This window comes from Struthio camelus, chromosome 7 (genome assembly GCF_040807025.1).
Source record: "Struthio camelus isolate bStrCam1 chromosome 7, bStrCam1.hap1, whole genome shotgun sequence".
NCBI lineage: Eukaryota > Metazoa > Chordata > Aves > Struthioniformes > Struthionidae > Struthio > Struthio camelus.
Genome location: NC_090948.1, coordinates 8,758,731 through 8,902,909, shown reverse-complemented (window position 1 = coordinate 8,902,909; position 144,179 = coordinate 8,758,731). Strand labels below are relative to the sequence as shown.

The 144,179-nt window shown below is 39.5% G+C and overlaps 4 protein-coding genes across 5 annotated transcripts in view; 3 read left to right on the top strand and 1 right to left on the bottom strand.

Annotated features, from left to right (window-relative positions):
* LOC104140119 (pancreatic lipase-related protein 2) overlaps positions 1-14,972 on the top strand; it is a 20,948-nt gene extending 5,976 nt beyond the window's left edge. Inside the window, exons 6-14 of the mRNA XM_068951628.1 lie at positions 939-1,047; positions 2,218-2,337; positions 2,429-2,551; positions 5,217-5,332; positions 6,876-7,005; positions 8,412-8,523; positions 11,272-11,434; positions 12,281-12,449; positions 14,913-14,972. Of these exons, the coding sequence (XP_068807729.1) occupies positions 939-1,047; positions 2,218-2,337; positions 2,429-2,551; positions 5,217-5,332; positions 6,876-7,005; positions 8,412-8,523; positions 11,272-11,434; positions 12,281-12,355 (948 nt within the window). The 3' untranslated portion in view covers positions 12,356-12,449; positions 14,913-14,972. The remainder of the gene's footprint in view (positions 1-938; positions 1,048-2,217; positions 2,338-2,428; positions 2,552-5,216; positions 5,333-6,875; positions 7,006-8,411; positions 8,524-11,271; positions 11,435-12,280; positions 12,450-14,912) is intronic.
* A 12,895-nt stretch (positions 14,973-27,867) lies between these two features.
* On the top strand, positions 27,868-40,512 carry LOC104140118 (pancreatic lipase-related protein 2-like). Its single transcript, XM_009668677.2, has 12 exons — positions 27,868-27,949; positions 28,380-28,534; positions 30,132-30,257; positions 31,703-31,837; positions 34,071-34,179; positions 35,450-35,566; positions 35,645-35,767; positions 36,605-36,723; positions 37,544-37,673; positions 37,950-38,061; positions 39,157-39,324; positions 40,449-40,512. The coding sequence occupies exons 1-12, from the start codon at positions 27,868-27,870 to the stop codon at positions 40,510-40,512; spliced, it is 1,440 nt and encodes a 479-aa protein (XP_009666972.2).
* Positions 40,513-45,389: 4,877 nt separating this feature from the next.
* Positions 45,390-60,956, top strand: LOC104140088 (inactive pancreatic lipase-related protein 1). The gene is made up of 13 exons (XM_009668621.2): positions 45,390-45,409; positions 45,798-45,846; positions 46,630-46,784; positions 47,356-47,481; positions 48,883-49,017; positions 50,145-50,253; positions 53,014-53,133; positions 53,367-53,486; positions 54,944-55,062; positions 56,217-56,346; positions 57,538-57,649; positions 59,413-59,580; positions 60,835-60,956. Exons 2-13 carry the CDS (start codon positions 45,798-45,800, stop codon positions 60,896-60,898), a joined length of 1,407 nt encoding a protein of 468 aa, XP_009666916.1. The 5' UTR covers positions 45,390-45,409; the 3' UTR covers positions 60,899-60,956.
* An 18,469-nt stretch (positions 60,957-79,425) lies between these two features.
* HSPA12A (heat shock protein family A (Hsp70) member 12A) lies at positions 79,426-141,769 on the bottom strand. Of its 2 annotated transcripts, none has more exons than XM_068951619.1 (12): positions 141,518-141,769; positions 127,468-127,553; positions 125,078-125,205; positions 117,941-118,127; positions 116,959-117,063; positions 114,075-114,191; positions 91,981-92,152; positions 88,918-89,004; positions 88,248-88,352; positions 86,952-87,210; positions 84,931-85,034; positions 79,426-83,371 (listed from the first exon to the last, which is right to left on the bottom strand). In XM_068951619.1, exons 1-12 carry the CDS (start codon positions 141,543-141,545, stop codon positions 82,737-82,739), a joined length of 2,013 nt encoding a protein of 670 aa, XP_068807720.1. In that variant the 5' UTR covers positions 141,546-141,769; the 3' UTR covers positions 79,426-82,736. The 2 variants fall into 2 exon arrangements, with proteins under 2 accessions (XP_068807720.1, XP_068807721.1); XM_068951620.1 differs by lacking the exon at positions 141,518-141,769 and adding an exon at positions 140,935-141,044.
* Positions 141,770-144,179: the final 2,410 nt, after the last annotated feature.

Genomic DNA, 144,179 nt, shown 5'->3' with positions numbered 1-144,179 from the left:
TGCTAAAGGCTAATAGCTCATGGTTTCTGAAAGTTTTGCTCAGGGCAAGCTTTTTACTGGCCAAGACACAGATTGGCAACTACCTAACCAAATCTGCAAGGCAAAGCAACCTCATAGAGGTCTAACATGATTAAAACTTCTCTCTGTGGGTTTCACATGCAGACCTCCTGCTAAAGCCGGAGCAGGGCAGAGGGAAGCGATTCTCCTGCAGCCACCTGGTGTCAGGCTTCCCCCATGGAAGTACAGCTGAGCCCAGTGCTGCCAGCACCACTCGCTGCACAACCCCTTCACATTTTGCATTGCATGCATTTCCCTGCATGATAGAAGGGAAAGAATAACACCTCACCTTGGTATGATGGTAACTTTATTTACACAGAGGGTATGCCACAGACAAAAGTCTGAAAACTTCTCCAGCATAGACCATTGTCCAGACCGGACAGCTAGCCTCAGGGGTGAGGGATACTGGCCAGGTATGAAGAGGCAGTGGGATCATTCACCTGCTTCCACTCTGATAAGAGGCAATACTATTTAATTATTTTAATGATGCTGATGTGATCTAATACCACCATGTCTTACAGTAGCATTAAGACCTTTGGTCAGTGCAATTTAGGGGAACTGCATGCAGGAATTCACCTTTATATCTTGCTGAGGGGTACAGACCTACTCCTGACAGATGTTACTCCCTTCTGGAGGGATAATGCCAGACAGGAAGGGATGAGCTGTGGATACAAAACCCCTACCCATGGCAGTAACTTTCTGCCCAGGAAAGTTTCGCTCCCCTCCATCACCTGCTCTGAGACAGGACACATAGGACTCAGGGACAGTTCGGTCATGACCTAGTGGAGCATGAGGCCTTGATACAGTGCCTCACTCAGTCTTGTATCTCCAATTTAGCATGCTTTTTTTTTTTTTTTCCCCCTTTCCCTACATCTTCACAGAAAGACTACAGCTACTCTCCTGCCAAGATTCATTTAATTGACCATAGTCTTGGAGCACATGCTGCAGGGGAGGCAGGGAGAAGGAAACCTGGCATTGGAAGAATAACAGGTACTGAAGCTATTTCAATTGATAAAGCTTAATACCTCCACAGGAAGAGAAAACAACGTAAAAGAGCTGAAGAATCACTGCTGTCTGAGAAACCCACAATATAAACTGCACTATGCAGCAGTATGCTGGCATGAACACACATAAATGAAGCCATGTCCTATCACATGCCACACATCTTACATGTCACCATTCATGGCCCTCAGAAAAGCTAGACTGGAACAGAGTCAGAATAGCTTCATTGTCCCTACTGTGGCTAAATATAGGTCCGTTTGCATAGGTCACAACAAATCTCAGAGAGCACACTACTTATGACTTTCAGTGATACTAAAGAGTGGGAGCCAAATATTGTATTACATGTGGAGTAACAGATTTGTAAAACATTAGCAACTCGTTATCAATTTTTTTTTAATCCACTCTATTAGAAGTTTTTAGTTCAGAAGATTGGAAATTGAAATGCAAAATTAAAAATCTATATCTGATATGTTAGAAATTAGAAAAAATAGCCCTGGATACCCCAAGAAAGAAGACAGTGATTAGCTGCATAGCTACGCAGAGAGGTGCAACATCATAATACACTCACACATCACTTCTTTAATGTCTCAGTATTTTCTACTTCCCTTTCTCCTACAGCCAGTTCTTCTGTCTATGTATATTGCTTTGACTGAGCTGTATACACAGTATGCAGTAAAATAAGTAATTTAGGGAAGCAGGATCTGAATTCCAGTGTTTTAGTCCGAAAAAAGAGCCCACTGACACTAAAATGAAGAGAGTAAAATTTTCAAAAAAATTTTTTTGCAACTAAAAATAGATTTTTGACCAAACAAAAATTCTCAGACAAATCTATATCCTCAGAGTAACTTATCTAGGCTTCATATTTTTCACTAATGTGCAAAAACTCTCAAACTTCTGACATTTTTCCCCCCAAATAAGTCAAACATTTTCCCATCAGTCTTCTCATATGCTGCAATGCCTCCAGCCACCTTCTGGAAACCCTGCATGTTTTGCTAGCTTTCATACTTCCATATCAGTATAACTTTGGCAGCACGAAATGGAATTTTATAAACAGAGTATAAGTGGAATTGCAACGAAATATGCTGTTTGCACATTGAATATGATGAGATATACATACCATATCGTTTACTCAATCAGCCACGTCTCCATTTTATTTAGGTTTGGATCCAGCTGGGCCTCTTTTCCAATACACACCAACAATGGTTAGGCTGGATCCTTCAGATGCAAAATTTGTTGATATAATTCACACTCATGCTGGTCATCTGTTCTTTGACTTTGGTAAGTTTTCGCATTGGAAACAACTTCTACACTGAAGTTTGCCATGGCCTTTCAGAAAGTGATCAGCCTTGAAACGTTTAACATATTTCAGCTCCAGGGATTCTTCAGACTTGTGGCCACCTGGATTTTTACCCAAACGGTGGGAGGAAAATGCCAGGATGCAAGGAACTTCATGCAACTCCTGCAACTCGGAATATCAATGACCTTATGAGAGGTAAATATATTTTAAAGCAGTAATGCCTCATTACAAGCTACAGTTTGAAATAAAGGCTAGGCTAAGATAAAGACTGCTAGATCGAAATATTACTTACATACAGATTTGGAGTAGGGAGAAACGATCAAATATGAAATATTTAAAGCTGCCTGTGAAATGTCCTCTGATTTCCTTGTATGCAGATGAGAACTTCAGTTAAAGCATACAGACTTGTTTATTACAGCCTGTTTCTGAGAGTCTTCCACTATGCTAACTGCCTGACTTCAGTGGCAATTCCATGCATGAAGGACTGGTAGAATTTCACTCAAGTATAATCCAAAAAGAAATATTTTAAACCTGCTTTCCTTCTTCCTAGGAAGACATCAGTCCCAATGTTACTGAGGCTAGACATACTTAACCATGTCACTAACAGCTTTAGTGTCTTCAAAGAGAACAGCACAAGATGAAAAATATTGAAGATGATAAAAGGGCTACTGCAGTGATTGTTCTTCAAAGAACGCTGAACAGTTAATTATAATTATCGTGGGACCTAGTACAATAGATCCACAAAATCCTATCTTCTGTCCTAACCTACAGAAATAAGAATATCTGTTATTCGCAGCTAAATGTTTTGAAATTCCTACTCCTAGTTAAGTAGTTAGCTTTCAAAAATGACCTGACTTTTGCTTTGCTAAAGTAATTTTAGGAGTGGTTTAAGAACTTAGTAACAAAGCAGACCGAAAGACTGCTCTGCTGGGCCTGTTTTCTTCAAGTGAATATATTCAGTGCTGAGTGCTAATTTCAGATACTGTGTGTATGAAATCATGAGATGTCAACTTAGTAATATGGGAATGACTGGTATAATGGAATCTTACAGTGACATGAAAGTGATTTTTTAAATGCCTTTGTGAAATCTCCCAACTTGCCTGATTTTCCTCCAACATTGAAGAGCTTTTCCCTTTCTTCCTCTTCAAAAATGTGTTCCTTTTTGAAGAAAATCTTCATATTTTATCAAAAAAACAAGAGAGACTAATTCAAAACATTTCTATTTGTATAGCTTGCAGGGGATTATTATGGAAACTGTAGACTGTTGACACAAAATCATTTGGAACAAAAACACTTCCAACTTTGACCACAAAAGAAATGTTTCAATTCTCAGCAAAAATTAAGAATTTTCCATAGTCATTTCACAAGGCTGCTTACAATGTTTTGCAGTGAAATAAAGGCCCAGCTCTATTGAGCAGGAGCAGATGGAGGGGAGTGCTCATTCAGTTCCTAAACATAGAGACAACCTTACCTCCTGCCTCTCATTTAAACCTCACTTTGTGCATATTTCTTCTGTTTGATAATGTCTACATTTATGTGGTGCTTTTACGTATAAAGTGCTTTAGAAATGCTACTTAGTAACTTCTCTCCATGGCTTTTAATACAGGGGGGAAAGCAGGTTATGATCCCATTATACAGATGTTAATTGACTTTGGCACTAGCAAAAAGTAGGCTGGTAGTAAGATTCTTAAAGTTAAAAGCATAATAGACTCTTCTGAGTTAGATTAGAAGAAGGAACTATAAAGTAAACATACCCAGGAAGCCTTGATGATCCAGATCATTTTCAAGAAATGGAGACAGAAATACCTTTCAAAGTTTTCTCTTCTTCTTCTTCTTATGTAAAGAACAATATGTATCAACTGGTCAATATCCACTGCTCTTCCTTTAAGATGCATAAATACTGACTGTAGATGAAATCCTGATTTCACTGTAGTCTGTGCCAGCTCTCAATTACTTCAGTGCCTCCAGGGCTTCACTCTCTAATGAGATGAGGCTCCTTTTCCACACTGAAGCAGAATAGAGCCTATTTTTATACAGTTGAACTTCAGTACGTTGTGCTTTGACAAAAAAGAATCTTCAGAGACATTGAAGACAATAGCTATAGCAAAGGACCTGTAAATATAGTCCCAAAAGCATTTCTTCTTCGCAGCACTGAGTGCTTATAAATTTCACTCTGAGGGGAAAATGTACTTGTTTCAAATAATTCTGATAAAATCGAGGACAAACTGCCAAGCATCTTGCTATTTAGAGCATTTCACAACATCACCAATGTCAAATGACTGCAGATTTTCTAGAGCTTAAAAACAGTGAAAGCCACTGAAGTTACAACAATTACAACGATTACCTTTAATTTTAGAAATTAGTGGAAATTATGGTTTTACAAAATACCATGTTGTGATAATGCTAAGCAAATGACAACTACTTCATGGCAACTACTATACACTTTGCAAATGCTGTACCTATGAATTACTCCAGTCTTTAAAATATCAAAGGAAAATTCTGCTAAGTCCTCCTCTGTTCTCATGCTAAACTAGAAGCAGTGAACATATAGTAGGACTGGAGGCTGCATGAGTTTTGCATCTCTACCCTTTGAGCTTCTGTATAAGCACAGGGAAACACTTGGCCAGAGTCAAGCCTAGCTTTTCCCCACGTAAAATGCGTATGTAGCTGCAAGCATACTTTTTACCGTAAACCAAATAATTTACACTTTAAAAGTCTTTTCAGTTATTACTGTTTTTGGATCTGAGACTTCACTATTTAAACAAATGCTTTGAGCAAAAAAGACCCATATGTGCTTTCTCGGTGTGGACTTTATGGCTACCATATAGCTTTAATCTTTCTTATCCGGGATTTTCCCCAGACTATAGGTCTATTGGATGTGGACATAAAAGAAGTCTCCAATATTATGCTGAAAGCATTATCACTCCAAATGGATTTGTTGGGTATCAGTGTGAAACATACCGAGATTTTGTATCAGTAAGTATCAGGTACAAATTTATCTGAGGAGGACTAAGAAGGTTATAGCCCTTCTCAACTAAAACTTCCTGGGATAGCTTCTACACTCTAAATCATGTGATAGAGGGTGGCTATACAGACCCACGGACAGCAATGCTCTTATCCAGATCCTAGCCAAACAGGGCAAAACGTAAATGCAGCAAAACCAAAAAAGATCCAGGAGAACATGAGGACTGTTAGGTACGCACACCAAAGAGAGGTTCAAAGAGGGAGATGAAGAGTTAAGAGTACGAGGCAAATATGAGAGGCAATGGCTGGGTTCACGTTTTGCGTAGGCCAGCAGTAAGGGACATTCTGGCTAAAGGAAGTCCATTTAAACCAGGGCCTGATTACCCTTGTGGAACCCATCATCAAGAGCTGACACAGAGAACAGCCTCTGGATTTCACAAATGTTTAAATGTTTGTACAAACAATAAACAACCACGGTATTTAGATGAGGGGAGACAAATATTTATACAGCATAGCAATGCTTACACGCACAAAACAACCCTTAGGTACCACAAGAAAGAAGGCAATAGAACTTTCTAGTATTTCTTGCCTGCTATAACTGGGCTTTCAGTGGACAAATTCTGGCAATGGAATTGAGGACTAGACAAGGAGGAAACAGCTGAGATTCATTTCCACCTGCTTACAAAAGGAATGATTACAACACTGCTGAAATGTTGTTATTCCTTGCGGCATTGTTGCCACATAACTTGAAAGTTTGATGTAATTCAGGACTTGAATGAAAAACAGAGCTCTGTGCAATTTACTGATGAGAGGAAAAAGATTTTGTCAACTGCGGAACAAGTAAGTGATGATGACCATTTAGCCTTTTATCCCTCTAATGCCCAAATACCCAAAGATCCACAGATTAAAACAGTATCTCCCAAATATCAAAATTCAACCATCTGAAAAGCAAAGCTATTCTTTTTTTAAACTGAAATGAAATCACTTGCTCTGAAGATTTACACTTTTTTCTTTTTTTAACGGACATCAAGGTCTTGATCTCAATGTTCAATCTACAGGTAGATTAATTTCATTGAAATTCTGCATAGGTATAAAGGCTGAAAAGTAGACAAAACACATTCTAAAATGAGACCTCAAGCTTAAATATTCCTAAGTGTAATATGGTTACCCACCGTATATCAATCAACAAACTTAACCTTTCAATGGGCCCTATGAAAGAGGAATATACCACATGCATTTTACAGAACAGGAAGTAATGTGCAGTATACATCAAGGTATTTATTCATAGTCTCTGCGGGAACATGAGGAATTAAGTCAATTTCCAACCTAATTTTTCTGATTTTCAAATTAGTGAGTTAGGTAGACTAATAATCTCAGATCCTTTTTCCACCACACCAATAAATACTGAATATATGACCTGAACTTAGAAACAAATACCATTTCAAAAATGCACATTTTAGCTGGGGAAAAAAAAGCTGAAACATCCTAATTTCTGATACTTTGAGAGTTGGGATTAAAATAGATAATCTTTTGTAATGGCCTTCTATTCCTCCAGGGAGCCTGCTTCCCATGTCCCAAGGAAGGATGCCCACTGATGGGTCATTATGCTGATAAGTTTTCACATAAAACTGGAAAAGAACAGCAAAAGGTTTTTTTAAATACAGGACCCCTCCCTCCATATGCTCGTAAGTGCTCATTTTGGGTAATGCAAATGATGCTCATTTCTAAAGTGACAATGAATTCTATATGAACAAATACCTCACACGTCTACAGAAATCCACTACAGTTAGTGAGTGGGGCTCAGTATAAAATCTAGAGTTTCACATATTTTAGGAAAATGTGTTATCAACTTTATCCAGGAAATGCTGAGATAATTACAGGAATAGATCAACTGATGCTGACCTCTTTTGAATTAAAAGCTCTGCTAAATTTTGTTAATTAGGTGATGACTTTGAAAATTCTATAAAGCTGCAGGTGGGAGGAGTTTTATGCTGAAAGCACAAAATTTTGAAGCAAAAATTTACATTACTGTCATAGAAAAGAATGTATAAAACTAGATGATTTCAGGGTATTTTTGTAAAGCTCATCAAGTCGTAATGGCAGGGAGTAATAAGGAAGTATAGTTTTAATCTGTGAGTAACGTAGAAGCAGCCACAAAATAAGAAATAACAAAATTCATAAATAAGCTATTATCCATCACAGACAATGAACTGTAAAGGCAATAAATGAGGTAAGGTCTTTGAGGACCTTATGCACTAAGCACTAGAATATGAAAGCAAAATTAAGAAAAAATTTATATCACATCTTGAGAAGAGCAAAATTGAAAACAAAATGAATTTGAATGCAGAAGAATTAACCATTTCCTCAATCTGAATGAACACACTGATTTCAATATCTAAAAACTGTTGAGCTTATATAAATTATAACCTGAAACCAAATACAATTTTTTTGAAGCAAGTGAAGAGAGTTTCCTTTTAATAGCCCAAATTAAAGCCCATGTAAAAACTTTCCAAATCTGGTTGCTGGAAAATAATTTTTACTATTGCATATTAGGCCCTACTTCTGCTTTAGAAAGGTATGTGAGAAGACAGAATCTTCTGAGCAGTGCATAGGTGTAAAAAAAACCTTAAACACTGTACATCAGGACGATTCTGGGAATGTTGCCAATATTGTTTAATACACCTTTAACAACATAGTGGGCCAGTGGACATCACTTCATAATCCAGAGCTAATATGCTACCCATAAGACCCTCCAAATTGCTCATAAGTGTAAGAAATTGTGAAATGAATACTGAGGCCAAGTAGAAGAGCAAAGTACAGTATTGACCATCACAGATTTAATTCTCAGCATAGCCAGCAGGCTGGCAAAGGTTGGATCTGTGATTCAGACCAGTGTCAAGGTAATTAGTATTATCAGAAAACCCTACAGAACTAACATTTGCTCTAATAGAGAGAGTGACATTTTGTATGCTCATGAGCACATTTGTATAATCCTCTCCTCCCCCTGAAAAACATTGAAACATATGAAACATTTTACCATTAGGAAAGAAATCTCCACATAACCATAATCTATTTCACCTTGCTTTGAAAGGCTGGCGAAAAGAGATATGTGTCAGAGTATCTGCAACAGAAACCGTGAAGGGAAATATAGATGTAGCCTTCAATGGAATTAACGGGATCAGGAGAAAATATACAATTGACAAGTAAGTTTAACATGACAGTTGAAAAAAATGACTGTAACAACATTATTATATTGAACGCATACACAGGAATTTTTACATGTCTCATCTTGTTCTATTTGACCTTACCTATGACTTACACTGGTAATAAAAGTTAGCTGATAAGTGATTACAAGTTCCTCATGCTACCGACTGTGATCAAAATATGCTTGCCGATCTTTCTTACTCTGCATTTTCTTTTCTGAGGATGACACTTAGCATAGCATAGAAGGTAATGAGCAAGGAGGCTTGTGACTTGAGAGTAGGCTACTTCTGGACTCAAATATGTCATTTGGTGATTTTCGCTGAGAAGACAGAAAAAGGGCTGTATAATGTACAATCATTTAAGACCGTTGACCTCTCCTCTAGGGCATATGAAACAGCAAGTAAGAAAGTGGCACCCTGCTTAAGAATTGTGCTGGGGTCTGGAACTCCTGTCCGCTTAGCCTGGCCTTTTCCAGTAAATCTGAATTTAAATCTAGTAAGTTGATTGTTGTCAAGAGCACAGTCTTAACTGTTGTAAAACTAACCTTCTCTGTGTTTGAGCACTGCCTTCTTACTGGTCTATACCAGAAATAGATATGGTTGCAAATACACTGCTGCAGCGATACAACTACAGGTAATTTCTGTGTTAATTTCACACTGTGACATGCATTCAGCTATAATGAACACAGATGCCACAGAAGACAGGGATGTGACTTACATTTTTCAATTTCTTTCATAGCTGATACCAAGTAGAAACACTGGGAGAACTTTTTGATTTTGTCTCATTTAAAAATAAATCTCATTTTCCAAAAATGTAAACTAGAATAAACCTGTTGCCAACACAGATGAAGACTGTACTAACTAATCTAGTATTATCATCCTGAAAGGCATAGAAAATTAAACAACTAACTCATTTGCATGCTTTTGTAGATCCTCTCTGATTAGCTATCTGCTCCTTAGGTACTAACATGCCTAGACATTGGATTGATAGGTTGAAAGCCCATTTCTGAAGTGGGACCCAGAATAACCTCCCGGCATAGCAGGAATGGTGTTTCCTCTGCTCAACCAAGTAAGACTACTAGAGAAACTATGTTGCCTTAAGCAATTTTCCTAGCTGGAAACTGGCCCACAGATTTCAGGCAAAGGGGAAAAAAAAATAATTACTCCTCAGAACTCCCTCCTCGTGTTCAGGATTGATCATGCTGGGAGAGATGGAGTAGCCTCAAAACAACCTCTATAGCTGCAGGGAAGGCCTAGATTGCAACACTTATTTGAAAGAAGAAATCAGCCAAAACATCAGTAAGACATTCCTTCCTAATCCATACAAAAATGGTTAAGTGAAAAGGGTATGATACATATATTTTTCGATCTTCCCTTAAATTTGCCAGAGAAAATACAGCTAAAAATGCTCTAGATGTTTAAATCTTGCATAGTCCACGGCAAAGGCTGTGAGAACACAGAGTAGCCATCACTGATTTGTTAGGAATTATATTATTCATATTCTATTTCCCTAATCTAAACACCTTTAGCAGTACACACAAGATGTCAGTTGTCTTCCTTTTCTTCTTTATACTCCCTGTGGAATTTTTTCATGCCCACTCAAGTTGGATATCATTTCATATTTGAAATTATTACAAATCTACAAGTTCTTATAACTTACTTAGTCCCACTAAGATCAAACGGGGAGCTACTGTCAAGTTTTAGTCCAATGTACCTCTTACATATATTTGAATGTTGAATGCCTGATCTGTGTATTTATCACTATCACTCAGATTGTTTATCTATCAGATAAGGATTACAGTATTTGCCTATATGACATGACTGTTGTAAAGTTCAATTATTTGTTTGTTGAGTATTTCAAGAATTTTGGTTGATCTACATCATGTTAAGTGCAGGTTATTACTACTGTACTACGTCATGTAAGTGCAGGTTACTACTGCTACTACATTTCCATTCAGCCTCCAGCTAACTTCTGAGTTTGCAGTTTCAAGGAGAAAGATGTATTTCACTACCTACCAAGATTTCAGGACTGAATCTGGCAAGGGCTTCAGCAATGCTTTCTGCATTTTCAAAGCACAGAGAAGGAGCTATTTCTTCACACAACAGCTAGCTAAGTTGTGGAACCTCCTGCCCCAGGAAACTGCATGTGCTAAAAGTTCACATGGGCTCAAGAAGAAACTGGATAAGTTCACAGAAGAGAAATTCATCACAGACTGATAAATGCACAGACAGTATCTCTGGTTCAAGAAATTCCTGATACACAGATTGTTGGAGGAAGCAAGAGTATTTGGGGAAAGTATTGCTATAAACACAATCCAGTCTCATAGTCTTCCCGATGCCTTTGCTTTAACCTAGCCTTTGAGTAAGGACACTGGACCAGAGGGATGTTTCATCTGACCCAGTAGGGCTGTTCCTATTACATTGTTGTCCAAATAAAAATTTGATATATTTTACGTATGAAAATCTAAGATCCAAAGACATTATCACCTTGTAACATGACTTTGACAAGCCAGCAGAGAGGGCAGAACTTGATATTTCTGGATTTAACAGGTGATCCTGTACTGCCAGAGCTGAAGGACTTGGATCTGCATGGGGTTCTGAAATAATGTAACAAAATTATAACAATGGTGTTCAGAACTTCTACTCACTGCACCTCATCTCCCTTTTTGCCTAACCTGTTTTACGTAGCAGTTTTTTCCTCATTTTTAAAGAACACAGAGCATCACTTTTGTGCTTTTCCTTTGGCAGGGGAACTTTCAAACCAGGCAACACATATTTGAACTATATTGATACAGAAATTTCTGGGAACATTTCAAAAGTTGAGTTTCTCTGGAAAAATCATCCAGGTCATTTACATAGAGGCTGCATGGGAGCTGAAGAAGTCACAATAATATCTGGGAAAAATGGAAATGTGTGAGTACACAATCTCATTGTGTTTTGTTCTATGGCTCTAGGAAAAAAAAAAAAACGGAAAAAAATGCAAACACCTTTGCATGGTAACATGTTCCTTAAAGGAAGTGGGTTTAACTAATGAAAATAAGAGTCTAATCCACATTTCCTGGGAGTATATGGGTGTTTGGTTGACTACAGTTACCTCCACCAACTCAACACTGCAGCCGGACTTCCCCAAAGAACGGGAGATACCAGATCTGGAGTGTTGAGTGTGGGGTAGCCCACTTGAGCTGCTCTTCTGAACTGCAATTTCATATGCTCAGGCTACAGCTACATTAGCAAGTAGCATAGCACATTAGAAGCGGCTCTGCACAGTGAAGCATTCTATATGTTTTGGCAAGGTACTTTAGGCTACCTCTAGTCTGATCCCATGGGTTGGACACCCACTAGCACCTGGAGTATATTAGGTACACCTCTGGAGCACATATCTCAAGTTTAGTTTTATCTTAAATGAATCCAGCTCATGTGCTCCGAGACCACTCTGTCATGCAAACCAAAGTGTGGTCAGTGGGAGCTGAGAGAGTCTCTTCAAAAGCACACTCCTTGTCCAAACAAAAATGCTAATGCAGTCTCTGCATAAAGGTAAACATATCTTAGGTTTGAATAATTATATACTAACTAGCATTAAAAAATTCCTTGAAATACACATAAATATACACATATTTATATTTGTAGGCTACCAGAACCTGTCTTGTGGCCTAACATTAAATAAAAATAAGTTTTATATTTGTTATCTGGGGTTCCTGCTATGAAAATGTCACATTGTGCCGAAAAATATTTACTTAAACTTTTCTTTCATTGTCAGGTCTACATTTTGTGGCCATGGAACTGTGCAGCCAGGCACATGGCAAACCCTGACACCTTGCTAAGACTTCAGTGAGAGCACTGTGTTTGTCCAGTGTGGGAACGTTCACAGCCTAAAGAAAACAATTTTTTCAGTCAGTGGCAAACCATTAACAAGGCTCCTTCAACAGGTATCAACAATTTGCTTGGTTCTCTACAAAAGTTTTATTTCCAAATTAATGCTTTCAGCTGTCATCCACAAAAAGGAGTTATGCTTCTGTGAAGTTCCAGTTACAATGACACCTAGCAGGTATTTTACCAGTAATACACTCATGCAATTTGATTGTATTTCAGAATAAACGGGGAAAATACTAAAATAGGGAAAAGAGTCCCCCAGCCAATTCTCCTTTGAAATATACTGAGTTACCGTCGAAGCCATCAAGGAAAAAAATAAAATAAATAGTGTCCTTTTCCTGAATAACTAAGCAGGCACTTTCATGCTTTCTGGAGCATCTGATTGCATATCAGGAATCCGAGGAATAATTTTAAATATAAAAATATTCGGAGCTTGAACGGCATTGCCTTATTAGAGTTCTTCCTTCCTGAAGAACACGTTTAAACCAACATTTAAGCAGCATATCCAGAAGAGTGCTCAGGAACGAGGACTACGTCCCTAGTTGTACGGTTTACCATGAGAAACTACCATCAAAGTTCACCATATGTCAAGCAAAATAGCTTAATGTAAAGCAAAATATTTGATTGTTGCCTTTTTCTTTGGGAACAACTCATTGACCAGGTCTATGCAGCTCTGCTGTACATGGGGTAAGCTGGAACTCCTTCTCTAAAACTGAAACAGGTACTTCCTTTATCAAAACAATGTTGCTTGATTCAGGCTGTTAAATTTCCTGGCAGCCTTGCAAATAATTATTTTCTCTTTACCAGTGAACCTGGACTTCTCACCTGTAGCTTGCCTTTCTGAAGCCTTTTAAGAGATATAAGCTTTTAAGACATATCCCATGATTTTAGGGATACTAACTCAGATATTTAGGATCATGGTTATTTTCCCTGCATAAAGAACATATTATACCACATTCTGTCGCACAAACCTCTTCTCCACAAGAATTCTGATCATACTGAAGCTAGGCCTGAGCTGCATTGCTTGTACTACCTATAGCATCGCCCTTCCAAATGTGGTAGCATTTAACAAAATCAAACTACCCAGAGTTACTTATCAGCATTAGCCAAAATAAACCAAGTTAAGGCTGTTTCTTTTTCAATACTAACCACAGGTTTATCATTTGGGCACAGAAATCCTATGTATGAATCACGTTTGGCAGCTCTATTCAACTCATCCTAGCAACTAGCTGTTCCAGAATACTTCCAATGAGGTTTATCAGAAGGCGTTAATGAGATCAGTTACACAAGGCCAAACATGAGTGATGAATAGGTGTGTTTGAAATTAGGCAGCAATAATTTTGAGATGTCAGCGTCCAGTCACCTCTTTTGTGAAGTCTGCCGGAGCACCTTGCTTAAGAAGTTTGCTGTAAAGTTGATAAATCAGCGGGCCACTTTCTCAGACACGTTCCTTTAGTACACTTACCATCTCCACCCAGGTGCAAAGTAGGATCCAGAAACCATCACAAGCAGGGAACTCTTCCTCCTTTACCCCTTAGGAGTACGACTTAGGCAAGACCCCCTTCTTGGATCTTTGGATAGTTTCTAGTCTGGTTCAGGGAGAGGAAGGCACTCCCTCTTCTGTTCTCCCTGAGAGAAGTACAGAGCCAACCCCCAGAAGGACTTCTGCATCATTGGGAAATATCTCTAGTTAGTAATTACACTATTGTGAACATCCTTTATAAATCAGGCATAGCTCTCTGCCCCAGAACTGCACAAATAAAGCAGACTAAGTGAGGGGGAAAGGAAGACTTATTATCCTTTACTTAAACGCAGCAACGCAAAAGAAATCTAAATATTTACCTCAGGTCACCAAAAAAAAGTGTGCCACAGGGTCAGGAACTGTATTGGATCATCTGATTTTATGACATGAGAAATCAGTGTGAATAGCATAATGTTAGCCACTGCTTCTCACAAGAAGGAAGCAATGCCCTGTTCAATCCAAGACTTTTACAAAGCACAATTCCTTCTTTTTTTTTCTTCATACTTGGTTCTGCCATTCTTGCAATTCTAAAAATTAATTTGATGGTTTTATGAATGGATAAATTATATTCTCCCTTTAAAAATACATACTTTCATTTTGTTTAATTGTAAGCCATTGATTTCAACAGCTTTCTGAGGAAATGTAATGACACACACGGGTTGATGAAATCTACTATAAATGAATTCCAACTGATTAAATTGCTTAAAAATATACATTTTCTCACATGATCAGTTCACCTAAAAATAAAATATTGCATTACTTTCTTCCCCTTTTCCTGTCATCACTTTGCAATTTTATTATATACTGTTTCTTGAGTTAATTTTCCTTCTTCAGTATAGTAATCGTCAACACTGAACTACTGTGCTTTCTGGCTAATACCACTATAGATAACTCAGAAAAACTTAACTCTCATGAACTATGAACAAATATCGAAAAGAACTGTGCATTTTTGGTACCAGTTAGTCCTCTTTCCTTGTGCTCTTTTTCGTATTTAAAGCTTAACACTGTAACTTGGTATTGAAACTCTTGGTACCATCACTTCATACTGTTGGAGCCAGTCCAGAAAATGCAAGAGTCTGATATTTCACAAGACAATTTGCCTTTATTAAAGACTGGAACAGGTAATACTTTCATATCTTCATGGCAAGGTAAGCCTGCTTTTTATAATTTAAATTACATCTTTAAAATGTCAAGTGATCTGTATTATTTCATAGGGTTTGCTGCCATGTTGAATGGTAGATTATTTTTTTAGCAGATATGCTTTTTTGTCTAGGGTTTTTAAGGACTTACTTTGATTTTCATTCGGTCTTTCAAATTATGTAAATATTCTGTAATTCTATGAGTGCTTCAAAATTACAATACAAATTTCATTCAACACTTAAGCATTTCTCTTGCTGCAAAAATTATGCCAGAGGTAAATTAATAACAAAATCATTATAAAGCATTCCATCTTAGTGCCTTTTCTCTCCTATGACACTCTTTTGGTAGTGGGGTAAGGTAAAACCAAAAAACCTAAAACTTTTAGACCTTCTATTGAAGAAAGGAAGAACAATAATAAATAATACATAATACTATTTGCTCCACCTATATCATCTGTTTTCACTTTATACGTAAGACCAGAAGAACTAATTTTGGAGAAACAGGATTTTTTTTCAGAAAGTGATACATACAGATATGCTGCTGAGAAAGTAGGAGCCATTTATGAGAATTCTCCATTATCAGGGGTAAAATGCTATATTGCATGGCACAGCAGTCTTTCTTCATTCCTAAAAGCATAGTCTATCAAAAAGTGCCTCTCATAAATATTTGTGAACTCAAAATCAAGTACATACATAAGAAAAATTTAAATCAATTAAACAGAACTACCAGGTAGAGACTGAGATGGTCAGTGTATGCACTCATCGCTCTCTTCACTTTTGAGCCTATTTATTTAAGTGACTATTCAGATGCTTTCATGCTACTCTAATATCCTAGACTATATTGATACTTGCTCTCCTCTCTTACAATTCCTACTGGATATTTTTATAGTGAAATTTACCTTCAATTCCCCCACTCTTTTCCCTCAATTAAAATTAGTGATTTTCCTACAATAGGTTCTAATCCCAAAACATGTGCCTGTTAGGTAGAAGGAAAAATAAAATCTGTTCTCTGGAACAGGGTTTTTGCTGACACTTTGACCCAGCCAGGCTATTCTGTATAATCCTAGGCTCTAACAGTTACATTTGGCATTCTCCTAGAACAGAAGCAAAAATGAGAAGTTTTGACTGTGCATCTCAGACACTTCTTTGAGTGCTTCTTCCACAGTCAAAGCTGACTGGGGTTCAGGTTGCCACCGGGAGGGTAAACAATTGCTCACTGACTTATTGACAAGTCTATCTCCACGGACTCTCTTCCAAACTCATGGCTGTCTTATTCTTCCTTTTTGCTAACAAAAGTATCAGGGACTCAGTGTCCAGGCTGCTTTAAGCTATGGTGATTTCAATACTTAGGAAGCATAAGTTGATAGTATGCCCAGATATATTTCTATGGCATATTTCCAGGATAGAGGAGAGCCAAGAATGTTTTTTATGTGTAAGTATCAAGGGACTCAAAACCTCTGGAAGGAACATGTATCATCACTAGCCTTCACACAAACAGACCACACCTGCATTGCTATGCTACACAAAACACACCTCTCTCCTCCCAACTACCATAAGATTGGATGGGGCAAGACATCTTACAACACCAGAAGCATAAGCAATGTGTAAAAAAACAGACTGATATTGGATCCAATCCCCTTTTCATCCCAGTAATTTTTCTTTTTTTACACTAGAAAAGCTTGGGACCTATTCTGGGAGTTGTCCAGAGCCCTAGACAGTTAACTTTATTCTGAGCCACTGATCCATACTCTGCTGTTCTGTCATTCTTTAGCCTTTCCCTTTTAATTCTGCTGTTACCTTCCAATAAGATGTTTATTCTTTAGCATTAATAAGAGGTCAAGCATTCAGAACAAAGCACTTACTTCACCCTCTTGCCTTTAACTCTGTCCCTTACTTCTGAAGAAGAATTGGCTCTCCCTATGGATTACACCTTCTCTATCCATGGTTACTTTCATCACCAGCTATAAAATTCTCCCCTAGTGTTATTTTCTTAACAAGATACCAGTCTCCATAGGTGTTCAGTCCACAAAAACTGAAGTTAACATTATCTTTCCTTGCTTTGACTGATTTAATTAGCAGGCAGCATATATTAGTGAATGTTATAAATATCTGTCATTTCCAAAATATTCCTTTTATTGCTGCTGTGCAATAGTAAAAAGGATGCACTAAAGCAAATTGGTTTTGCCTCCGTTCAGTACAAGATTTGTTCACTTGATCAGAATACACACATCAGAGTTAGATAACAGAAATATCAAGCAACTCTGTTATTCATGGCTTTGACGTTCAGGGACTAAATATAAGATACTCCAAGAAGGAGAGTAGTCTTTGTCTAGCAATTCTCTAGGGAATGCAGTAGATAAACCTACTTCCATATGACCTCCATCCAAGCTAAGAAATTCATTAACTATTTTCAATCTAAAATTGAAATGAGAGAGGAAAGTGTTGCTTTTAAAATGCATTTTATTCACATTATCTTTCTGTGAAAGCCTTGGTAATTTATACATTGCTGCACTTGAAACACAATTGCTGAGTTTCCTTTGGAGAACATGACTCTCAGTGAGTGTTTTGCTCCTCTTTTTCCTACTAATGTGAAGGCCACTACTATCAGAATGCATTTATGTCCTTGATAATTTTCACCCTGACATTTATAAAACCATCTGGATGTGTTCACTTACATACTGTTGGAGGTGACTACAAAAACTAGCCTTTCCATATTATCCATGAAAACCTACAGTTCCTCTTAAGCCATGAAACTAGATCAAGCTAAAATTGGCCATTCCTAACACATGCTAAACCTCAAAAATTCTACAAGTTCATCATCCTGAGCTGCAATAATTTAATCTGCATCAGTGTGTACTCCCTCTGAAATACACTCACAGTGAAACTTGGTGTTGAAAATATATATGGTTCCCTCACATTTACCAGATTGCCATTTCTCAAAATACAGAGCAGATGAAAAAGCAAACTAAATAAGATAGCAAACACAAACTCTTGCCAAATCCTGTTCTCAGCTAGTAGCACATATTTGTCCTAGTAAATAATACTGTATGCAATTTCCTAGCAAATAATACTGTATGTATTTCTTACAGTAGTGAACTATTTCAAGTAGTTCATAACTATTATTGCGGGGGGCTCCGTGACACAGAACAGCCCTGCACAAAGTGCTAACTGTGGAAATCACAGCAAAATGTTTGAGCATCTCCATCAGTCCCGGTTACCTAGCAAACACTTCAGATAGGTCTGATTTTCACAGGAAGGTGTTCAGCAACTTCTGAAGTTGTTTCATCAGTAATAGAGGCAGTAGGTTCACTAACTGCTTTCTATATAACTTACATGCCAGTAACTTACATGTCAGATCTGGCACACGACATTCTTTATCTCTTTCCCATGGCTCCCCAACCTCATTCCTTCCCAGACTTAGCTAATGAGCTGCAGTAGTCTGATGAGCTACAGGTCCTGTAAGTGCTGCCTAATTTCCATCTTCCTGTCAGTGAACGTAAGACTACACTGTGATCATTTCTTACTAACTAGATCTGTTTTGTCTTATCTGAAGTTCCATACTTGACTTCAGCATGAGCAATAATGAAATAAGAGATCCAGTCACTGACCATATCACCTGCTTCCTCCAGATTCCTCTGAGACTTCTTTATAATGGTTAGCATCGTATATAGCTCTGACTTGCACCACTTTACCAACAAATAAGACCCAGACCCAGATCCAAATGTTAAAACAGGCTCCGCATTACAGTAAGCTGTGACAGACATTCAGGATTGAGTTTTTACAATGGCTAGCATGCTGGGTGGTTATGTCCTACCCAGCACAGGGAAAAATGTGTATTTGGTGTTATTTCTGAAATTTTGTCTTCTCTAAGACTATGCACCTGTCTCAAGACCACAAGCTGGCTACTTATATGAGCTTCGGATTCATCCCAAGTTACTTCCTGCCCTTAGGCACTTGAATCATTCCTTTGAGTAAGGATGACTGTCACTCTAACACAGTTGCCTGAATAGGTGATCATGGCAGCACCCATCTTGTAGATAGCAGTGTAGGTCTTGTAGGTTGAGGTATTGCCCAGAAACCGAATGACCTGGGTTGTGTCATGTTCCTTAGACTGAGCTTATGCTTAATCTCCAGAGCAGGGGAAAGAACTTAGGACTGCATGATGGACCAGACCTCTAGTCACTAAGTTACTATTTAGAAAAGGATGTACAACATGAGTATCATCATCCGTTCCTTCTCTTCCGGACACCTTTTTGAACGAAAGTGGCTATGGTGTTTCTGCTCTAAGGTGATCTCAGTATTGTCAGTGGGTGACATTTATATTCAGAACTCACAAACTAGTGAGAGAGCTAGGAAAAGAGATACCTAATTTGTGAATTCTACATAGCCTAAGAGGACATAGATTAGTCAAAATGGTATTGGGTGGACAGTACATGAGTAGCTTTATCAGTAAAAGCACAGGTACCTGTAAACTCTCAAATGCTTATGTGAGTAGTTAAGTTTTCTGTGGGTGACACTTTTAAACTTAGGCACCTATACTCCCCCTGATTGGTACCAAAATTTTTCCTATTTCCTTCCTTTTAAAATAATCTAGCCTACTCTCTGCAAATAAATAAACAAACAGGTTTGATTATACCAAAACATATAAGGGTAAGTTTCACAGAGTATGTGCATTAAGGTATTCACATCATCTGACATTAGACAGATAACTTAATCAGCTAGCTAGTCACTTCAAGTGGGTGACATAGAGCAGTGAAATTAAGCTCCTATTCTGAACTGCCCTACAGAGAAGGCACACTTCACTGACTGTAACAGGAGCTTATAATAAACGGATAACTTAACTAAGAATTTCAAGTTGACTGGTATGAATGTTACACGCTACATCCCCTCCTAGGAATTAAATGAGCTTATATTGTTTTTAATAAAATCCATAGCAAAACTTTATGAGGTGAGTTTTGATAAATTAGAAACGATGAGAGAGCTGAAGAGACAAGAAAAAGCAACATTTTTATATCCAGCAATAAGGGTATCATTCTTACAGAGATTCTCAGTCACTCATACTAGGCCTATAATTAGACACCATGTGGGCAGGTCCACACCCACTGTTGTGGGACTGATTCCAAACGAAAAGAGCTGGTAACAACCAAGATTTGTCAGGGAGCTGAGTGGAGGTTACAAAGCAACAACACATTCCACATTCAGAGTGGTAAGTGACTGAAAAATCAAAAGTATTCTTGGGCAACTGTGCTTGATAACTGCTGTTTGGGGTTGGAGGTCTGTAAGTTTCCCTGCTTAATAAAAGACAGGCTCAACAGTACGGTCTGAGGCACCAGGCAAAAAGCAACAAGATGTACTCAGAGTGATCCTGAGGAGACCCTGACAGAGGCTACAAGACTTGTAGCATCTCAATTCTGGAAAATCCCAGTAGGAGATGATAATTTGTGGGCAGTGATAATGTAATGCATCTAGGAAAGGGGGTGGATTCAGCGGGGCTAAAGTGGTTCGACAGAGAATATAAATCTATGTTTTTCCAAGGAAGATCAAAATGATGGTATTTGTAGGTAGTATCTATTTTTTGTTTTGGTTTGGTTTTTTAACGGAAGATACATGAGGGCACATATAATAGTTGAAATCAAAAAGGAGGAAAAATTAGATGAGCCATAAAATAAAGCATTATTACGAGCAGTACAAATTTTAAGCGAGAATGAAAGCGAGGAAGAATTACAGTTCTCTTACATGGAAGAATGTGGCAAATGAGAGGTGTCTTAGTTGACCATCATGTAGAGGGAAACAGGAGGGGATATTCTGCACTTCAGAAATGGTGGAAGGCAAATAGTGTTAGGCTGAGAGTTGATTAAATTTAGCAGTAGCCTAATCACTAAGAGGAATGGTGAAGGCCCTTCTGCAAACACAGACAAATGGCCAGATAATAACTGTCCATCAGCTAAAGGCTCCTTGTGTAGCATTGAATGGGCACAGCCACCTCCAAAAACTGTATCATGTTATTCTTGATGTTGGTACTCAGATTAAATAACTGTAATTGTCTCTGTAAATTTTAAGTCTGATACCAGTGTAGGGACTAGGTGAGATCCCTATTATTTAGGAAATCAAAACAGATGCTGCACAATGCCCTGAAGTGGGAAGCCAAGGATCCAATATTTAATAGATTTTCTTTATTGCTATCCTGCAGTTTCACTGGACAGATAGAAACATCTTGAAAACCCAAATTTTACTGCACTCTCTAATGATGAGCAAATATACATACAACTTTGCATTCTTACTGCTTTTTTGTTGGGCTGGTTCCCACATTAAACACCTCAAGAAAACAATTTGCATCAGCATTCTAAGTCATTATTCCAGGTTAATGCCTTAGTCCATTGTCTCCTATTCAGATTAAGAGGTCTGTGGATACTCAGAAAACTGTCCTACTGCCTAGATCAGACAATGCATGTGAACTCTGTCCTGCCTTGCTTACTACTGCAATGTCAGGTGATTTGGAGGAAGGAAGTCTACAGGAGGTAGTAGACATCTTTACTCCACTGAGAGATTTGCCTAATGCTAAATTTGTGGGTTTCAGAAATATTCATTTAAGATCAGTTACCTCCTGGAGAATTTAACTGTACCTAAAACCTGGTAAGCTAGCAAGAGAGGAGACTGGCTAATGCCAGGATGCTCTTCTATTTATTGGAACTTGTTTGTACTGAAGTCCTGCCCAAGAGCCTTCATCTGAAATCAGAACCCCATTGTGGACAATTTACAAGCATATCTGAGGGCTGAAGAGGAGCTGGAGATGAAATGAAGTCCTTTAGTAATTATACCAATCACTCTGCTCACCACAAGTAGTTCACTGTATCACCAGCACGTTGTCCAGTACTGTGCACATTGGTCTTCAGCATTTGATAGTCTGGACAAACACTCTTACTATGTCTGAGCTACTGAACAGTGACTGTGCCTGGAAATGAAAATATTCTTTGCATGCTTGTAAAAAATGGACAGGATCATCTCTTGTTAAATTTATGTTCAAATAAGACAAATAAAAAAAGTACTTTCTGGTATTTGTATATGGGAAGAATGCTTACATGATCCACTTTGTAAGACCTACAGATACTGCTGTAATATTTTTTACTTTAGTTTCTTTTGCCCATGTGGGTACAAGCTTCAGGTGTAAAATTAGCAAGAGTTATCTAAATACTTCTGAAGCTCAAAGCCACACAAGAAGTTTCTGGGAGAAGAGAAAATTTAACTTGTATCTTCCATATCCAAGCTTGTATGCTGAAGTCTGGATGGCCTGTTCTCCTTTGTGTTGCCTTTCATAATTAACTGAGCACTATGCCAAACTATAAGGAGGCAAGAACTTAAAAAAAATGAAAGGCAAAAATAAAACACAGGAAAGGCAAACTGACCAAAATGTTCTAGGCTTAAGCATAATGCCAGAGCAGGAAATACAGAAAGTATGGCTGGGGTGGTAGGGCAGGAAAAGATGAAAAACAGCAACTTAGAAGGTGGAAATTAAAAAGGCTTAAAAGAAGATAAAGAACTTAAACTCAATCCAAAATGGGGAAAAAAAACATAGCATTATGACTGAAGGGACAGAAGGTGCCATGCTTAGTTCTGTCTAAAAATGAAAATGAGCTAGCACTGCAGACTGTTATTGCAGAATGAGCTGTTCTTGTTTTACCTCTACTAGCTTTGAAGATAATACCATGAACAAAGTTGTTCCCCATGTTGATATAGACTGCAGAAGTCACACTTTAACTTTCCAGTTCTTTGAAACATAGGATGAAGAAGCAGAAGGCACCCTCTAGATTATCAACCCTCGTCCTTGCCACTTCTTATTCTCACACTAAAACATGATCAAACTCCATCTTAAAACTAGCTGTGGTTTTGCCCCTTTGACTTCTACTGGATGGCTATTTTAGGACAATACATTAGAAACTGTGATTTAATATCTGGCATAATTTTTCCATGGCTCATTCTTGTCCAACCATTGCTGCTTCTGGTCTCAGGCTATATCTTTGGAGAACAGTCATTTACACTCCGAGACATTGTTCTCCTAGGCCAAGGAATCTTCTCTTCAGTTCTTGTTCTGCATTCCCTCTTTTGATTTTTATGATTATCCAAGAAGACTATCTCAACCTTCTCCAACTTCTCAAAGTCCCTCTTGAATTGTGAGTGCAGCACCAATGAAACCTCTGCACACTTCAAGTAATATCCCCCATCTATATACTGGATAAAAATATATATATATAAAGAATACCTCCCATCTGTATATTTGGATACAAAGACTGTGTAAGTCCTTTGGATCACCTTGTCTCTTTAGACGATGCTAATGATACATTAGCAAGACTTCAAAGGCCTTTTCAGTTATTGCTGCCTCAAATGTTTACCTCTGTTCTGTGCACATGATCTGCAGTGTGACTGCATTTACTTTCTCAAACAATCCCAAATACACAAAACAATCCAAAATTCATGACCCGTCCTCTCTATTTACTAATCCCTTAATCTGGATGTCAGTAACTTTCAGTCATGAGCTGATGTCCAGCAATACCAATGTTGAATGCTGGCATACAGTGCAATGCCAAGAACCGATGCCCCTGAAATCACACTCAATGATGATTCACCATGAGTAGTGAGTAACTAACCATAGGGTCAAAAAATACAGCTAAATAACAGGATCACAGCTTGATTATGACTTGACGCAGTTGTGCACAACTATATTTGCAAATCCAGGAGCTGCCTTCTACTTCTTTGCCATTATATTTTGAAATGTAGTAATTACTCAACTTTTAATCTAGTTACTGTGTGCATTCATTTTTAAATCTACCTAATGCATGTAATAGTGTATGTATGTCATTTTTAATTTCTTAAGAAAATCTCTAGTAGTAGACCATCTTATTAAAATCAAGGTATCATGAGAGTCAGAATGCTGATCTCATAAAAGCGTCACGTTGGTTTGTCACGTCATGTAACTGAACTCAGTTATACAACTTGGTTTTATATTTTTCACAGTTCTTCTTTCATGATTGAGTATCCTGTGAAAAGGTCCACTGTTTTGCCTCAGATCAGGTCATTCATCCACAAGTCACTTGTTTTATCTTTGCTTATAGGTTAGCATATTAAATTTCCTCAAATCACTTGTCTTTGGAATTTTCTTGCTAATTAATTACTTAGGGAAAAATTATTAACAGATATTTTTGATAGCTTTAAGAATGACTATCAGCTATGAGTTACCAAAATACACTGATTTTGGAACACTTAGTTCTGTCAGCTTTTCTGCAGCAGATCTAGAACTATTGTCTGAACAGGGCATTGCCACCAACAATTTTTTTTTTGTTACGAACAGCATCAGCTGGCTTTTGCTAAACATAGCGCAAAGGAAAAGTGTAAACATCTCTCTTCATCTGCATCATTGTCCTTTGCCCAATTTTATCTAATAATGGACCAAAACCATTATGTCATTTTACTTCTTCCACACATTAAAAAATTCCTTCTTAACTTGCATCTTAATTCATCTGGCCGTATATATTTCCATTGGCCTTGATGCTTTCCTTATAAAAATTGTATGATTCCTAGCTACTAATTGTCAATATTCCCCTTTTTCCTTCCCTCACACTGCCTGAAGTTGTTTTACTTCTATTTTTTCTTTTTTGTTTTTTTTAATCATAGAGTTAACAAATCTGTACTAAAAAAAAAATCCAGTGGCCATCTTGTATCCTGTTGCTGCTCACCAGTGAAGGACACTGGGTGATAAGAGAATGGTGAGTAAAATACTTATCATTTAGGTAAATGAAATATTTTGCTTCAAATAATAATCTCATTGCAGTAAATTCAATCTTTTCTTAACTAAAAAATGCTGATAATTAAAAATATTGACACTTGGGCTTGCTTCTCTTGAATATTCTGTGTGTATATGTTTGTGCATATATCCTGAGAAAGTGTTTGGATACATGTGAGACTTAAATTATACCGTTGACAATCATTCTGCAGTCTTGCTCATATCTCACAAACCATCCACTAGCAGCCCATGAATCACAAGTTGAGCAATGCTGTCCAAAAGAGGACTTGATGGCCTATTGCGAAGGATAGCTAGTACTCCGATGTATGTTTCATAGATTAGGATGTCAGTCTGCGAATATTCACAATCTTTTTTTTGGCTGTTGTTGGAAATAGATAGTGCTGGTTTTTGGCTCAGAAGTGTATATCCTCTGTCCTTTTCATTCTCAGCATAACAACTGCATTTAGCATTCAGGAAACTTCTTGCCAGCAACACTAGCTAGTTAGCCTGAGTTTACATTCACAAACAAGTCATTCCAGTTCCTCTTGTTCGGCACTAAGCATCTTAAACGCTCAGAGAAAGAATTCCCCCCCCTCAAATTGCATGCCGTTCAATTCCTTTTGTAAAGATATAATTTCTTAACCTCTTTGCACTCTCCTTTTTGTCATTAGGTTAACAGACTGATACAGAAAGCCTCCCCCCTAGAAAACTGGCTTCTATCCAAACTATACACTTCTCTTAATAAAAAGATGGATCGATGTTCCACAAAAACAGCCTTTTGCATCTTCCATTACTTATCTAGCTACCTGTTAATTTCTACTTTCTGTCTTCTAATGAAGAACATCTGAAAAGAAGTCACTGAGCACTCTTGTTCAGCAATATTCTCCCACATTTTCTAAAATCCTAACTCATTTGTAAGATGCTCTGAGAAGAGGTACTGCACAGACTATAGACTATGAGCTGTGAATCTTCATCCGTTTTCATCATAAGCCTACTATTTTAGAGCTGTCTCTACGGTTTAGGGTCTGAAAAGAAATTACATCCCTCCAGCTATAGTGTTCCCACCATGGATTGTCCATCTCCTGAATACGAGATCTCTTGGTTAAATACTTGATTATTTTACAGGCTGAACTGAACAGCCATCCATAAACATATCCCATTGAGCTCTCCAATTCATTCGACAAGTCATGTCTTCTGAGATTTTTCTGCACCATCATCAGGTTCTTAGCATGATGATGGATCCTTCTTGGCAGATATTCCAGCTGAACAGAGGTCCTCCTTTTTTCTAATGGTTAGGACCTCTCCATTCTTGTCTGCCACCAGATGCTTAGAATGACTCCTAATCCTTTTCTCTCTTACTAACTGCCAGCTTTCCTCTCTGCTTTCTATTCTTCCTAAGTGGATAGTTTTTTCTTCTCTCTTGACTTTACCAGTGGCTATACTAGAATTGGCTGTAGAATCATACTTCAAAAGAAATTTGGTGCTTCCTCTCAGTTCTGCTCTTTGTAACTTCTATTCACTGCTTATTCAGGCTTGCTCCTCTGCCTTATGACATTACTAATGAACTATTACCCACACAGGGACTTTAGCCGATTAGAGAGTGCTCAGAGCCATGCTACCTGCACTCTGACTTATCCCATTTGGCTTGGCTAGGAAACCAAGTAATTAAAGCCAAGTAATCCAACTTCCATGGAAAAAATAGCAAATAGGTGGACCACATATACCTCCTGTCTGGTGTTCCCCACACAGGCTTCAAGGACATATTCTGTGAAAGTCCCAATTGTTTCTTTTTTCTTTCTGAGAGCATTTGGTAGCATCCATGACTTTTAGGGACAGGCTTTCCAGTTTTCTCAAGTTGTCAAAGCTCTAAAAATACCCATTGGAGACAGTTTCCCACATAGCAAATTTAAACCTACTAAATTTGCCATCTTTTCATGAGTGGCCAGGGGTGACAGATCAAAGTTATTACTCTACAAGAAAAGTATAATGTAGAAAATGGGGGGCAGGTGCCATATGAAACTCTTAGAAGAAGAGGAAATTGGGAACAGTGAATGAGGCAAACAGAAAGGCAAGAGAAAGGTGAAATACGTGGAACACCCGCCTTGGGAAAGTCAAATGAGGAAAGTGTACAGGAAAGGAATTTAAATAGGGGCAGAGTTATGAAAGTGCAGAAATGCCAAGAGCACTGGGTAAGAGCAGCACAAACAGCCTGAAGAAGCTACCAAGTATGTAGACTTGTACAAAGGTATGCATATCACTGTCTTTGCTCTTCCACACCTCCCACCTGTCTCCTCATGGCTGGCAAAATAGAACTTCATGATCCATTTAACTCCTTCAGCAACCTGTATCCATCAGGTTGTGCAGGAGAAACAAAGTACAGCAAAGCTGAGTAGAGAAGGATCGCCTCCTTCGACCTACTGGTAACGGTCCTTTTAACGTAGCCAAGTATGCCTTTTGCCATGTCCGCCACAAGGGTGCCTTGCTGGCTCATGTTCAGCTTGGCATCTACCTGGACATCCAGGTGTCTTTTTGCAAAGCTGCTTTCTACCTGCTCTGCCCCAAGCTGGTATTGGTGCACGGGCTTACTCCCTGCCAAGTGTAGGACTTTCCATTTTCCCTTGTATTATACTCTATTAAAAAGAATAAATCACTCACATAAAAATGCTTAACCTGCATATTCAATTTGCTTTAGGTGATCGGAATATATATTATCGCATTTTATCTCCTTGGCCCAGTAACAGGTGAGATACAATATCTATAAAAACTATCACCAGAAGTTGAATAAAGACAAAATAAATAACAAAGATATATGATACAATGACTAGTATTTTCCTTTACATTGAAGTTGTGGTATGATTTGTGCATCATTGTATGAGAATGTCCATTACTCTGTATAGAACTAAGGCTAAAAGGCTCTACTGCATTTAAATTTCTTTATTAAGAAAACAAGAGATATAACGTTGTGTTGAAAATTCTTGGAGGAGAATTTTACAGTCATATGCCCTTGTCTATTAAGGCAGAGCACGAGATATCTTTACATGCGACTGCCGTTTACGAGGAGCAGTTCAGTAACAAAACGGATAGTGAGACAGAGTGCTAGAAATGAAAAGTTGAGCATAAGTGAGTAAAAGAGCTGTTTTGATCTCAAAAAGACTAGTATCTTAAAATAAATGATAGTACCATTCACAATATATGGTTACTGTATGAATGTCCCTTATTCCTAGAAACACATGGCCTTGGAACAGGAAGCATGCAGAAGCAAGTCTAATGAGCATTTCTTAAAAGAGATTTTAAAAAAAAAATACAAGCCTAGAAAATGCTGTCAAAAGTGTGTCCTCGTCTTTTCTTGGTTTAACCTCAAGTCATTTAGCTCCCATTTTGTTACCTGCTTCAAGCAATATCCATAAAGGAAGAAAGAATGCATTCAGTTTCACAATTAATCATAAAATGAAATCCTTAGTTTTCTGCTTCTCAGACTGCTGCAATTTCAAATACATCATCTAGCTGTAAGAGATTCCAAAATACTAACAAGCTGTTTTGTGTACTCTAGGTAAAGAAATTTGCTACGATAGGCTTGGCTGTTTTTCAGATGACCCACCCTGGGCTGGGATACCAGGGAGACTTCTGGCAGGTTTGCCTGACTCTCCAGAACATATGAACATCAGCTTTTCTCTCTACACCAGAGAAACAGGAAATAACTCACAGGTGATATTTATTTTAACATTAAGAATAGACTAAACCTACAAATGTTTGTAAATTTGTTAAAAAGTCTATGTCACTCATCATAGGCAAACAAGTCAGAATAAGAAGATAGTTTGAAGGTAATGAACAAACTTACAAGCATGAGGAAAAAAAATGAAGTAATTGCAAGAGACAATAGCTTTCCTAGCATTTTCCTATTCAAGCATATGGATTATGGAGCATTACCTTTTGCATGTATTTAGCTCTGTCAGGAAAGTCAAAGGCTTGTTCAAATAAGCAGCCTTCTGAGTATTCAGACTGGGGAGCAAATAGTGATAGCTTACACAAGGAGAAACTGAGCCAGAGACATATTTTGACTTTTAAAAAATAAAAGTGAGTCTGAAGCAGAACAATTTCAAAACCTGCATTCCTTCTTGAAATCTGAGTGATTTTATATTCTTACCTGCCTTTTTCCATTCTGCAAGTAAGACAGAATCATTCAAGTTGCTTATGCCTTGTAGTACCAAGCAGAGCAATGCCTAGGAATTTATAACAGTCCAGGTCTGGGACCACATCAATATAGCAAATGCACGTGAAGCTGCTAAATCCTTTGCAAGCTCCCAGAGCTTGTGTCACCTGTGCTGTACAGGAACATTCAGGATTCCACCGCCATGAACCAGGATGACATCACCGTCATTGCAGACATCACAGCTTGCAACAATCCTGGTTGCTACGCTAAGAATCTCAAGCTCAGGTTCTCTAAGGATAAAAAGTTATACTCGTAATAGATTTTTCTATCTGCAGAGCAAAGACATGTGAGTATACAATTTACACTCGCCTATAGGTTACCTAAGCATTTCTGTTGTTGATAAAATAAGCTAAGTCAAAATATACCTTGCACTACTTCTGAGCCATTAAACTTAAATCTACCTGTGATCTTAGGGCACAGCCCTTCCACACTCAAACTCCCCGAGCTCACATCACAGCCCCTATATTTATTTGAGAACAGTACAGACGGTCAGAGATCATGCTCAAAGTAAAAGGAAGATACATAATCAAACAGTTTGCAGCAATGTGTGGTGGACCAGGATCAGGTTTATCACTGTTGCATGTAGTATGATACTCTTTCAGCCTTTGTGGAGTGGCTAATAACAAAAACACCTATAGAAGCATCACTAGTGCAGATAAAAGTCATTTCTTAGATACAGAGCAGCATACTGAAGCCAAAGATGAGGTCAGTAAAAGGGCAGAAGGGAGGAAGCATGGAGTTGGTGAACTGCTCTCTGGAGGAACTCATCCAGCTCAGGCCAACACATCTGATGTGACACTGTGGCTCTTTTAGGCTGCTTCATTTTCTGATTAAGGGGTTCTTCCTGCATTAAGAGGAACAGACAGGGGCAGAAGAAACTACATGGAAGCACAACTTCCATGGAAGCTGTGTTGGAACTGAGAAGAGTGAGATACTGAGGTCCCCAGCTTCCAAAAATTAAAAACTGACCATTCAAAGGAGTGCTATAAGTCCTGCAGAGGGGATGACCTTGATGAGGTGGTATTTTGTTACCTTCTTTAAAAGGGTGAATAGATAAAAGCTCTAACTTTCGTTTTTGTTTTCCTCACACAGGTGATCTCAGCAATAAACTCCTCAACCATCCAAAACTCATATTTTTCCTCACGTAGGAAAACCTCCTTCATCATTCATGGATTTGGCAGCACTGGAAAAAAAGGCTGGGTGGTAGAAATGTGCTTGGTATGAGAGAGCATCCTCTGATTTCTATCAGCCATTGTAGCTGCATTCAGACATTATCACTTAGACACTAATGTTCACCTTCCGTTTTGCAGTTCACCAGAAAGTATTTACAGAAGATACCAACCAAGAAATAAATTTCACTCGGGTCAAAATGCTTCCATTATGGAAGGTGGTGCATAGTTAAGGCTTCTTGGTCATCTCTGACAACATGCTTCTCTGGAGAGTTTTCATTCCCACACTGTAAATGAGATCAAAGTAACTAAATGAAGACAGATGTCTCCAACCTCTAGGCAGGTGTCAGAACCTCAGACTAGACAGGCCTATTACCTGTCTTTCTTTAGGAATGACTAAAATATGCTTCAGCCAAAAGACCCTCCTGAATTGTAAAGCCCAAGTTTCAATCTACACACACTGTTAAGTTTCAGCACTATTCAGTTCCCCCCAAAACTGATTTTTTTAAGTTTTTTTCTTTCATTCCAGAGTGCAAAGAAATAAAGATTCTGAAACTGAAATAGGGAGTCTACCACAATATAAAGCTGCTGCACTCTGGACAGCAGAGTTTACTATGTTAATGTTAGCCTTCACTCTGAAAGATAAACAAAACCTCTTGCAGTTTTTCTTCCACATTGGCAGAGAAAGGGACAGACTAGAGAAAGATCACCACTGAACACAAAGTCACAGATCAGCAGAATTAATTTTGTTTAAAAGTCTATGAGAACTTTTAATCTAAAATCTTAAATTTCAAAATTTTCCAGCTGAAAAGAAACAGAAAATCCAACTGCCTCGCCACACTACTGTTGTGGCGTGCATAAAAGAGAGTGAAGGTAGTCCAGGATTCAATGCATTATCACTTCAAACTTCTGTTTTTCTTGTCATTTACATTCAGCTGTTTACCCTGAGTTAATTTTTGTTTCCGCTTCTTGTTCTTCCTCAAACCTTAAGTAAGCCTTAGTCACAGAAAGGTATAACAGCAGACCTTAACATCATTCTTCTGGTGGCAAAATCGGTGATGTCTGTAAGACTGTGACAATACTGAAGTGATGAGTACATTAGCTTTCTTTGCGGAAATAAAAACTTTCTACTTTGCTCTGAGTCTTTCCAGTCTAATATGACTTTCTCAGTTTCAAAGGCACTCGAAAAATTATTCTTTTTCCTGTTGTATTTAGTTAAACTACCGATGACCCTCAAAGAAAGTCACATATTGCACATAGCAGCTACTGTGCAGTTGTGTTGTCTTTCCAATTTATTTCAAATATGTATACAAAAGGTTTAAAAACTAAAGTATCTTGATTATTATCTTTCATAATCGAGATTTTTTGGATGAATAACTTGCTATATATATGAGAAATTCCATGACAAAATTACCATGTAATTGCTTATTCTGATTTAAGCTACTTCACTATTTTGTTTCTTTAAATACTTTGCTTTATGTGTTCCCACATTAGCTGTTACTGGAAGTGGAAAATATGAACTGCATTGCTGTTGACTGGAAAGAGGGTGCAAAAGGCACCTACGTCAGTGCAGTGAACAACATCCGTGTGATTGGGGCGGAGATTGCTTATTTCATAGATACTCTAAAGGTAAAAGATGCAGCTTTACAACCTACAGTTCACAAGTGGATATAGTGGGGTTATGATACTGCTGCTTTGATTTTTAACCTTGTCCAGTACGGTCAGCCGGTGCTTCAGGAAGTGCTATACAATGGATGTAGTTGAGACCTAGCTAATTATACTAATTACGAACTCAGTGAGGACTTCACACAGCCACAGAAGACACAAATTAAACTAAAGTGGTTGAAAAGAGATGCCAATTATTTAAAGACCAGTAGGTGACAACGTTTCCATATGATGACACAGGCAAGAAGGCATTCAGCGGAGGTGAGGCATGTCATATGACTTAAGTGCTCAGAAAAGTTTTGCCAGCACTGTACACTTGTGTTAGAAGTAAATTAGCATCTCAGTTTAGCATCAGCTGAAACTAACAGGAACTGGAAGCACCACAGAGGTTCATTTGATAATGCTAGCTTTGTTGTCTACAGGCAAAGTAAACTATCCTGTTGCTTTCTATTTGTGAACTTAATGTTACTAAAGGTAAGGTTTCACATGTACATAAATACCACAAAATTTCTTGTTCCAAAGTTCAAGAGCACCAGCATTTCCTGCTGACTTCAAAAAGACTTGCTAACGCTTAGAACTTCCAAAAATAAGACCCCATACTTGTCTATGGACTTGATGCCAGTCAGTAGGCACTCATATTTAAAAGTCTTGCAAAAGATATTTCAGAGCCCACAAGGCAAAGTACTAGCTTTGCAAAAAGCTGGTTCTCAGGGAAACACTTCCCCGGGATCCTGTAAAATATGCTCTGTACTTGCTACCTAGACCCTCTCATATCTGGCCTCAGGCATTTGTTTCTGTATCTTTCTTCTCTGTATAAAAATCCCAGGTCACTTGAAGATGGGCATGAGATCTCTCCATCTGTCTCTTTTCATTTAATATCTCTGCACCGCATTATTCATTGCACTGTTTGCAGTCTAGGCCTATCTTTCTTCCATTACAAAAACACTACAAAAGTGACATTGCTGCATAAATGATTGTTTGACTTTCTTTTCTTTTCCCCAATTTACAAACTTTCAGAGTGCTATAATTCTTTTATAACAACTCATATAACTCATGTTTTCTCCTCTACATCCATCCAGTCCAAAATCTGAGTTTTGACATAAAATTTGACCTGAGTCAAGTCGTACTCTTTGTATCCAAATTAAAAATCCTTAGCAGACATGCTTCACAGTCAAATATTAATCTCTTACATTTAACTGAATTGTGATAGACTCTCCATTGCTTAGGTGCAGGTACACAATGAATGTTTCCATGCTACTTGGAGGAATTCTTTGAAACAGCACTTTGCACCATGAATTCTTCACCTGTGACTCTCACAAGTGGATCACTAAATCTATTTTTTCCTAACAGGCTTGTAGGAATTACTCACAGACAGTAGAAATTAACTTTGATCAAATCTTATTTTTGCCTATGCTTCCTAGAAAAGTAAAGCTGTATTGTAAATGCAAGTACTGCAGTTAAAAGTCTGTTCAAAGGAATCTACCATCTACCAATAAAGGCAGATAGGCAGATACTGTGAACTAGCTCTTCTTTTGGCACATGCATTACAAAAAAGATTTAGTGAAAATCTCATGCAATTAGCAATTAATCCTTGTTGTCTATGATTGCTACAAACACCAGCAAGTCCCTGAATGCAGCCTACACACTGATCAATCTCCATTTCCATCTTCAAAGCTTGTGTAATATCTAAAAGCGCAGGTTTTGCTCAGGTAATGCTCAGCAAAGAGAAGAATGAATGTCACCCCGTCCAAGCTTGTCAGTGAAAATTTTATGGGGTGATATCACTACAGTCTCTAAGTATATATGTGGAGAACAGATGTGTAATAACATAGGGCTCCATAATAGAGGTGATAAAGATAAAACATGTTCATATTTATGGAAGATGAAATGAGGGGTTCATCCAAATGAAAAAGAAGGTTCATATTTTGACACCACGGGTAATTAAACACAGTAACCATATGCAAAGATTGTCATGGCGAATCTGTCACATGACTAGGCATTTAAAATTCAAGATCAGATCTTCCATCAAATCTTAGTGTAATTTAGACAATAATTACTTCCAGGAATTCACATAGCATTGGGTATGCAGGAAGGCAGACTAGATGTTCCCAATGGCCCTTAATGTAAGACATCCCCTTTGCTTGATATTTAAAGAACTATGTTCTCGTCTCTCTCCCTCCCCTCCCTTAATAATTAGAAAATCTGCAGGTACTACCCTTCTGAAATCCATTTAATTGGCCACAGTCTGGGTGCACACACTGCAGGAGAGGTGGGAAGAAGAACCCAAGGCATCAGACGAATAACAGGTAGGCTATGCAATGAGAGGCACATCTAGGATACTATGTTTCTAAAGGAAAGAAAGTTGCAACACACTGAATTGACCCAGCTGGACCAATTCAAATGAGAGTATTTTAACCCTTTCAAGAGCACTATAGCACTTGCACCACGGCTGCAGGTTTATTCTAGCCAGTTATTTGCATTCTTCCTGGCTTTTATAATGAGAAAGCAAAATAATCTCTAATTAAAAAGCCAATGCAGTTATTCATCATGTATCTTTTCAACTGTTAGTTGAAAATACAGTGATGTAATATTGTTTTCAGTATTACTTTAGTAATACTTTAGTATTACTTTACTACTACTTTAGTAGCAGTATTACCAAAAGAACAACAGTGAGAACTTGAAAAATTACAAAGAATGTGCATGCTTCAAGCAATGGATAACCTAAGCTCCACTAATTAATTTTATTGTTCTTTTTTTCACGGTTTCCCATGGATACAGTCCAGCTGAAAAGCAGTAACTTAAGTTGCTCCTGTAATATTCTTTTTTAAATAGCATCTGTTATGCTTTGTGGGTACATGCTGGCAAAAAGATGAGCCTACAATATACAGATCCACTTCTGTTACTTTTTTCTTGTTTCTTCTCCAGATGCATTTAGTGTACTTTAGTGTACTTTATGATTTGTTATTGGCATTAATGACAGAAAGTCATGTGGTTGTAGACCATTAGGCTAAGAGGCTGGAATTAAATTATTGGCTCTGCTGCAGACACCTTGCATGAGAGCAGGCAAACGCTATGCTTCTCAAAAATAGGTGTAACGATTATATCTTCCATCTCTTGTTAGGTCAAAACTCCTTAGAGTCCTTTAACTCTGAGGATTAAAAGACTTAAGAGTCCCCTAAGGGACTCTGTTAATATGTTTGTAACATTACTACCATTCACTGGGCTACGTTAAGCACTACACAAAGACAAAGCAACATATCAAGAATCCTTAGTTTTCCTATTCATAATACTTGTCAGGCCAGTAAAGAGATCACGTAAAAAAAAATCTATCCTTAGTAGTAATACGATGCCATTTTATATTTATTGCAAAATATTTTGCTTCTGCTGGAATGAGTTTTCAGAAAGGTTCACAAAACCATATTATAGCACATTTGGTTCAGTCCAGCTTAGAATTTATATTATTATTCAACATGTCTAGTGTATTATTTATACCTGATGTTGTAAGTTGGAAAAAGACATCTACTAGTATGTTTAACTTTTCCATCCCTCCCCCAATCAATAAATGTTTTTGTTTAGGCTTGGACCCTGCTGGGCCTTTTTTTGAAGGTACTCCTCCTGAGGTGAGACTGGATCCTTCAGATGCAAGATTTGTTGATGTTATTCACAGTAATGCCGCCCACTTTCCTGCTGTAGGTAAGTGTTCATGTGTAAGGAAATATCTGCAGAAATGAGCATGTTACGGGGGGATATTAACACACTGACGTATCTCAGGGCTTGGAATGTACAACACCACTGGTCACCTTGACTTTTATCCAAACGGAGGAACTGTAATGCCTGGATGCAATGATTTAACTCCACAGATGAAACAAAGCGATTTTGAAGCTCTCATTGCAGGTAAATATACATTTTCAAAATTCAAAATATTTTCTCTTCTCTCTGTTCTGAAACATGAACTGTGAAAGCAACTATCAGTTTGAGAGATACAAACAACAAAACAAAACTATTCAGTCACAAGTTAAAAAAGGAAATATGAAACAATAAAGGCTAGTTTAGAACAGTGCTAACCAGGGAACACTGTAGAGAAAGGAGTGTTTAAAAATACAATACAAGCCTAGGCTTTGCTTCTGGAATTTGAAAGTCAAAGTGCAGAACATAAAAAGGCAGGGAACGGGGCATGCACACGTCCAACACCCCAGCAGGAAGTTTTCTAGGCTGAGAGAGAACAGTGTCATGATTGGACCTAAAGAATGACACCACTGTCCTTGGTTTCTTGCAGAGACTGCAAGGAGCGTCCAATATCCACAAGGCTTGAATTAGGCACAAGCACATAGTGTCTTCAGGGAAGTCTCCACTAGAGACTTCTCTCTCTTCACAGGGTTTGGAATCCTCAGGAGAAGGCTAGCGGATTCTCCTTGTTCTATTAAGCCTTTTTAAAATGCACTTTGCAGCCTGCTGTAACATTATTTACATATGGCTGTCTCGGTCAGCAGATAACTGACCAACACAACTCCCTTGAAATCTTCAGCAAACTGGCACACAGTTCTCTGGATAAGTCAGAACACTGACTTCTACTGCAACTAGAAATGTGTAAATTCACACAAAAAATGTATTACAAGACCCTGCTACTGTTTCACTCTGTGGCTTAGTTATTTCCATAGAGAGGGAAGCATAACTTTTGTACAAGGTAACAGGAGGTTATTTCACAGACGTTCATAAAATTTCTTCCAACAGATGCTACGGTCATCAGGGGGTGCCATCACTCACGCAGCCATGAGTTTTATTTCGAAAGTATCCTCTATCCCACTGGATTCATTGGATATCCCTGTGAAACATATAAGTCCTTCGAGTCAGTAAGTGTATCAGCTCAGGAATGGATAAACCATAAAGAAAAAAATCAAGGTCTCTGTATTCATGATAGATGATGCTACATACACAGGGCACTTGGATGCTATGGGAGCTCTGCTCTCGTGTTATCTAGCTAGCAGCAGAAGTGAGATGAAAAACCAACTCAGTCACCACGGAACCAGTGTGGGCTGCTAGGAAGAAGTATGTAGTGAGGCACAGGATATAGTGGCTCCAGCAGCTATTCCCCTCTGCTCTGGAGAATAAATCCTGAAGCATGGATGATACCACCAGAATAGGGAAAAAACTGAAGCCCAAGCAATCCTCACCTGAAATCTTTTTGCAAAGACCATATAGGTTAGCTATGTCTACCCTACTAATTCCTGGCTGTAAGAGACATCTGAAGCTTCCAAAAGCCCTAAACATTCTCTAATTTACAGTAGGGACTGATTAGAACACCTGTGAAATGCTCTAAGTTGCCTATAAGTAAATGCTTAAATGATAAATGATGCTTAAAATACACATGCTCCTTTTTTCCCCTATATTGTGTTGCAATGTGGATGCGGGTAGATTCTTTTCCACTGGAACGGTAAATTGGGCTTATATTTTGCCCCAGACTCCAGCTGAAAAATATCTGAAACAAGAAGTTTCAAACCATCATCCACACATGTATCATATCTGCTCATTCCACACTCACTTGAGTAAGATATAACAATACAAAGCACTGCCACAGCTTTGCAAGATTGGAACAGCGTCTCGAGCCTTAATTTTGTCAGAGTTAGGACGAAAAAAATTTTCCTCCTTAACTGATGCTCTTATTTTTCCTAGGGGGACTGTTTCCCATGTTCCCAGGAAGGATGTCCAATGATGGGACACTATGCTGACAGATTTCCAGCTAAACTGAAGAGAATAAACCAAAAGTATTTTTTAAATACGGCAGCAGACCCACCTTTTACTAGTAAGTGGAAGAGGTCTGTAACAGTTGGGCACATATTTGAAAAGTGATTGCTTTGACATGATTTACAGCCATGCACTTTTGTTGCTACCATAAACATCTGCTAAGATCTCTGAGGAAAAAGTGCTGAGTTAATCATCAGAATTCAAGCTCCCTAAGTCTTCCATTTGCTAATATGAACAGATTACATTTAGGAAAAAAAGAACTTTCCCATTTAATGGCATTTTTAGATCTCGTGTGTCAATGACAATCTAGTTTTACTTTCTTTTTCATATGCAGGCTGGAGACAAAGAGTCTTTATCAAACTGTCTGGTGTAAAGGGAACGAAGGGGGACATAAACCTAGTTTTCCATGACACAGAAGGAAACACAAAAGAATATCAAATTACCAAGTAAGTTAAATTAAATTAATATTTCATTATAGCATTTAATGTTGCTATCCTTAATCTACACATCTTTCACGTATTTAAGCAGTGCAAATGTTTATTCTTTGTTGCAGCCATTCTAGTTAACCTCAGACATGGAAAAAAGTTTTTGCATAGATGAGGCCTATGAGGGCTGATGGACAGTTACAGCATGGGAATGGAAGCCACTTCCTTTTCACGTGTTCTGGGACTTAAACAATGAATTAGGATTCCAGTTTGACAGAAGAGAAAGCACTGTTTCTCTGAGCTGCTCTTAAAAAAAGATTTACACCTCTAGAATGCACATAATTCTTACAGTGGGCACCAGTTTCATACACACACTAGCCCAGCTGCTCCCACACTGGCATAATATCAAACTTGTTAGCGTATTCACTCCACATGCTGACAAGACTCTGTGCTCTGCAGGTGACTTACTGTATGATCTCATGCAAGGCAATCTTGTGCCTGAATTTACCAAATTCGCAAAGCAGATATGTCTATGATATCTTTCCTATGCTACACTAAAAGCCATCAATCCTATATAAATGGCACATATAGGTCTGGCCAATGGATGTCATTCACAGCTTATCGTATCATCTCTTGTTTACTATCAAAATAGCAACTCCCACTGTCTTTTTTACCTACTCTGAAATAAGCATTTCCATGTATCTCCCATGATCATCTTTGTGTATGTGCAGGCCAAAAACCCACAGAAGTTCACAGCTCTTCTCTACAGTCTTCCCTGAAAAGCTTACCTGAAGTTCTCATGCCGTGATAAAAACTCAACAGCCTCAGGCTGCTGAGGAGCTCAGAACCCCGATGACAGACCTGTTACCCTTACTGTTTCCTGGTGTTCTCCTACCACATATAAATTAAAAATTTTCTGCGTTTCTTTTCACCCTCTCCTATTAGAGAATAACATACCGGAGTCCTGGTTCCATGCCCTATGCTACTTCAAATAATAGCAAAAGTACAAATTTCTGTTGTAACTAAAGGAACAACCCAAGCGTTCTGGAGAACGTGACTTAGCTCAGTAACCTCTAAACTATTAAATTAGCGTTGCTGTTTTCATTCTATTTGCAGTGGAAACCTTTCTCAAGACCAAATTTATACAAAATACCTTGATGTTGAAATTAATCCTAAACTTATTAAAAAAGTAGAATTTCTCTGGATTAAAACTCCATTAACCCTGCTTTGGGCAAGACTGGGTGCAGACACAGTCAATATAATTCATGGAGAAGATGGACATAGGTAAGTATACACCTTTTACAGATAACATCAGCATCAGAAGGAGTGGGAAAGGAGCGCAGCAACTCTGAAAGACATGATCGAAAAACAGTCTTGTTAAACTGGGCACATGGTTTAGAATCAACAACGAATGAAATGTAACTCAGTAATGACAATGACAAAGTATTACACTTTGGACAGAAAATCAGATGTTCAAATATAAAACAAGGAATAACTGCCTGGAAAGGAATATAGCAGAAGATGATTTGGGCAACATATGGTGCTACAACAAAATAAATATAAACCAACACTACAGTGCTATCCAAGATAAAGCAAATCTCATGCTCAGGTGTACCACCAGGAGCATTGTACAGAAGATCCAGGGAGTAACTATTCTAACTAATTAACTGTGGTGAGACTGTAACCAGGAGGAGGGCCATTTTCAGGTTTGTACAATATGCTTCAGGAAAGATGTACACACACTGAATTCCAGAAAACTAACAAGAGTGAAAGATTTAGAAAGCATGACGTATGTGGATCAGCTGAAGGAAATGTCTGTTTAGTCAAGTAAGAGAGGCATAAAAACAGTCTTTATTGATGTATAAGCTAGCTGTCGTGGGCCACAGACAACCGTTCCACATGTCCACTGAGTTTAGGTCAAGAATTAATTGAAGTATTTTACAACAGATGAGATATAGCTTAGATATTAGGGAAAATTTTCTTATAATAGATATTGGCATGGGTTATTTAGAAAAGCTGATGAAATCCCCTTCACTGTGAACTCCTAAAGAAAGCTGCAAAGCTTTGCTTACGATAGTCTAGTTAAACATCTGGTCTCAATAAAGGGAGCTTAACAAGATGGTCACCTGATGGGTTATCTAGAGCTCTATTACTGCGAATCTACAGCTGAATTTTATTCATGTACCAAGAACCAAAATTTACAGCTTGTCCCCAAAAGAAGGAAGTTCACATTGTTACTGCTACTAGGCAAATTGCAATATGCACTACACTAGGTTTTTAGGAAGGCTTAAATAGGATTATGGATTAAAGTGACCACCTTCAGGGTAACAGCTGACACTTTTTCTTTTTTCTTTGTTTTTGTTTGGGAAAAAAAAAATAATATTGATTCAAGTTGTTTTCCTTCCCAGATCAACTTTTTGTGGCCAAGGAACTGTGACATATGGCGTCCCCCAGTTACTTACACCTTGCTAGAAGTCATGAGGTACAACTGTTCTCTAAATCGCAGCTGGTTAAACAAGCAGTCCTCTGTACGGGAATGTTTGCACATGTGGCTATTAAAGGAAAACTCATTCTTAACCTGGCTGTAGCTTCCTTTGTTTTTTTAGTTCTGTTTCCAACACATTTGACATTGTTTTTTATATGTGAAGTAACTGTTTCAAGTTTATCACACTCATAATGATGGAAGCAACTCTATTCCCTTCTGTAAAACAGGCCTTCAGTTCCTCTGATTATTTTAGTAGCCTACTTCTATACCTTCTTCCAGTTGCAATTCATATTTTTTGCCTTGGCTAACAAGAATGGTACATAAAAACAAACAATTTTCTATTTCTGTCTCTCACTGACAAAATGTGAACCCTGAAGATGGTAACAGCAGGAGCTACTTGGCTTATGCTTAAGAACCTCATAATACTCAAACACTGTTTCCCTTTTCTGGAACTCACAGTGCTTCATTACTTAAATCCTAGTCTTGCAAATACTAATGAGCATGTCTATCTCTTTATATACCCAAACTTTTTCTAAAACGCATGCAAGTAGTCCTCCTCTCTGCTTACCCCACTCTCCAGCCATCCACATATCTAGACTTCCACATGTGAAGAACACACTTGCAGAGAGAAGAATATTCTGAGAGGAATATAGGGACATTGTTGGAGCATGCAGGGATGGGGCTAGGAAAGCCAAAACCCATTTGGAGTTTAATCTGATGAGGAATGTCAAAGACAAGAAAGGCTTCTGTAAGTACATCAGTAGCAAAAGGAAGACTAGGGAAAATATGGGCACACTGCTGAATGGGGTGACGGCCCTGATGACAAAGGAGATAGAAAAGGCTGAGGTACTGAACGTTTCTTTGACTCAGTCTTTCCTGGTGAGACTGGCTTTCAGAAATCCCTAGCCCTGGAGACCAAGGGGAAAGTTTGGAGAAAGGAAAACTTTCCCTTGGTGGAGGAGGATCAGAATAGGCATCACTTAAGCACACTGGACATACACAAGGCCAAGGGCCCTGATGGGATGCACCCACGAGCGCTGAGGGAGCTGGCTGATGTCATTACAAGGCCACTCCCTATCATCTTTGAAAAGTCATGGTAATTAGGAGAGATGCCTGAGGACTGGAAGAAAGTAGATGTCACTCCAGTCTTCAAAAATGCCAAGAAAGGGAACTACAGGCCAGTCAGCCTCACCTCAGTCTCTGGGAAGGTGATGGAGCAACTAATCCTGGATACCATTTCCAGGCACTTGAAGGACAAGAAGGTGACTGGAGGTAGTCAGCATGGATTCACAAAGGGGAAAATCATGCTTAATCAACCTTATAGCCGTCTACAATGAAATGAAATGACTGGCTTAGTAGATGAGGGAAGAAGGGGACAGCAGTGGATGTTGTCTACCTTGACTTCAGTAAAGATTTCAACACTGTCTCCCATAACACCCTCAGAGGCAAACTGATGAAGTACAGGCTAGATGAGCAGACAGCAAGGGAGACTGAAAACTGGCTGAACAGCCAAGCTCAGAGGGTTGTGATCAGTGGCACAGAGTCTAGCTGGAGGCCAGGAAATAGTGATGTACCCCAGGGCTCAATACTGGGTCCAATACTGTCCAGTTTATTCATTAATGACCTGAATGATGGGGCAGAGCATAACCTCAGCAAGTTTGCTGATGATACAAAATGAGGAGGAGTGGCTGACACCCCAGAGGGCTGTGTTGCCATTCAGTCAGATCTCAACAGGCTAGAGAAACACGCAGACAGGAACCTCATGAACTTCAATAAAGTGACGTGCAGAGTCCTACACCTGGGGAATAATAACCCTGTGCACCAGTACATTCAGAGGAGCAATCTGCTGGAGAGTAGCTTTGCGGAGAAGGACCTGGGGGTTTCGGTGGACACGAACTTAACCATGAGCCAGCAATGTGCCCTTGTGGCCAAGAAGGTCAATGGGATCCTGGGCTGCATTAGGAAGGGTGCTGCCAGCAGGTGGAGGGAGGTGATCCTTCCCCTCTACTCAGCCCTGGTGAGGCCACATCTGGAGTGCTGTGTCCAGTGCTAGGCTTCCCAGTAAAAGAGAGATATGGAGCTATTGGAGCAAGTCCTGCAAAGGAGATTGGATGAAGAGACTGGAGCATCTCTCATATGATGAAAGGCTGAGAGAGCTGGGACTGTTCCGCCTGGAGAAGAGAAGACCGAGGGGGGGATCTTATGAATACACATAAATATCTGAGGGAGGGTTTAAAGAAGACAGAACTAAACTGCTTTCAGTAGTGTCCAGTAACAGGACGAGAGGCAGTGGGCACAAACTGAAACACAGGACGTTCGGTCTGAATATGAGAAAATACTGTTTTACTGTGAGGGTGACAGAGCATTGGAACAGGTTGCCCAGAGAGGTTGTGGAGCCCCCATCCTTGAAGATATTCAAACACCATTAGCAGTCCTGGGCAACCTGGTCTAGGTGACCCTACTTGAGCAGGTGGATCAGTCTAGATGATCTCCAAGGTCCCTTCCAATTTCAACTATTCTGTTACTCTGTGAAGTGTAGTATCCATCCCTCATATTTCACTGTTTCATGGGTTAATGTATGTAAATCACAGATCACATAGTTCAACCTCCTGAATGTGCATATATATGCATGTGTGTATATAAATATACACACACACACACACACACACATATACACACACACACACATTTATATATGTAGAGAGAGAGAAAATATGCAATTTAATTCAGATATTTCTATATCTAGCACAGTAGATAACGGTTTGACCAAATCATTTCCTCCAGGAAAGTACTCAGCCCCAGGAAAGGGTGTTAAAAATGGTTTTCTAAAAAGACTTTGAATAACTCCAGGCTTTACAAATACTAGGATTGACTATTTGACATTAAAATGAACACTACTGCTCTGCAAAGCATGACGTATGTGAGTCACTTCAAGCTCTGGGAGACTGAGGCAGTGGATATTCTTCCAAGTGTAACAAATTCTAAATTAATGAACAGGAAGAAAACAGAAAATGAGTTAATCTTTTGTTTTTTCCCATTTCCCTATGTCTGAGAAATAATGAACAAGCATTGAGGTATATAAATTAAATTTCAGTGGATATCAATAGAAATACAGTATTAAAAATGTATTTCTAATGAGTATAAATGTTTGAATAAAATGATTAACAAAAAGAACAAAAGTTAAAAAAAACAACCAGTACAGTATTCTTGTATATTGTATAGTAAACTGTGCCAAGTTTACTATAAACAAAGGCTATACAAAATTAAAAATGTAATTAAACACTAGTCTGGGGTTTATCCAAGAGAGATCTGCAGTCATGAGTACTGCAAGTCACTTGGAGATTTTACAGGTGGTAAAGGAAGTGTTAACAATGCCGGGAAGCACTACGCCATGTTCCAGAAGAAAGCTATGGCCTTCCTGTAGCATGTAAAATCCATTGCTCTCATCTATCTATTTCAGGCCTTTTTCTATAACAGCTCCTTTAAGACTAATTATGATAAAACCTAACTCAAATCTTTTTCATCAGCTCAAAAAGTGCATGGGAAAGGCTGTTCCTTCCTCAGTTTGAAGAAGTGTTTAATAAAACTCATCATTGTACTAGGACATCTGCAGATTCTCCTGTACCATTGCTATGGACTTATTTTCAAAATGTAGTGCTACTTCAACTGAGGATGGGATAACCTAGCTTGAAAGCAAGGTTTTTAAAAAAAAAAGTATCTTTACTACTGTTTAAAAATACTATTAATGATAGCAGTGAGATACATATGCGCACAGCTGATATCCATCTGGTCTTTCACACAGGTGGAGATTAGGAAATATCAGGTATGCGGCCATAGCCAAAAAGCATGGCTAGGTTGATAAAGCTTTTCAGATGAGGAATTAACTGAGGTCAGTTTTCTTCTTGAGTTCACTTATGCCCTTTTCCTAGGAATAAATAAGACTAAGGGGTTCCTAGACCTAGTCCATTTGCACAGAACTGTATTTGATCTTTTAGCTGATGTCTTTTACAAAATTACCTACTGAGTTCTGCAGTCCTGTTACAAAGCTTCACACTGCAAAGCAGCCATTTCTCAATGGCTGGGGGAATTTTGTATGTTCTTGCTGTGTATTTCCAGCATGTTTGCTCTCAGTTTATCACTCAGGATTTTCTCAGGACGAGGATCTTCCCAAGACTTGGGTTATATGGGGAATATAGGAAGAGTTCAAAGAGATAGATAACTGTCCTTCTTTATCCCAGTATTTCAATGAGGAAATGAAAGGGATACCAGGAGATCAGCCTCTTTCACTGTGAAAAAAGCTACCAGTCCCACAAAGAAGTTTTCCTAAATGTAGGAGGCTTCTCTGAACTGAGCTGACATCGGGAAATGGCCACCAAGGACCCAGAAGCATAGGACCATTCCACATCTAAATTCACTTTACAGAGGGCAGGGAAGGGGACTTAAAGCCTATGTGGTCCCCCAGTAAATCCCCTAGTTGACCCCTATATTGCAACCATACAACAATGTCTCAAAAAAATAAGCCATCCCAACTAAAACAATCCCCTAAATGCACTGCCACTCAGACCCACGTAATCCTTTCTAATTCTTTCTAATGTCCCACCAATGACGTGTTGCTTCTTGGGAATGTGCTAACTCAAATTACCCTACTTTTAGATCTCCAATCTTATTCTGGAGTCCGGCACATCAGCTGAAGAAATCTATGTCTATGCATTCTTGAGCTGTTACAGCAATCACCAGTTAAAGAGGTTCTCCAAATTAACCATAAACTATAATCTGAAATAAACAAATTTTCATATCTTTCTGGGAATGTTTCCAAGGATAAAGCATATTATAAAAGTGCGTGTAAAGTGTGTTAGTTAGTGGATGGAGCTTCAAGGCTGCACTGTAAGTAGTTGGGTTCATTTTTTTATTACCTTGTCAGGTAAATGCCTTCCTGAGATACAGCAGTTCAAAGGCAGGGCTGTCACTCATTGATGTCTTTATGTTAAAGTAGCTCAAATACATCCCAAGAGCAGTGTAGACTGCAGAGAAGTCACTCTGGACCTCAGCTATGAGCCTTTAGTAGTTTTTGCAGCCCCACAATCCCTACTGGCGCTAGCTAAGGTAAAACTGACTCATATATGTCTCACACATGAGACAGTCACAGATTCAGGTTGCAGAGAAGACAAAGGATCCTTTTCACCATGACAAAAATTCAGCACACTAAAGCTAGGTGTGCTTGCTAATCAGGTAGGTTAGCAAGTCTTAGCTGTTTCTTTTTTTACTGTTGTAGATGCTTGGAATTTGGATACTTGCACTGTTTCTGCTCAGCACAGCCAGAGGTAAGAATGTGGGATTAGTTTTAATACCGACTTTCTACACTGTTGTATTTCATGAGATATTATTCTATGCTATAGTGTCTCTACATTTACTGACTGGGGTTACATTGTACTCATTCCTACACATGAACAGTGAGATGAGTGTGGGGGGGAGAGGGTGGGGGGGGTTGTCCTTTCTCTTCTCCCCTCTGGAAATCCCAACCTAAGGCCATGCAATTAGAAATACAAGTGTTTTCTATCTCAAAGCAAACCTATTGCACTTGTCTTCTCTACCAGACCAAGGTGTTAGGAAACAATTACTTGTACTCTTCTTCAGTGTTGGAAATGCGGTAAAAATCAAGGAGGGGACAGTCCAATGGGGACATAGCTTTATATTCAGTCAAAGGCATTGGCTTGTATAAAAATTCTCAGGTACAATATGGTCGGCTGCTCAGCACAGTCTCAGGTTATTGTTGATTATTTGCAATATCTTGGCTTGGCATTAGGAGAAATTGATCAGCTGTCTTTGAGTTAGGCAAAAGACAGCTGAAGAAAGATACCCAAGGTAGGGTACAGGAACTCCACTGAATATCTTCTCTACGTACTGGCAATGGGGTGGCTGCTTTCCTTGCGGTAAACTGCAGCCTTTACCGAGCTGAGAGAGCAACTGTTGGTCTTTGCTTTATTTTAACTGTAGGAGTTTCAGCAGACCAAGAGATGACTAGAAAGAAGATGCTATGTTTTATGACTGGACTACTCCGCTTCTTTGCTCATTCTCATGTTAATGATCTAATCTCTGTGCTACAGGCAAAGAAGTTTGCTATGATCGGCTTGGTTGTTTCTCAGATGATATACCATGGTCTGGAACTGTGGAAAGACCTGTCTATAAGTTACCCTGGAGTCCAGAAAAGATAGACACCCGCTTCCTCCTATACACAAGAGAAAATCCTGATAACTATCAAGTAAGAACTATTGTGGTTTAAACATTATCAGATCACGTGCAAAAAGAACACAAACACAGACTCAAGCTAACAGTGTTCCTGCGAAATGTTAGAAATGGCCATCTCTCCAGTTTATTCCAGAGATAACCTTTTCCAACTCCTTAGAAAAGTCTGTGGGTCAGAATTCTTACTGACAGTTCTTTTGCTACAGCAAAGAAACTCTCCACCAGCCCTCATGAAGCAACACACATCGCTTTTTCTGTAAAACCACTGAGAAGTTCTAGGAAACTGTGCATCCTTAAAGTTGTTGAGTAATTGTTTCCACATACGAGGAAAACATATTAAAAGTAAAGTCTTAGCTGCCCCAAGGTAAATGACAAAGCTTGCCTTGGTTTTAATGGAGAAGCAAACCCTAAGCCACAGTCATGTGAATACTTGTAGATGACCTTAGTGTTAGATAATATTTAAATGCCTATGCAAATGAATACAGTTCTAGTCTTCAATAACAAGTATTTTCTATTTCCATTACAATTTTAATAAGCTCTTTACAGAAAACCAATTTAAATGTTTAATAACTCAATATCCAAAATAGGAGATCTCCGCACTTGACGCCTCAACAATCGAGCGCTCAAATTTTGCTGCAAGCAGGAAAACCAGATTTATTATACATGGATTTATAGACAAAGGAGAAGAAAATTGGCTGTCAGACATGTGCAAGGTATGTACCGTAAAGAAAATCCTATCCTTGTGAATTTCCGTAGTTTGCATTTATAATACATTCCTATAAATTGTCTGTTTTCTCTATTTCTAACCAATTTCTCTCATGCCACTTAAAACTAGTAAGAAGGGGGAAAACTTTTCAAAATGTCAGCAACTTAAATATGTAGCTCTGCACCTTGAGGAAAAACTTCAGGCCAAACGAACCACATTCTGCTCATAAGTGAAGTGAGTGAAAATGATTTGCTCGATCAGTGTCAGATTTGCTCGATTTGTGATAAAAACAACATAAATCCTGACGCAAGATGTTGCTTAGGAATGAGGGAACTCATCTCTGGAACCTCACAGTCAAAAAGATGGTTACAAATAGCTCACATTTTGCTCAGCTAGTCCCATTAAATCCTTTTGGTTGATTTTCATTAGGCCCTACAGACTTGAAATAAAACTTCAATTTCTTTTCTTATTCTGGCCTGGGATTTTATCACAATATTCCAATTTATTTCAAAAGCATCCAGTCTCAATGAATCTTTTTAAATGAAGAATAGAGTAAAAAGGCTGTGAGTACTTCAGCCTTCCTGTGTGTATCTGTTGTTTGTTCTCCTTCTTATTAAGTAATAGTACCTTCATTTTTACCATTTCTAATATATACATAGACACTTCTATTGCCTTTTCTGTCCTTTGCTAGTTGTAACTTGCTTTGCTTGCTTTTCTATGTCTCAACATAAAGGAAAGTAGAATAAATATATCAGAGCTGCTAAAGCAAAATATACCTAACAAAACAATCCAGCTCAGAGGAGAAAAGCACAGCTTCAGATTCTGTGGCAGATAACTAAGTATCTGCACATATGTGCACATGCCAAAATAAAGCTACAAATCTGAAATGAATATTCACTGACAGCAGCAATTTATGCACCCTCTTTACAAAACACATGCACTCTCTTTTCTAAGAATCCATAACATGAAAACATTCTTGATTTTAATTATGAAAAATGAAAGTTTTAATTGAAATTATAAGTAAAGATGTACTTTTAAATCACTTGAGCGAATCAGTACATGAGTAGAGCTCTTCTTTAATGCTACTTACATGGCTTGACTGAAATTGAAACTTACAAGTACCAGTATTCATCCTATTTTCCCCTCTGCAGAAAACTACTGCTTTAGGCATTTGAAATGATAGTGTGACCATTACTGCAGTATACCAGCCTATTTCAATATCGTGTGAGAACACATGTGCCTGTGTGCAAGCAGACCACAGATACACACTAAGACTTTGTTTCTTAAAATGCTTTCATAGGAATTGATACAGTATTTAGGAGTTTGGCTACAGTAAGCAATATAAATCAATTTCAGATTGTATTTACTGTGCAACTGTTTGGTTTTCACTTTTGTTTTTACAAACCAGAGGATGTTTACAGTGGAAGATGTGAACTGTATCTGCGTAGACTGGAAAAAAGGCTCAAGATGTCAGTACACCCAGGCATCAAACAACATCCGTGTTGTAGGCGCTGAAGTAGCTTATTTTGTAAATGTTCTTATGGTAAGAATCTTCTGGTTGCAAACTATTGATCAATAATATTGATTTAAAAAATATGATTTAGGAACTTTTAAGTATGCAGTGTGCATGTAACCAGCAAAAAGCATGTTTTCCTACTCAGTGACTGTTTTAGAAGTTCTGCTGAAAACAATAGATCTGTTTTTTTCAAGTGACAGAAATATAACAGGAGGGTTAGGTAACTTACAGATATGAATCTCTACCAGATATCCCCATAGTACAGCTGAATAGCTACTCCATACATGTTAACAGATGTAAAGAGTTGCAGAGTTTTAAATATGCAGAAATAATGAACATAGCAAACTGCCTTCTCATGGCAACAAAATCTACAAAACAGCTCTTAAGATTGCCAGTAAACCAGCTGGCAGCTAGCACAACGGGGGAACAATTGCTACCTCCCAGGTGAGCAAAAATGTTTGAGAACAAATAGGAACTTCCCAGCTGCCCCAGAGGAAAGCCGTTGTACACAGTGCCTAAATCTACAGAAGGTGCTATATGCCCCCTTTCATAGCCATCTGTGCAAAGAGAAGACACTTCACATAGGAAACGAGGCGTGGTTCAAACCTTTGCTTTAGTCTTAGACTTTAGTCTAAGTGCTCTGATCACGTTTCCCATGGAGACCTCTGAGTTATTAAAATATCTAGTATGCTGGGGTTAGGAGTGCTCTAACCCATGGCTCGCTCTCTACATCTGCATCTAGCCACCGAATTATAATCCCAAAAGGCTTTTTGTCTTCACCTCAAGCTTATGTGACATCTGACCTGCTAGATGTAGCTAAGAATCCTGGCTAAGTTGAATCTTGCAATTCAGATAAGCATTCTGTGAATCTTCATGGCTCTAGAATTTAAAAAAGATGCAGAGCCTCTCAGGACTCTATCAGAGACAGGACCCTCCAAATGAGGGCAGCAGCTGAGTAAAGTGTTTTGAAAAACTAAATTTCGGATGTAAGTACCTAAACCAGCAAATAGATGCTGAAATTCTCTAGAAGTCCATTGTGGACTGGGCTCTGAGTCTGTAGTCAAACTAGAAGTAGCTTTTTGGCCCTTCTTTACTCCTCCCTAGTGCTGGTGAAAATGGAAATCTTATTTTTTTTACATTACTATTTTCCTCAGGAAAAATTTGGTTACTCTCCAGCTAATGTCCACATAATTGGTCACAGCCTTGGAGCGCATGCGGCAGGTGAGGCTGGGAGAAGGAGGCCAGGGATTGGAAGAATAACTGGTAAGTCAGTGAATTAAGAAAGATACCACTGCTTAGCAACATGTTGCTGCCAATTTTCTCCTACAATTGTATCTGACTGTGGCCTGTAGTTTAGTCAAAGGTAGTTTGGGCAATATAGAACTTACTCTCTTCTCCCAGTGCAACCTGGAGCAGTACTCCGGTAAGTGTGGGAAAACAGCCCAATTTGATGGTTATTCTGTGTGCGTATGTTTACACAGCAATATAAAGGCTCCATAGAGCTGAAAGAGCCCAAATGTTCCTTTCAACAACATCAGCTGACTTGGTCATGCGCCTTTATGGTTGCAGCAATCACTATAAAGCTCTCTGGTGTTCTAACCCAGCAACATCACTGGAGGTAGCAGTTTGTGCTCCTTGAAAAATGTGTCTGAAACTACATTACCTAAGGGCTGGTTTTGTCCCTGTGAATGGGCAGAAAGTGATTATCTGTATCAGGACTTTGTCCCCATGGCAGGACAGTTGCTTTCTTCTCCTTTTGGCAGGATTCCTCTACCGCCACCTGAATTTCAGATGTAGGCCTATAACGTGCCCACACTAGCGCCAGACTAACTCTAATCTGGAGTAGCACAAAAGTGATTTCACAACATATCAACATTCCACTGAGACTGCTAAAAACAAACTCACAATAATTAATGTACAACCCGAACCTGCTTTAATAAATGGTTTCTAAATTATTTGTCCAACACTACTATAATATAACAGACCAAGAAAGTTTCCATCTTCCTCAGCCTGGTAGATTCTCTCCTGCCATCCCCATCTTTCATTATTCTGGCCTGTTATATAGCAGCACATCTGGTGTTTGTCACCCACTGCTTGCAGACCCCTCCAAAGCATGCTAGAAACACAGCAGTGAGCAGTTGGTTATTTTGTACCATTGTTTTGCTATCAGTTTTGCTAACAGTTCCGAGCTGAGACACTTTAAATGAATATGAACTTGTTCTCTTCCTTTTTAGTAAGCTATACTGATTCAATTTTCGTCTTGCTAGCACTGAATTGCTCTATTGTCTTTCCCTGTTGTGAGTTACACACACTGAGCTTTGAGAAAGTAAGAAAGCAGAGGTGTTTTTTCTCTTTACTACTGGCTTGGCTTTTCCTGTTTAGTTCTTTTAAAGCAGATATTTTTGGATCTGGTTTGCTTTAGAGCTGCCCAAATGTCACCCTGAATATGAATACTACGGACATTCTCCACTGGGCTAAAAAATGGTCTCTTGGTCTTATAAGACATAATTGATCAAGCCTCTGTGACTATTGACCAGAAGAGTTTTGATCTTCCCGCATGGTATGTCAGGAGATCAAACAGCAAGTTTTAATTTTTCAGCATTTTTCAGCATTTGTCACCTGCACTCTGTCCAAACTAGCTGAGAGCAAATAACTCTTGAAGGAACCTCACCATTTTGCAACACTGTTACTTACAAGACTTAAATGCTGAGAATTTTTACTCCAGGGAGGCAAGAAGAAGTTCCTTAGAAGAGCAGGCTTTCTTAGCACAGCAGCTTCGACCTGCAGCAGGAGCACCAGAGCAACACAGATTCTGAATAACCATTTACCATGTCACCACACCTTTCTTCAAGGAATAGCCCTTGCCTTTCCTAAGTTGTTTAAGTGACTCTTAAAAAAAGCCCATGGCAATCAAATATGCACATTTATTACCATATGTATTCATTTCTAAAAGAGGTATTCCAGACGCCTCATGAAGCACAAACTACATTTTGACTATTTTAAAATACATTCAGTACTCTCCCAGAAAAGAAAATTGAAAAGAGGTACTGTCACATAAACTTGTGATAAACCCACTCCTCTTCAAAGTACAGGTAATTCATCCTGCAGTGTGCACTGCTCAGCAATTTTTTTTAACTTGTTCAACGCTTACAAAACTTAAAGCTATTTGTTTGATCTCCTTATTCATCATATAGGCAGTAGGGGAGGGCAGTGTGCATTGAACAGAGTGACTTTTCAGACACAAAAGACATTTCAGGTGTTATTAACAATCTTTTTGAATTACATTTCCTCAGGGATTTTGGGCTTGCTGAACCTTGGACTAGCAGTTTTGTAGCTTAATAGTCTACCAAAATGCATCTAAAAGCAAAACTAAATCTGCTCCCCAAGGACAATAAGAGATGCAAGTGTAAGATAATATATGTTTTGTTATCTGCAAGACTGTACAAGCTCCTCAAATTGCTGAAGCAATTTGGGGAGCAAATGAATACCATTTCGTGCTAGGATCAGAAGCAAAGATCATGATTTCAAAACTAGACACTTGAGAACTAAGTTCCAAAATCTGGATTGGTGCCACAAGTAGGCACATTGGTTTTCAATAGTTCCAAGCACTTGGCAGTACTACGAGTATCAACTCCTGAACTATTCAAACGAGGTACTCTAGAAATCACATAGATGAGCTATACGGGATGCAGACACAGTAACCTCAATTTGGGCAACATTTTATTTCTAGTTAAACTTTGCTTAAAATAATAATTGATATTCAAGCGCTGGAATTCAATATTGATATAATCAGTAAAACTCAATAGGTTTCATACGCATAAGCATTTCTCCTACCTGGGATTCCACCCTAAACCATCTGCTAAGTGAAAGCATGTCATCCCATTTTTAACATGCATACTCTTTAGATATGAGGAGCCATAGAGAGCTATAAATGTGACATTAATTATATATAATCATGCTGTTACATAAAATGGCACATCTCTATCTCCTTATCTATATGTAACACAAATATTTTCCTTTCAGGACTAGACCCTGCTCAACCTTATTTTCAAGGCACTCCAGTTGGAGTCAGACTGGATAAGTCTGATGCAGAGTTTGTTGATGTTATTCACACTGACGGAGCTCCCACAATCCCCTATTTGGGTGAGCGTTCACCTCGCATTATTACTTACTTATTTATGCTCTGTGGCACTTGAGTGTCCTACTCATTCATCATGACTCAGTTGTGCTAGGTGCTGTACAGATGTAACAAAAATACCATTCCAGTCACTAGGAGCTCATGTTCTAAAGTACTACAGTCAAACTTCATGCCAGCAGCTGTATGTATGAGACAATATTCATTTAAAATGTATGTACCCCTGCTTTAAATATTTTAGGTTTTGGAATGAGCTTGGCTATAGGACATCTTGATTTTTATCCAAATGGAGGAGAGCAAATGCCAGGATGTCAGAAGAATGCTCTTTCACAGATTGTAGATCTTGACGGCATCTGGGAAGGTAAGTATGTTAATTCAGAGGAAGGTCACCCTCAAAATGTAATGACTTAACTTTTCTTATTTCAAGTGTTTTGTATTAGCTGTTGGTGTGTCTGTCAACAATGACAGCCACAGAGTGCAGTGAAACTCTTCACATGTTCAGATATACCACGTTTCAGAACTTATTCCCGTACGGGGATCAAAAAATGAATAATACAAGGGATTTGCTTCTGGAAAAATATGCTTGCTCTGAAGTAGCTAATAGTAGAAACAAACACTAATTAAACTGTGCCAAAATTTGGAATGGTCTGTAACAGCACATTTACGTTTGTTTCTATTATTTAGTTACTGAGGAGCAATACTGGATGGAATAAGACAATGATACTCACATCTACTTCTATTACACAATTTTTCAGCTGCAATTTTCCTGACATAGATACAGCAATACATTTATATTAGCTTCTGTTTTGAAATTACCTGTTACAAATTTGGGTTACAAAGGAACAATGTCATTGTGTCTATTTTCAATCAGCTAAAAAAAGATTGGCTACTCAGACACATTTCTGTTTGTTCTTTGTTTTCTCCTTTTTGGTAAAAGCTCTTATTATTAGAAAATTTCTATATAGCATCATAAAGTTAAATTGTACTTCATAAAATATAACAATATGTTTTCTGCTCCAGAGACTTTTCAATATATGACCCCCTTCAGTATATAAACTCTAGGAATCTAAGAACCTACTTGTGAGACCTGGTCTCCTTCTGCAGGTTTTATTCAATGCAGCTGGAGAGGTGGTTTTTTTTTGTTTCTTTGTTTTTTTGCCAGAGTAAGCTTGTTATCAATTACTCAAGGAATCAGTTACTCAATTACGGGGAATTGAAGCACAAAGAAATAATGGTGTTTTGTAACACATATATATCATCCTCTTTTTACTCTAAAACTTATGGAAAGCAATAGAAATAACTTACTCATTATTTAAATTTTGAGATTCTCCCTTCCGTAAATATCCCCCAAATAATAATAATAATAATAATTTTGTTTTGAAGTCCTCAGCTGGAGTAAATCAGCATTGCCCTAGGAAGCTCATTGTTAAATACCTTTCATCTGGTTTCTTTTTGTTATGGTAATGCAAACTGTTGCCTACAAAAGACCTGTTTTATGCAGTCCTCATTTCTATTGTGAAACTCAGTCAGATCACTTGAGTAAGTATTTGCGAGGGGAGAAAAGGGGGATGAGCTGAGCTGCACAGTGATTCTATACAAGGTATTTTAAGTTTGCTTTTTATGCATGTTGAGTCCATAGTATTCCTTGGAGCATCAATTCTCACAAAAACAAGGTTCAAATCTCAAGTTTGATGATCCAAGAACTGCGATAAGACTCTCAAGGGAGAATTCAAATGATATGGCAAGTGCTATGTCAATATCCTTTTTTTCATATATTAAGAGGAAATGAAGAACTAACCTGGGAGCATCTTTTCACAGGAACTCGAGACTTTATGGCTTGCAATCATTTGCGGAGTTACAAATATTATTCTGACAGTATTAACTTCCCTGATGGATTTCTAGGCTATGCTTGTGCTTCATATGATGCTTTTGAAACGGTAAGTTATTTTACAGACCCTCAGGATGGACCATTTTGAAAGCGGTGGCTCTTATCTAAGCATCTGAAGTTCAGCATATTTATGCTCTCTTGCACTCAATGAGTGCATTTGTAAGAGAAGTGAGGAGCATCTTAAAAGTACTGTAGCTCATACAGCTGGCATGGACCAAATCAAGAAAAGGTAACAACACAACAATGGTATTTCTGGTTCTGTGCTGATGTGAAAGCCATAAAGTACTTAACCAGAGCTGGTATGGCTTCCCCAGGCCTAGTCTGCTGCATCAAACCAGGGAACAGGTAAAGAGTGCCTCCCCTCCACTGACTGTATTTATCAAACAGCAATAAGCAGAATCCCATACTGTAGCAAGTGAGCTTTCAAATATAGTTTAAGTATCCTCTTTTCAAAACAATAGGAAGTAAAATAATATGCAATAGCCTCTCAAGGTCAGTCCATGGTCAAAGTACTGTGGTGACTTAAGATGGCCTCAGGGACAAAACAAATTGGCTTATGGACCAAGGTCAGGGAACTCTTCCCTGTGGCAGGCTTGGAGGTACTGAACTATGTTCTAATGTTAGCAGGGAGGTAACAGGCTCCTCATATCCTGCAGGCAGAAGGGAACAGGGTAAAGAACAAGTATAAAAACAGGTAGTACTTAGAATGAACTTTACCACTCTTGAGGATCTGCCAGAGGCTTCTCAGATCAGTTTGGGAGGAGGTGACTACCTGCCTCTGTCACTATGGTGGAAAGCCGCAATTTTAAGACAAAACTCAAAGGAACAAAGAGCCCTTGTTGACTCAGTCTGAAAATACAAGAGAACATCATTTTTTTCCTCATCAAACAGTTGCTGGGAAGGACAACTCATCTTCCATATTCTAATTCATACTTACTCAAGGATGTCACTGGTGTGGGTGGCGTAAGCTACATGGCATGCAAAAAAATAAGGAGCTATGAAAAACTAGAGCCTTCAAGAAAGTTGGGTAGCTTCTATGAGCTTTTTCTAGTTACAGAAAGGATTGCTTGAAATTTGTTGTTGCTGTAATTCAGATTCAATTAGGTAGGTATGTTAAAATAAGTACTATGACTGATTTTTTTTTTATTTTTGGTCCTTAGCTGTCTTGATAACTTTATTAATGGAGCTGCTTGTTTTCCCTAGGGAAGCTGTTTCCCATGCCCAGAAGCTGGATGCCCAAATATGGGTCACTACGCAGATAAATACAAAGGGAAAATTCAAAGTCAGCTCACGAAACTTTACCTGAATACTGGAGAGGCCAAAGATTTTACTCGTGAGTCTTAAATGTTTCCATTTCTACCTGGTCCTTGTAAACACTCCTCCCCCACATACACACACTCCCCTGTCTTATGATTAATTTTAAAAGATGAACAGACCTTATAGCAGTGCAATGGCTGGTCCTCACGTCTTTTCCTCTTCTGCCCCAATATAAATATCCAGTTTGGGGCTCTCCAGTACAAAAACAGTGTCGACAAACTGGAGAGAGTCAAGTGGAGGCCACCAAGACTGTTAGGGGGCTGGGACACGTTACATGCAAAGAGATGCCAAGAGATCTGGGTTTGTTTAGTCCTAAGAAGAGAAGGCTGGAGGTAGGAGATCCAATTTCTCTTTTTAACTTCCAAAACGAAGCTATAGAAAAGAGGGAGGCAGACTGCATGGAGAGAGGATGCAGAGAAGTTGCAGCAAGGGAAACTCTTATTATAAATTAAGAGAAAGGAATCAAAATGAAAGTGGTTACACGTAGGAAAAGGGCCCCAGAGAAGCTGTGGAAACTCCATCCTTGGAGATATTCAAAAAGTCAACCAGACAGGGTCCTGAGCAACCCGACTGAAGTTGGCCCTGCTTCAAGAAGGGGATGGACCAGATGACCTCCAGAGGTCCTCTACAATCTAAGTTATCCTACAGATTCTAAAATGTCTCAAAAGACAGCTCCTCCCTCTCCTTTGTAAACAAGAGCGGGAGGGAGACCAGCTGCTTTTGCTAATTGCACGCTAAAGGTAAATTCCCGTTTACAGAAAGGATTTTCCTTGGCTTCAGAGTTTATTGTTCTTACACTCCTCCTACACTTTCATGATCAAAATGCTGAGGCCTGTATTCTGTCTACCACATTATGGACTAGCTTTGTCTTTCCAGAAAGTAACATAAATCTCTACCCAACTCTTATGTTGTTACATAGACATTGGGACACAATGACAGATATGATTTGCTAGTATTTTATATTTACTTTGCACGGCTATAATGCAATGAAAAATAGGGAGCACAAAGATTCATGTGCGAGAACATTGTGGTAACTCCATTCAGTCCCGACAGCCTGGGGTGTGGCCTTGAGCTGAAAGGCAATGAGTGATGATTTTCTTTTGCTTCCAACTACAGTATAGGATACTAACCAAAAATCCCAAGACTTGAAGTTTTGGAGACTATTTTCTGTGGGTAACATTTAGCTTACTATATTTCTTCTGTATAGGTTGGAGGTACAAGGTATCTGCGACACTCTCTGGAAAGAGTAATATAAAAGGATATGCAAATATTGCCTTGTATGGAAGTAATGGGAACACAAGGCAGCATCAGATTTTCGAGTAAGTTCAACATTTAATAGAAAAGAAACTTCTCCTATAGAATATTCTATTTGTATTTTTAATACTTTTGTTTAAATTGGTTCTATTTAACAAGCCAAATTTTGCCCTCAGGTACAGCTTTCTGATGAAAATGCAGAAACAATTCAGTTACTCTGGATTTACTTTTGAAGGGCAAAAGTTAGAACGCAGCCTCTCATCTTTCCTAACTGGGGGGGGGAGGTGGGGGGAGTGATCTTGGCTACACCACAAATTTGGTGTAGCTTGTTCGATGTCTGACATAGGTGTTATTGAATTTATGCTAGCAGAACTCTAACCATTTTGTCTTTGCTATTTTTGTAAAATATTGCTTACAGCTAAAGTTATCTTATGTTTTCCTTCAAAAAAATCTACTTTTTGTTGTTCATGACTTTGCCTCCTTAAGCTAAAGTTGCTTGCTTGACTCATGTGATTTTGTTTGTTTGAATTTTTCTTTATTTCAACTGAAATAGCTGAAACTAAGAAAAATGGGGAGCATGCCTTCTGGTGGTGGTGGTGGTTGTTCAGTAACCCTTCCCCTCTTCAGAGAATAACTTCACGTTTAGCAGAAGGTGTTTGCTATGAGTTAACCTCAGTTTGCATGCAGTCACCTGAGATGAGACTGCCAGTGTTGAATGGGCTCCAGCACACTAGAGCTGCTATTTGCAGCTGCACAGAGCCTGTGCCAATTCAGTTCCTGGGAGTGAGCAATTCTTTCCCAGTTAAGTGTTGCCATAGCCTACCAGGGGTCTTTGTGGAGCACAGAAACAGAGGCAAAATAACTGTGCTCTCTCTCATTACTTCCACCACCACAAGCCATTTAATACAGAGAAGAGAGTGAATATCCTCACCTGAATGCAGGTGAATCGAAGTGCAAAGCTTGGAGGACGAATAAAAATGTCACCACCTGTCTCTCATGAAGCTTATTAAAACTGTAGAGGTTTTGTCTTGGTGATCCTACTGGGTTCTCTCTTTTTCCCCCCCCCCCCACCCTGTCTTCTCAGGCTGTGCCTACAATGATGGTTCTAGGAGCATCACACATTCTAGTGTCTCTTGACTTAGTACAGCAGGGGTCAATTTTAGAAAGTAGCCCTTCACCTTCAGACTCTAGGAATGGGGGGTGGGGAGCAAAGTCAGTACTGAAGTATTGACTCCTATTCAGCAAGACTTAGTAGCTCAAGCCATTACCAGTCTCAGATTGCTGCCATTTAGAACTTGCTACACTGGCATGACATGAATTAAGTAGTTGTTTATGTTAGTATGCCAGATTATAAGATATGGTAACCCAAGACCAGGTAGACATTTGGCTCAGCCATGTTGCTGTGTGAGACCACCACAGCTGGTGGATAATCCTTTTGGCCATCCCAAACAAATCCAACATCTGAATCATATAAATTCATTAACACTAAACCAGATTACATCTATGTGCACAACTCGCTGTAAACCCAGCATAACAAACAGGGAGCAAGCTATACTTCTCCACAGGGTTTTTCCTTTAACTGAGTCACCACGGTGAGGTAAGAGTGCAGCACAAGAGGCCTACCTGCCTTTGTGTCTTCCAACAAACACTGGTTTTGAATAAATTATGTTGGAAAACGGACAATAACGTTGCTACCATATTATAAGCTAAACTCGATCTTATTATCAACATACTACTAACATGCTGCCACAGCCAACCAGTTGACTGGATTAGTAACTAATATGAAATGCCAGCATGCCTCATGTCTATCAACTTCTCTTTTTCAAAGCGGATACCTCAATCCAGGCAGTACTTATACAAAATTAATTGATGTAGAAGTTAATGTTGGAAGAGTTACGAGGGTAAAATTTCTTTGGAACAACAACAGGATAAATCCAACTTTGCCTGAACTAGGCGCTGCAAAAGTCACTGTGCAAGCTGGAGAAAATGGAGAAGAGTAAGTATATCCATTGTGACAATCTTGAAAGTTACTTGGGAGAAGAGACAAGATTATATGTGAGGTAAAAGCGTTTGCACAACACAAGCTGTTTTTAAAGCCCTAAAAGAAAAAGACTCTAAGAAAACCTTTAATTTCCTTCAAGGTACTGTTAATCCATAACTCCATTTACTAGTACTTTGGTCCTTTTTCTTAAATAATTTCAAAGAAAAATTTAAAATATTTCCAGGCTTTAGAAGAGCAAATTTCCTCTATAACGCTTTGGTAAGAAAAACTAACACTGACTTGGATTATCAGCACTGTTCTTGCCAAGTTCCTACTCCCTGTCTACCAAAAATGCTTACCATATCTGAGCTTGCGTTAGGATGTCTGACTCACTGTCAGGTGAACTCAGTGAAAGTTTTCCACAGATATTGATGGTCCTTAAGATCATGTTCGACAAGAATGAATGGTAACAATAGGCTTACCATTCCAGTGTACAAGGCTAATACTTGGAAGCTCTGCTTTAAAGACTAAATCTAAAGTCTATTGAAACTGGCTAAAACTGATTTCTGCAGACTTCAATGGAAAGTGGCTTGGATGCTCAGATTATAGAAGCCTAATTTACTGATCCAACTTGCTCATTCAGCTGGACTTTTTGAAACAAAACCTTTTGCTTGCTTGACCAGAAATGACCAATTATGTCATTTTAGCTACTCCATGATTGGAAATTTAGATGAGAAGGTACAGTAAAGGTTTTAGGCCCATATAAAAATTCATAGTTGAAATGTAATCACTTGAAAGATGACACAGGAGACAGTTTCAAGTAAAGCAAAATAATCAAAACCTAGCAGCATTACCACTGAGCGGAGCACCTAAATTCTGTTGTACTTTCTATTTAGCAAAACATCTTGCTGATAAAGAGTGCTTCAGTAAATATGCACTCACTCTTCTATTGGCTTGTGTAGCTAGCATAAGCATCTGTCACCTATCTAGTGCTGGTACCACACAAATTGGGGGGGGGGGTTCAGGGGGGCAGTAAAGGAAAAAAGAAAGAAGCCAGTCAGCCAGAATAAATACAGTCCCTCAATACTTTTGCCAGCAATAATATTTCAAATTTAGGAACTCAAAGTATTTTGTGTTCTTCTCAGGTAGCAGAGCTATGTCAAAGGACAAATTATGTTGGCTTATATTTAAAAAAAAAAAAAAAATCACTTGTACAATCTGAACAAATCTAGGCAACTCAGAGCATTCATATCTTCTTGTTTTCTCTAGATTCCACTTCTGTGGTTCGGAAACCGTGAGGGAAGATGTTCTGCAAACTCTTACTGCTTGCTAACAACATATTCAAATACCCCAAATCTTGCTATTAATAAAAGCTAGTCATGCATAAAACACTGGAGTCTGCAACAACTATAGTTATAATATTCATAGCTTTACATCCTGAGTTATGAAATGCACCTTTAGATGCAACCATACATGTAAGTAGAAGCCCTCTCTGCTCGGGCATGCTAACAATCCAAATATCCAGGGAATTTTAATGCATAACAGTCTCAAAGGCTGCAGAAACATATCTCTACAGGCAGCTTGCAAAACAGATTTTTTTAGAGTGGCTATAAGAGTGACAGATCCAAAGCCCACTGAAAAATTCCCCTTGCTTTCAGCCTGCTTCAAAGTAACTTTAACAAGGAGAGGAAAGGGGGCAACTAACAGAATCTTGTAAGGGGCTTCAGACACACTGGGTAGTACTAAAGAGGAAGGACGGATGCTTGTTAGTAGAAAGAGATTAAGGATGCTGATGTTCTTGATCAAACGAAAGGCTAAGCCCCAAATTAGTGTGAAGTAAAGATGAAAGCAGAAACGGGGGTGAACAGTTTAGAAAATGAGGATAGAAGTTTTTAATTACACAAGAGATGGAAGAGTGAATATGATAGATAACTGGTAATATGTTTTGGTGTTTCAATGCTGGACTAAGCTTGAACCAACGGATTTGCACAAAATTAATTTGAGAACTCTGCATATCAAATTTGAAATGTCAGCTAATGCTTATAATCAGAACAGTCATCAGACTACCCTGAAATTCCATATTGGATCTCAGCCTGCTTGTGGATTTTTCTGTGAACGTTTATATAGCACCTGTGCCAGACTGCCCCCTGAACAAAACTGCCAGATGATTAAATAAGTCATAAAACGAGTAGCGGAACAAGGGAGTAGCTTTTTCTCTCTCTGCTTTTGACATCCACATTCAGCTCACAAACTCAGTCCTGTTCCTAAACAATCCTGTCTAAGCTCCCTCAGCCTGCTGCTGGTGAAGCAGTCTGCTTCTCCCGTGCTGTCAGAGTAACCTTGTCCTGACCAGAAAACAAACCACGGAACTGCTGGCATCTGGAGACCTACCACTCTCTGGGACCTTTTCTCTTGACCCATGCTGGGGCACTCTGCTCTTTCTGCCTTTCTGTGTGATTTTTCCTCTCCCAGTGTGTCTTATCATGAGGGAATAGCAACTTCCTTGCAAACCTTTGGATTCCCCTGATGGTGGCGGATTTTGAAACCAATTCATCCTGCATTAGAGCACCACTCCTTTAACACAGAAGAAAACGCAGTTTTTCTGCTTTAACTAATTCAGGTCATTATGCCACTCTCGCAGGGCAAAGGGAGAGGGGGGGCACTATAAAAGACAGAAAAAGATCAGTCAGCACTGAAGAGTGGCAACTTATTTGCATACTCAGAGCTGCAATAAATTCCCCATGTCAAAAACAAACTGTTCCTTGGTTTTACTCAGCTGAACAGATATCCCCCAGCAATTTAATTTTCACTCGCAGAGATGTGCAGGCTTGTTTTTATGTTTAAAAACAGATTCTAAATTCCACTTGTACTATAAGCCCAGATTAAAAGGCTCCCAGGAGCATGCCATGAAGCAAAGTGTGATCTGGAGAACTGCTACTTCCTGACTCCCTGAAACCTTGCTCAAGGGAGGATAATAGGAAAATACATGAGCAAGCAAAGAGGACACCCCTTGCTATGCTTGCTTAGATGTTCGGTGCACTCGAAACGGTAAGCCAATTTTTTTGACCAAATTCTCTCAAGAGGGAACAGCCGATGTTTTTCACCTTGATGATACTGGTGTCTCCCTCTCATTAAGGTGCTTCCTCTCCTTGTACTGCTCCTCATGGCAGCAGTGAGTGCACAGCTAAGAGGTTTGCTTTGTGATTGTTCTTCCTAGCCTGTGCCTTCCGTAAGGGCTACAGACTACAGCTTATTTTAGCTCCAGTTTTTTCCCTCCTCATGTTGGTAGACTAAGAGGGTAAATACATTCACTGTTTGGCCTAGAAAGTTCAAAGTGATTTGTTTATCTTGAGTCAGGCTGCAGTAAGTTCTGTTTTAGGTCACTTCTGCACAACCTTTCTTGAGTCTCTGCAGCTGCGTGGCTATAGCTTTGCAGGAGGCAGAGTATCTAGCACTCTGTATTCTTTCACACTTCATTCATGTGCTCCATTCCAAGGAGGAAAGCACATTCCCTCCCAGGGAGATAAAGAGTTACTGAGTTTACCCAGAGTGCATATAGTCTGAGGCACCAGAGCCTGCATCTGATGTCAGATCTCCATGTATCCTGTATCCTTCTGACACTGTCCTGCATGCTCCTTTTCGCCTCAACCGCTTGTCTCTTCTACGATTTGGCTTCCTGATCTCAGTATCTCCTGCTGAGGTAACTTCAACAGGACTATTAACTTCCTAACACTGCAAGAGAGTTTCTCCTTTGTCTTTTGTTCCTTTACCTTAGTATATGCAGATTCTTGCCTACACAATTGTTTTGACAGTCATGATATTCTCAGCATTATCCTTTGCCATAGCCACTTCAGCAGCCCATGTAATTTTAACAAACACCTAACAGAATCAAGACGTTAAAGTTGACAATGGTATAATAAAAAAAAATCTCCTTTTAATAATGAACTGGAGCTGCCGTCATCTTGTTTTAGCAGAGTAAAATCTTTTGCGTCCCCCCCACCCCGAACACTTTACAAAGCTATTACATAAAATGCAATGTTAAATGAACAACAAATTACTTTCTCTTTAGCTAGCTTTTAATGCTAATGGTGCTATTTATTCCTGACCTTTTGAAATATTAGATTTTTTAAATGACAACATGAAAAGAATTCTTGTTTGAAAACGCAAGCGACTTTAAACCACATGTTATTACTTGTAAGTACAGCATGCACATGCATCATTCATTTCAGTGTCCCATTTATAGCTAATTGGTATATATTTCAGTTGACATATATTGTTCTCCTGCAAACGTGTCAAATTCTTTAACGATGTCAGTGACAAAAGCATAGTGCCTGGGATATATAAATTATGCTCTTTACCATATAATCATTCTTATCTATTGGGAATGCTATTTGTGACAAATCATGTTCAAAAATACATGCTAAATTGATTATTTTTTTAAACTTTAATATCACACCATTCATGGCAAGTCTTTGATTGAATCTTTAAATGTAGAAATGTTTTGATTTTTATCTGCATCATTTTGTAGCTTTTGAAAAGCTCACTTTATTTATTCAAGGAAGAGTAGGACAACGCAGATCTTAAAACGTATCTTTTGTTATCTGTATTAGAAAACAAGTGGGCTATAATTGGGGTTATGGAATGAGTAATTGGGTGAACAATGCTTTGTACTGTAGTTTGGGTTTTATAATTCCTGCCAGAAGTTATTATTATTTTGGTGGTGGGCAGCATTGCAATCAGAATTTTAAATATGGCAGCGAACTTGGCCTACATATTTTCATTACATTTTAGATTGCCAAGTGTAATGTATTTCTCTCATATGTTACAAATCATCTGAGGACAATCAAAAAACAATTCCAGATTTCACGTGACTCTAATTATTACTGAGATAGAGCAGTGCTTATTGTTGTCTTTATACAATGCTGTCTGTATCATTATTTGCTCCATAAATCAGTAGGATAATGATGTTCTACCTTTCAAGAAATATTTGCATGTATCTTAATTTGGCACTGATGAATTAATTCTTCTTCCTGAACCCCTTGAGGTTTTTCATTTTGGAGCTTTTTTCACCTAGCCACAACTGAAAATGTTTATGTATGCGTATTTATTTCCATACCCTCCTGAGGTGTCTCTTCAGGGTAGCAAAGAGGATTTTATTATGTTATGTTTCAGGGACTATTTTGTTCCTAATTCGAGTGAAAAATCAAACACTGTTTAGCCACACCTTCGTACTTCAGAAATATATATGCTATGTGGTCATATTTAATTGTGATGAAATAAGACTATTAACTAAAACTTGTTAAAATGTTGTTATTTTTTGAAATTGCAACCAGATTCTCTGGCAAAAAGATATTTACTTGATTTGCTTCTACCGAAACAAATGTAATAAGTTCAGATTTCCATTTTTTTCCTTTAAAATTGCTTCCAAATTTGAAGCACAATGAAAGCCAAAAAAATGTACTGGCATTTTAATTGGCCAAAACAGAAGGTATCAGCAAGGGGCAGAGGAAGGGAGAGGTCGATGTGATGCTCCGATAGCCTTAAATGAAAAATACTACTGGTGGCATAAAGGCTGCTTACTTCTAAATTATGCCTGTACACAAACAGAAACAAGAAGTAAAGTACTCCTTAAATTAGTCTAAATATTGTATTCAATTATACAGTAACAATTGAGTGACTACTATACTTGCTAGCATATTGAAGACATATATTACGTGAGGCCCAAAGACAAATGTTATATTCAAGTCCCCCTTTGTGCTATGGCCCATGTAATTATTGTTGTGGTACATATGGTTTGAAAAATCTTACCTTTATTTGCATTAAGTGGATAATTGCCTCACATCAAACCAATTAGGGAGCTGAAGGAAAAGAAGAAGAAGAAGGAGAAAAAAAAAAAACCCACGCACCCACCCACCCAAGATCTAACCTGCAAAGCAATGCACTGTTTCACAGGGTAGTTTTAGAGGAGCATAGTCGCACGTGACCTCATTGAAAACAACAGCAACGAGCAGCCTTCGCGGCGCGGGGGCCGCAGCTTGGCGCGTACAACCCTGAAGGCAGTTGTGGTTTACCTGGAGGTGCCGATTGTCCTCTGCGCTAAGTTCAGTTCCCTCGTGACAGCTCTACGGCTTCACGCTCAGAAAAGGCAGCGCACAAAATCAAGTTACCGCTTCGGAAAAATGGCCCCGTCCTACCTACCTACGACGTGTTTGGCGCTCACATAATTCTGCTCCTTCACAGCTTTCCGAGTGTGTGGTTTTTTTTTTTTTTTTTTTTTTTAAGGCAGGAGGAACGTAAGCCCTGCTGGCATCACCTTAATTAAGCGGTAAGTGAAACACGCAATGAACACGTACGTATTTTGCCCGAGATGAGTGAAAGGCAGAAGCCGCTGCCCCCTGGGCCGCTGGCGGCCCGCCGCGCGCTGGGGTCACCGAGCGCGGGCCGAATCCGGCCACGGAAAATTCCAGAAGAGCTGCCGAAGACAGCGCCTCGGCCTCTCCTTTTAGACTCACCCCCTCTTCCCTGCTGTCCTTAATCCCGTCAACATACGCTGCCCTCCCCTCATGTGATGAGAGAATAAAACTCAACGGGGCGGGAAGGGAGCCTGGCAGCGGCTCCGGTCAGCGGCAGCTCTGACTGAGATCTCGGGCCGGGCCTGCGGCCTCCCCTCCGGGCTCTGACCTGGCCCTCCGCGCCCGGCCCCGCTCCCCTGCGCGTGCGGTGCGGACAGCCCTGCCGCGCGACTGCTTTTATAACCCTGCCAGGGCACAGTAAATGTAACGGGGATTGAGAGGTGTTTGCTCCCTTCTGCGACCTCGCTCCGTAATAACTACGCCCCCCCCCCCCCCAAAAAAAACCCTGCCTCTTCCCCAGCCGCTCAGACAAGGATGATTTCGGAAAGGAGGTTTCTCCACCTCACTGAAAGGAGATTACCAATCCTTACGGCTTTACTTTTAATTCAGAAAGGAGTCAAAATGTCTTCTCTGGGTCATGACAAATCAGCCTGCCCGTTCCTCCCACTGCACCCGAATTACAAACCTTCCCCCAGTGCTGTGACAGAAGGGACAGGGACGGGCGGTTGACAGCACAGACATGCCGGTCCTTGCCGTGTCTGAAGGGACGATAACACGGCAGCAGCAAAGGGCACGTTTTCGGTACAAAGGACGTTGCTGGGGGATTAACAACTTCTCCTTCTTTTTAACCAGGGACAATGTTAAGAGCAAAGGGAAAAGTGACTGCACTAAAGAATAATTCTCCTTTTGACCCACAGAGAAAGAGGTGCCTAATGAAAATATATGATCACGGACAGTGTGAAGATAACTGTCGGATCGGATAATGGAATTGTTTTCAGTGATAAGAATGAATCCATTACTAATGCAAATAACGATAATAATTATAATTTGCAATACAGTAAAAATCACCTAGTCTACCTCCTCCTCTGACAGGAGACTGTATAATAAATTATAGGCTGAGGGGGAAAAAAATTCAAAGGGATAAAGGTTAAAAGATTAAAAAAAAAATCTGAAACTTAAATGCTTAACAGGGAAGTCAAGACCTGAAAGCAGAAATTGGAGCTATTAAATAAAGCAATTGTGAAGAATGAGATATTATGGAATTGATTAACAAACCAGAAATCAAACCTTTCCTCGTATCACTACCTCTTGTCATAGACTTCAATAATTTTGAAAGAACAAAAAATTAAGTTGGCATATAATGAGAAAATTAATTATTTAAATGCAGGTGAATATGCTAATAATACTCTGGGGACATTAATATACTCTAACGCAGCAAAAACCCCCAGAAGGGTTCAATAATTTGGGGGAATTTCACCAGTTGTTTTTGCTTTGCTTTGGTGTCCGAAATAGGTCCAGCTGTGACGTTACTCCCGACCAGGCCTGTGTCAAAGGATATTTGCAGACCATGTTTTCTAAAGAGTAGCTCTCTTTAGAAAGCTACTCTTTTGGGGGGGTTTCTGTGCACATTAGGATTCTTATACCCGTCCCATAATCTACTTTGTTCATGTGAAGGTTTTTGGGTGCAGGAACAATGGGGGAATCATTTCATTTCACCTTTGTGGGGGAGTAGAATAAGACAGATGGAGCAAATCTTAAGTTTCTGAGTTTATACTGCAGATACTTGCCAAGTGAGCTGTTCTGTTGCTTAGAATAATTCTGCTTCCTCCATAAATTAGGCAGAGCTGAAAGTACTGTTATATAGGGCTTTACCATACTTTGTTGTGGTTTTACCACCTCATAGATGGCGAAGCAAGCCTGTGATTCTCCCACACCCATCAATTCTGAGTAGAACAGCAATTAAGTGATTGAGTCTAGAGCTATGATGTCTTTCAACACTCTTTGTTCAGATCCTGGTTTTCAAAGTGCAGCATGTGCCATAACAGTCACAAAGAAAGAGCTGGAGATTTTAGGATAGGGAATATCTGGGAGAAATTTAAAGGCCAGAAGTGCTGACGCCTAGTCAAAAGTGGGGATGACTACCAGGTGGGCTAGCTGGTATTCTTAGAGTGGAGCTTGGCTTACTGCAGTTAGAAAAAGGCTATTTTATTGTGTTTTCAGTCTGCAGTTAAAAGTGTTATAGCTCAGTGTCTCCTGCCTAAACTCCCACAGCAAGTCCTTCTGGAAGTTGGTTTTCTCACTCTTTTAAGTTTTCCATTGCTGCATTTTTCGTGTAGTCCAAAAGCTCAACACACTTTGATTTAGTAGCACAGGTAGTCTATCAGAATTTCAACACTATAGGAATTCAGGGAGAATGCTTTAGCAATGCAAATTGCTAAAAGCTACCTGAGGGCAAAACTGACAGTATGATTCATAATGACAATTTGTGGTTACCTCATAAGCGCAATTTATGAAGAACACATCCAAGTAGTAAAATACTAACTGCTGCAACGAGGCCCCAAGGTTTAAACACACACCCCTCAGATTGCACACCAGACCTTTAATCAGTGTTTGCAAAAGGCAAAAACACAACATGCCTCAACTGTTCACATCACATTTCATTGTTTGCTGACGCTTCAACAGGGCATTCCGTTTCTTAGTGACATGTGCACCATAGGAGTCCTCCGTGTGTGTGCACACTGAACTACTTCGGCATAGGTTTCCAAAGGTCTTTCCAGCAATGAGATGTTGATCTGCAAGAAACCACTGTTTAATACCCAAAAGTGGCCATTAGAGCCATAAAAAAAGACCATAGGTCTACAAAATGTGATTGAAAGCTTTGGGTTTTAATTTAGAGAATTAGACTCAGGGCAAGCATAGGAATACTCTTCAAATGTTAAAATTTGCCACAAAGAGGAACGGAGTGAAATGTTCCTGTGTCCTGTAGGGTTATGACAAGGTTTAATAGCATTCAGCTGCAGCCACAGAGATTCAGAGTTGACATTATGTAAGACTTGATGAAGGTGAGGACAGTTAAACACAAATACACTGCCTGCGAAGGTGGCAACATTCCATCATCAGAAGGTTTAAAAACATTAAACAAATGTCAGGAATAGCTTAGGCAGAGCAAATACTGTTTTGCAGCAGGAAAGTGAGATGTGTTATGTCTTAGGTCCTTCCAAGCCTAATGTACCTCCTGCAATGCTCTGACAGAGCTGTAACTGCAGTCAGCAAAAACACTGGATAGATCTGCACAGGTGTAGAGAAGAAAGGCCAATGTATTTGGCATGGACTTCTCTCCTCTATAACTGAGACCCATCACCATTTTCTTCTCAATTTTTCCCACAGCAGCCAGTGTTTATTAATCTTCACTTTGTGCTGCAAAGCCAGTCTCTTCATTCCTGAAAGCAGGACATGTAATAGGTGGACACTGGCAAGCAGTAGCGTCAAGCTCTAGTGAGGACTCTGTGGCACTGATAATTAATTATTTTTATTATTTATATTGCTATGGGGTTGTCTGATCTTGCTGTACTTGTTCAGTACATTTAAAACACCTCCTTTTACAGACTTACCAAGGTTATTCACAGCACTGGACAACATCCCTAATAGCACAGGAAAAAAATCTAAAGGCACAATTAATATTATGTACCACCTGACTCTATAGGAGGGAAATGATAAATGCTTACGTGGGATGTGACCAGTGTATTTTGGCATCATCCCTTCAGGCCTGTAGAATCTTTGATAGGCAGGAGGTACTTTTCGAACTTCAGTCTCATGTGCCTCACCTCTAAGACCAAACAAAATAACCACAAAATTAATTTATATGTGTTTTGGAACATCCTCATTTATGTTACCCAGTTCTTCAGATGTTTTAAACAAAGACTTAGATGCTGACCCTGCTGCACTGAGCTGACAAAGGTATCTGTTCTCCTACCTGTCTATGTACTACTTGCTAAGGACTTTTGCATGGACGAGGCACCTGTGTGTTCCCAAAACCCTGCAGATACTACTGCTATCCTGAGACTTCTGCTTACACAAGGAACATAGGCAGAAAATTATCTGAAGGGAATGATGATACTGTACTATAGCTTGTAAGAGGGCACAATTAGATACAGGACCTCCTACAGCTGTCATGCAGGACCAGCATCTTTTCTGTTGGATCCAGCTCTGCTGTCAGTTAACTTCCTTCAACCCTACTGATTTTGAGAAGTCAATACTGGCATAAGTAAAGGGTTTTTGTGGGGCAAAGGATTGCCACTAGATGAGTAAAAACCCTGTGAATAATGTGTTTTACTGCAATGTCTTAGTTGCAACCTCAGTATGTGTTAGCAAATACTCAGTGATGCCACATGTACGATATGTAGTGTGTTTGTGTGTGGCAGGCATCAGGTCAGCATTGAAGTTGTTCTTTGTACTACAAAGGAAAAGGTTATGGTCAGTCTAGTGTCCTCTCTTATCAGCTGATGGCAGAAGGAAGTTCCTAGTAGAGTTACAGAGCTGATTCCTCAGAGGGAAGGAAATACTCCTCGTTGCCATTAGAAAAGGAAGAGTCACATTTCTAGCTCCTTGGACCACTATGGCTTAGCAATTCAAACTTCCTGGTATTTACAGCTGTCAGTGTCCCCATTCCTTTCTGCTGTGAAACCTTCCCTGATCTCCTTCAGTTACTAGTGGAACATACCAATGCCCGTGCTCTCCCACACCCAAATCCTGGCTACACACCTCTGTATCTGATTTCTTTGGTATCCTTACATTCAGTCTAGTATTGTCCTCCTTTATTTGTTGGTTCTGCTGAAGTATGCGATATTCAAAGAGTAAGCCTGCTTTGCATTTTTCATTCCTCCATGTTTATGTAAGCTTACCTGTGGACACTGATAGAAGGATCATAGGGGACTCGTTCTATTAAGTTCTTAAAATCCTGAAAACAATTTTTTGCCATCACGCGGTAACGAACACCATGTCCTAGTTCAGTGACTTTTGCTCTAGGCACAAAGCCAGTCCAACCTGAGATAGGGGGATCTAGTAAACTTCTCTCAGTTATTATAGTACCTGAAAAATGAGAAAATAGATACTACTTCAAAATTATATCCAGCATGTACAAAATTATATGTTAAACGCAGAAGATGATATAGAATTTCCTGGGTTACAAAAAGTGTTTGCGGTTAATTGACATACTTCAAATACTGCTCTTCAGTCCTTTTATATCACTGAGGTATATGCTTGGCTGCTTTTGATATACCCCTTAGTGATGCTGAGATAAGCTTACATTTTTTATCCAGGCTGCTCCTCAAATCCTATTTACTTTTGAATATGTATTTCTCTGGCTACAAAAGACTTGAGGGCTTGGCTAAAAGCCAGGAGGGGCTAGACTTAAAGCTCCCCTGAAGTCAGTATGAACCTTTCTGTTGAATTTAATGAGCTCTGAAATGGTCCCTAAATAGTGAAAAGACTCCCTCACTTAAGTGTGTGTGTCATTTCCACTGCACCATGAAAATTCTCACAAAGGAAATTGCCTCCTGCCTGCCAAACAGTTTCAATGGGACACAGGTGACTTCTAGTTTCAAACTGCCAGTTTACTCTGCCGTGTGCTGTTAAAATAGCTGTTCCATTCAAGCGCTAGAGGTAGCTGCTGGTAAGTGGAATATGAAGCAATCTAGGAAGAGAGGGGTAGTCACAAAATTCTCACAAAAGAGTTGTAACTAAAGAATTTTTTTATAGTAATGAAGGGTTATCACGGTAGAATGGGTTTCTGGAGCATCCTATACGAGACTGAAATACAATATAAAATGCCAGTTCAAGATAACCTTTAGTTAAGACGGAGGAATTTAAAAAAGCCTGGATTGGAGTTCAGCTTGAGTTGATGCATTTAAGAGTCAAGGCTGATCTTCCGTATTTGGAGATTGTGTTCCCAAGAGAAGATACTCAGCTGCCTAAACTTATTTCAGTAGAGGAGCCTGAGAAAATGTTTGAAAAGAATGAACTTTGAATGGGCAGACCAGGATCTCAAATTCTGTAGGAGCCTGAAGAACTAGGAGGGAAACTGTGGAAGAATTACAACATAAGACTAATTAAAATGTGAAGGATATCATGTGTTCATAAGTCGCCAGTAGTTAAGGCTGCAGTGAAATGTGTTGTAAAGGTAGGAAAATCCCCTTGTTATAGAAGTCACACCATTTACTACCACTATAATCTGTACTGTTAGAACAGTGATTTAATCTTCTGAACAGTTAGATATAAATGTTTAGTATAGTAAGATTCATGAGAGCTTAAAAGCCGATTATCTGAGAATTTAGACTTAAAGGTTTCCTTTGAATGATTTGCTTCCTAAAAAATCAGAACTTAGATCCATGTAACTCTACAAGAATGATCTCAAATACAGACTCACTTCTTAAAGCTGCCCTATACATTAACAAAACTGCTAGTCATAGCTGTTTTAGAGCTTCTGTATTTGCCTTTCCAAGACATGAGGAATATGCTTCCTGCATTGTCTGTGCACCTTAATCCAGCATTGTAGTAAAATCTGTGCCATATTTCTAAGCACATGGCTAATGAAATCAATGAAGTTATTTGCATGTTTAAACTAGGCATATCCATAAGCAGGTCCATATATTAAGTCAAGAATTAAGTCAAGAAGACAGAACTATCATGAATTCATACATTGCAAATCATCAGAGCATTTACTTCTTCACTTCCCCACATCTTCCCTTCCCCACAGATTTCTCAGCATTCCTGACATTTGCTGGGATGCATTTTCAGGAAGGCAAAATAAGACATTTTTTGCTGTAAGGAGTTTCTCTTTGCACATAGAAAGATTTGTGGAACTGCACAGGCTTTAATATAAACCTCTTTCTTTGTTTGAACATCCACTTTCAGATCTCTAATTTGAAGAAACAGCAAGCACAAAATTCTGCTAGATTCTTCCTCTCCAATGCCTTGTGTCACTCTACAGGCAGAGAGAATGTCTCTACTTGCCAGAGCAGAGGAAAGTAAGAAAGAGAACAAATAAAACACAGAATTTATTCCTATAAAAGTAGATACAAATTTTTAGACTTCAATACCCATATGAGATAACGCAGATAAGAGACCGATTATACAATCTGTTCTTCTCACCAGTTTATCTGAGCTGCAGCTGTTCAGCAGCTCTTGAATATCAGGCAGCTCTTGAATTCAGTAAGGGGTCTCCAAATCCATTCTCCTGGAGAGGGAGGTTTGGATGATGTTTAAGCTGCTTAGGAAACTGAGACGAGAGAATCTCTTTGGGGAAGTTAGACATTGCTCTCAGGCGTTTTTTATAAGTTGTTGTATTCAATGATTATTAGCACCAGGCATGAAAACCCTGCCTGCAAATCTCGGTGAGAAGCACTGCTCTATTTGGAACCCTATTTAAGCAAGGCTTTCTGTAATACCAGTAGAATTGATGTAGGATTCATATAAATTACTTCCTATCAAAATGGGGCTGTAACTTTAAATATACTCATATGAGAAAATCTTAAGATTTAGAAAAGAAATGTCTAGTGAAAGGGCGAAATTCTGTCAGTGAATGCACATACATGTAACTCCCCTGGAAATCAGAGCAATGCGCTAGAACACTAAAAGCAAAATTTGGTTCTTAATGTGTCCCTGAAGACTGTAATTATATTTCCCATTGTACTAGTAACATTAATTGAATGTTTAGCTGAAATCAAGTTCATTACAAGTTAAATACAGTACCTAGCCTATTAGGATGGTGTTTATAATTATAGTCATAAAGTACTTGTAAAACATCTTCATTGCAGCAAATAGGTGGAAGTTGGGGTGTAGTGGCTGCTATGTGTGTCAGCTCATTCTTCGCATCTTTGCGTCGTTGAGTAGCATTGCAGAATAAAGTCATGTACACCACTGAATCGCCTCCATAACTAGTGCCAATGCTACAGAAGTTCAGAGGGACATGGCCTGCAAGAGTTAGCATAAAATATAACATTGCTCAAAATGTAATAGAAGCTTTTCAGTGCAGCAGGACTCCTTGAAAAACAGTCCTAGATCTACAAATGCTCAAAAAGCATGCACATGCACCTGGTCACATTATGTTTCTTGGCCTGATACCTCCATTTCAGCAATAAACCAGCCTTTGACAAGGCCTAAGAGAGTACAGTCCTTTCTATCAATTTTCCTGTCACTTCATATCTGTGGGGAAGAACTAACTTTAATAGATATTTTAAATAATAGAACTGAATTTACTTTGAGTTTACTGAAAGTGCAATTTTTAAGCTTCATCTTCAACTGGTTAGAAACTGTGATTACATTAAAACAAAGAACTGCACTGTCGAAAAAGTATTTCAGATGGGAAACCAACTCTCAAAGAGGACTGCCAGCATGTAGTAATCTATTTCGATTACAAGTGCACCACTAAATATTATATTACAGCTCAGCTGGAAGAGTAGGACTGTTATATGCTAAAGAAGTACAGTTAAAACTCCTGCGTTATGCCAGGCTAAAAACTGCAGCTGCTTCTGAGCTCTAACCTGCATCTTGCATCTGAGCAAGCATGGAGCAAAAAACAGTTTGACTGTAGATTGAAATACAAAGCTACCATTCTGGCGCAGCATCTCTGCGTGGCAAAAACTCACACTGGAGTACTATCGAATGTACTGATGTGTTTTGGTCTTTCATGTATAATGCAGAAGCCTTCATGGGACAGAAGCTGTTGTAGAAGGTGCAAATACGGCCCGTTCACCAGAGGGTTCTCCTCAGCAAAAGAATTCCTTGCTGACTAGTTCTGTTATATTTATGGGAGAGAAGAGGTCTGAACATATTGCTTACCTGTGTATCCAGGTATCGGAGGATTTCTGGCATCTAAGTATTTTCGGACAGATACCATAACTGAAAGAAAATGGACAATTATATCTAACTCATATCCCCTTATATTAAGAAGAAGAAGAAGAAAAACATTACCCCTTCAATTAGCAAGCCAAATTCAATTTATTTCCAGTTAAACCCACAGCAGCTCCTCCAGAAAAAACTGAAGACTAAAAACTTATGCTAGTGTGACCAAGCACAGAATTTGTCCGGTCAATAAATCTGATGCTATTTTACTACTGCCACTGATTTTTTTAAAGATGTGTCGTTAAATATTAGATGCGCATTTTTCATCTGATTGCTTCCTATTAAAAAAACTGGAGAGAAACATAAAGTTCAGTAAGGAACATATAATGCATAAATAGCATCACAAAGGAATATGCAAATATGCATTCTAGTCATGCTAGCAGAGTGAGCAGGGGTTGCTTTTACTGGTCTACATCGCTCTCTAGTTGTAGCTGTTTGTTTTAAACACCTTAACTGAGTAACATTTATGATTTAGACTATATCTCTATAAATACTGGTCTCTATTCTTGAAGTATTTTCATAATTCCTTCCAGGAAAACACTCATGCAACCAACCATGTTTACATGAAAATTTTAATGGTACCCACTGCACCTGGATCAGTTTTCTTACAGAAATTATAGGTGACTGGTAAACTTCTACTATGAACACATTCCTGATTATAAACTGTCTGAAAGTAGAATAATAATCTGCCCCAGTGTGGCACAAAAATCATTTCACCTGCTAATGTTACATCGATAAAGAAATATATTAAATCACAAGAACAACAGAACAGTGGTCCAAAGAAAGAAAGAAACAATTCGCAGTGTTAGCGGCTTCCACAGATTGAAAAGAAATAAACGGCTAAATATGATCTTGAAGGGCAATGATGTTTTGAAACTAAAAGCACAGCAACACCCAGGAGATCACCATGTTGTATATAAGACTAGACCTGATATATGATACCAGAAGCCTAGTAGGCCTTCAGGATAGCAGGTGAAATAAAGGACCTTAAAGACGATACCGAGTGGAAAAGGATTACTCTAGGGAAAGACATTATGTCACAATGTAAAAGTTACCTTTAAGGCATCAGTATAAAGAACAGAGAACTGAACTCTCAAACACAGTAAAAACAGTGCAACAGGTTTCCCATAAGGAACTCAAAGTGTCAACTCAGTATTTGCAATAAATGCCCAACCCTAAAAGCAGGAGGATAGAAGCTACAAAGAATCCAGTTTTTGTCACATTACCTGTGTTGAATAAATACCTCATGCCACAGCTTAGGATGGAAAATAAAGCACAAAGAAAGGATATGGTCGACAATACCAGCAGAGTTATTTCTTTAATTTCCTTCATCATCCACAAGTGCGACACACAGTAGCGCAAGAGGCTGAGGCCAGGCCGTGGAGTTGTCGCAGGCGTGCTGGTGCCTGCACCCCACACAGACCTCGCACCAAGGTGGGACCTACCCACAAACTCACTTCCTCGGGTGTGACACACAGGGATGCATGGCCCTAACGACATCTAAGACAGGGCCTTGTGTACAACTGCTGTTGTGACTACAAGCCCTGTTGCCCCTATCCCTACGAGCCCCGCCAGCCAGGCTGCCCACCTCTGCGGCACCCTCTAGGACAGGCACTGCACAGCTGCCACCTGTGAGGGCCTGCCGGCCCACCCAGCACCCCAGTAACGCCTGCCACCGCCTGCCCCCAGCCCCTACTCAGCAGAGTGTCCCGCTGCTCGGCTCGCCTCGGCCCGTCTCGCGGGGCCCCTCGAGATCTGGCGGCTGTTGAGAACTCCGGCGGCTGTTGCGAAACTCCGGCGGCTGTTGCAGGCTCTGGTGGCCGCTGGGAGCTCTGGCGGCTGTTGGGAGCCCCAGCAGCCGTTGGGAGACCCAGAGACCCTTAGGAGCTCTGGCGGCTGCTGGGAACACCAGCAGCCATTGAAAGCCCTGGCAGCCACTGAGAGCCCTGGTGACCATTGGCAGCTCCAGTGGCCGTTGAGAGCTCCAGGGGCCCCTGGACGCTCTGGCAGCCATTGGGAGCTCCGGGGGCCATTGGAACACCAGCGGCCCCTAGGACTCCGGTGGCCCTGGGGAAGCTCACATGGCCATTGGGAGCCCGGCGGCCCCTGGGAGCCCCGGCGGCCCTGAGGAGCTCAGGCAGCCATTGGAAGCCCAGGTGGCTGTTGGGAGCCCTGGTGGCCATTGGGAGCCTGGTCCGCTTGCAGGGGCTGCTGGCGCATGCAAGACATAGCCCAGCAGTTGGGCTGGGGGTGCAGTTGAGAGCAGCCAGCACGCTGCCAGAGAGAGCACTGGGCTCGCACCATCTCCTCCTTGCAGGGGACCTTCCCAGCAAAGGCACTGGCTTCTCTGCCTCTCCGGGCTCTGTGCGCAAATACCTAGGAGTATTTTTCAGGGAAATGTGTCGGTGGTGGTGGCAATCTGAAGGCTTGGGAGAGAAACTCATGTATTGGCATTCTTTAAAGCCCTTTGCATATCATTTTAAAGATATTTCCCCTCCTCCTCCTACAGGCAATGCTTCAAGCAAGTACTTTAAATCTCTCCTTTGATAAATTTTAAAGTGAACTATTCAATTTTAATTCTGCAAATTTTGCATCTACCCTTGCTGTGAACACCATTTAGATGTTCACCCTCTGCTCAATGCATATTTTCCTTCAGACCTGCCACCATGGCTTGTGACCAGGGAGTATGCTATTTTTTGTTTTACAACTTCTATACTATTCTGTTTTTCTAGTTATTGTCAGAAGGCTCCAAGAGTGGTACTTAGATGACAGTGAAAACCAGCAGCATTGTCATATTTCTTGACGTCATGAGAGTTTTGTAGAGAATGTCTTAAAGAAATGCCAAGAACAGTATGTCTTCAGGGTTGAGCATATTCTGTTTCCCAGCTCTCTCATTGTGATTCATAATGTCTTACAGAAAATACCCAACCTGTTTTTGGTAATGTCCGAAGCCTTTCTGTCTTAATACCCAACAAACGGCCTATTCAAAGCTACATAAACTTTGTGGAATTTGAGTATGACCCCCAACAGTGGACTTCATCTGTAGGCACATACGGACTCCAAGCACAACAAAAAGCAGCAGCCTGTTGTCTGAAGATCTGCATATGCTACCCAGGGGCCTGCAACCTCTAGGCAAAGACTCTAGGTACCCACAGATCAAAAAAGATTTAGAAAATCTGATATGCAGCACATACAATTGGTATCCCTCTTGCTCAGTTGTGCATATGAAAGTACATCCAAATGCAAGTATAACCACTTAGCCTTTCTCACTTTCAAAAAAAAATTAGAAGTCTTTTTATAGCCATTTTCATAAAAATAGCAACACCGAGAAATAAAATTTAGTTTTATCATATTTTATTTGACATGGTTGAAGACACAAGAACACTCAGATACAATCCAGACAAGTTGTGAACAGCTCCAAACATCAGTGAAATCTGAACTTATCTTGCACAGAGGTGAACAAGACCACAATGGTTGGTTTTATAATATAGTTTAAGACTATTTTAAGCAGGTGAGTACTGTGACGTTATGCCCAACAACTTTTATACTATTCATCCACTTAAGCCATTTCATATTATAAATATGCAGCTTATCTTGGCGATTAAATCTCTGCGATATATAATTAGCCTTCTCATAATAATGCATTAAAACTCCTGTATACCTATGGTGGTATGAATATACCAGTATTAACTGTTCTAACCATCACTGCACATTTATCAGATTCTAGTACAATTAGCCATTCTATCACAATTAGCTGCTAACTTTCAGCCTGGAGCTATGTAACTTTGACCCGTGACACTTGCAAGTTGCTGCTTAGGCAAAACTTCTGTCAAGGCTGCCTGTTTTCCCTGGGGAAAGCAGGCCTTTTCAAAAATAAGTTGCACAATGCCATCTGAAATCCTTATGGAAAAATACTCTGCAGGGAATATCCTGCTAAAGTTACAGAACTTCTAAACACGACTCATTCTCTAATAAATTTCATACTAATTTTATAGCCTAACAACTTTCACTATCAAAATGGGCATCCATATGCCACTTACCATGTAAAGTTGTTCAACAGGGCTATAGACTACAGACCATAGCGTAATATTCTACTTAGTCTAATTCATTAGGGGGACAAGCTAATTTTCCATTCTTGGGTTTAAAGAGGGCAATGAGGTCAGGTGGGAGGTTGCTCAGCAGTTCCCTGTTCTGCAAAGATAAGCATGATAATGAAGAAGTGCAAAAATATGCAAATTTTTCACATTTTACAGTTAGAGCATAATCATTTAATCAACAAAACCCTGCTTGGAGCCACACAGAATCTTATAAAAGGTGAATACAAAAGTGCAGAAAATCACTACTGTTCAAAAGCTACACTTCTGAAGAGCTGCAGAAACTACTGTTACCATTCACTGCAAATAGGCTGAAAACAGCACAAAAATCATGAGCCACATGATCTGTAGCGGGCCTCCTCTTTATGTGGGGTAGCATCCACGTAACCAAGATTTTACTAGAGCAAATGTGGCACTAACTTAAGGCCACATAAGTACTGGAAACAAGTCTGTGCACACTGTAATGCAGAAATAAAGATATTAAAGCCTGCTTTTCTGTATGAACTTTTGTGTTTTGGCAGTAGTAGACCAGTAGTTTCTACTGGGTCTGACCTGCTACTATAAATTGGTGTTGCCTAGGTTTGGCAAGTTTTTTTTTTTTTTAATTAGAGAAGATCCTTACCAAAAAAAAAAAAAAAAAGAACCAACACACTCCAAAATCTGTTGAAGGAGCTGAAGGAGCTGTATATTTAGATCTTACTTCTAAATTTTAATATGATTTTACAGGAGGATTCATCCATTATTATGATGAACTGTTGGAAATGGAAGAGTGATGGCCATCTGAAACAAAGGAATGAAAATCCCACCAACATACTAGTGCATCCATGTAATATGCTTAACTGGTATGACTTGCATTGCAGGAAGAATGTTGTATTCTCTGACACAACAACATTTCTTTCCTATTATTATAAGATCAGCCTTTTACATTTCATATCTTACCATCTTTAAAAGCCTATAATTATGGAAGCTGATTGAAAAACTATGTTATTTAAAATTAACAGCTGAATGAAATCAACAGAGGCAAAGAGCATTTTTATACAAGAAAATAGCACTGTAGAAAGAAAAGTCTGTACAATATTTAAATATTGTATATACATAAAATTATATTGTCCATAACTAATCTTAAAGTTTCTCTTGTTTGTAAACCATGGAAAGCAACACACAAAAAAATGTAATATTTAGCTTTTAAAGCATTTAGCAGGCAGCAGGAAACTGAATGCTAGCAAGCACACTTTGTAACTGCAGAAAGTATCCAGCCGGATACTGTGACTAGCATTCTCCATAATTTTTTAGTTTTTTTTTTTTTTTTTTTAAACTAACTGAATGCAGAACAGATTTCTTTTCACATTCTACTAGGGAATTCTGCAGGAGACACAAAATTCAAGGGCAAAATGCAGCCAGCCAGTTCTGCACTCTTTACTGTGGCAAAACTGTAGGTTAAACACAGAACTCTGAAGTGCAGGATTAGAACATAAATTAGTGAAATAACTGATAAAACTTTCATTTTTCAAAAGTGTCAGTAATAGCTTTAACTCATGCTCAGCTTATTAGCTTATTAGAAATGAAGGTTTAGTTTAACAATTAACATTGCTAAGTTTCAAAACCGTAATGAATTCCAGCAGGTAATGAGCTCTGTTTAAAAGCTTTGGAAGAGTCAGCATTTTGGGGAGATTCTACAGATTAGTATCAGTCTGCAAATTTGAATGGGGATTTGGATTTGCACCAGAAGTTGTCAGTTCGTGGCAGATACACATCCCAGGTTTCACAAGTTACCCACTTGCAGGATTTTACAAAATAAAAACTGCCAGTTGCAGAAGAAATTCTCCACGTCAACATGCGTAAGAAAATATTTCCAGGAAGTTATTATTTGGTAAGCAAGATGTTACTGTGACCATCACTGTACTTCCCCATAGTATATAGTTGTGTGCTCCCAGCCACATAAGGAATGCTTTATTTACTTAATGGTATTTATAGTTTCATTCTCTTGGCCTCTGTCTTCCACTTTAATGCATGTTAAACGCAACACAGAAACATATTTTCCATAATTAAAATGTTTGGTACTCAAATTATGATACTTTTGTTCTGGACATTTTCTCCCTTTTAAGCTGTTTAAATCTTCCTGGACAGCTATCAACTATTCCAAAAATTAACACAGGGATTAACAAGAAAAACACATAACCACCGGGAGGAGCGGCTGATAGACCAGATGGGTGTGCTGCCGTTCAGAGGGAGGCTGGCGAAGTGAGCAGAGTGGAACCTCATTAAATTCAACAAAGGGAAGTGCAAAGTCCTGCACCTTGAGAGGAATAACCCCCAGCACCAGTGCAGGCCAGGGGCTTACTGATTGGAAAGCATGTTGGCAGAGAAGGACCTGGGGTTCTTGGTAGAGAGCAAGTTGAACAAGAGTCAGCAACACGGCCGTCCTTGCAGCAAAAGCTAACAGTATCCTGGGCTGCATTAGGGACAGCATTGCCAGGAGATCAAAGGAAGCGATCCTTCCCCTCTCCTCAGCACTGCTGAGGCCACATCTGGAGTGCTGGGTCCAGTTCTGGGTTCTCCAGTAGAAGAGAGACATGGACCTACTGGAGCAAATCCAGCAAAGGGCCACAAAGTTGATTAAGGGATGGGAGCATGTGACATACCAGAAGAGGCTGAGAGAGCTTGGACTGTTTACCCTGGAGGAGGGAAGGCTCAGGGGGATCTTATCCGTGTGTATAAATGCCTCGTAAGAGGGTGTAAAGACGATGGAGACAGACTCTTCTCAGTGGTATCCAGTGAACAGATAAGAAGCAACGGGCATAAACTGAAATACAAGAAATTCCATTTAAATAAGAGAAAACTTTGGTGAGGTTGGTCAAACGCTGGAACAGGTTGCCTAGAAAGGCTGTGGAGTCTCCAACTTTGAAGATACTCAAAACCCAGCTGGACAATGTCTAGAACAATCTGCTCTAGTTGACCTTGCTTTGAGCAGCTGCGTTAGACTAGTTGATCTATGGAGGTCCCTTCCAGCCTCAACTATTATGTGATTCTGTGATTTCAGATGGAGACTAATAAAAGTAAGTTTAAAATACCCTTAAAAGGAAAACAGCTTTGTTCTTAGTAATTTTCCGAAGTGTAATTTTCCGAATGAGAGCAATATTAGCTGTTTAGTCCCAAAGCTAGCTCTAAGAGCTTTAGCAATAAAGGCCTTATTTTCAAACTGGAGCAGTTAATATCAGGCTCTCAAAATATATATTTATTTTTAAGTCTAATTTGAAGGATTCCAAGGATTTTATTTTCAGTGGAATCCCAGAAATTAAGAAACTCATTTTCTATTTCTTTAAGCACCTGGCTTTCAGCACTTAAAATTTTGAAAGTACAGGGCCAAATCAAGATAACAAAAGACGACTGTAAGCTAGTAATTTTTTCAGAAGATGGTGCTGTTCAAACAGATAATCCCTACAACCACTCTGTGAATTGGTGAGTGTTTCTTGGGAGGAAGAGGAGGAAGTAGGGCACAAAGACATCATGCTTTTACATTTTTTAACTAATCTTTAACACCTAACAACAATCAGTATTACTTAAAAACGGTGGGGCTTTAAGCATGCTTAAGCAACTCAAGAAATTTTACTACCTCTGGAACTTTTGCTCCCCAAACTTTTAAAGGGTCTTTTAAGATCCAGCCTTTGGTCATCCGAGGTCACAAACATGACATATCCCTACCTACTGGCTGTTCTCATCTAGCCTGCTGAAATTCAAGTTGATTACATAATATATGAAAGTCAAAAAATGAAATAGTGGAAGAACAGTCTCACAAACAGGCCATGGTGGGGCAAATGGGCTGTTAGTAGTTTAAGAAATCAATACCAACTTTGACACTTTTAGAGGTGGCAACATCAATGGCTACAGCTTTGATTTCAGTGTCCCCAAACTGCATGAGCGTTTTGATCTCCCGCCGGTTTGGCACTGAAGCATCAGTTCCTGTGAGATCCAGGCGAAGGGTGCCACACTTTTTCACTCCGGATTCAGTGATGAAACTGACATTATCTTGTTCTGAGCTGTAGATATTGATCACTATTATTAACTGAGAAGGTTTCGCAGGTGTGTAACTGCGCGTCACAGTTTCTCCAAGGGCCACCGATTGGTCAGCTGAGATAAACTTGTCAAAAACATCAGTGCACCAGCGTGTGCCATCTTTGATTAGCAGCTTCTCTGGTGGATGCTTCCCCTCCACAAACCGATTCAGCACCCCCACACCATAGGTGAGGGGAGAACGTCGCACTTTGATGACAGCGGGGTCTAGACCAAAGAGGACAGCTCCTTTGAGTATAGTGAGCCCCACATCCTGAGGAATGATGACTCGGCATCTGGAACCAAAAGCGCTCTGGACAGCTTGTTGAAGTAAAGGGGATTCAGCGAAGCCACCCACCAGAAACAGAAACTTGACATTGGTCACTTCCGGTTTATCAAGCACATCACCTAAACAGAAACAAAGGCCATTCAACAGGGAAAGCTTTCCTAAGGCAAAGCGATGCAGGTGAAAAACCTAATACTCTGAATGTCCTTCATGCACACACAAGCTCTGAAACTGACACATGTTTTGAGGGACTCTATGCCCGCTCCACTGCGCTTAGCATGGACTAGTTCCACTTCTCCTTCGCTTCCTCTTCTACAGAAGGGACTATCGTATCGTCCACACTATCTTTCACTGGGGCAATGCTCTTGAATGGAAACTTACCTGAATGCATAGGATATTTCTGAAGGAGAAGTGGCATTTAGGCTTCCTAAACAGAATTTTTATTTAATTTGAACTAGTAAAGGGAGATGCACAGATTTTTTGCAAAAAAATCCTGCCAGTCAGAATAGGTGTGGTGGGGAAACGGACATAATCTCGTCACTGCAACTAACAATGAGATATTCCCAAACTTAACTGATTCAAAGGCCCTTTACTGCATTCCATAGAATTCAATCAATTTTAAATTCACTTACTATTTTGGACGCTACCATCTTAACCACAATGCATACTATCTGCAAAATAATACCTCCATACCTTTTTACAGATGTTCCCTCTTAGCTGAAGCCCACATCCTTTAGTTCCAAAAAAAGCAAATAGTTTAATCACTCAGCATCAACTAAGGTTCACTCCTAGTTCATTTAAATAACTGAGGCAGCATGACGGAGGTGTCTGTCCGAACTACTGTAATCCTAGCTCTCTCCCTTCCTGCTCACATACAAGCTCTTCTGTATTATTTGTCTTAAGTTGTGTCCTCTCAAATTTACCTAATAATTCCTCATACAGAGAGACCAAAATTGGATACTCTGTTCCAAATACAGTTCAATTAGTGCTTCGCAAAGCGTAGATAATAATACCATGCTCAGCATATATATTATACTCTACCTCATACAAACCAGGTCTTCTACGAGGCAGAGTTTAGGTAATTAATTTCACAATAAACCTATGTCACTGTCCGTTAGTGGATTAATAAATCCAATGCTGCTTAAACCATGCCTGGAAGGACTTTTACCAAGATGCATCATTTATTATTTTTGTTTTAGAGATGTCACTGATTTGGGCAGTCATGAAAAAAAATGTGACTTTAAGTCCACCCACTGATGAGAAATGAACTAGAGGTCTTAATAACAGGAATAATCAGAAACTAATTATTTCTCTGGCATTAATTAGTTTTTTCCAGAAACAGGAAAAAGAAAAGTGAGATCTAGGCTAATTAGTACACTTCAGCCTTCTGAATGCTTGTAGCCCTAGAAGTACAGGATAATGGAAGCCTGGGCAGCAAAAGGACTGAATCACACTCAAGAACTTGAAATAGAATGAGGTAGTAAGATGTATTAAGGTGATGTTCCCTACCTGAAATTACTTGCCTGACCACTTTGTAGAGAGCTACAAGTTTCAGAACTAGACTCTTTGCCCCCATACTAGCTGGGTTGTTTGAATATAATTCCAGCTGCTGGTCTGAAACAGGCAAATGAAGCTTCAGTCTCAGCTCAGCTAGAAAGTGGGATTACACACAGATACATACTAAGGTGCTGAACAATCTGGTCAATTGTAGGTTTGAAAAGAGCATTCATTGCATCCGGGCTCATCCTCAGCATCCCCTGGGAGGACCACTTCACAAAGTCCACACTGGAAAATAATAGTGAAGGAGGAGGTTAAAACAGCAAGTCTAGCTGTAAGAAACAGCCAAGCGCTTGCAAGACATACCACATAAATGAATGAGTTTACAGAATCTGCATTTTTTTGCTTGGAGGAAAGGGGCTGGCCTCACCCCAGTGCCAAGACACCTTCAGTAATGTAAAATTTCAAGAGAGAATTGTTCCTTTTGCTTGCTTAATTGTTGTTTTCTTTGCCTGATTGCCTCCTATAGCATTACCTACGCTCATCTGCCTCCTGAAACAGCTGCCGGTCCATCCAGTGCCTGCTCATCTGATTCATCACTGATCATCAACAGCACTGATTCACTCCCAGAAGGGTAACATTTAGATTATAGCAGCAGCAGGCCAAAGCCACTGGAAACACACATGGAAAATAAGCAAGTATAGGAAATCTCAGGAGGCAGAAGGGAGCACACCATAAATGAGAGGCACAATGTTTGTAACAGGCGTATGTTATTCCATCATGGATCGACGTCCAAAAACTTGTCATAGCTTGGTAATCTCCTTTTCATACATGTACATATGTTACCTTTACACTCTTTCTATCCCCTGCCATCCTATTAATTCCCTTTTATTCTGGGGGAAACGTTTAGTACTCCCTCTAAAACGCACCATTAAGACCACTAACAAGAAGCAGATGGTCTTGTGATGGGCAACATTTCCACAAATCTTGAACATGGTTTCAGAGCCTTAGTCTCAATTAGGAAGTGACTCTGAGCTGGATTCCAAGTAAATTAGACTTTAAGTACATTTAGTAATGGTTAGGAGGAGATGCAGAAGTTTCAGCCTGCATGCTACATTTAATATTCAGTAGAGAAAATGCAGAAAGAGGCCAATGTACAGGTATTAAATATTGGGTCTTCTGCTCTTGGGTCCTAAGCATTCTGCTCCAGATTCACGGGCTCTCTGGTTTATTCTCTTTGATGGCATTAGCCTTCATGTCCCCTGTAGCACAACTTCAAAAGATGCAAAATGTCCACTTCCTTTCTGTAGTAGCCCATGATCTTGTCCTTCAGGGTGCTTTCTTGACACTGACAATCACGAATTAAAACCTCTGTAGGGGGGATTATGTCTCCCCATCTTCTGAGCAAATGATCTAACTGATAAAATACTGGGGGGGGTGGGGGGGAGGGGAAGTCCTGCCATCACTGCAAATGAACACTTTCACCTTGCCTAGCTCTATGCAGTGGTAAATGTTTTTACCTGTGATCTTGCTTTGCTCATAAATATATCCATGCCATATATCTTTATGTATCTCACAATTCTGGATTCGTTTCAAGGCCCAGGCGTTTACAAATTAAGATGCAAAAAAGTTAGTTACCGAACATGTAAGTTCTCTATTTGTTATCCCAGACCCTCTTATTCTATTAATCACTTTTCCTATTTACAAAATGGCCTTAGGTTTAAAGAGTATTGAGCAAAGCAGAACTGACGTTACAAGTATCGTCTGGGGTTGATTCTGAAAGAAAATCATTAATAAAGAAGTATAAGTGACTCAAAATACATGGTTATATTCAGGAAAGTGACTCAATGGGTCACTGGACAACCTAGTAGGTGACCCTGCCTGAGTGGGGCGGGCTCAACTAAGATGATCTCCAGAGGCCTCTTCCAATCTCAACCATCCTGTGATTCTATGACTTTCATTAGGCCACTATTCACAGAAAGCAATACCGGGAGAGTGTAAGTCTTGTACAGAAAAGCTTTTGCAAGAGACTGATCAGAACTTTTTATTCTGGAAACTGTACTTCAGGCAATCTTATTTTCTCAATAATATATTACATTTTTACATTATTATCTTTTAGTCCACATGTAACTAGGATATTTTAATTATTTGTCTTCACAATCAGTTGTTAATAATGCATCTATTTAGGTTCAACCATCTACTCACTTGCTTTTCCTCAAGGCATGTTCCACACTGTGACCCCGAAACTTCTTGTAATAGTCAATGAAGGAGAAAGGCAGAGTAATGTTCAGTGGATTGGTCCTGTCTGGAGCTGCTGCCCTTTTACGGGACTCAAATGCTATCATCAGATCTACCCAGGCAGCAGGACGCTTGATTTTAAATTGCTCAATAAAATCTTCTCCAAATATTTTACACAGAAGCTTTTCAAATTCATAGTCCACGCCTAAAGAACCATATGGCCCACCTGTATGACAAACAAAATACAGCTTTAATATTCTGCTCACTAGATTTCAGTTCACCATATACACATCAGACTGGCACTACTGAGGTCTACAGAAAGAGGTACCTTTTCTAACAACATCAGTTGATCTAATACAAAACGTAATTTACCTTTGCCTCACTTTTACCCTTACACCATCATCACCGCTGCAACCCTACCACCATAAGACAGAGAAATATCTTTATTAGAAAAAGAGGAAATTGCCTCCTTATTCACATATGAGAAAGTGTAGGTTGGACTTGTGTTCAGGAATAGATAGACTTGATGTACAATGTCCTGCTTGTTCTTACCAGCTTCTTTTCCACGGCAGTTCTGCAGCCAGCAAGACTGAGAAAGCTCAGTGATTTATCATACAGATGAGGACTAACTCAGTAATACAGAAGCATAGCAACAAAGAAGAGGCTGTCATGTGGTTAACAGCTTGGCATAGGACAAAGTCCAAGTGGATCTGGAGTTCAGGAAAGGAATATCATTCAAGGACTTGCATTTTGTATCTTTGTTGTGGACCAATCATTGTGCATTTTTCCAAGGGGATGGTGGACCCTCCTTGTTACACTGCCTGTGAAATTATTGGAATATATGACCTTCCCCTTAAACCTGGGGAAAATTCGGTTGTGCCAGCAGTCACTTTTCAAATATCCTGTTGTGACACTCAGCTACTTCTATCTCTGTGGTATGTCTTGAAATACCTGGACGGAGCAGCAATATCCAGGTGACCTGTGAAAGGGGATGGAGATGACGACTCTGTTAGCAGAAGTCAGACCGGCACTATGGCAGGGAGTGAGTAACAAGGGAGGTTACAGTTTCTTACCCTCTCAAAGTCAGGTTTACTGTCCCCAAAGCGTCAGAAGCATAAAGTGATTTACCCTTGTCTACTGACGAGCAATTAGGTTATCATAATTTTGAATGTTGATCTTATTTCAGGAAGAACTTCTAATAAAATGTAGTGAATAATAACCATATATTGCACAAAAAAAGCAAGACGAGAAAGTGTCATTTACCTGTTGCCTTGTACAGTTCCTTAAGGTGCCCTTCAGGGAGCCTGATCTGATGAACAGTGATATCCACTGTACCTCCTCCACTGTCAACAACGATGTAACGATCACCTGGTTTGCAACATGAACAGGCAAGTGGTATTTATGTTAGCATTAACACAGCAGCATATCGCTATGAAAACTTCTCATGGGCATTATCACCATCAGAGATGATGGCTTGCATAAAGTCATGGATGTCTACACTGAAAATTTGATCATTATTAGCAATCATAATGTAGTGATTGATAACAAATATGAAATTTGGATGTCAAAAGCTATCAGTTTAGCACAGTTGAGTGCTAAAGTGGATTAATGGAACTGCTCATGCAACTGGTACATTCTAGTGAATTTCCAAATTACTATTATGGCATATTTACAAGGCCTATTTTGAGAAACGTGTTCTGGTCTGTATTTTAAAACCTGGATTCCTTCTATTATCTGCTTAAAAAGCTGTATTTTGCTAGAGCATGGAGAATTGCTCAGCCCTAGTAACTAACTGCAGCACATGTACTTGTATTTTTTTCTATTTATAATCAGTTTGAGAACCCTAAAACGAACAGCAGATTTGTGGGAAATGCAATGATCACCCACAATATAAGACTCAAGAGAGAAAAATTTATTCAATAAAGGATACTACCTTCCTCCAGTTCGGACCAGATCTCTCCTATGACGTTTTCCACCAAAAAGGTGCGACTCTGTCGATTACGACGCACGTGTTCCTTAGCTAGTCATTGACAGAGAGAAAATTACTGAGTATAAGAAATCATGAACAAGTTTATAGCATACAATGCAGGAACCAAACACAAGCCAGATGAGATATCTCTATGTATCACTTGTTAATAGAACAGACGAACAAAAACTACTGCATTAGAACTGGGATAACACGTTACTCCTAGGAAGAAGGAAAAAAGTGTTTTTCATACATTCTATTCTTCCTTGATAGTAACTGGATTAAAAACAACAGGCTAATATGAAACCCACAAACAAGTCCTTCTTTACAATACTTATTTTTTATATACCAGTTTTAAAAACGCAACGTGAAAAAGGTGCCCTAGTTTCCAGTCATGCTAAGGGGTATTCTTGCCACAAGGCGGCAGCTCTAGTCCACAAGACACTGGCAGTGACCTAAACGTCTCCAGGAAGGTCAGAGAAAATGCAATATTTTCTGCTACTGTTCTTAGGTGTTCAGCCATAGATACCTTTGGAGCCTTTCGATCATGACCTTTCAGCCTGCCTCAAAACAAGCATCCAAAAACACTGGTTCACAGATTCATAACTTCTCAAGGCCCAAAGAGATCATCAAATCTGAGTCTCTGATAACTCAGGCAGGAGATAGTCACCTGGACACGGTTAAAGACATTAATATCTATTTTGACCTTTACCTATGGAAAGCCTGGTTTTTATTTGCTAGCCTGCACAGCTGAACCTAACACTGCAGTTCTTTCTCAAGTAAATCAATTATACCTTTCCTTGACTAATAACTCAGATTTGGCCTATTATAAATATGCAAAGGACACTGGCACAGAATAACTTAGCTACATACAAATTAAAAATTAAGCCTAATCTAATAATACTATTAGAAATTAAATTAGAAAAATTAATTTCTACTTAGACATTTAAAAGATGCAAAACATTCTGTGAAGACAAAGTAAAGTAGTCTTTGCTACTATGCTTCTTAATCAACCTGTACAACCGGATGACCAAAATATTGTTTCTTGTGTAACTTACTTTCACCTCCAAAGGCAGTTATATAACATACTACAGAAAAAGAGATGCATCCTGTCATACATAAAAATATCTTTCTTTCTGAAAATAAAAGATGCAAATTGCTAAATGCATTTTTCTTCTTGTTTCTATAGTGCCTGCCATTAAAAAAAAGCAGAGGCTCCGCTTGCACCCATACTGCTTCCATAAAGAGCCTATGATGCAGACAAGCCATGCAAGCCTCACCGTACTGACTGAGCAGCACGCATCAAGTGTTTAAATGGCAAAGCATTCCATGACAGAACAAGCAGTAGGTCCAAGAAAAGGCCTGATGCAGAGCCCACAGAAGTCAGCGGGAGTCCTTTCATTCACTTCTGTGGGCACTAAAGTGAACATGAGATCCAGTCTTTAACCAGGACTGAAGAAAAATTATCCTGGCCATTATGAACAGTAAAACTTTGGTTTTGACTTCACAGCAACAATATGCTCCTTGGAATGCTTCTCTCTGTTTATATTTAAAGTGTTCTCCTTCTTAATCCGTTCCCAGCTTTTCTTGAGTCCCTGCCACGCCTATATGAAATTTTAAATCCAATCCCAAATTAATTCACTCCAAACTTTGTTTTTATTAATTTTGATTAACTCTGATATAATTATTTTTTCTCATCAACAATAGCTTTTACCTTACAAAGTCAAGAAAGAGAACAATAACCCCCTGTCCAAGAAAAGACCCTGTAGCAGAATCCTAAGATCTATCAGATAGATCCTACTCAGCTTCCAAACCCCCTTAATCAAACAGAGAAACTCTTTCCATTGATAATTTATTTTCCCAGCGGCAAATCCCCACAGAGCCTGAAAGTGGGTACATGGAAAAAACACATGGAAGAGGAACGGTTCAGAACATGAGCGTAGGGGAAAGAACATGAGGGGACTGCAGAGGAATTGTGTTCTGCACCTTATGTGGGCCTCTGTAACACTGAACACAGCTGACAACTGCTAGCTAGGAGATGCATCGATATGATAAAATGATGCAATGACTCGGTCTGACTGAAAAAAAATCATCCACTAGCTTAATCTTCCATTGCTTATGGTGTTTTGAGCTACTAAATGTGATAAAATACGAATTATTCTGAAATTTTCTCTCTGGGATAGACTGGCACACCGCTACTGAGGTTAGTGCAACTGTTATAATTCACACCAACAGGAAAGCTGACCCATTATGCTACAATCGCACCATACTGCCTCTCCCCACCATCCCTCCTTTTTTCCCCTTCCAATCTCAGGCAAGCTCAAAAACCTTTGGTGATGAAGGATTTTTGGCCAAGTGACTTAAACTGTGGTCCATCTCTCCCTCACTGTAAGTCAGTCTTCAAACATTGATAGTAGCAACCAATCACGTGCTAATAAATCAGAAGTGCCATATTTAGTTTCTCTTCAACGTGTAGGTAAATTCATTGCTGAATTCCAAAGCTGTGTGTTTCTTAAGTGTCACTAGTAATTAACGCTGACTACTTCATAGGGATGACATAGAAAGCACCATCTGCCAAAACTCTGGAAGGACACCTCAGACTAAGAAGTCTCACTGCAGACCCAGTTGTATAACACTGCTTCAATAATGCAGCAAATTGAACACATAATTGTTTCCAACTTAATACAAAAATTGATGTAATCATGAAGTGCTAATTTTAATTAAGGCAAAAAAAAAAAAAACTGATCTGTAAATACTATGCCTCTCTTTAATTTTAATCTCTAGAAGAGTCCCGCAGCATCCCAGTAAAGACAATGAAGCATGCTAAAATTTAACTGTGTGCAAATGTGTTTGCTGGATCAATGTCTAAACTAGGCTAATTACAGTAAACAATGAAACAATATATTAAAAGCAAATTGATGCTAGTCTGAAATATTTCAAGAAAGTAAAGAAAAGAAGAAATGGTAAGAAAACAGCCCAAATAAACAAAGCAAACTTAGGTATAAGAATCTGAGTTAACAGAAGAAGTACCCTGTGTAAATCCAGTTCCAGTTGTGTCACTTGGGCTATAACCATTGACAGGTGCCCTACTACTCAGGTCTATCATCTGGTGCAGGCGAAGTTTTCGGCAGTAGATAGAGGCAGCCTCAGGTTCCAGGGCAATGATCAACTGCTCAGGATTTTCAGGCGTTGCCATTTCTGCCTGTGAGAGAGAATTAATCAGAGAAGTGGGATGGGAAATTCTGTAACTTATTAGACCCTTTCCAGCAAGTGAACAAAGCATTTCCCCAGCTCTCAGTGTCAGTTTGGTCAGCCCTCCAAGTTCAATGCACAAAGAAGCTGCTACCATTTTCTAAATGTCTTGATCTGCAAATCATCCTGCCTACTACGTGTAATCATGACTTCACAAGCTGTAACAGGGAAATACGCATGCACTTACCATGCTGAGTGTCTACCTGATCAGCTGTGTGCATGACAGGTGGAAAAGGAAAAGTCATTTTGAAACCCATGATGAATGGCCTAAAACCTGAACTCCAATTAATCCATGAATTAACGTGTTAAGAGGAGCCCTAGTCTCCTTTAAGAAATGAAGAAATACACCTTTGGCCTCTTTTCCGCACGTATTTTAAGCCTATCTTGTTTTATATCCTAGCATTACAGAGGGTAAGTGGATGATGTAATGAGAATTGACTTAGCCCAGCTAACTTTGCTCACAAACACACTACGGGCCCAATTGCCTCAGTTAGTTAGCCTTTGCTGAAACCGACCATCTCCCCACCCCAAAGCTTACTGGGAAAGTACATCCTTTTGACTTAAACCCAACATTTGGTATTCCCCAATCCACTGCTTTTAGGTACATGCCCTTTTATAACAGCTTCAAAACACTCAGTATTCAAGGACTCAAAGTACAATAAGGCAGGTTCTGTAAAATACAATGAGAATAAGCCTAAAAATAAACCCAAACTGTAAAACTAACAATTGTCATTCTATTTGCTCTCTAGATAGTGAGTCGTCAGACACGATATTTTTGAACAAGCCACAAGTTCTCACACAAATACATCACTCCCAGAGTTGGGCTTAAGAGAAAAATATTGAAGATCAGTTGACAAAGCTGTATTTTCATGTCTTTTCTCCAGTATTTCTCCATACCAAATTTTCAAAGTTTGGAAAATGCAGACTGACAGTTGCCAGAGTAACCCTACAAGATATATAAAGACTACCTGTCAAGCCCAAGTCCAAGCCAGACTTTCCTGCCATCATACCATTTACATGCAAGCATGTGTGCAGGCACAGGCTTAGGCAAAGCTGGGGCTTTACTGCAGATGAACGTGAAGTTCTTGCATCACGCCCTAATACAAGCCCGAACTGTCCTCCAACCAGTCTAGATGTACTAAGCACAAGCAAAGCTGGGTACATGCCACCATCAGGTATCTCCAGCTGAGCTCTTCCAAGCACAAAGCTTTAATTTGTGGAATCGGAAGCGGCAACAGTCAAGATATGAATCAACTTTTTCTTGGACGTTCCTGACAGATGTTTATCTAACTTGTTAAAGGCCTCCAACAATGTTCAGCCACCTCCCAAAATCTATCTCAGAACTTTACTGCCCTTGCCTTTCAAAAGTTTTGCTGCAAGTCTAATCTGAATCTTTATTTCTGAAATTTAATGACAGTATTGCTTGTCCTATCCAATATGGACACAGAGAACAAATAGTTCACTGCTTCCCTGCTGCAGTTTTTACATATATTAAATCCATTATCATGTCCTTTGAGAGCTCTGAATCCGAGCAGCAAGTGCTTTAATAGCCAGCAATGTGGAGGACCTTAGCACGCTTAGTTTGCTTGATGGACTGGGCAAGCAAGCCAATTCTTGGTTTCATGTCCAGCCTATGCACTAAAATAGGTATTGCTGTTTGTTAGGATATAAAATAAATTTGTTGCTAGAGCATATTAAAATCCAAAGGCTACATCATAAAGTATTTGCAGGGGTGACAAGAACTAAGTTGCACACACAGGAAATGCATTGGTATTTCCTAACTTGGGGAAAAAAAAGACTGTATATTGCAAAGACATCTGGTGGAGTTGGCGGGGGGGGTTGGGGGGGTTGGGGGGGTGGAATTCGCTACAGATTCCCAAGGCTGGTTCTGCTAAAAGAAAACAGTAAACTATTAACAGTAACAGTTGCTTCCTCCCCTCTTCCAGCAGTAGTCTGTACTATGAACTTTTCACATTGCAGCCTGCACTTGAGTAGCGGAAGGCAGTTATCCTGCAGCAGTTGGACTCAGATCCACGTTCCCAGTAGTAGATGCTATTCTTGCTACTTTTTTTGTCTAGATATTTTAGCATACTCAAAATATCTCCTGAGGAACATATTCAAGAGAAAAGAAATGACAGTTTTTTTAATAGTTCAAAGAACAGTTGATCCTAATGGAATTTCATAAAGAAAGCACTTTTTTTGTTAAAAAGCTTTCCTTACCGAGTTTGGAGGGCCAGTTACAATGAAAGATGCATCATTTCATACCAAAAAAAGACCATACCAAAATTCCAAATATCTTGTACAACAGAAGGTATGAGGCATCCTGTATATAAGGGACAATACTGACCCATAACACACTACATTGTGTATGCGGTATTTCTACACAGGGCACTATATATACAGTAACGTGCTATTTATATCTACAAACCGCACACACAGTAACAGTGGGGAGAAGGGGAAAAGAGAAAGAAATGTGAACACACACATACGGCTAGAAAGGAATAGAGCAATGAGATTACTTTAATACAAGCTCTGAGAAGATGAAGACAAAAGGCAATACCATTACCATTACAGCTGAGAAGAAAAGGACAGGAGATTTTGAAAAATATTGAGTGTGCAGAGAAAGAAGAGTGAAGATAGCATGTGGTCAGCAAAAACAAACAGCGAGGCTTTTGCTAAAAGTCTTGAGCCGTAACAGTTTAGGAATTTGCTGTATTTTACATCTGTTACTTTCCATCTGCCTCACTCCATGCCCTCGTGCACTGCAACCCAAGCACTAGTGTAGCTAAGAGCAGAGATTTAGTGGTTAGCAGGCTTGAATGAGGTAGACCTAAACAATGCCTGTGGGATTTAACTTTATGCAAAATACTCTGGCAGTGGGACAGATGCATTACACTGCTTCTGCCTAGGACGGCTTATAGCAGACTGTACTACACACCTACGTCCTGACTCCAGATTGATAAGGAGACCTCCCTTCCAGTCACTCAGTATCGGCAGAAACCCAGCCACTCATGAAACATGAAGGAAACAGATAGCAGTTTTTCCAAGAATGTTAATGTATAAAACCCTGTGCAGAAATGTAAAAATCATGTTAGTATGAGAAAGTTCTTAAAAAATAATTTATTTCCAGAAGATTGCTGCATTTATATACCTGGAAGAACCAGAGAACAAGACAAAAAGGACTGCTTTAAGAGCCTACCCAAAACAGTGCTCACTCTGCTCATCTGCCTGAGCTCTAGGATCTCATACTTTGATAAGGGGACTCCCAGACTTTCATTTGCTCTAGTAAAAATAGGTCTCTGAGGTGGTCCCAGTACATTACCATTCATTCACAAAGAGCCATCAACAGCATACCTCAGAATGCTTCAAGACTTCATCATTTGACATCCAGGTACAGGCGATTTCTTAACTTGTCACACCAGCTCTGCTGCTGTGGCCACTAATATATATCACTGTCCAAGAGATAGAGCTATATAGCTGACCATCAATTCTTCATACTCCAAACAGTCTAGGCTGTCAAGTGTTAGACTAATTCAGAACTAGCAAACATTGAGGTCTGGACCACAGCTCAGCATAGCTACATTCTGCGCATCTCCAGAGAACTAATTAATATTCACTCATTCAATGTACAGAATCATTATTACTACAGATTAAAAAATGATACTTTTAAAACCTACACTCCCATGCCATGTTATGATGCATGATTCAAAGAACAATTCGCATTTAATATATTTAAATACTATAACACATACGACCTTAACAATAGCTTTATAGTAGAATACTCTGTCTAGTTTGAGTCTTTTTAAAGGGCACACAAAGCCATGAGCTAGCCCTGCACGAAAGGCTCCCACCTCTGAAAGCCACTATAATTAGAATCTTCAACATGCTACCTCTGCTGGGCTTTCTGTGCTACAGAGTGGTGGACTCAAAATGAACGGCATATTAGGAAACACACCGTCACCCACAAAGTACAAAATGCAGTTCCTATTACATCCACGCTATCTTTTTAAACTATCGTAAGCAACAGTTGTTTCCTTTTTTTCTTTTTTTGAAAAAGATACATTAGCCATCTTTTTACAGGCCAGCAACAGCATGTAGGAGTACGATGATCCGTAACTCAAAAGAACATGCCGTATACGAAGCGTACCAGTTTCTCTGAGCTATAAAACTGATCAGAACAATTGACACTAAAGTCTTCATTAGTGCAAACAAGTATGTACAGAAAATAGTACTCCACCTGTTGAATTTACAGTTCTGATTCATTATTAGAATTGGATGTTAACTGGAATCAGTTGCACGCTTTTCATATTGATCCTTACTTCCTTCAGCTTTACCTGCCCTGGAAATGTGCACTGTCTTTGCCTCTCTCCTCTCCCCTTCTCTCTCACTCATACACACACACTTCTTCTCTCAAAAAACCTCAAAACTAAACTTATTTCCTGAAATGAGTACTGAAACTTTTGAAGCCTCATGACTCATTGATGTGAGGGCTGAGAGCTCACACTGCAGCTTTTTGTGTTGTCAGGGAATTTATAGCAATGCTTTTCTGTATGCAGCTGCCTATTTTCAATGATCTCTGAGGCGCCTACCCTTCTACCAAATTTGGCTGTTGACATATAGGCAGGGAGGCATACAGGCACAACACAGTTGCATAGGCCTAACTTGCTGTGCAGACATGCAGGCAGACTAGAAGACTCCTAGCGGAGAGATCTACTTTTGCGGATCAGACATTGGACTGGAATTGTCCAAAACAAAGTTTAATATCTAACTAAGCCACAGACTATGTAAAACTGAACAAAATCACCTAGTCTACACTGTGCCAGTCTGCCCTCCATTCCCTACACATGCAACGACCATGTAAAACACTAGAGAGGGGCTAGCATCCATATTTACCCACTTTCAGATAAGTGCTTCAATAACCAGGGGAGATATCAGTTCTCAGTCTGGTCCTCTGAATCTATAATTATTCCAAACAAAGTGGTATAGAGTCAGGAGGAGAAACACCCATCATAGAGCCACCAGAGGCCTGCTCGGTAGGACACTCTCCTTAAAGTCAGCTGCAACCTTCCTGAGACAACTCATTTCTCTCACTTGCTGGACAAGTGCTTCAGCTACTGTTCTACATTATAACACAGGCACCACAAACACCAACATTTTTCAAGAAATACAATCATGACTGCCCTGTCCTGTGAGGAATTTGCTGCTGGTATGTGCATGCATGTATGTATGTGCATGCTGTATGTATGGTTGGTGTGCAGCTGGACCCCTCGAGGGCAAGGAAGTAGATCTAAGCAGAACTTCAGAGGCTTAGTAAATATTACAGGTAAACATGAAGTGGCTAAAAACTTAGCCTCTTTCAGCATCCAAATCTTTCCATGAATCTAGGCCTAAAGAGTTTCCCAGGCTCACATAGGAAGTTAGCACTGGAGTAATTCACTTCGTTTGAGTGGAACGGACAAGAATACATAGCCACACTTTCTAAGCAGGACCCTGTATGTTATCCAAAGACTTCTCTGCTGAACTTTTCTGGATACACAGAGTTAAAAATACATTTCCAGAACCCCATTTGTGCTGCTGCTCTAAGAAACAAAGTCCCACACTGAACAAACAACATGCCCTAGGTTGCTCAGACCATTACATTTTTAACATTTAAAGGCGCGTAAGACAAAGCATTAGGTTAAGGACCAAATTATGGGGTGACTTCAGTGGATCAAAGCTGGTTTGCATCAGTGCCATCTAACTTCTTTTGCTCTGAAATACATAGCTATGACTTGATCATGTTCTGCAGCGGGGGCTGAAGGAGGGGGGGGGGAGGACACATCCTCCCCCCACACTTAAAGGATTAGATTCAGGTGGTTCTTGCATTTGAGTGTTATCTTAACATAGACAAAAATGCCTCAAGCTATTAAAATGTGGCTGTACATAACATGATAAAAGCAGTATCTCCCTTATGTCAAAAAATGCAGTGAAAATATACATAAAGCTCATCACGGCTGTGAAAAAGGCCTGAAAAATAAAAGAGAAATGGCTAAGAGTCTGGATATACTGCAAATAACAGAGGTGGCAAAGGAGGCCTCCTCAGATTTAGGACTAATCAGATCTATGCAGGCAGTCTGGTCTTGACCCCAATTTCACTGGAATCTAGAGTCAGTGGGCAGAACAAACTGCAAACTGGGTCTAATTCAGTGCTAATGCTCACATTAACTTTCAGAGCAGTGTTCACTGCTTCAGGAGCAGAACAGAGGCCACTCTGATCCCTTGATTCCTTTTTGCTCCAGGGAGTAGTGTAGGCCAGTTCTCTGAGCTAGACCCATTTTTTAATGATAACATTGGCTATATCACTTTCAGGGTCAAATGAAATAAGTAAATTATTCCAACAGCAAAATTTATACATATGCATATCAATTACATGGAAGAAAAAAAACAAGCATTTTCTCCAGTTACATGGATAAGCACTGTGTTTGTACTCAGGGGAAATGAATTTTATTTCCTAGTGCACTATTAACCAGTCAGATGATCCTGGGCAGTCGCCGTACTCCTTAGGGACTCAGAATACCTATCTATGAAATAGGTATACTGGTGCCTTTGTCCTTTATGCATTGAAAGCCACTAAAGCAAAACATTTTGAAAGAACTATGTAATATACTTCAGCACTTTCATGGTGGTTAAATTTGATCATTTGGAAAGAGAAACAAGCTAAGAATCTTGTCTGACTGAATGAATTCTAATTTACTGCTTTAATAAATTTCTCAGTCAATATAAGCCCTGACCCAGCACATCCTAGGAGCCCTAGGCACCACAGTCACACCTAAGAAAACAGTTTCAGATGCAAAAAAATATAGCATTAAATAGATTAGGCAGATATACAAGTGCAAGAGGAGAAGAGTCCTTGCTGGACAGTCAGCGAAATAAGAGACGGAGACTAAACATCTTAGCCAATGCTGCACAGGAGCCTGTGACTAAGATGGGAATTCATTCCAAAATCCCAGAACTCCAGTTCTGTTTCTTAGACATCTCTCTCAGTCAAACAGCAAACTTTACTTTCTGCACATGACAGCTAGCATGTGCACAGGCTGCAGGGACAGCTACATCACAGTTTCACGATGGGATGGCTTCAGTGGTGAAATGGAGTTCAGAAGTTCATGCTACCCCAGTCTTCGGATCCTGTTCTGCTTTTGCAGTTTGCTACTTAATCAACTGTGTTACTCTAATCAGTTCTGAAGCAACACTGTAACCCCAGATGAGTGTAATGGTCAATGCAAAAAACACTTGCCCTTCTAGGCGGCCGCAGGAGCTAAGCCAGCTTAGCTAAAGCCCTTCTGTAGGCCTCAGAGGTAAACTCAAAAAGCTGGATTCTGTGAAATATGTCTGTAAAGGTAACATGGTTCATTAGGAAATGAAGGTTTGCAAGTCAACATCATTCAGTCAAATGCAAGTTGTGAATCAACATCAATACTTTTGTATTTTTTAACTTATTTATTATAATTAGCAACAATAGGAAAGCTACCACTGCTAAGCTAAGCAGTGCACAGCCTGCATGGAGAAGGTAATACGTAACTGAATCAAGGCAACACAAAACAGTAGTTGGAAATTAAGTGCCTTGTGAAATTTACACTGTTTAAACTAATGAGTTCTTTGTGTTAACGGCTTCAGGATAAGGCCATCCACTTAGTGCCTTGGTAAGTGAGCTCTTCTCTAATCCTCCTCCTTTTTCACTAGCTAACACTTTCTCCAGTTCCATGGCATCATACTGGGCTGTCACAAATAAACGGCTGAGATCTCATTACAGAGACAGAGCACGCCAGCAAAGACGACGAGCAACATGCGAAAAGATTCACAGCATTATCACAAAGGGGCTCGTAAGGGGAAGTTGGGTTGGCAGGGAGTGGGGCACAGAGCTGCATGAAAAGCACAGTTCATGCAGTTTTGCTACATCTTCAGCCTTAAAATTTAGGAAGTCTTCAGAAGAAATTTTTGAGGAAAAAAAAAAATGACTGAATTGTCACATATACCAGTGATTTACTGTTAGTCTTCAGAATGATGGGAGTACTGCAGTAAGGTAAGTAAAGTAAATAAATATGGAGTGAAGTCAGACAGCCCATTTAGCTCAGTTCATTTTTATGTTCAGAGACAGACTCTTAAAATTGCTCAACAGCCACAAAAGAAGGAAGATTTTTCCAGAGGTGCTCAGTTTCCTGAGTTAGAGACTTCAGTGAAAAGGCCTGATTTTCCAAAGCAGAGGAGAAGAAGCTATCAGGTGCTGCCTTCCTTTGGAAGATTCAGTCGCAGGATTTAATTGCCTAGATGAAAACTGAGAATTGATTAACTTTTTTTTTTTTTTTTAATCCGGTCACAATGCAATGTTTAGGTAGTGGTTGATCCTACAAAAATCTCACATCTACACTGTCAGAGAGGTACTTGCTACCTGACTGAACCAAACACTTCTTGATTTCTTTTCTACTTTCAAAATGTATCAGGGTAACCCCAAAGTCCATGTGCTCTATCAACCTAAAATTAGGGTTGTGACACAAGCTGTCCTTTGTCCTATTGTGATCTGGTGCTGTTGATAATATTTTGCATTTAACAAGTGCAATCATAATGAATAAGAATTACAGCTGAAAATTCTTTCAGCGCCAGCTTTTCCATCTGTATGGTTAAGTGACAGGATGAAGATGCTCATCCCTTTGTGACAAAGCTGCCTGAGAGCATATAAATGAAATATTAGGTTACAGTAAAACAACAGTAACTTCATTTTACAGACAAAGAAATAGAAATTATGAAAGATGAGAAGTTTAAGAGCCAATGGGTTTAAAGGGGAGGAGGGGGTGGTGGTGCACAAAACTAGAAGTTAAGAGACCCCTGCAATAGTTCTCACTTACTCATTTTGCACTAACTTAAATGATTATGTAATGTGAAAGGCAGAGGAGGACCAACTCCAAAGTAATTTGATCTTTAGACAGTCCTCAAGATTTTGGGGTCATCATGACGCCTCTCTTGTGGCCCAAGATATCTTTCCTTCCGTAGTGAGGAAGCAGAAATTCTTACTATAGACTTACACAATTTTTCCTTGCTTCTAAAATACCAGAGCGTAGGCTTTTCAGTGCTTTTGGAATTGCCAGGGCTTGCCTACACTAAAAGCTCATACAAAGTAACTAATCCACAGAAAATTCACAGCCTCTCTACAGCCTTTATACAGAGTGAACTGGGGTTGCTGCGTACACTTTGAAGGTGGAACTCATAACCTATAAACTCCCGTGAAAGGAGCTTTCAGGTGAAATCCTCTAACTTGCAGGAAATCAGGATAGATGACAATAGGCTACATCACACTTGCACCCACACAGGAGGTTTGGTGAACTTGGCCAGAGAGATGTAAATTAACATCCGGTTAACAGCAACACTATACCTCATTTAAGTTCGTGCATGAACGTGTATGTTAGAGCGGCAAAGGGGTTTAGATTAGCATTTATTTATAATCAGATTTCATTTTGTGGTGGAAGAATGCCGTGGACATCGACTTCAAAAACCTAGGATGAAAATATCTAATCAATGTGTAGACTATTATCATTGTCGTTAATTCCAAAGAAACCACTTGAATTATTTACAGCCCTCTATCATAGCACTTACTCTGAAAAACAACAATGAAGTAACTATTCCTGACTGCTAATTTCAATGAGTAATGGCTACAGAGCGAACGCTGTACAAAGCGGACACTCTTGGACCCATCAGTTTAAGAGGGACATGGAGAAAGCGCAGAGGGTCCAGGGAGGACTACTAAGAGAACATGCCCTGTAAAGAGAGACTGAAGGAGCTGAGCTTGTTCAGTCTGGTAAAGAGGAGGCCAAGGGGCAATCTAATAGCTGCAGACAACTATTTGAAGGGCAGTTACAATGACAGTTGAATCCAACTCTTCTCAGTACTGTCAGCAGTTATAACAAGAAGAAACAGCCACAAATTGTAGTCTGGCGAGTTCGAATTAGGTATTACAAAAAAAACATTTTCACTAGAAAATTGATGCAGCATTGGACCAGTCACCTAGAGGTGCATCTCTGTCCTTGCAAGTTTTCAAAACTTGGCTAGACAAAGCTACCACTGACCTGACCTGGTTTTGGCAATAAACCCATTTTAAGTAGAAGGTCAGACTAGATACCTCTATGAATGGAAATAAATGCTTCCAAAGAATGCTTCTACAAATCTAGAATGGTGAGATATTATACGCTGAGAAAGACCAGAAACGCTGGTAAAAATCTTTCCCAAACGCAAAAGATCTACAGCTTTTCATTTCTTCTCTTTGTGACTGCTGTGTCAAATCATTGCCTCCGTGTATCAGTAAGAAAGAATCAATTGTATCTGACAGCACAACAGAAACATCAGACTCACCATAATAAGCCCGCAGTTATTCAGGGCCTCACAGGCTTCTGTACGTAGTTCAGTCATCTTTGCAATTAGAACTTTCATTTGAGTCTCTTGGGATCAAAAAAGAAACATTCCTCATGCTACACTTTTTTAATGTGAAGGCTATACTTTTTTTTTTTTTAAATCTGAAAACATAAAAAGCATAGCAGTCCTAAGAAGTCTTGTAGCCTTGAGCATCAGTCAGTAGTGATTTTAGAGAGTGATTTAAAACAATTAGTTTAATGCATCAAGGATGCACAAGTTGAGTTTAAGACAGTGAGACAATCTGCACCAAAAAAAGTCTGCCTCAGCCCAGTGTCTGAGGGATCATCCTCTTTAGGGAGGGATCTTCAGTTCCTAGTTAATTTTTCTCAAGTATTCTTTATCATTCATAATCCCTAGTTAATTCATATTCTTATATTTGTTTGGAAAGAAAAGATGCTCTTGTTCTTAAAAGTATGGGAATCAGCAGACCTATACTTTAAGCTCAGTTCTTTTGTGTTCAGCTCTGCTACAAGCTTCCTAGCAAAAACAAACAAACAAAAAACCGTACACACGACACACACTAAAGCAAATGCCTCAGTTCGTGAGTATGCAGCTCAATACCAGGGCACAGGTTTACAGTAGGGTTATTACTGAAGTTTGTTGGAATGATGGCTGCTTTGACTCCAAAAAAATCAAGGTACCCATTTAAGCTATACATACCTGATCATATTTGCAATCAGCACATTGCTTTGAACCAAAGCAGAATCCTGCTGATACTTCATTTCTGTTTACTAAACTATTAATAAAGCTACTCCTATCAATACAGGAGATCTAATATGGACGAAAAAGGCTCCTCTCTTTCAAGCCTTCCAGTGTTTCACCCACCTCTCAGGCAGAGGAACTCCACAAACTCATATGTCCTATTCAAAAACCTGAGGAAATTTACAACTTAAAACTTTACAAAATAATAGCTATGACAGGGTAAAATCACTCTATTCCAAAACTAGCAGGCATGTTCTATGACTCACAGAAAAAGGCCCTTCGGAAAGTCCCGAGTTATCTTACACCTGTTAGAGTGTCCATGCAGAAGACGAGCAATCAACTAGAAACGCACAGAGCTGCTTGCTCTAAAGCTATGTGTTCAGTGAACAAATTCATCTTTCTTTTTTGAAAGAATTGTTGGTCATTTGACTATTTCTCACGTACATGCTGCGCTCTCTATAGAGATGATTTCAGGGTTTTACAGTGGCCTGCAGACCTAAGGTGCAAGCTGGCTCTGCCCCTGCTCTGCACCACCTCCAATTCAGTAACCTCATGACTAATGCAATAAAACACTTCTCATCTAACACACACATATCACAGCAAGCTTGTGAGCTTGGGCTCAAATCTGCACTATCCACAGTCACAGGAACACACAGCACACACTATCCACAGCACAGGAATGCTCTGCTGGCTCACAGAGCATTCACATCTATTTTCAGTTTACCGTGCAGATATGAGCAAGGGCTGCCACATCTCCCAGCAGCACATAGGACAGCACCCAAAACTCCAAACATGCTGCTTTTTGAATGTTTTTTGCTGTAGTCAGAAATCCTATACCCCTGTCATAAGCCCTCCTCTTTCCCTTTTCTCCCCTATGTGGGAATCTGCATCACCAGTAGGAGGTGCATCCATAAAACACCTTCAGTGGTAACAATAGAAACATTTCAGCTGTCTTTTACCTGCTACTGGGAGAAGTGACGTGAAAATTCACTTACCATTTTGCCCTGTGTAGCAGACTCTAAAGTCAATTGCTCTGAATCCTTGCCAAGTGTAAGTCAACAACCAAAAAGATTTTGCTGCCTCTTTTTAAGGCAAAAGACAAGAGCTTATGTACTGCCTGCAAGGGTTATCTTTTTTTCTGCTACCTTTAAAGGCTGCGCACTGGAATTGCATTTCTAGGAAAAGCTGCTTTGCAGACAGAGATACGGAAGTACTACTTTCTCTTCATGACGTGATAAAAGGAATGCTTCTGATGCCACCTTAAATCCAAAAACATCCTTCTTCAGCTATATGTCACTTTTCTGGGGAGGAGCTCTGTAGTTTGCAGGGAAAGGACACTCACTGGCTATAACGGCAGGGTAGATGAATCCAAGAACAGATATCTGAATAGAGCACTCTGGAAATCAGCATTTTAACCTGTGCTAATGGGCAGGCTTTGAGGAGGAAAAGGGGAATATAAGGAAGGAAATATCTGAATTATGAACACTCTCTACTCAACTTAAAGCAGTATTAAAATCACTTTTTGTTCTGTGATACACAGAGAAGGCTCTGTGGTTTACCTGTGCCTATTCCTTAAAATGCTTTTATAAACCACTGGTAGGAAAGAGAACTCTCCTCGCTATGCACAGGTCAGGTACAGTCCGTCTGGATCATTGTAACAAACAGACACAGGAGATTTCTTGTATTTGCGAGACGGAACAGACTACCAATAATTGCAGCAGTCCTTGCTTAGGACATCATATCTTAGTCTTGGAAATATAGATATATCCCGTATCTGAATTCAGAGCGAGATTGCGATCTACAGAGAAATTTAGCTCAAGAGTAGCAGTGAAGTGACATTTTAATAGATTTAATCCTAGACACTTATATTAACCTCTCCACTAGCAGTACTATCCAAGTGCTCTTCCTCTTAAAACATTCAATAGTTCCTGTTTTAGAGTAGTAGGGGATGAGGAAACAGGCTAATGAAAGCCTATTCAGTAATCTCTGAAATCCCAGATATGTAGACATGTTTTTTAAAGAGGAAGAATCCTGGGTCACTTACAAGGCAAGGAACAGCAAGCCTGCGAGATCACCAGTATTTTTCTTCGCACAACAGGCTATCCTAACTCTCCAAATGACTGCCTTTTTTGTTGTGTCCCTGCCCCTTCATTTGCCCAAAACTACGACTGGGGTCAGGCTCACAAATAAATTAAAATCAACCTTATTAAGGCTGACTCAGGGACTGCTGAACGACAGACAGCTCACCAGGGGAGAGGCTATGTTGGCAGATCCATGGTAAACGGGACCACAGCAGCATTGAGTCCATACTTCCACAAAGGTGATTTTGCTACAGCTAGCTCCCAAGTGACTATTGCCACTGATCACATCTACGCGGCAGATGAAATCGTGGCACCAAGCGGCATTACCAAGAGTTATTTGCTGCACTACATTGTATTTCCCAAAATGCAGGAGGACATCAGTTGCAAGTTTTATGACTAGCACTCTGTATGTAATAATAATTTAAAAAAAAAGACACACCCACATAAAACACAAACAAACAAAAAACCATTAAATTCTTATAAGTTTTTCAATTTTGCATGTTATATTATTGCAGAAATGCTCTTTGTACCACAGGCATGCACTAGTTTCCACAACAGAGAAGCCTGATTCTCTGTCTTCCTATTTAAGTATCTTTCTAGCATCTCAGGTTTTCCCTTTCCCTCTGTTTTAAAATATCCTTTACTGTAGGTCCCTAATGGCTCAGGCTGGTTTTATTAAAGCGAGACAAGCGACCCTTACTGTAAGCAGTTTCTCTGAGAAAATTACATGTTTGGTACATTTTGTCAGTTGCATTTTATTTGGTACCTTGGTCTTTCTGATTTTACCTTAACCTTTTCCACTAGTTTCCACTTTCAGCTTATATGTACACCTCGTACTTCTTTTTCTCCGTCCTTCTTGTAATTGAAAACTGACATCTAAGATGTCTTTTTGACTGATCTATTATCCTCCTTCGTTGTCCTTTCTATGAACTTACTACAAATAATACTACTTGCTAGTTTTAGGCTTTGTCCACACACCGGTTTATGCTTGTTTGCGGACTTCTCTCCCTCCCCCCGCTCCTGCTGACTGTAGTTACAGCCTCTCAGACTGCTGTTTTCTTCTTTTGGCTGGAACGTCCCATCTAGGTCAACCTTTCTTCCAGCTGGACATAAGATTCTGATTTTCAGCTATTTATATTGGTTTCAGTGCCTTTCCAGGAAACATAAAGATCCTCAGAAACGCACTCCACTGCTATATATAATATTCACCTTCCTTCCCACAACTCAGTAGATTCCACTTCACTGAGACAGTTGCTAAAAGAGAGGTTCTATATATAGATATGTATCTCAGGGAAGCCGCGTACAGCTTTACAAGACTGGCACAGATCTGTCTACTCTTACCTGGAACGCTATGTAAACTCCCCATTTTACTTGGTTGGCAAAACAAAAAGAAAGCCTCCCAAAACTCCAAATTGTGTCACACAAATGGACAAGCCAGATTTTACAGAACTGAATTAGCAGACAACAACTTTGTCAACTGCCTGTGCTTTCATGTGAACCTTCCTGGGTAATTAGCATGTGTGTAAAATGAGATTTATTTGTACACATTTCCCACTGCGCTAAATTCCCACTGTGTAGATTTTCACTCCTCAGTTATCCTTTCCTAATTAATCATAGCTACAAGATGCAGTATCCTTCCTAACATATCACTTCATAAAAATGTTAAGCCTTACGATGATAAAGATCGTAAGACCATAAAAGTGAAAGCATGGATTCAAGAGAATTGCAGGAGCTGCAAATAATCAGGACAGCTGATGCATTAACACACTTCTGCTCTTCTGCCTCTACTAACAAATACAGTTTCAAAGAAATCACCAGCTTTCCCGTGCTGCTTAAGCCTGAACACCATTGCCTTTTTATGTAGTTTAGAGCAAAAGTCTGCTACACTGCCTAGATGCAGAACTAAATTCCAGTTCTATGTGCTTTACATACCAAAGAGGACAATACTTACAAAGGAATAAGCTTAGCTTAGCTTCACATCGCTTCACAGGTGTCAATCTGGTTAAGTCTCTCTAGTTGTTTCTCTTTTAAATCAAATGAAGAGGGGAAATGACAGAACTGTAAAAGCAGCAACTCATGAACAGACTTTTCAAAACTAGAAGACCATAAGTAATTTTGGAAAAAAAGGACTTAGGTCAGTTCAGCTGCAACAGCAAATTGCACCCCATCACTGACGACCGCCACTGGGGGTGGCCATGGCTATTTTCTGCTGGTTTAGCTCCTTGAACCAGTTAACATTTTTAAATTGCCTCACCGTGTCAGATGAGTGCCAGCACAAAGGAAGAGACAGGTAGGACATGCAACCAGGGGAAGAAGGGAGAGCAGGAATTGCCCATTTGGCAGCAACTCGTCGTTAACTCAAGTGTAGCTGTGTCTTCCTGTTACACTCCTAGGGAGTCTCAGGGAGTTAGAAAGCATTCTTTGCTGTCAGTTTGGGTATTTCATACAGTGATTTACAGGCTTTTCCTTCCCCTCACCCTCACACTGCCTCATACACACAGGGCTGTGCCATGCAATCTTCTTGTTGGACTAGCTCCTATTGAAGTGAACGCAGATGATAAAGTTTCTTTTAGATTCAAGCTCATGGCCTAAATTTAGGTCATAAAGTTTTGCATCAGCATTATCTCACTGGTGGCTGTGGGTTGGGCCTAATCCATGCACTGTGTTTCCATCCACAGCACTGAAAGGTAGTTTAGGTAGCAAATGCTGGCAAAGAGCCCAGCACTAATTCATGAATCTGCAAATGGCCTGGCACAGAGCTGCTGTTCCCACTACCATCTCCATATATGGTGGAAAGGGGACCTAAACTCATTTTTCCTGCTAGCCACACAAAAAACCTGTCAGAGCAGCTACAGGCAGCTGCTGCCTCTATGTCAACATAACCAGAGGCTTCTAAAACTGCAACGTGTCTCCCGTGACTGCAGAAGTGGAACTACATTAAGTCATACGTAAGATAGTTCCAGTGAACTGAAAAGCTTTACTCCAATATGCACTGTATGTTGTTAATGCATTTTACTGTCCTTTAATTGAAGTTACTTACTCATCAGTTATGGTTTTACTTTATACTGTCACAGCTCTCATTAATTACAGCTGAAGTCTGTAGGAAGTCCCTTTATTTGTCCTGAAATCTCTATTGTCTTTAGCTTCCTGTCTCTCAGAAAGCTCCCTCTCTATCTTAGAGGACAATCCAAACTGCACTACAAGCTGGAAGGACGACAACTATTTTAGAGTACTCTTTTCCTTTTCTTTTTCTCCCTCTAAAACGAAGGAAAAAAAAAAAACACAATGCTTAACGCCTTCCAAAAGGTAGATCATTTATGTTGGAAAATGTTTAACAATAGAACAGGCATGCACCTCTGAGGCAATAGCTTATTAAAAAAGTGTTGTCCTATTTTTATTACATAAGATACATTTTGAAATCTCTCTCCAGAGAATTACAAAACAGCCTGTTAGGGTAGCTGCAAATGGGCCCATGTAAGCCAGTGTCTCATTTAATCAGAAATGACGTGGTTTCCTTGGTCTTTCTAACCCATTTCAAGATAGATAGAATCTAAAATCTCCAGAAATTTTTTCCAGAAATATTTTAAGTAAGTATAAATAGTAAATAATCAGTATATAGGAACATTGTGTCCAACTGAAATTCCCTTAGCACAATACTTCATCTCAGAAATATTCTGAAATCCAGAAAGGGACATTTCATAGCACGATCTAAAAACTCTCTACAGCTGTTTGCTGCAGCCTATTTTCTGCATTAAACTTCATTATTGCTATTACACCTGGGTGTTGGCTAAATCCTGACACCTGAAGTCTCACATCCTTTCCACAAAACGTTACAAATATGACAGCTTAGGATATCCTTCACAGTCCCATAACTATGAGTGCTTCTGAAGAGCGCTCAGCATCCAATCTCAGTTACTTCCTCTGACAATGAATTCTACATACCCTTCACCTGGATGAAAAGTGTTGCCTTGGATAATGTTGAGTTTCCTGCTTTGTTTTAGCTAAAATTCTCTTGTTCTCAGCTGTGTGCAGAAACAAAATGAATGAATGGTATAGGAAAACATTGGTTGAAGGTTAACATTTAAAACTTCTGGTAAAATATCTAACGCATTTCCATTTTACGGTTAATAGTTGCAGTCCTTTCTACGGCTTTTCTGACAGAGTTTCTCAAGGCCATATTAATTGTTCTGAATCCATTCTTTCTCAACAATATCCTTTTGAAGCAACATCAGTCCTAGGCAGGATATCCAAATAAGGCTATAATATTTATTTACAGGAAAAAGGTGTTATAATATTCTCCATATTGTTCACTGTTCCCATTCCATGTCACGATAACATCTCGCTTTGTAGTTTGGGTTCTTTGTTTTGTTTTCTTTTTTCTTTTTTAAACATAATTTCACATCAGACAGAAGAGTTCGCTGTACTCATCATACGAAAGTCTTATGATATGACACAATTCATTCAAAACTGCCTAAGGTAACCTTTTCATTTACGTGCTCCCTTCCAGTGTGCTTCACTTCACGTTTTCATTGGCAAGGGATTTCACATGCCATCACATTACTCGTTTATTGAATTTATTTACTTTTCTCTACAGAGCAGGCTAGCACGGATCAGTGAAATGTAATGTAAGTCAAGAACATAATGTGTTAAATAATCATTACCATGCTCATTCCATGATGAAACTGAGGTGAAAATACTAAAAAACCTTCAATGTAAGAGCTGGTTAAAAAAACCCTCAGAATTTCAGGCTCCTGAGTTAATGTTATAGCCTAGACTGCCTCTCTCTTTATTTATAGGAACTTATACATGCAAATTACTATTTTGGTTATCTGTAATTGGAACAAAAATCTACTTCAGAGCCCTAGAATTCCATTTCAGAATCCACATTACATATTAAAAGAAAAAAAAAAATCTTACAATATCTCTACATAACTGACCAGATGACTGATGTTTGTAAGACTACGTAAGCTATGAAAATAGGCTAGCCTTCCCTTTCCTTTGCTCTACCCAGAGTACATTTGGCATGCCGTATTTCATTTTTTTATTTTATAGCTTCTGCACTCTGGACTGTGACATATTCCTGTCACACTAACTCCTTCTCTAAGCCTTATTTCTCCTGTCACAAAGAAATTCCAGCTTGCAGATTCTGCCTTGCATTTACTGCGGCCTAAGGATTTGCACTGAAACATGAGCTGGAAAATTGTCATTATTAAAGAGAAGCACTGTTAGGAATATTACATCTTGTGTTCTCTGATAAACAATCTACAGAACCGGGATTTCATTTGTATAAGGGTTTAAAAGTGCTGCTCACAGTGAAACATTATAGACAGCAAAGCGCTATAAGACTGAACCAGCTATTCATCCTTACCTGGATTCAACCAATTTCTATATAGTTAGCATAAGTGGTCTTGAATACCCTTAGAGTTTCATCTTTCCATTAAAGGGCACCTTCTTTTTTGCCATCGATAACACAAGACTAACAAAACATTGAATTTTCATTTGTTAGTACAACCTCATCAGACACGGAGGTAGGATCCTGGTATTGTGTCTATGTTCACAGGCTGCTGTGATGAGGTTGTAAGCGTCAGGCCATGTTCACAGGCAGGAAGTGGCTTGCCTCCAGACCTAAGCCATCTTTTCATGTTGGGGTCTAGATCTCAGGCCCAGTGCTGGCAGTCAAATGTGGTTACTGCTGCAAGGACAAGGAAAAGGGCAGGCCCCACCCACAGGAACGGGACGGAGCGCTACCTACTATACAAGCAGACCACACTGCCAAGGTCTCCAAAATTATAAAACATATCAGCAATTTGAATTTATTACTCACGATGCAAGTTCTTGCTAAGAACATAATTTCTTCTAAGACTGCTAAGTACAGCACCGCTGATCGAACTACACCAAGGAAGTAACTGGAAATAGAACAAGTAGGATACCACATCTCAGCAGGCAGCGTACAACTTTACAACTATCTCCGGATAAGTAGGAATTAAGTAGAAGCAACATAAAGAAGTCTCTGTAGATTATTATTCAGGAAGAAAGCAATTCTGAGACTAGCATAGTGAGACTGCAAAAGACACGCAGCTCCCTCAAACCTACTACACTTAGTCCTTCAGGAGGCTCCAGAGAGCAAGGCAAACCCGAAAAAATAAATATCTTCTTTGAAGAGGTAACAATCCAAGTACCGAAAAAAAAAAAAAAAGAGTTAAGGGTAGAAAAAGTACAACAGATGAATAAGGACAAGGCAGACAGGGTAACAGCAAGAGGCAATAGGAGCAGTTTTCACGTACCAGTAAGCCAATCATAGTCAAGATTTTGTAAGCATGAGATAAGGCATTTTAGAGAGGGTTTCAGAGGAGGAAAATGAGTTAGCATTACAGATATTCATGTCCAGGACATGCAGCTTATGTCAGAGGTGACACAGACGAAGGAGTCAGATGGCGGTTGATCCCCTGTCAAAAGCGAGGCTACCAAGACCTTTACCGGCAGTATTCTGAGGGGGTACAAACTAGGCCAGATAACAGTTGCCAAAGCCAAATAAAGGATGTTGCAGTAACTGAGATGCAAAAATCAATAACACCTTTAATGAAAGCTCAGAAGTACATACAGAGAGAAAAAGTTGTTATGCAGATAGAATTAGAAAAATTTTGATAGGCTGGATGTAGAGACAGAAGAAGCACGAGCTGAAGGGAAGACCCAGATCATGCATTCAAACGACAAGCAGCATAGCAACTGGAAGTTGCAGTTACACTCAGGCAGATGAAAAACTCCAGGTAAGGAATGTTTTGGCAATAGCAAAACATTGATGAGGGGATGTCAGAGATGCATTAAGATTTTAGGTTGGACAGAAGGAGACAGATCTCGAGTGCAAAGACAGATCTACAACACTTTTTACTTGTTTTTACTAGTTCCATGCAGTTTAGCTTGCTTAGACAACCGTTTAACACTTCCAGAAAGGCTGGACTTTATGTTGTGAAACAAAGACTGAAGGTATCACTACTTTTATTCTCTCAGAGCTAGGTCACTTGCCGCAGCTTACTAGAGCAGATTTACCCCACTCCTTGACAATCCCCACTAGTTAGCCATCAGCTAGCTTAGACTAAGGGTTGCACCTCAGTGTTCTTCCAATAACAAAGTGTCTACCACTACCTTTTCATACTTTCCTCTGCTCAACACCCACATTACTCTTACGACAGCAAGCTCTCATTTTCAGGATTTTTGTAGGCTACAGAATCTAGCAATAAGGCCTGGAACTTTTAATCTTTTTGTATGCACAGGTGTGAAGAACACGTTGGATCGGGATGGCACTAGGAACGTGAAAGACTGAATGACAATGCAGAACGCTATTTTTCTTTCTTCATCCCCATTACTTTAAACAGCAAAAATGTGTGTTAAGTAAACATTCAATTATTCCCCTAAATTCTTTTGTTTTCCTGCAATTGATCACACACCCTGAGTTAAAAGTCTTGTCAGTCCTTGCTGTTTATCAAGCTTGCCGATAAAAGGACACAATCACAGACAAAATCACAGACATAGACACTATTCAACAACATACCATTGTGCCACGAACGAGAAATGCCAAGAGATCTACCTTACCCTGCCCTGCTCCTTACACAGCTCCCATTTCACAAGCACACATGCACACAGACAGCAGGCAGACAACAATATAAAAAGATAATGAACGGGTCTCTCGTGTTTCAGATTTACCTACAACCGTGTCGTTCCATCAGAACTTTAAGAGTGTTTTGCTTCTGGTACTATCATTAGCAATCCCACAATAAAGACTGTTAAGAAAAATGTTGCTCAACATTAGAGATGGGTAGAAACAGAGTTAGAAAAATCTGGGTGCTTCCCAAGAGCACTCTCCAAATTACTCATAAACTACCAGGTATCTTACAAACTACCAGGTACGTGTATCTGCTGCCAATGGGTTATGTAGGTCTGTGTGACTAAAAATAAATAAAACAAAACACAAAATAAATATCCCGATGAAAAGAAAAACATGTACATCTCATACATTAAAGACAAACTGAATCTAAAATAAAGGACAGGTATATGGAAAGTGTGCATATTTTATGGATTTGGGGGGAGAGGGTTACATGCACAGAAATCTTTTACTAGTGAAAATAACGTTTGAATTTAATTTTATATCCAGACTATCCGGTTCACAGCCTTTTCATTCCTATTGTGGGAAAATAGGAACAAGAAAAAAAAAATCCCACTGAGAAGGCTTTCTGCTTTCCCCCCCTCTTCTTTATTTTTGTACTTTAAAAGCCTGTGATGACCTAAGGAAAATAACAAAACAAGACTGTGTCCAGTATTTAAATCAAACTTCCCTTGGGTCTCAAAACTACATCTGCTCCATGTGCACTGAATTCGGCAGGAATACAGTGTACAAGATGACAAACACATTAGAGGTTGCAGTGAGAGACACCAATATGTAAAACTAAACAGAAAGAAAAGGGCATTTAAGAGGTGAATACATATGACTTGAAGCTACTGCTTTGTAGAGTTGCCTTCTTTATTCAATGTTTCCAGTTTGGCTCTTTTCTAGCCCAGTTTTATATAGAGTATATTAGTGCCAATTGTCCCAAATACAACACAAGTTACCAAGTAGAGCTTTAAAGGGGCACTCCTACTTTCATCCTATAATCTTACCTTGTAGGCAGCTTGTCTCATAAATTGCTTTGCAGGCTGCTTCCAAATAGCAGGCACTGTAATGACCCATCTTACTTCAGAGTTTTCAAAGTCTGAGCCTGCTTGGTCACTGAGCTCCTAAGCCGAAGGAAAACAGAGATGAACGTAAGACGATGAGTGCCAATTTTATAAGAATGCATTATTTTCTGCTAGATCCATTAACAATAACTTTCTCTTTCCAATTTTTTCCTGTTACATCTATGCAATAAATCAGAATGTTTAAAATACTGCTAACCCATCAAAAAAGCTTTACTGGGCTAAAACCTGTGATTATGGTTGACATTTCTCCAGGAGGCCTACAGAAAAGTTTCCTGCTTAACATGAAGTAGAAAAGTTAGTTTTTACAAAGGCAGGTCATGCATTGCTGGATATTACGGAATGTTTATATATGTACTTAGTAATAGTGTAGTATTTGCTGCTAGTATGAAGAATTCACACTTGTATCTTGATTAATACATAGACAAATATTTGAGGTATCATTCATGAACATTATATTTTACAATCTGGATTTTTCAATGACTTCTTTATACATCATTCACCTTTAAATCAAAGTTTTGTAACTCAGTTAATAAGGGGAAGTTACAGTTAAAACCTTAAAAAAAGAAATTGACTGATTGCTCCTTGAAAAGCTTGCTTTAAGCAAACATTCAAGAGTAGTTTAGTTCCTTTATTTTTCTTTTTTCCCTTAAAAAGAAGAAAGTCTGTATTGCATTTGCAAATTAGGTGATATACTGACATGCTTTGGGAAAGGTTCCAAGTAAAATGTCATTACCATATGTCCTATCTAAGTCTCCATCCAAACAGGGAAAGGTTCAGAAAGGTGAACAACGGGCCTTTAGAATGTAAAAAATGTTTCCGCATGTGCTGTGCCAAGGTGTTGTGTTTGCTTAGCTATGCCACATTTCAAAAATCCATGGTAGAAAAGTAGTACCTTTATACTGCACAGGACACTTGGTATGGACAGACGATTATAATCCAAAGCAACAGTCCACTCACACTGCTTGTCTAATTAGTTCTAGCATGCACTCACAAATCACAGGCATCTGTTTATTAACATCAAGAAAGGATGCAACGCTGAAGAGGGAAAACAGCAAATATATGGGATTTTAAGAATTTCCCCAAACTATGCATAGGTTCAGGTCTGTCACTTAACCTTCAACCCAAAACTCTCGTCAAATACAATCTTTGACCAGACAAGGATTTCAAACTGTAGTGATAGGATTTGTGTGTCTGTAGCCATGAAGAACAGACCGAGATCTCACAGCGATTAAATTAACCCCATTCAGAAAAGTAGGTTAGCTTTCTAACAAGGCTATTTTAAACAAAGCTTGCTTGGATGAAGATTTAACAACTAACGTGGCCTAGCAATTACTATTGTTTACATTGACGTTATGGTGGCGCATCTGAGGCCAATGTGTACTTAATTCATGTTTGGCTACTTACACGAGATTTTAAATCTCGGAAACTGTTTACCGTGAAAATGTATTTCATAAGAGAATACCAAATACGTTCCCGGGACCCAAGAAGAAAATTACATGAGATAAGTTCATAAGTTTCATTTGAAATAACATTTCAAACGTGAAACAGGAAAATAAAATGCCCTTTTCCTCAGCTTGTAAGAAGCTTAGAAAATTTATTTTCTTTTCTGCAAAAACTTCATATCAAATTGTCTTTCTCCTACCAATAGCAGCCACAGTAGGAAAAAAACGCACAGAAAAACAGGCAAAATCTGACACTGAAGGCAGTGTAAACGGGCACTATTTCAGAACACAGCAGGAATTAAACCCATAACAGATGTCTTGCTTCAAGGTTCTCCCTAATGCTTGTTAGGTTTTTTTTTTTTTTTTTTTATATAAACGTACATTGAGGAGGATCAGGGCAAGAAACAACATTTCATAGCATAACGACATGAAATTCACCCCTGTGAATGGTCAGCACAAGACCAAAACACCATTAAACGAGCCTAATCATGGCTCTTTGGCAAAGCGCACTACAGTTTAACTGCGTGAAGCAGGACAAAGGAGCGTTGTGCTGGGGTACCTGAGCTGGCTTGGACAATGAAGGCTATGTACCTGTACTAGTGCAAAGTCCCACACAGAATAAAACACTGAACTTCTCAGTGCAAACAAGCAGCCTATACAGACCACTGCGCTAGCGGAGCTACACCACTGCCGTGTCAGCTACCCTGTGCACTTCAGCAGGTCGCCACTGTACGGACTTACAGTGAGATTCACTAAACTGGAAAACAGCTTTTAATAATCTCTATTACAGAACAAATCCAGCTCCTCTGACTTCCCTTTGTTCAGCCACTGGGGACAACGGTGGGTGCCCACCCTACAAGGTTTCACAGTATAAACTCTTTAACGTGAGGGAGAACCTCGAGCAAGCACAGGACAACAAACTGACCCAGCAGCAGAACTGCAGGGGCCAGGGCCAGAAGCCAGTCTCGCTGTTAATTCCTCGAAAGTTAAACATGCAGATAGAGTGAAATGCTGACTTGAGGTCCTGCAATTTTAAATTTTATTTTCAAATCAACTTTTTCTATGAAAGAAAAAAAAAAAAAAAGCAATAGAAAAGATTTATACCAGTAAGAAAATATTCAGAACTCTGCATCACAGTGATGCATTGGCTATTACTGAATCAAGCTTCCCCTGTGCGAAGGGAAATCACTTCAGGCTATTATGAACTCTTCAGAGTCCACAGCCTTCCTAGCGTCTCTACAGCTGCCTTGCTTTGTTTACATCAAACACTACTGAGGTCAAAGCTTGGCAAGGTTAAAAGTGTTAGGCACACATTTTTATCAGCTATAAATATAGAGAATCTAGATAAGGAAGCGTTATTCTACCTTTAATGCCTGTTCCTTAAAGAATTGCAGGGCGTAAGCAAATATCTCAAGTGCTTTGACTTTTTTGCCATTTGCAGCTGTCAGGTCTGTCTCCATGGTAAGATTCTACATGAAAGAAAATAACTGGAAGTTACTAAAAGGAAGAAGTAAACATAAAATTAATTCCCACTGCTTCTTTATCCACCTGGCTAGGAAAAAGTGACAAAATTGTTCTGAAGAGGATCTCACTCATCACTTGAATTTCCTGGAGCATAACATTTGCTGTTTATTTTAGACCTTTTTTAAAATACCTACCATGTCTATAAATAATTGTAGGCCGACAGAGAACTATGGACTAAATATTAAATAATTAGAATAAACTGCATCTGCAATTAATTGCAACAAAGCTGTGTATGCAAGGTATTTAACACAAATTAATAGTTAAATGCATAGAGTTTTGGCTTCCTACCAACACATGAAACCAGAAAACATCTCAATACATAAAGTACTGGCCACGTCCCAAAGCTCTAGAATCGCTTAGTTTAAAGACAAAAATATAATCAGTAGGAATAAATTGTTGTGTCAAATTGTTACAAACAATTTAGTAGAATTTGCTTCTGTGCAAAGGAGCTCATCATGGCTCTTATATTCCATTTTTGCTTTCTGAATAGATTTTATATAGCAGACAGACCTCATGCAGACTCCCCACACAGCTATGAATTTCACCAAAGAAAATTAGGACAGGAAGGTCTAAGGAAAGCAACTATTGAACTGCTAAGGTCTAGAAAGCAGGCAGTCCAAAATACACTTACCAAAGGCAGTGAGAAGCAAAATAAACCAAAATATGTTAACTGAAATGTTTTATTTAATTTATTTACTTTCTAAACCTATAAATGAAGCTGCTTCATATCTCGTTTTCAGTCTTTAGGCAACAGCTAGCACCCTCCACAGATGATTTGAGTAGCAAATGCACAATTATCCAAGAGAGTTAGTTACTACTTACACCAGTGGTATGTAGCTTCATCTTAAACTTTTCAAAATACAACCAATGCTTTGACTCATTGGGATCCAAGTCATGGTAGAAATCTCTTGCTGCGTACCCGAAGCTATGAAACTTTCTCTCTGGTGTTAAGAGGATAGTAGTTGGTGTCTTCTGATTGGATACGCCTGGATCTCCACCTTCCCATCGTCTATTAAACAAGTGAACCATCTTCAGTAAGTGATACTGATGTTTAGAGCAGCAGGAAAATTAGCGTATTGTGAGAAAACAACCTGGTAGCAGATTGCACACGCTGCTTTCCCCTCCAAGGATTTTAATTTCAGTCCTCATAAGATCAAAGGCAAGTGTTTTTATTCACATCCAAAAAAAGAGGACTGCCATTTTACTTCAGAAAATTCAATAATTTCTGCATCTAGTTGCATAGTTTTTAAGGATATAACCATACTATTTCTTTAATAAGAATACAGATCCCCTGAAATGAGCCACAGAGAAGTAACAAGGAAACAGCATTACACTTAAGTTCTCAAACTAAACATACACATGCAATAAATGTGGCACGGAAAAAAAAAAAATCTTATAATTATTTAAGAACATTAACCAAGAATGAAAAGCCAAATCCTCAAAACCAGTGGCCTATGCAGTCTTAAATCAGACTACTTGCATGCTTATTTGTAAGAGAATATTTTTCCCAATTTTGAACTAGGGACCTGCTTAAATCAGCTGCCTCCAGTGCGCAGAAGTTGATTAAATCCCTGCTTCTGTTACAGAAAGCTCTGTGATGCCAGACAAGTCAGTCTAGCAAATATCCAGTATCTGTGCATGTTCCTAATTTCCTGGACACCTGAAACTCTGATACCTAGTCTGCAGATCCGGAAGACTCTTCCCTGCACTTTCTACTCACCAGAAGTCAATGGAACTTGTGTTTTAAATGTCCAAAAAGCTATGAACATTTTACAATCTCTCTCTCTCTTAAAAAAAAAAAAAAAAAAAAATTACTCCCCAACCCCAAAATATCTGATCGGTATGAAAGCCCTTCCCTCGCTACCATCCATAAAAACGTCAGATAAAACTATCCTATCTTACTAAGGTCGTGAAAGTATTTTCACAACCTGAGCAGCACTAAGGTATTATGGTGAAAGCCACACAAAAAGGCCTATGAAAAACCATGTTACGTTTTTCAGTTCAGATTTGAATGGTGTGAGGACAAATTTGGCTCACAGATAATAAGGAAAATAAATAAGAACATCGAATACGAAAACACTCTCCATCCTTCGTATTATATGCAGCAAGAATTCTGCGTGAGGAAAAAAAACCTGTAAGGCCATAGAGTAAAAAGGAAGGTATTACAGCAATAGCTGAGCATATTCCTATTTTCCCTTCACTTCTCCATCACAGAAAAGGAGAAGGAAAGAATAAGGAACTCACATTATTGTTTCCCCCCAAAATACATCTACTTTCAGCATGGGAAATGAACATTTATCAGACTTTTTTTTTTCTTTTTTAAAGTGTCAGTGGAAAAACTGGGCAAACTATCAGCCGTAATCATAATGCTGCTCAAAAAGAGGCTACGTTAAGATCACAAGGGCAATCACATTCACTATTAAACTGAACGTTGAGTGCTTTTTCTAGGGATAGCAAAGCACACTTTCCTAACGTACTACTGCCAAAAGTCCTTGAAGGACAAGAAGATTGCATTGTTTTGTGGCACTTGATCATGTGGCATAGGAAGGTTATTCAGGAAAATGGGGTTTTTTTCCATTTTACTCTCAGAGGCAGTTGAAGTAGCTGAAAGTTAACTAACCTCCAGACTGGGGCAGAAAACTGACATGGAAAATTTCAGTCTAAGGGGTTAATACTTGGCAAAGTAATAAGCAACTAGGAATAAGATCTTATAAAGTGCTGGGAAGCCATAAGACTCTTCAACTAGATCCAAAAAAGGAAAAATGTGTTTTACTTTTTTTTTTTTTAAACCTGGATATATTTACTTGACATATTTCATATGAATTATAAAACTGTTCCCTGAAAAATTTACTTATATATTATTTCTTAGCATTTTCCCTGAAAAAAAAAGATTAAAGATGGTTCCAGGATATGTTATTCTTTTTCCTTGCACCACTATCAGTGATGACAGGGAAACCCCCCGTGTCTAGGAATTTAATCTAATATAGAGGGCACTCCCATTGATTTGAAAGCAGAAACAGCATGACAAGAAATGGATGTTTTTCACCCTCATCCAAGGGAAATCTTTGCTAAACTCACTGGCCCTACTGCTCAGCCCCAGGGCTATTATCAGCTGGTCAAGGACTGGTTCCAACTCATTTCTTCTAACCTGCTGCTAGAAAAGTAGTAGGTCATCTCCAAAAATCTTGGAGTAGGTGTTAGAGCAAACATATGGTTCCAATGATGAGTACAGATCCCACAGCCCATGAACAGAAAGCACTGCCTATTCCAGCAGAATGTTAAATCCCACACACCAGCTGCAAACAGAGAGGAGGCAGGGCGGTATCATTTTGCCTTGCAATCATGAATGATTCATTCCGAGTCACTGGTGGGAAACTCCAGAAATAGAACGTGTGCTTAGATGCTGGCTAATAACAATACCTCTTTATTTTTCTTTAAGGATAGGCACATTTTCTCTTTCTGGAATAAATACACGTAAGGCGCAGTTCAGATGATGATAAATCGATGCTCAGTACTATGGCTGAAATTTTCAAAACCGTCTAAGGAATTAGATGTTCAATTGCTTACGAGTTTCTAATAGAAACTAGACACTGAAATTGTTCAGCAGGTTCAAAAGTTCTCAGCCTGTATTTCTGTTCAGTCACAGACAGAGCAATAAAAATACAGAAAAGGAAGTCTGACTGTACCATTTGCACTCAGAGCTTTAAATATATTCCTATGTGGCATCTTTTTTAGAGAGAAGCAGCTGCAGTCAATAGCATGTGCATGCTAACTTCTGACTCTGCTACGCTCTTCTTAGGTGGAATTCTAGCTGCAGTCCTCTTAATAGAGGCTTTCTTTCAATAGTGTGAGGTCAGGATTTCAACCCCTGTGGTCACATCACTTTGCTTTAATGGTTCTGATACAGGTAAAGTGACGGTAATAATGCTCTTCAGGAAAAAAAAGGGAAACGTGTATTAAGAGCGTGACCTAATGCGAGCCAGCAGTACTCTAAATGCATGTGAAGGATATTTCCTGAAAGCAGGGTGACAGCTGAAAGTCTACTCAAGCAGAATCCAAGGTAAATTTTTGCCTAAACTTAAAAATATTTGAGGCCAGTTCCTAGGCTGATATAGAATAGAGTAGCTTATAGAACAGTATAGCTGTATAGAACAGTTTACTGTCACAGAAGATCTGACAATATAGCAAAACTGAAAAAAAGAACAAAAACAGAAGTCGTGTGGAAAGGATCACAAGGTTATACTAAGATCAGAGAAGCGTCCTTCCTTACACATGAATCTGGCTAAAAGACAGAGTAAAGAGTGATCCTCGGAGAGTGATGAGAATTTGATCCAGAGCAGCAGCATAACACTCAAGGAAATGAAGCGGTGGGGTCATCAAAACGTGGTTGAACGCCTGTGAGTGTGCATGTGCGAGAGCGAGCGTGTGTCTGCCAAGAATCGCTATCCAATAGGGAAGAGAAGGAAAAGAAAGAAAAAACCCAAAAACTGGAAGTCGGAAGTAAAGGAGTTATGCTGAAACAAGATGACATTCTCCTCAAAGATAGGCTGCAATTTGTTTCATAATCACGCACATTTTTCTGTGTATTTCGTATCCATTTATGAAATACGTAAATTCAGTTTGCTGCTGTTTAATCTGCGACCAAAGCATTTACAGCTATACATAAGTGCATGTAAATCAATAGGAGTTTTTCAAAACCATGTAAAACATGTATTCGCTTCAATGGAGAAGTTATTAACTAGTTCTGCGGCATGGAAATGTGTTTCATTACAGCTCTGGCACTGCACTGCTTACTGAAGTCACGGCCAGATTGTTCATAAGAATTTATTCATAGTCTAAAGATATGCAGAGAATAACATTCATTTTAATCGTGTACTTTTACCTTGCAACAAGAACCTGACATAAGGTAACACAAGTGTATTTACAGAAGCAGCAGGGAACTAATAGGAGTTTACAGGCACGAAGTATTACCTAAATTTGATAAAACAGTAACTAATACTATGCAATCAAGGTAAAGACATTCATCAGTCATCTAGAAACACAGGCCCAATTCCAAACATATGCTTTAGGCTAGTGAAATCAGCTAGTCGTATGTTTAAAGCTAAGCATATGACCAAAACACTTTGCCAGGTCAATGTCTACAAACTCATCTTTTTTAAGTAACGGGCCTCGCACTAAATAAATACACAAAAACATGATTTTGTTTGTCTATTGATTATACATCTAGAATCACAACTTTGCTGAGACTCTACAGTCTAACTTCCCACTAAAGTCCTGTATGTTAACTCTTTTACCGAAGTAGGATCTTCTAACTGAAACCACCTTACCCTTCTTTGAGATATTTTACAGAAAAGCAGCTTTGTTAAAAGGCAGTCAGAAATTCAAATGCCTGGAAAGGATCAACACTAGGGAGGGAAAGTGGAAAAAATGTTAAGAAGCAAAGAGGACCATGTATCACTGGTATGCTTTATTTTAATGTAAACATTCTCAAATATGGGTGAGAAGTGACATTTACTCTGCTGAAATATTTGTAAATCATCCTACGTGTAACCCTAATCATGTACAGTGTCAAGTTCTTAATGCCTTCTGAACTACTGAATGCCTTATTCTGACAGATTTACAATTCTTTTCATCGAATTCTATGATTTCACGTATTAATATATATTATTACATAATTCAGTTTCAGCAATATCTTCCCCAAAATCCTGGCATTAACAAGACAATGAGCATTCTGGACATATTCCCTGCCAGCAAAATATTTTATTTTATGAACTTTTTCAGTACAACTTCACAGCCAGAAATATAGCCAGTATTGTTTAAGACATTCTTGTTATTAAAATATTTTCCACTGTTTGAAATATCTGTTGGATTTTTTGGGGGGGCAAAATGTGTTTCTTTTTTCCTTCTGCTTGGAAATAAATGCATTAATTTATTTCATTTCCTTTTTTTCAATCAGGATCCCATAATGTCTACATAAGTCTGAAACATGATTGTGTGAGAATCATAAAATATCGTAAGTATCATAAAATATGATATTTTGAACCACAAGAAATTTAAGATTTGGAATATACTCTCTGTTGGTTACATAGCACCTGGATTTCAATGTCTCAGTCTGAGGTCTGCATCAGTAATCCAGGTACCCTAGAAAGAGAATCTGTAATTAACTGCAGCAGAGTGTGAACCCAATGGCAAAACCAGGTCCTAAAGTCAAATCGTGCCTCCAAATGGCTTAAGGGACATCCCTAAGTAAAAACTCCACAATGATTACAGGACTGACACTGTAGATACATACGATTTTGGATTGCTCAGGTACAGTTTCAGAGATATTTTCCCTCACTTCAGCCAGTTTTGCTTAGTTTAAGACTTTTGATTCAATCATCTGCTCTCAAAAGAGATTAGGAGATACTGATAAACATGGGTTCTGATTCCACAACCCAGTAACCTAGCTAAGATAGTTACACCTTACCCGTCCTTTGACTTCTAGCACCATGCAGCTTCCTGAGCTGTTAGCAGAAGAGATAGATGGGACACAAGAAGGCCTTGAAGCAATACTTGTCCATACTGAAAACGTTGCAAATACATCTTGCAGCCATATGGCCTATCACAATTTCAAAATTCACCTCCTCTTAGATTTTATTTCATATCACCTAGCTTTATCAGATCTCCCTGAAATACTTTGCAGTGTTATACAAACTGACCATTCAGACTGACTGCACAATCTCTGTCTGCTGAGATTTAAACAGTTGCATTCAGCTAACATCTTTGCTTAGAAAAACTGCAGTATATCACTCTGGACTACAGCAGATTAGTCTTTTCATCCTTTAATTCTCAGCATTACAGAGCAACAAATAGTAAATTACCTATTGCTCCAACAGCAGCTTTGTTCAGAGGAACTTTTATAACTAAGTTTTTCATACATCTCTTGTTTATGCCTGAAATTTTCTATATCTTGGTCTTCTTACACAATAAAAAAAGAAAAACTGAAAAACAACATTAGAATGATTTGTGATTCTTCCCTTTTAGGTAACTACCATAATAGATTTTGCATTGGTGATTGCATTGGATTCATATGCATCAGATCTGTAAATGGGGAAGAAAAAAAAAAAAAGGCTGTGCTGATTTAATCAAGAAATAGAACAAAAGAACATAACAATAGCATCTAAACTCTGTTCCTTGCATACATACAATACAGAACAGATTTCACATCAAACTTTGATTTTCACATTCATGGCTTTTGATTGCTTATTTCGCAGCATCATTATCAGGGATTTGGGTCAAATTTAATGCTTAAAAAGCTTAAATCAGCCAAATGAACTACCAATTTCTGGATACAAATGACTAAAAAGTGCGAGATGTGCAACTGCATATAAGCATGATTCGAGGATATGGGCTGCTTCAGACAACTTACCCACTTTCACTTCAGGCTAATGGGGAACACTGAGCTGCTGCACTGACTTATGCACCTGTGATATTACCACAAGTCCTACACAATAAGGGCGTCATTAATGGGGTTAACATGAGCCTACCAAATCCCACACGCACTAGAAATTGAAACATTTTCTTAAATGCTGAATATCCTCTTCTCTACCATCCATATAAGAGCCATGACTGTTCTTCTAAATGTGTAATCTTTCTTACGATCTCATGGGTAAGGACATACTGTCTTAGTAACTATCGCTGCATCCTGCATGATTCTAAATATTCACCGATCCCTCCTTTTATTCATGTCATCTTATAAACTCAGCAAAATAACACAAAGGGGACATGCTCACGTTGATTATTAAAGCAAATTAGAACACAGTAAGATGCAACAGAGAACTCTAATCATGACAAAGGTGTTCACTGTCGTAACATCAGACAAATCTAGAGATTCCAAGCTCTTGCAGAAAATATTTGTAGCTACTGCAGGCAATACATGCTGTCACCGTCCAAAACTAAATGCTGCATTGCAGCCCTTACCTCATTACATGAATACATTCCGGTTCCTTGGTGAAGCTGTAGGCGTAGCCACTGGATGTTGTGCCAAAATCAATAGCCACAACAACAAGAAATAACTGCTCCACAGCATCATCTGCATCAGAGTCCTTCTGTTAAATGGCAGAAGCAGAATAGACACTGAGTCACTGATTAGAAATAACTGTAACCCATCTTATCCTTTAGCGTTTCAGTTCTGAGATATGCATCTCTCTCCCACGAAAATAAGGAGTTCCCTAAAAGTATATTTGTGACCAAACTTATTGCCAGTAAGCTTCGTATCCTAATGTAAGTGGAAATTTAATATACAGCTCAATCAACATATTTGCTGGTGCCTTTTATACATATCTAGTTGAATCAGAGTTTCTTTCATACACGTTTTCTGGAATAGCTGTCCGCCTGTATCCTTGAAAACACACGCTGTGTTTTTGCTTTTAATTGAAAAACTGAAGAATATGTTTATACCCATCAATGTATTATATTTGGGATTTATTATGTGGTTACAGGAGTTATATGACTTTGAGCCTGAGATACTACTCGCTTTTGAACAGTAGTTCAAACTTTTGAACAGTAGTTCAAAAGTAGCGGAGAGAGAACAACCCAGCACAGGGCAATAAGCTTTACATCACATATGCCATTATTTGTTGAAGAGAATGTATACAACATTTATTTCAGAAACACTCTATGCATTCTTTTCTCTTGTCTATGCTAAGATATGGAAAGTTGTTCAGCTGCTTATACTGAATTTGAGTCCTTCTCCCTGCCTCTCCTTTTACCTAGGATCCTGCAGTCCCTGAAAACCACAGTCCAGGGCAGCATGGGAATGTTAACCAGAAGAGGTGGAGGGGTTATGGCCCACTCATAATGGCCAAATCATAACGATGCGCTATAAAGCATGACCTTAATAAACAAGAAATAGTGCCACTCCCCAGGACGCTGCTGCCTATCGTGACAATACAGAGAAGCAGTAAGTACCAAGCGCCAAGGAACGATTGTTCGCATACTGATGGTGTTCAAAGCACTAACAGCTTAGCAGGACTAGAAGAGAGCTGGAACCACTCAAGAAGAGGCTACATCCTAGAGGCAGGTAGGTGGTGACAGAGAGTAACACACCTCTCTGCACACACATCACTTTGGCAAAACCACCATGGGACAGAACTGTCTACAGGTCACTCCTGTGAATCCTCCACTATTGTTGTCAGCTTGTACCCTCAATAACATTTCAAAGCAATTGTTACCATCATTGCAGTGGAACAGCCAAACCTACTGACTGTGAGCAATGTTCCTTCATCCTCCTCACATATCTCCTGCATCTCTCCAGCTCCATGCTTGCTACTTCCAGCCCCTTTCTGCTGTATCCCTCTATTTTCCAAAATTATCCCATAGGCCTGATATTTAAAACAGAGGAAAGCCAGTAATGAAGTTTGGTCTCAAATACCATAAAACTTATTTGGATTCTCCTGATAAATCTTTTCACTAAAGCAAGGTGTAAATATATGTTTTCCACAAAGCATTTAAAGAACAAACCTAACTGGATGAGGATGTAAAACCATCAGCGTGACAGAGATAAGTGGTGGTAATTCTAGAGTATATGGAGAAAAGAGGGAATAAAGGCAAACATTTGTAAGAGAGAACTCTGAAAAACCTCAGAGGGAAGAGAATAGGGATTACTCAACTCGATACGGAAAGCCAAGGAAAAAAACTGACAAAGATAGCAATGTGTTCTGAACATCGTTTTCTGCAACACTGAGAAATACTGTGCATACACTGTGTTACAGATGATGTTGAAAACAGATGGGACTTAATTTTAGTAGGAGTTAGTCAACAAAATGAACATGATGTATAACACAGACTAAAACACCCTTCCTTTATGGGACATTTCCTTGCTGCTAAAAGTTAAAGGTTCCTATTTCTCTTAAGAAACTAGAACAACTTTATTTTGAGTTTCTCTCTCTGCTGGACGAGATCCTTTTCCCTGGGAATTCAGATTTTACTGCTAAGTATCATACATATCTTTCCCCCCAGAACAGATGAGATTATTCAGGGGCTGCCTAAACAAATCAATGATAAAGATAGGGACAGAACTTGGGAACCTTGAGGATCAAGAAGCTCCTGGCTTTGATATGAAAATATACAGGATCAAATCTATTAGCTCAGCAAGTACACAAAAAGAAAAAGAAAGGACCTTGCTGAAAGGAAGAGGAGCTCTCTCCTCACCAACTCGAGTGAGACCCAAATTTCACTTAAAGCTATGGCTAGCATAAAAGGGATCAGCATGCACAGAAATGACAACCTTCTAAAGAAACTACCTCCCATGGAACAGGCAGGAGAAAGTAACGTCAACATACAGTGTATAACAAGAGTACATTTCTTACCACAATATGTGATGGGGACAGTGGTGTTATTCCAGGGTCTCCCAAGCTTTTGGCTGGTGATGAGTAAGCAGATGTGGAAACTGCATCTAAAACGAGACAAAAGTTCCGCAGCGTCACTAAGCAGAATAAGTAGGATAGGACCGTTGCTTTGCACACTACCACAGAATTTTCCTATTGTAAGAAATCTGCTAAAAAAGAAAGCAGATTCTGCAGCCTCCTTGTAAATTTATTTTTTGCCCTTAGAACATGCTGAGACAACTGCAGCTTTGTTTTTAAAATATTTCTCCGGGCTTGATGACTACCTTTCACTCTTTCGCCTTCCACACTAACATATATAATTTTTGAAGTCTTCCTAAATATTACTCAGAAGCCATACTGGACACAAGTGGCTTGAACGCTCTACACTTACATTAATAGCTTAAGACTTAAATGTGTGAATGCAGAAACCTAACAGAAGCTGTGAGATCAAAAAAGGGCTCATTTTAAGAGGAAAAGAACAGTTGATATCAACTTGACAACTCAGTAAGGATAAGCTGCAATTACTCTGTCACAAACATTTATTCTTAAACTTTCCTAATACTCTTTTCCCCTCAATACACTCTGCACTGAAATATATTGCAGCTGTTAATATTGCTGCAGGACAGAACCCAGCTGGGAGAGAAGAAAGTATCATCAACAACTTATCAAATAAATGTTTCTATTCTGCATACAATACTGAAATTTCATTCAGAGGAACATGTAAGTGACAAGCATTGAAATGCACTATTCATATTTTTTTCTTTCTTACCTTTACCCTATGAAAATGGGTAACGATAGAAAAGAAAATGATTAAAATAACTCAATATTACTATCTCAGAGGAATCTGTATGTAATATATTCTCTTATGAAGACTGCAGTAATTTATCAAATTGGAACGTACAAAGATCCCACACATCCCACCCATGCTCCTTACCCTACGCCCCCAAATTTAGTCCTTGAGAGTTTACTGAATTTTCTTCTGCAGAATACAAGCAAATTTCATGCAGGGCAAGAAAATTATTTAGAAAAAATGACAAACTGTAATAAATAATGAACAACACATTTCAACATATTTTTATCATCTACTCGTATGTATCATACAATAAAACGCATAAGCATGCGGCTCCCAGACCCGAGATCGACAAGGCAGAGCACTGCTCTAAGATGACACAAAAACTGCTATGCAAGAAGAGACCTTAGAGCTACTTAATGAAGAAGCCTGTTGTCCCTGCTAATCAGGTGTGCGTTGCTTCCAGGGAAGATGCAAGAAACTTTGCAGAAACTATTCTGCCCACAAGTAAAATTTCCCTCCCTTCTTCACAGTGCTAATTATAACATTGATTCTGATCTTCAGTAGCATTTATAGAAGTAAAATGTTTGCAAATCCTACACAAGTTCCCCAAGAATATGTAACGTTAATCCTCCTGCAGTAAATTACAAGAACCTACAGAGCAAACCTACAGTTTGTCAAAAGGTCGTCTAGCAAGTAGAGAAACAGTTGTTTAAAAGTAAATGAAATTAGGAAGTTTGTACCATTACACTATCTACCATATCCAAACTGAAAGGTGTTAAAACACATTGGTGTACGTGGGAATTTTTATATTTTGTTGACTTGGTGTTTGCTTAGGGGAAAGCTTGTGTCACAGTTCCACAAATCTGTTCTGCATAGCAGCATATATAAGGAAACTCCAGAAGGAGCTGGATATTTGAAAATCTCTCATTTCCAAAGGACTATGACTGGTTAAGCCAAAGTAACGCATCTGTAACAAACCAAAGAACGGGTAAAGAGTTGCAAGGAACATGATGAGCAATCATGTAACATGAAACGATGCCTAGCATTTGTGAGTAAATTCTCTGTAAAAAAGTAAAAATAAAATATCCTGGATAACGTCATGGTATTTGGAGCAGTCCTTGAAAACAGGACAGCTTATTAAGATTTCTGTAATTACAAAACACAATCGGTAGAGTCCCACACAGCTCCAGTTCCACCTTGGTTTCCCATGTTTACCAAGGATCTCAACCTGTGTCAAAGTACACACTATAGAGAGGTATATAACAAAACAGCACAGGATAAATAAACATTTAATTCTTGACAATTTGCGCATCAAAATAAATGAAGGAATCTGATTAAGAATCCAAATTAAAATAAGTCTTCAAATGTCTCCACCAGCATTTAAAATAATACTTTTTCTAAGTATGATGCAAACTTCTTGAAATTCTTTCATTTAGCTATGTGCAATAGTATAGGCACATCAATGCTGGTAAATATTAACCTAAAATATGATATCTGTCAGGAGCTGGACTGATTTAACTAAATGTGTATAGAATGAATTTGACTATGTCATTACAATCTCCGACTACAGTCCTAACCCAAGCAATTGCCAAGGAACGCCTTGCGCATTTTCAAGATGACCAGCAGAGGAAGGGTAAATGGAGAAATGTCTCTTTTTCAGTGTTTTCTTTAAACATTCAAAAGGTCCTAGCTGCTTTGCAAATCCCGTAACAATTAGAGAACTGGTGAAATTATGAGATCAACAAATACTATATGAATAATGAATCACATCCATTATCATATTAACTGCAATTGCTGGTTTACCAGATTTAATTTAAATTAGTCCTTTTCTTATAAACACGTTAGTTTATTTGCTGTGGTTTCTGGCTATAGCTGGGCAGGTTAGCCCTTCCTATTTTTCCAGTAAACGATCAGCAACATTCTACATCTTCAAGCTAGCTAAGGCAAAATGCAACAGAGAAGTAACTTTTAAGCATCACAAAATAAAGACACAAAAAGACACAAAAAACTAAAAGCAAAGTCCACAACATTTATAACAGCTTAGCTTCACTGATAGCATGCTTAGCTGAATACTGATTTACTAATAAATCTAGAGAACAGGTTCAAGCTCATTTAGAAAATAAGAAATTTTCTGAACTGAACAACTAGAAAGATCAGTTAATAGCAGCTGATCTCCTTAGGCAGACAATCAGTCTGTTCTGAATATTTGGGAAGCCCTGTAATGCATTCCTATCCATCATAGGATAAATGAGCTTCAGTAATCCACTCAAAGCATCAGACATATAGATCATCATGGTCCCAGATGATCAGTTTTAAGAGAGCAAGCTTAAAGCTGCTGTAAGAAAAATGACTGCTAAGCCTCATTGTCACAAGTCACCAAGGTGGTGCTAAAACTAAAATTCTTCATGTAACTACTCAAAATCTGCTTTTATTAAGTATTTAATTTTATTAAATTCAGCTATATCAGGCACCAGTAAGAGATTTTTTGCTTCACATAGCAAGGGAAATCGTTCATTTCAAGAGTGAAGTGGCATGCCGTAACAGCGGCTTCACTGCTGATAGGCAGTTCCCTATAACCCAAAAAATAAAGACAACAGATAAGCTGAAGTTTTTGCAAGTGGGCATGGTCTCTGAGTAAGAATTTAACATGACAAATAAAAGCAATGATTCAGGAAGCAGGAAGTGCTGCTAAACAGCATAAAGCACAGCAATTTGGTCAGGTTGGAGAAACGGGGGAAACTGCTGAATGGGTCTCACGTCATTGGTTTACCAAGTAGAAAAGGAACAACTTAAAGGAAGAAAAATTAAGGTATCAAGCCTCAAGTTTCCCATCAGAAACCCCAGTGTGGGCTTTTTCAAGCACATTCTGAAAAACTTAAAAGTTTGCACTCCTACAACTTACTAAGTTGCACTCCTACAAAGGGGAAGGTTTGGCTGGGAGAGAAGCGCACTCGCTGAACCTTCTGGGACCTGACTTGCACTGGAGGCTGAAAGCCATAGGACCTCTTACAGCTGTTTTGCACACCAGAAAATAGGCAGCATCACTATGAAATCATCTCTCTGTGGGAACGTGCCTAAACAGTAGGGGGTACGTTATATCCCAATCTAAGTACCTTAAGATCATTCTTATTATCGTGATTCTGGCAGAGCAGTCACAAACCCAACACTCGCTATTTAGACTCTCCTTACGCTTTTCTAAATTAACAGTACGATCAATGTTATTCCCTATTCCAGGTGATACTTGTAGCATTTTAAGTGTATTGACAATAACGTTTAATGTATATTCTTAAGTCAATTATTTCACTCCATAACGCAGGATTCAGTGAATTCCATTCACTGAGTAGATCTGAACCTCTGACTGAGCTTGAGGAGATCTACATACCACAGCCTTCTCCAGACTCTCCCATCTCCCAGCTGAGTATTCCTGCACTACACTACACTGCCTCAAAATTAGAGCTGCTGTAATTCTTTCCAATTTGTGCAGTGCATATACACGCTTCCATGTGCCAAATCCATTGAGCCTCTTGGGTATTCGTTGGCTGATGAACCAGATGCACAGAGTAAGTCAGGATGCATTAGACCTACTAAAAACGCACCACATGATGCAGTTCATCTTTATGGGTGCAATAAATCCAAGTTACCTAAATCTATGATGCACATGCTGATCATTTTCACAGGTCATACACATGCACATATAAATCATTTGCACATATCTGACGGCCATCTCTCCGGAATTTCCAGCCATCCAGCAGCTGGTGAAAGTGACTGCTTTACTGTATGTAACTGTGGCCTCAGTAAGGTTGCAAGTCAACCCAAAATCTTAGATGAATGGCCAAATTCTTCATCTTCTGTTTGGACAACATTTCTGGATGAAAAAAGGACATAGGGTAAAGGGTAGCCCTCATGCACTAAAGAATGCAGTTCAAAATATTTTCATTCAAAATATTGTATATCATTTTAAGTATTAAAAGCCACTTTGCTGCAAGCAAAGCTTGCTAATGATGTTTGCACAACAAGAAAAGCATTTACCATACTTCTATTAGCTGCTAACTGCTGCTTGATAAAGAAAACCTTATTCAGCTTTTCCCATTGCTGAGACTTTGCTTTGCATTAAGCACAAAATGTCAGAGCTTCCAAACGGATCATGACAACCTTGAGCATTTTACTGCAAATACAAAGATGGCCCTTGAAAATAATTATAGAAGAAGAAAAAAAGAGACAGAGAAAAGTAAATACAAAAAAACTTAAAAATATATTATTGTGTATAATTAAAAATCCTGTATTTTATAACAGAAGTAAGAACCTCCTGTTTCTACCGAAACCAGTGATACTACTGTTATTAACGTCAACAGAATCTGAGTTGTGTTCTTCTTTAAAAAATGCCAGTAGGCATCCCGATGACTTCTTGAAGACTGCAATACACTTCCTTTCTACAGATGAAGCCATAGCTAATCTCTGATCCAAATCCAAGTTTCCCAACATTTTTTCATAATAATCAATCATGCAAAAAGCTGATATTCGTCTCAGTGATACCAATTAAAGCACAATAGTGTTCTAAAGCAAAAAAATTCTCCAAATTCTTGGGATAAAATTCTAAAAATAAGACATGCTTCTCATTACAAGCCACTCCCTTCCTCATTTACATTTTTACATTGCCCCACATCATATTACAATTCAACTAAAGGAAGTACTTTTGCACTATGCTATCAAGCTTTTAAATTCTTTTAACATTATTGTTAAGAGTACTAGAAAAAATTCCAGCTTCATTACATCACTCTCTGGATAATTTTTCATTTTCTTGTACCTCACCAGCAAAAGGCAACTGAAAGACATTGCCTGTTTTCTGTGAACTTAATATTCTTCTCATCTCTTTCCTATTTCCAAAGGAAAAGACATAAGAACAGAAAATAAAGAAATACAGGCATACAGAATCTGAGTTCTGTGAAAAGATGCCCTCTTAGAAAAAGTATTTCCTGCTGTCTCTCCTTTTTGTCATCATGTCTGTCATCATCTACCTCATCTGCTTAGTTCATTGCAAGCTTGTCAGCAAAAACACTAGTGAGATTATGCTCAAGTTTCCAGGACCACACTCGTAATAGGGAGCATGTGTGATGTTAGTCTCTTTCATTGGGAAATACAACATTTACTAGCTGCAAAGAGTAAAAAAATTAAGATATTAAGAGGTATAAAAATTTCTGTTTTGCTCTGCACACCTACATAATAACCCTCTCAAGACCTTATACCTTTGTATCCTGAAAATAAAACAATTTTAGATTTATTTTCCTAGATCACATGATATCTAAAGCAATATTATTCAAAGACTGAACAAAACCACTGTTCAACATCTCTGGACTGTTTGCTTATGGGGAACAAGGTTATTTAGTTATCCAGCATTCTTAGATTCATGAAATACCTTGTAACACATTGAGCTGGATGAGTGCAGTGACTTTTTTCATAAAAGATGAATGGGGAAAAAGGTTTGAAAAAGTTTGTCCTCTAAGGTCATTCTGACATTCTTCAGGAATCCAAAACATAATTTGCACCTTTTTAGTCTTGACAGAAGGAGAAAACAAACCCCTCCCAAAAAGTCAAAGAAAGAGGGAGACAGGCTAAAAAGGAAAATCAGACTGTGAGAAGTAATAGTCTACCTAGTGGTCAGTATGAGAAACGCTATTTATAAAGCCCTTGATATTCTGCAAAGCTATTAATCCTGCTTTTGGTCAAGGATGGGAAATAAGAGCATATTAGTGGTTGCAAAACTGCAAAAGGTGGTGTCAAATTTAACAATTCATCAGCAAAGCCAGTGGTGAATCTATAGTCTAGTACTATTGATTTAGCTTCTGAGTGACATTTCATAGCTATACCAAAAACAAACTCGTATTTTTTTATTCTCTTTATTTTACTATTCTGAAAATAGATCAGATTTTTTAAAGAAAAATACCTTACGAGGAGAGAGGCTACAAATAGGAGAAAGAGAGCAGACTTCCAGGCTTTGCAGAAAAAAATCTAGCAGTCAGTAATCAAAATCCGTTTCCAGAGTTTTTAATACAAGCACTCATCAGGATTAAATCCAAATGCCAAAACTATGCACTTACATCACACAGAGACCAATACTAGCCAACAGAGTTACACTTTCATAGTACGGAGCAGATGGTGCATTCTGCAAAGGAGTTCGTAAGGCTAAAATCATAACAGGAGCATAGCTGAGTAAGCAAGAGAGCTACTACAAAAGGTTATTTTTTGAATGTAACTGTTCCATTAGGACAATACTGAAAGCCTTTGTAAATGGTATTCCCTACTGTTTTGATTATAATGTGTGTGCTCTACTAAGGTAGCCATGGAAACTTAAGGAAGAGGTGTTAAATTTTTTCTTAGATCTGCACAAGGAAATGGGGCTAACTGCCAGTCAGTGTAGCGTAACCACAGTCATTTTGATCTTTAAGCATGGATAAAGCACCAAGAATCCTCAAACTAAGACAAAATCCACAAGACCAAATTGTCATAGGAACGCGTTTCCCAAACAATGACCAGCAGACGGCAAGGACATACTAAGAAAACTGATTTTTATGTTCTTATTTTCTGTTACTAGAGAGAACTGGTCCCACTGCTGTAACAAGAGGGGATACCCCCAAACGTCCACTCTTCAGACTTCACAGGGAATGGGGAAAAAAGTGCAGATGCAAATACACAGAGCCTCATGACAGAAGGCCATGCAGAGCAGGTGAACATGAAGTGCTCAGCGAGGCACCACCCCAAAAGCTTTTTCCTGGGTGCAGAATGGGTGACCCCTCACACTGCCCAAGCCCTCTTCTCAACAGATTTAGGATGAGAAAGACTACTCAGTCCTGAAAAACAACAAGAATGAAAGATGTACCCAGAAAGGGACAAATCAAAGCAATGTTCCCAGAAGACTCCCTACGCTAGTTGCTTCTCCCGTAAGGAGAACAATTTACCTCTGCTTCCTTCCCCAAGGAAACTACTTCATGTTGAGTAGATTCCTGCCACAGAGACAGAGTTGTTCTTCAGAGACAGGAGAGTGTAAACTTTCACAGATCAAGTGAAAGCATTCCTGTAAAACTACATTCACATACACACTTCTGTCCAGACTCCAAATGATGAAAATTGTTAGAAATTTCTCTAAAAATTTCTAGGAAACTGCATCTCCAGGACATAGTCCGTGAGTGCTGGCATTGAGGAATTACTGATGGAAGAAACAACAGATACAAGAAAGCAATGCAGCTTCACTTTAGCATGTGCTTTTTAGTTTTATCACTACAGACTCTCCATTTTGCATAGCTGGAAGTATAGGATGCCTAAAAACTGACTATAAATTGTATGTTGGAAGTTAACGGCACGCAGTCTACCACACAGACAAAACACGCTGCCAGATGCAGGGTCCAAGGCTGTCTCCATTCCGGGATTTTTGTAGAAGACATATGATATGTTGTGTGAGAAGGGAAGAGGTAGCCTCATCTGTAAAGTCAAACCATCTCCTTCCTAAAAACTGAAGCATTTGAAACCTCCAACTTTTCTTGAGCAACACAAAAGACTCAAAGAAATATTCTGAGAATGAAAAACTGACAGGAGGGGAGATGTATTCAGAGGCAAACTGTCAGCACATATTCCAAAGAGACTAAAGGAAAGAGGAGTTAAGCGCTGTCTGACCGAGACACGGAAAGTTGGTTTACTAAACGGAATGATTACTGGAAACCTGTAATGCATCCTATGCAATCCTATCCTAGTTGTGATTATTTAATCACAACTTGCTCCCATATCCAGTTTCTTTCAGCTGACCCTTCCTGATGATCTAAAGATTCCTGACATACCTGCCTCTCAGGTGTGTGGGTGTAATAAGTAAGAGTGCTATGAAACATCCAGATGGAACCTATTGAAAGCGGAAATAAGACCAGTATTGCACATTTTTCATTCTTAATTTAAAAATAAAGCACACATGCAGGAGAAACTTTGCTGGAGGGTTTTTCGTTTGTTTTTTTACACCAACATAACAAACGAATATCATAGGCCATTTCTTTCACAGTGGAACTGTGTCAGGCAACTAATAAAAATGAGAATGCAAAGACTAAATAAAATCTGAGTTAGAAAAAGACAGTACCCCTAATCTTTAGTACAAGAAATTACAATCAAATTGTAGGCTTGATGTGATTTCCTAAGAACCTTGCTTACAGTTTTTCATTGTCTTATACCTCGTACAGCATCCATTTCACTCATCCAAAGAGGTCTTATACCTCGTACAGCATCCATTTCACTCATCCAAAGAGTGTGAAATCTTCATCAGTGGTTCATGTCTAATGGGACGTGGGGGAGTGATAGATAGAAGCCTTTCTTATGACCCTGCTTTACAGAGCAGTAGAAAATCAATTCAGACCCTAACATAATTTACAGTAATGTCAAATTTGCCCAAAGTTATTAAGAGAAGCTTTTGGCTTCAAGGAGATGATTGGGCAGCCAGGGATTGCAGGTTTTTCAGTAAACGCACTGTACTTCCCCAAATATCCACCTTCTTGTACAGGCAGCCTGAAGGAGAGGATGCACAGAAGTCGATGCTGCAGCATCCTAGACAATTTCCCTATCCAGCTCTCCTGCACTTGCAAATTAAGATGCCTTTAAAACCGATCTGTGTGCCCAGAGCGGTGCAAAGCAATCACAATGGCACTACTGATTTGGGCCAGTGAGCACCAAATGGCCGTCATACACGACCAGATCACTGTAGCACATCAATAATAGGGCAAACCAATGGCTTCATAAAGCAGTTCTTAGATATCCTTAACATATCCTTACACAGTCCTTAATAAAGCCATCTGCGAGACAGCAAAAAAGGCTTTCTAGGTTGAGTACTCTCATCCATGTTCTATTTTCATTTATTAATTACTTTGTGTTAGAATAGACTGCATTTTCCATTTCCCTTACATGAAAACTTTCTTCAAATCCCTCTGAGACAGACTTTGGAGGAATTTCTTGTTATAATACCTATTTGTTACACAGTTCACCACTGACATCCTAATTTTAAAATGCTGCAAAGTTACTGCTTGAAGAGTAACTTTGGCAAAATTTAAACTTGCATTTATTTAAGTGTGTATCATTTATGTTTCTTAACACCACGGGCCATAGCTGACATATTTTCAGTATTGAGAACTTTGAAACACTCCTTTTAAGACCAAAATGTTCATGGTCATTGAGAAAATAACTCAGATCTCTTGGCACAGGGAAAAGCAAAGGGGGAAATGAAACAACCCAAAAACCAGAGCATTCATTACAGTTCAGATGGGATCCACAGGTATGTCACAGAGATGTCAGATCACTGAGGTTCACATGTGACAGCAGCAGTTCCTGAGCACAAACACCAACCTCTTTGACCTTAAGTCTCCAAACAGCCGCACACCCCTTAGCAAAAGGCCCGCAAAGATGGCATGCCATTCAGAATCGCGGCCGATGAGCTTCAGATTTCATTCCTTAGCACAACAGATTTCATGTCTTCCTCAGATCTCTTTTACTGTTGGGGAAATACGGTCAAACAGACCTATGTGCTGGTGCATCCAGATTTTTACTCGTTTCTACTTTCACCTGGCAAGGCCGCTGGACAGGAAAGTGACAAGCGACAGACGCTAAACATGTAAGCAATTGAAATCCTTTATGAATGGACAAAATAGTCCAAAGATTTGACTAAAAGCTGTAAGATACTCACTAGCACACATATGGCAAACGTCAATGCTTAATTTACATTTCAAAAATAAACAGAGGGAATAGATCCAAGCTTCCCAAAAAGGTTATGATGTCTCATACTTGATTAAGGTCATGACTGTTCTTGTTAGCCTACTCGGAGGCAGCATCATTTGAGTGCCTTGTTTTTTATTCTCTTCACATTTTCCATTACCATTCACTGAGAGCCAGTGTAGCTTTTGTAAATAACCAAAGCAGCTTGCTTGCTCCTCTACAATACCTACTAACTAATAGTAACTAATACCTACTAACTAATACAAACTAACAGCCACAGAGAGAATGTTCTGAACCCACAAACGTTGCACTCGTTGAGGTCAAACACTGCTGAAATCTCATCCGACGCATCATCAAGAGGTAGAACCAACTCAGACATAGAAATGGGAGGTGATGGAGCCTTAAGCTATTACTGAAATAAAAATAAAAAGTACATTTTGAGGATGGGTTTTAAATAAAGGGGTAGCTGATTGGGGCAATTATAGATAGAATAAGCAATACCATAGTAAAGGACAACAAAAATGGAATTAATCACAGGGAACAGCTTACAAGAATAAGGAACTGGAGAAAATCTAAATATTTGGCCAGAATTGTAGCTTTGGAAAAAAAGGCAAAAATTCTAGACTTAAATGCAACAGCAGAGATGACCTCCAGAAGGGACTCAAAAATTTCAAGAGAAAGCCCAGCACAATAGCAGAAGCTGGCTGTCACTGGTCACACTTCCTCAACAACAACTGTATCACCCACACACACAATAGCACTCAGCAGAAAAAAAACACCAGATAAGATACCAGTCAACTCACATACACCCCCCCCCCCCCCGCAAACGTGACACAGTTAGAAAGGGAAACACAACTTAAATCCTAACATTTACACATACAGATCAGGTCTTCTGCAGCCGAGGCAGCATGCTGCTCTCCCTGCACAGGGCTCACCTCCTGAAGGCTGCTCGCACTTGAGCCCATATCCAAGGCCTCAGCAGCCTATTGGAGCTCCTGCTGACAGCTGTGTTTGAGAGATGTCCTGGTCATATCCTCTAGACTTGTATAAAGCACCGTTACACCATATACGTACCTGCTAAATCAATCTCTGAATAGAACCCATCTCTTGGAGCCTGATGGCAGCTCACTACAGCTTTAGGGAAACTTTGTAGCTACTGCTACTTCATAGTACTGCAGCAAAAGAAGTACTTGGAGAGGGAATGCACTAAATAGACTAAATGCTTACAGTGTATCATAAAGCGTGTATCATAAAGGAAAACCTGTCAGCTGAATTCGTGTCACCCAATTATGAGCCAATGCCTTAGAATTGTCAAAAGGTAGTATAACTAAATGGTTTAAACACAACAGCTCTTCTGTATGAAGAACTTCATCCAGGTTTATACCAGCCAAACTGCGGATACTGCAATGCTGTGCTAACTGAGGCTATAAAAATGATCAGCAGATACTGCATACAATATGGCTATTTTACAGGTGGACATTTCTTTTACGCATTATGCTATACTGTAATAAATTACTGCAGCTTCAACACTGTCAGTACACAGTCACTAAATCACATTTTATCCACAGCTTTTTTTTTTCTTTGACAGCTTCAGCACTCTAGAGAGAAGAAAGAGCATCGAGATTTCTAGTATCTCACTGTTTTCATACATGATATTCCATCTTCTAATAAAATCCCTTCTGCATAGATTTTCCTAGTCACAAGTTACTTAATCCCAACAGTGCATTGCCCTAACCATGCAACTTTGAGCAAAACATGTAATATGGCATGCTGTCATCTAACATATAAACGAATCTGTCATTCTCTTCTTCTCTTTGGCAGCTGTATGCTATAAAGTTGTTACGGGTATCTTCAAACAAAACTGACATTAGAGTCTTTGCTTAGGAAGCACTTAGAGAATAATTACATGAGGGGAAAAGAACTCCAATAAAGATTATCTTGATTCAGCTAGTTTCTAAATATCCTCATCTGTGATGTTTAAAGTGGATGCTCTATGACTCTTATTTCATATGCACTACAAATAAACTATTTTGTTCAAGATATTCTCCAAATCCCATTATGATCTGCATAAGCTCAACTTCTTACATTTCTCTCCATATTACCATCAGCACATTAGCTCCAATATTAGAGTTTTCTCAAATCTCTGCAGTAAACAGTTAGGCAGATGGGATGGGAAGATGAAATCAGGCTGAGTCTGCATTTCCCTTAGGTTATTCACCCAAATCATTGGTATCCTAGGAACCCCTCTTCCCTCCCCCCAGCACTCCCAGTTCCCTTCCCATTCAGGGAGAGACCAGCCCTGCCCTGCGAAGGCTGCAGTTATTTTTATCAGGCACAGTGCAATCACAAACAGACCAAAACCACAGTATCTTTGTTTCGGGCACAACAAGATTCAGATTGTCTCTGCTCATAGCTCGAGTTTGCAAAGTCAGAGACCCGTGGACAAAGTCCATGTGGTTTAACAGAACCACTTCGGTTTTATCCCATCTCTAGGCTTTGTTGGGAGCTCTCTGGTCTCCAAGGCAGTGCCGAGACCCTGAGGTGAGGCTGGCACCCGAGACGGTGCTGTCTCACCAATGCCAGGACTGTCAGGTCTTCTTCAGTGCATCTGATTACTCGATAAAAATGATGCCTGCCTTTATTTCAAGCAGCAGCACCTGATTTTCAGCCCAAGCCCTCCCCTTTCCCTCCCGGGCCGTTGCTAGCAAGGCGAGACCCCGATCTGCGGGGAGGACGGAGCCACAAAGCCTCGCTGCAGGCAGGGATGCTGCGCCGCCCCGGACAGCCGGCCGCGCCTCGCCTCGCCCCGCCGCGGAGCGGAGCAGAGCGCAGGGACCGGGCCGGGCAGGGCGCCCGCCCCCGGCCTCAGCCGCGGCCCCGGCTCAAGCCGGGGGGCGGGAGACGCCGCCGCATTGTTTTTTCACCTGGATCCCCTCCCGGTCTGCTGCATTGGCTCCCCTGGGGCCGGCACGTGATGAGCAGCGGCAGCGCCGCAGCAGGCTCGTTCGCGGCGCTGAACGCCGCAGGTCCGCAGCGAGCCGCCCCCTCCCCAGCCCAGCCCAGCCCAGCCCACCGCCGCCCCGCAGACTGCCTGCCCGCGGCCCCTCGCTGCGCCCCCCCCCCCGGCCTCCACCCCGGCGGGGAAGACGGGGGTGCTCGCGGCCCTGCCCCGCACCGCGCCCCGGCCGCCCTTCGTGCGCGGACGCAGCCGGCGGGACATTGTGTGCCGTGTCCGCGTCCCGCCCCCGCCGCCTCCGGCTCCAGATGATTTCCCTCGATAAGCCGGGAACCGAGCCCGGCCGCTGCAGCGCGCTGCTCGCCGGGCCCCCGTGGCCGCACCGCCGAGCCGGAGCGGCCCCCGGACAACGGCTCGCCCCCGGGCAGCGGCTCGCCCCGGCGCGGGCGGCAGCGGGCAGCGCTCCCGCATTGCGGCGGCCCGAGGCCGGCGCCTCCCGCAGCGGGGCTGCGCCTGCCCGCCCGCCCGCGGGGCTCCGCCGCTCGCCCTACCTGCGGCGCCGCTCTCCGTCTCCGACATGGCCGGGCCGCCCGCCGCCGCTGCTCTGCGGCTCTCTGCCCGCCGTGCCGCGCTCACTGCGCACGCCGAGGCATGGGCCGGCGGCGGAGCTGCGCTGCCCAGCCCCGGGGGAGGCTCCGCTCCTTCCCCCCGTCCCCACCCCACCCCGCCGCGCCTTCCTGCAGACGGTGCAGGGAGCCAAGGGGAAGCAGCCTTCGCGTCTGACCCCGGCGCTGACAGGCTTCCCGCGCAGGCTGCGTGGCTGCGCAGCCCCTCCCCGCCCGCTCCGCCGCAGCCGCACAAGGCAGCCGCGGCTGCGGCTGCAGCTGGGAGACGGGCGAAGCGGCGAGGAGAGGGCTCCGAGGGGCAGCCGAGCCCTCGCTACGGATTTCATGGTTACTGAAGCAGGAAAGCCCTAATGGTGGTAACTATAAAAAGAGCACCCGCCTCACGGCTGAGCGGTTGCAAGCGAGGCGTCCTGCTGCAAGCCCTGCCTCGCCTTTGTGCTGTGGAACAGGGATTCTGGAGTTCAGTGGGAGGCAGCGCAATGATGTTATCTGCACAAGGCATGTTGGCTATTTGGCTTCCTGTTGTCAGAGATGTGTAGGCCCAGCTAACCTAAGCATTCAAAAAATACTCCCAAAATCAAGAATTCCTGGGTTATTTTTATAGTATTGGATTTTTTTTTTTTTTTGTCTTTGGAGCCCATGGAGTGAACTCATTCCTTTACTTTCCAGCCTTGGCAGCCATTCACGTTTTCAAAGCATTCTCCACAGCTCATGTGGAATAAACAGAAGCACTAATTTCAAGCACAACTTCTGTTCCACGCTATCTGCCAGCTACAAACAGCGGTTCTACACTAAGGAGGTTCCCGTGACACTCATCACAAATATTTTTGTCAACTCCACCCAAAGTGTCTCCCGAATCCTCCCATCAAAGCTGCCACTCAGACAAGGGAGAATCCATTTAAAACCCCACCGGACATGAGAATCTCGAAGCAAAACTCTACACTGCAATATGCTTACTAAGCACCTCCTCCCATTTGTTTCCACTTTTCCTCCCTCAAAGCACAGTTTTAACAAGAGCCATCACCCACCATTAGTTCTGTTCCCTGGAGGTGACTTTTGTGTCCTTTGAGAAAGATATAAGGTGTGGCAGAAAAGCTAAAGCTCCAGTAAGCGGCTTCACACGTATTCCTTTGACTCCTCTGAACGGGATGCACTAAAAAGAAGACCTCTTCCTAAAATGCACCCTGTTGTCCAGGGAAAATGCTAAGCTCCCTGGCTCTCCACCTCCCAAAACCAGCAGCAGCACAAAAGGATTTTCTGAACTGTGAGGACAAGAGAGGGAAGGAGCATGTAGCAAAGGCGAAGCAGGAACAGCAGTGTCTCACTCCACCACTCGTATCAGCTGTAAGATTATATTCTTACGGAGACTCAGTAATGTAGGGATCACACACGATCTGCCAAAAGCAGAGGACAACACGCATTCTTATTGCTGCTTCCTGTTCTTCCCCTCTGCTCCACGCCATACACCAAAGGGGAACATCTGGCCAAGAGTCTGCTTTAATTACATATTGAGAGTCAGGCTGAATATTCATGTTGTCATTAAACAGTCTCCGAAATAAGAAACCAAACAACTGTAATACTTGGTTTCCAAATGAGAGACTTGAACAGCAGAAACTTTTGCATCAAATTAAATACCCTTCAACAGCAATTGATCCCAGGCTTTGAAAATTGTATTTAGGTAATTAACAAAGGCTGGGGGGAAAAAAAAACCATCAGCAAAAACATAAACACATATTCAAATTGTGTACTTTTAGGAAAAAATACTGCATGCAGGCTGAGTTTCCACGATCCTTCAAGCAACAAGACAACATATAAAAATAGCATTTGCTGGATACAGACATCTTTCTGAATGTCAAGGCAGTGACTACATTATTCAATATCAAGCCAGGTTGCCTAAGTTACACACTCAGCTGTAGGTGTTTTGAATAATGCAGAAGGAGAACATTCGAACGCATGTGACTGCTAGTTTCAGAAATAAGAACCCTTTGCGAGGTGCTTAGCATCTCCTTTTAAAATCTAATGAGAGAAAACAAATAGAAAAATGCATTTGAGGTAAAATTAGATTCTCAATCTAAAATATTAAACATAAGACTAAGGCACCTTAAATTTCATTAAAGCTTTAAATATAGATAAAAATAAATTACAGAAAAATAAGGAAGTACATTATTTTTTCCTTTATCATCTCTCTCCCTTGGAAACAAAAAGAAAGATACTTTTTATTTCACTTTTAGAAAAGGTCACCACATCAAATGACCTTGCTTGGGGCTTGAATAGGCTTCACTTTGGTTATTTATTCCTTAGGAAGTTTGTTATTTTTATGATCATTTCAATGTGTTGTTTAGAATTTGTGGTTTTAATGGTTGAGATTTTAAAGCATAACAAGAAACAAGTCTAAATACAATGAATAAAATGTAAAAATACTGCAAACAGATTTTGAACAGGATGGCAAACTGTATTCTCTAAACACCTATTCCTAAGAACACCTATGTGAGATAATCACCTGGTCCCTGCACATGAGATTTGATTTTCTGGAAGAAAATTGTTTTCTTTGCAGTTGGCTTAATACGTTGCAGGAGAGTAGTAACAG

Bases quoted from the DNA above. Each gene is read 5' to 3' on its own strand.
- LOC104140118 (XM_009668677.2), top strand. From the start codon at position 27,868: ATGCGACTGCCGTTTACGAGGAGCAGTTCAGTAACAAAACGGATAGTG. The intron at 31,838-34,070 runs GTAAAAGATGCA...CTTAATAATTAG, and splicing joins ATTTCATAGATACTCTAAAG to AAAATCTGCAGGTACTACCC. The intron at 35,567-35,644 runs GTAAGTGTTCAT...GACGTATCTCAG, and splicing joins CGCCCACTTTCCTGCTGTAG to GGCTTGGAATGTACAACACC.
- HSPA12A (XM_068951619.1), bottom strand. From the start codon at position 141,545: ATGTCGGAGACGGAGAGCGGCGCCGCAG. The intron at 127,554-141,517 runs GTAGGGCGAGCG...GTCTCGTTTTAG, and splicing joins GACGGAGAGCGGCGCCGCAG to ATGCAGTTTCCACATCTGCT. The intron at 92,153-114,074 runs GTAAGATTATAG...TCTCTCTCACAG, and splicing joins TGAGACAAGCTGCCTACAAG to GCAGAAATGGCAACGCCTGA.
- LOC104140088 (XM_009668621.2), top strand. From the start codon at position 45,798: ATGCTTGGAATTTGGATACTTGCACTGTTTCTGCTCAGCACAGCCAGA. The intron at 45,847-46,629 runs GTAAGAATGTGG...TCTGTGCTACAG, and splicing joins TCTGCTCAGCACAGCCAGAG to GCAAAGAAGTTTGCTATGAT. The intron at 47,482-48,882 runs GTATGTACCGTA...TTTACAAACCAG, and splicing joins GGCTGTCAGACATGTGCAAG to AGGATGTTTACAGTGGAAGA.